Source organism: Lutjanus erythropterus, chromosome 13 (assembly GCF_056507025.1).
Source record: "Lutjanus erythropterus isolate fLutEry1 chromosome 13, fLutEry1.hap2, whole genome shotgun sequence".
Lineage (NCBI taxonomy): Eukaryota > Metazoa > Chordata > Actinopteri > Lutjaniformes > Lutjanidae > Lutjanus > Lutjanus erythropterus.
In genome coordinates, this window is record NC_139329.1 from 37,716,001 (window position 1) to 37,834,586 (window position 118,586).

General features: G+C 39.9%; 5 protein-coding genes across 9 annotated transcripts; 3 read left to right on the plus strand and 2 right to left on the minus strand.

Annotated features, from left to right (window-relative positions):
* The first annotated feature begins 24,137 nt into the window (after positions 1-24,137).
* On the plus strand, positions 24,138-31,802 carry LOC146317080 (ferritin light chain). Its single transcript, XM_084733703.1, has 3 exons — positions 24,138-24,463; positions 26,348-26,494; positions 30,083-31,802. Exons 1-3 carry the CDS (start codon positions 24,296-24,298, stop codon positions 30,371-30,373), a joined length of 606 nt encoding a protein of 201 aa, XP_084589829.1. The 5' UTR covers positions 24,138-24,295; the 3' UTR covers positions 30,374-31,802.
* Positions 31,803-35,264: 3,462 nt separating this feature from the next.
* myod1 (myogenic differentiation 1) lies at positions 35,265-39,330 on the plus strand. Its single transcript, XM_084733743.1, has 4 exons — positions 35,265-36,148; positions 37,285-37,366; positions 37,492-37,494; positions 38,323-39,330. The coding sequence occupies exons 1-4, from the start codon at positions 35,558-35,560 to the stop codon at positions 38,553-38,555; spliced, it is 909 nt and encodes a 302-aa protein (XP_084589869.1). The 5' UTR covers positions 35,265-35,557; the 3' UTR covers positions 38,556-39,330.
* A 6,296-nt stretch (positions 39,331-45,626) lies between these two features.
* On the minus strand, positions 45,627-59,744 carry tnnt3a (troponin T type 3a (skeletal, fast)). 5 transcript variants are annotated; one of them, XM_084733693.1, is made up of 14 exons: positions 59,648-59,744; positions 57,399-57,444; positions 56,719-56,732; positions 55,424-55,600; positions 53,571-53,588; positions 52,750-52,768; positions 52,562-52,607; positions 52,345-52,461; positions 51,614-51,691; positions 51,385-51,498; positions 50,988-51,100; positions 50,643-50,733; positions 49,590-49,630; positions 45,627-45,912 (listed from the first exon to the last, which is right to left on the minus strand). In XM_084733693.1, the coding sequence occupies exons 2-14, from the start codon at positions 57,416-57,418 to the stop codon at positions 45,876-45,878; spliced, it is 885 nt and encodes a 294-aa protein (XP_084589819.1). In that variant the 5' UTR covers positions 57,419-57,444; positions 59,648-59,744; the 3' UTR covers positions 45,627-45,875. The 5 variants fall into 5 exon arrangements, with proteins under 5 accessions (XP_084589819.1, XP_084589816.1, XP_084589818.1 ...); XM_084733690.1 differs by lacking the exons at positions 49,590-49,630; positions 59,648-59,744 and adding an exon at positions 47,990-48,030; XM_084733692.1 differs by lacking the exons at positions 49,590-49,630; positions 53,571-53,588; positions 59,648-59,744 and adding an exon at positions 47,990-48,030.
* Positions 59,745-64,520: 4,776 nt separating this feature from the next.
* On the plus strand, positions 64,521-73,646 carry prr33 (proline rich 33). Its single transcript, XM_084733599.1, has 3 exons — positions 64,521-64,660; positions 65,061-65,108; positions 70,097-73,646. Exon 3 carries the CDS (start codon positions 70,112-70,114, stop codon positions 73,322-73,324), a length of 3,213 nt encoding a protein of 1,070 aa, XP_084589725.1. The 5' UTR covers positions 64,521-64,660; positions 65,061-65,108; positions 70,097-70,111; the 3' UTR covers positions 73,325-73,646.
* lsp1a (lymphocyte specific protein 1 a) lies at positions 69,080-108,310 on the minus strand. The gene is made up of 13 exons (XM_084733647.1): positions 107,882-108,310; positions 94,437-94,583; positions 87,691-88,087; positions 87,081-87,223; positions 86,231-86,471; positions 85,487-85,624; positions 82,973-83,016; positions 80,729-80,810; positions 78,923-79,060; positions 78,662-78,757; positions 77,424-77,510; positions 77,161-77,269; positions 69,080-69,852 (listed from the first exon to the last, which is right to left on the minus strand). The coding sequence occupies exons 1-13, from the start codon at positions 107,938-107,940 to the stop codon at positions 69,833-69,835; spliced, it is 1,701 nt and encodes a 566-aa protein (XP_084589773.1). The 5' UTR covers positions 107,941-108,310; the 3' UTR covers positions 69,080-69,832.
* Between the last annotated feature and the right edge of the window lie 10,276 nt (positions 108,311-118,586).

Consider the following 118,586-nt stretch of genomic DNA (forward strand, 5'->3'; position numbering starts at 1 on the left):
GTTTAACCTCACCCGGCATTTCTCCGACCATTAACTCGACGTTATTTAACCTCGATTAAGTGGGGTGCAATACCATTTTTGACCGCTGGCTTTGGCTGACATCAGCCAGCCGTTACAACTCAGAGAGGCGCTGTTTCACCCGTTTGAAGAACTCAATGAAAACTGCAGGAGAAAGTTCGGATAATTTAATGTAAGGAAGCCCAATTCCGCCTGCAGGATATATATATATATATATATATATATATATATATATATATATATATATATATATATATATATATATATATATATATATCCTGCAAACCATTATAATGAGAAATCTTCGCATAATATAATAAAAATTTCTTAAAATAATAAAATTTCACATTATTCTGATATAGTCGTTATTTTGAGAAGTTTTCTCATTATTTTGAGATACTGTTCATTATTTATGAAAGTAATATTAAATACTAGCACTGCAAATAATTTATTTCATTCTTGATAATCTGACAAATTCTTTTGTTTATAGAATGTCTAAAAAATAGTAAAAATAAATAAATAAAAATGACTGCTATGTCCAAGCAGCCAAGTTGACATATTTAATATTAAATCCTATCATATTTTATAAATTAAAGCAATATATATGAAGCAATATAATTTTTGGTACATTAATGGCATATTAATTATTTAGTCATTTATTTATTATTATTTTTTCTCTTCCTGTTCCAATAGTCCATCTATCTATCTGGATGAGTTGAGGTTGTAAAGAGTACAGCGTGTTTCTTTCTGAGCTCAGAGTGAATCAGAGCTGTTATGTCTTTCCCAGATGGACAGACACCTGTTGTACTGAGACAATGACCCCCAGTCAGCAGGTCAAAGGTCACAGAGATGCATAAACACTGGCCTACTTCTGAAAAGTAGGCTATAGATAGACAGATCAAATACATCTGCATCCTTTTTATGCAATCAGAACACAAATACACTGAATTTGCAGTTCCACTTTAACTGTAGTCTTTTTAAAAATGTTTTAGAATGTGAGGATTTGCTGTATTTGTCTTTTTAATATGAGTGTTATTATAAGTTTTAGATATTTTTGTGTTTCAGACTCTTTGGTGATCTTTGGTGGTGGTCTATGTGGGTTTCGGGAAACTGTGATCAGCATTTTTCTCTGTTTTCTGCCATTTTATCAACTTAATTGACTGAGTTCTGGGGGCATTTATGCATTTATTAGAAACTCTATGGTTGTTAACATGCACCCTTGTTTTCTGTCATAACAAGCAGGGATGCTCTTACACATGTATTCACACTGGCCGATTACAAAAGAAAGCCAGCTGTATTTTTAAAGACCCATCCCACCCTGGACACTGTCTACACTGTCTGTTTGCCCGCCTCCCCTTTGGATGAAGCTACAGGATGAGCAAAAGCAGAACAACAAGACTTAAAAACAGTTTCTTTACAAAAGTTGTAACCTCTTTTTTCCCATCATCACCACCAAGACTGAAAAAGACTGATTGCATTGAGATATTTTTCTTATCTTATTATTGTCTTATTTGAATATATGGTATTTTTATTTGCTTTAGTTTGTTTTATTGATTGATTGTTTATGCTGCACACTGCTGAGGAGTTGCTAAATGGAGTTTCTTTGTCATATTCTATTCTAACATTTCATTGATTGAACAGTATTCAAGAGATTAATCAATGATGGAAGTAGTCATGAGGTGCAGTCCAGGTAAACTGGAAGCTTTGTTGGTTTATTACATGCAGCTAAATCAAACAATACCAGAGAATATAAAAAGTCCAGATGAGAACAGGTGACTGCTGGACATCCTGAAGTCAAACCAACACAATAAACCGTAAATCGTGGACTTAAGTGCACACAGAGAGACCGGAGCTGCAGCGTCAGCAGTCCAAACACTGGTGGAGCATCTGGAAACTTCATCCACTTCCACCAATGGCACTGCTTCCACCCTCCACCCCCCGCAGGCTGCAGCCTGGGACACTGCAGGGAGGAGGACCCAGAGGGGACAGCAGCCAGCCTGAGGACCTCAGGGAAGTGTCCGGGGGGGAAACTCCCACGGGGGACAAACGATCCTGCCATGTTACCGAACAGGACGCCGCGACCTGGAAGTCTTGTTTTCTACATCACACTCAATGTGGTAGACCAATCTCTGCACAGCTACCCTGGGAACCCAAAAGACGGGCAAAGTACGAGGGAAAGTCTGGGTCCTGCTGGGTAAAAAAAAAGCAGAAAAGCTCCAATTTTATGCATTAATTGACAAGAAATCAAGACAAAATTAAAGTAAAAATAGACACCAAAATTAACTTAAACATTTTTAACTGGTCATGAAACAGTCTCAGTTTATTACTGTTGACTCTTTATGATCTACAGAAGCAAAGAAGACCATCTGCAAAAAGATCCAGTTTTTTTTTATATATTTACTTTTAATGTCTGTTCCAGGTCAGATTTTCCTTGAAATCAAATGAAATGAGCGTCTGTTTACATTTTTCCATTAACCAGGTAAAATGAAACAGGAGGACATTTTTTTATTTTAAATCATTTTGTTTTTGATGTTATATTTTGCAGTTCTTTTAGGTGGGAACATTATCGCTTTTGTCCACAGGGGGCTTCAAAATCAACTGAATATGAAACCTCAAAAGTTCAGTAACAGATGTTTACATTGTCAAACCAAGTGTAGAAATAAAAAACAAAAGAAAAATTTGCATAAAAAGAAAAACTGATTTGCTAGCAAATTATATGTACAGATAAGTGATAATAACAGAAAAAAGACAAAACAACAACAACGTGTGTGTGTGTAGGGACAGTGAGTCGGCTGTGTGAGGAAGAGCCAAAAGCTCGAAACATCATGCTAATACATTTTTTGAACGGGAGCTGTTTTGGTGTGCAGATTTTTTACTCTTCTGTAGGGACAGCATGTAAAGTTTTTCTTGTCTGTCCTCTGTCTTCACAACACTCAGAAATTGTATGTTTTTTTCTATTATAAACAAAGCAACATAAAAAAAAAGACTATAAAATGCAAATCTAAATGTTAAATTTTTAGATGTATTTCGACTGTGGGGGGGCGGGCCCCACCGGAACTTTGAAACTTTGTGAACGTTTTTCTGCTTCTGAAGTGGGGAGGGAGGGAAGCACTGAATTAATTCTTGTAGAATTAATTTGCTTTCTCTTCGTCTTTGTGTCTCTTCAGCACATCACTGTGTTAAACCTTCTTGTTTAGATAAAACTCTTGTCTCTGTCTTGTCACCATCTGGTCGTACTGAGGAGGAAGATTGTCAAGGAAATCTGGGGAAACCTGAATCATCGCAGCTTTTCTTCCAGTCTAAACACACCTGAGCGTGCAGCCTGATTCTCCACACCCACTCAGGTTACCCCCCCAGTGTACCCCGTGGCCCCGCCCAGCCCGCAGCTCCCTGAGGTGCAGCGAATGTGAGCTTCAGCAGGTTTGATATTAAACCTGATACCGGCTGGTGGTCGTAACATCCAGTGTTTATATAAAACGGGCAGCAGAAACCAAGACTGTGAAATACCTCAAGCTCTCAGTTCAGGCTGCTGCAGCGAAAACTCCACCTGTTGACAAAGGAAACATGATTTCCTTCTCTCAGGCTGTGGTTTATGTTCATGTGGACAGGTTTGAGTCAGTGGAGGTTGATACTGGTCAGTATTTTTATTCTGCCTTTATTTAAAGGTCCAGCGTGTAAGATTGAAGGGGATCTACTGGCAGAATACGACAGAAATGGAGTATAATACTGAGCATGTTTCATTATTGTAAAATCACCTGAAAACGAGAATTGTTGAGTGACCGGTCCTCTTCCACAGAGTCAACTATATTGCTCTGCCATATTTTACTCTGGATATGGCATGTCATGTTTTTCACGAGTTTCGAGGCCACCGTAGTTTCTCCTCCACACCTGGAAGGGGAGGGTTAGATGTGTATTCAGTTGGTTGCAATCCACAACCTCACCACTTGATGTGTGAAATGTGTATTTCGATTAGCATTAAGAGAACTCTTTGCAACTTAACAAAATAAAATTTCTATACACTACAACTATACTGTGAAATTAAAAAAATCTAACTTTTCATCAACTTCTTCAGATGTTTAATGGCCAAGAGTTTGAGCTTTTAAAATATATTTTCATTTGATGTGCCGCTCTCTTTAAAGCCATCAGATTTCAAGGACAAATACTGTAATTTTACCTTGCAGAATAGATGAGAACAATTGCTGGTCTACTGCTGTCTGCAACTGGGTTTGTGTTACTGTGAGACTTTGGTGTTTTAGCTTTGCACGGAAGAACCTGCTTGAACTGCACAGATTCCTGACCGCGACCCCATCCACCACCTTTAGGATGAAGTGGAACAAAACCACGAGCCAGACCTGATCAGTGTAGGACCTCAGCGCTTCTCTTCATCAGACCACGCAATGTTCAGCTGTCTACACACTTTTGGCCACAAACTGTATATGATAAAATAATTGTTGCATGGAGCACTTGAGCTGCTCTGAATTCTTAAAGGTAAAATTCCAAAAGCTTTCCAGCAGTCGATTGGGCCACTTCTCACAGCTCCTTCTTCTCTTTCATCGTTTGGACCCCACACTACTCTCTCCCTCTCTCTGATGGGTCTGTTCCTGCTGTGCCTGGTGGGTTTGAGCTGGGGACCCCCCACCCTGTCCTGGCTGAGTGCCGGGGATGCGGAGGGCAGGACGGCGCCTCCACTACTTAGGGGACGAAATTCGCCGGGTTCACAGCTTCGTCTGTGAGTGGAAAATGGGATTATATTGTGCGGTTTGTCTAAATCCACTGACCCGGGGAAAAGAAAAGCTCTCAGTGCTGTTTTCTGAGGTTGATGTCTGATTACAGAGTTACAGAATATTTGAGGTATTCAGCTGCCAGGGAGCAGAGCGACGGGCACTGACTGCAGCAGGTGGAGCTTTATGAGGCTGAAACTCAAACATTTTAATGATATAAACAGTTCAGCGTATCAGTGAACTGAAATATGACCATGTTTTCATAAAGACATCATTGAAAAAATAAACTGATCTACTTCCAAGACAGCTACCTGATGGAAGGACACAACCACTGATTTAACACATTATATACAGTACCTGTCCATTTTAAATAAGTCCTCTCCTCTCTGAATGTCTGAGTTGCTGTTTGTCTTTTTGTTTTTTGTTGACTGTCTCTGTTTTGTGATGTGATTTTGTCTTTTCAGCGCTGCAGAACAGGAACCTGCTGTAAACCAGTTTTAACTGATTCAGTCAGTTAATTATGTTACTTTTAATATTTTCCTGTATATTTGTGTCCAGCGACCGCTTTGTCTTTTCCACCATTTAGTGATGTCATCATTACTGGCATGTCATGTCCGTCACCCTCGGTGTCTGCTGGTTGTGTCTAGAGGGGAAATCAAAAATTGCAAGACTCAAGATTTTCCTCAGTTTGGGTTAAAATGATCACTCCTGTGAGGTTTGGGGTTCCCTTCTAAACACTGTGCCTGTTGTTGCCTGCTGACAGTGATTTCATGGATAATTTGACGACCATGCCGGATTAGTCGATAATAATAAATGAAAATGAAATAGTCCACCCAGATTTTGTCCCACAACTCACGACCTGGAAACAGCATTTGATTTTCCCACACTGAGCATGACATCAGTGGAAAATGGCCAACAGGTGAATAAGGATAATTGCATATAGCAGTAGTTTTCTTTCTTTTTTTTGTGCACTGGTGGAACCAGTGGTAAATAGTACCAAAAAAACTCATTATGTAATGTCATCTGGTCAGTCCATCACTTTGATCCAGATTGACACGTCTCAACAAGTGTCTGATTGATTGCTGTAAGATTTTGTGCAAACATTCATATTACTGAAAGGATAAATACAACAAACTTTGGGGATCTCCTGACTTTTTATCTACAGCCACCAACAGGTCAAGTTTCAGTTGTCCAGTACATTAGGCCTTCCTGCAAAACTAATGATCAACCTCAGCTATGCTAATTAGCCAGTGTGCTAGCATAATAAACATGGCAAACATTCTATCTTTTCATCATATTAGCATCATTGGAATATTGACACAAACATTGAGCTTGGGCCTGAATAAAGCCTCACAGAGCGGCACAATAAAATAAAAGCAGTCTTTTGCATCTAAAGTGGAAAATACAGCACCAATTGGAAGCGTTGTACTGCAGCACCGATCACTCACAGCATACATACGTGAGGATATTTATCAACCTGCTTGTAAACCTGTGTGTAAAGGAACAAATCGATTTCTCTGGTGAGTACTGTCTGTACTGACACACACACGGGGAGGTACAAGAGAGAACAGCAATATCAGCTGGGGCGATGTGGATGAGGCATCAAGGCCACTGTACCTGCAGGGCAGATAATTTTTGAGGGGCATAAGTCCAAACTGAAGGGGCACAGCGGCCATCATGGCTGTGAAATTCCTGCCTTGGTTGGCATCCTGACTGTTCAACATAAAGGCAGTCTGTTGCATCTTGTACAGGAATATATGGGGTGTATATAAAATGAGATGGAACATTCTCCCTGTAACATAAGTTGCCCTGTTCATACAGTATCATCTGACATTTCCTGTGTGAAGCACCCTGCAGCAGATATTTGCCATGTTTGCAGCCCCGGTGGGAATCAAACCCTCGACCTCAGCAGTCACAGTGCCTTGCTCTGCTCTGCTCTGCTCTACTCTGCATGTCGAACTGCACAGGACACTTGATCCCAGTCATATCGGAGGGTTTAAATGGGTTTAAATGAGGGCTCAAGGGAGTGGTGAGGGGTGAGGAGGTGGGGGGCGTGGTGGTGGTTTGAGAGAAGAGATGAATGGCCGCCGTTGGGAACTGCAGAGAGGCATTCTGGGAACTGGTCATGCTGAGGCCTTCCTTATGGCTCTCTATGAGAAATGGAGAGAGTGTGACAGGAGCCAAATGGAGCTGACAGCCAACTGGTTTGACTTCCTCTGCCGCGCACACACACACACACACACACACACACAAACACACACACGAACACACACACACACACGAACACACACACAGGGCCTCATCGCATCAAATCTCTCCTACTTCCATTTTCTCTTCCATAATTTTGTTTTGGAAAAACACAAGCTCGTGTTTCGTCTCTCTGAGAGCCACCAGCGCTCTCCAACTTTCATGTGTCCGTCCCGCTTCAACCCTCCGCTACTTAAAGACCTTTGTTTGGCCGAGGGCAGATTTTGGCAGGCAGGCAGGTGGTGATAGGGACAAACTCCATAACGCATAGTGAACCGTGTGCCAAGAGGCTAATGGCAGCCTAAAAAAAAAAAAGAGCCAGAGGAACAGAGTGTGTTTGAGCGTCGCTTCTGGTGAGTCTGCCAGTGGAAAATATCCATGGGACGGACGTTGTTCTTCAGAAGACTGATGAGCTCATCTGGGAGGGAAGTTTCCTCTCTGGGCAGCAGTCACAGGTTAAAATCAGAATAATGAAGCATTACAGTCCCTGAGGGCTGCTGTTACTGTGTGTTAACTGTGTCATATCAGCTTTCACCATTCTGAACATCATCATAGGACTGGTGTTACATGTACAAGGCAAAATACACAAAACACATTTGGGTCAAAATATGTCAAGTAGTAATTTGAAAGTTACTCACTTCCCAAAACTGAGGAAACTGTCTATCATCATCTATCGTTTGTAACCTTTAAGACTTCTGCTGCAGCATGATGACACACTCTCTGAAATCAGTTACTTTATAGGGGCATCAGGTGAGAATGTGAAGCAATTTACATACAATCATGATGAACTTCCCGGGAAAATCCAAAGAATATAGCAGGACGAGGGGAGGAGGACTCTGTTTTTACATCCATGATGCTTCGTGCACAAACTCAGTCACAGTTGATAGACAAAGTTTCCCAGATGTCAAAGTTTTAACATGAAGATGTCGATCATGTTATCGTCACCATCTTGTTCCTGCTACATTCAACCTGAAGCAAATTCAAAAAAATCACTTACAGAGTTATTTCTTGGGAGTATATGATATCTTTTTTAATTTTACTTTGTTTTATATCTTATCTTCTTCCAATTGGAATTGAATGAATCTCTGTATATATGTTGTGTTTGTATGCAGGAACTTCAACTCTTATTTCATTAGGTCATTACTATGAAATAAATCCTGACAGGATTACATCGGGGTCAAACTTCTCTGATTTCAGCTTCTTAAATGTAAATATTTTCTGGTTTCTTTGTTCCTCTGTGACAGTAAACTAAATATCTTTCGGTTGTGGATAAAACAAGACATCATCGTGGGCTTTGGGAAACACTGTTTGACATTTTTCACAATTTTAGGACATTTTACAGACCAGATAATGATAATGATAATTGTGCCATAAATGACCCATATGCTGTTAGTTAATTTATATCACAACAGAAAGTTCCCTGTTATAAAAAAAATTAAGCATAAATATTGTAAATGACTTTTTAGTTTTGTGTAAAACCTCTCAGAGAACTACATCTCTCAATTCACACAATATACGTCAGCACAACCCAAATGGACGTCCCCTTGGTGCAGCTCACCTGGTTCTGAAAGAAGGAAGGAAAAGTGTTAAAAGAAAAAAAGTGAAAAACACTTGAAGCCTGTCCATGCTGAGAGCTGCAGCTATGCGAAAGGAGAGTGAGTGCAGGTGCAATGTCTCCCGAAACATATTTTTCATTTTCACAGAGTTGTGTTCTCTAAATTCTGCCCATTCCTCCTGCTGCTGGTTTATTTGCTGTTAACAGCAGTTTGTGTCTGCGTTTGTGAAGCTCGGGATGTAGAATTCTTCATGGTGCACATGCTGAAACCTGATCGCTGTACGTTCCTGGGGGCCTCCCTCGGCCTCACCACTCAGCGTTTATGGCCGGCGTGCTACGGTTACAGCGCTGAGGCCAAGGCCAGACGGCTTTTTACTGCAGCCGAACGCAGCATTCCTCTGCTTTTGTCACAGCCACGCTGCACGCCGCTGTTCCACGCTGAGGGAGGAAACAGCAACAGGAGAAGAAGGAGAAGACAGGAAGCTGGAGGATGTCGGGAGCTGGATCAGACTCGGCTTCAGTTTCCATGACTGAGGACATTCTTCAGCCATGTAAAAGATTATAAACAGCTCTGCTGACTCGCACGTCCAGCTCACTGAGCGATGAGAGGAACATGTCGCTCTGCAGATGATCACATTTTACATTTTAGAGCCTTAAATTTAACCCTGCTGATGTGTCAGTATGGACATTATTATGATCTGCAGAAGCCAATTATTATTTAAACTAAAATTATTTTATTTTATATTGCAGAGGAAATCAATAAGTTTCCAAACATACCAAACATGTTGTGCTGAATTTTGGAGAAATGTCTTTAAACTGAAGCACAAGATGTAAATGTTTCAATATTTTTAAACAATAATAACTTTCTTAGTATAGATGTCACTAGCTATCAAAAATGAATGCTGGTATGAAATAAAACATTTCTTTTTTATCATAATTTTATTGTATTATTTGGCCTACTTTGGTTAACGACAACCCAGAGATGGGCTTCCTCCCACCTGAAAAGAAAACAAAGCTGTAGATCTGAGATCCACAGGGAGAAAGTTTCCCCAAATCAAATAAATAGAATGTAGGTCTAAGGCCACATGCAGACAGAATGGTGATCAGCCACAGGGTTGTGCAGAGGTGTTTATCTGTGCACAGCATTCTGGGGTCCGTTATTTCTGTGAAGATGAAGATGCGGTGAAGAGGCTGTTGCTATGGATTCAGTTCTGTTCATAGACAGGAGGACCAATAAAATAAATGAAATGAAATTAAGATTTTTTTTTTTAATCAAATTATTGTTTATTTGTAAGAAACCATTTAATAAGCATCCTGCATCACCCTGTTGGGGTCTATTTTGTAATAATGACCTGCAATCCCCACATTATTTAGAACATAACCACTGTGAAATGATCAGGAAATAATATTTTATCTGATCCACCGACTTCCTTTCTAACAGCGCTCTCTCTCCTCATTCAGTGTTAATCTTGCATGACCACAGCTGTGCACTCTCTCTCTCCCACATACAAACAAATGAAAACAAACCAAAGGAAGCTACTTGTTGTATTCTGCAGCACGAAATCAACCAAGCAAGGACAGAACCGGGAGAGTATCATCATTTGGTTCATGAACTCTGTCGGAATATCACCTGGTTTCAGAAATTGCTTGAATGATTGGCCACTGCAAGCTGACACCGCATTATGTTTCTGTTTCAGCCTTTTCTGCCTCACCCCATTCTGTTTTTTTTTTTTTTTTTTTTTTTTTTTTGGGGCATCCCCTGCAACTTGAACCACTGCAGCCTAAATGCACTGCTCCCATTTAAAATTAATCACATAATCCCTGATTATGTCTGAATGTGGCTTAATTATTGTGTGGGAGATGGTTGGTTTGAGAAAAAAAGTATTCAATGTTGTTCAAGTTTGCCAGAATCTGAATTTTAATTTAAATTAAACTTTGTGGTTCTTCCCTGCGAGTAGGTGAGCAGCAGTCAGTGACCTGGAAATGATGTATTTGTGTGTCTGTCCAGCTTCACTAGATATAGAATATTGATATTTTTGTCTTCTTAACCAAAAAGAATCTCAAAACCGAATGTTTTGGTTTGTGTCACATAATAATATAAAACACATAAAATAAGGAATAAAATCAGTGAAAAAAAAAGTGAAAATCAAAATCAAAACAAAAAACAAACAAAAGTTCAGAAATTAATCTTGTGGCAGGTTTTGAATCATGGTGGGCTCTTTGACACTTTGACGTCACACTGGTCACTTCCATCCAGAGCAAGTGTCGAACAGGAAAGCAGTCTGACAGGAGTCAAACCGTCAAACTGCCTCTGAATTGCTGCAATTTAGGACTCATCATCACACCTCTGAACCTCCCAGACGTTCAGCAGAGGAAACAATTAATTCTGTCACATCAGTTATTTTCTACAGATGAAACAGAGAAGCGTGATGAATACAGATGTTTGCATCTGTGTTCAAACGAAGCTCACTGAATGATCTGATGAGCATGAAATATGAATGTATGGGTCATATAATGCTTAACAATATTAACAGTCAGCAGATCCCAATTCAGCTGCCCACTGTTGGTTTTGGTGCAAACATGTTAGATAAGTACCATTATCATCAATATCTTCTACACACCTGGAGCACCAACACACCTCAGTGAAACTCTCTCCAGGTTTCAGGTTCAGGTTGCTTTATTTGTACCTGCATGCAGATTTAGTTTTCGGTAACAAAGCATCCATCTTTACACACATTTTACAAACAACTCAGTAACAGACAAATATGATAAAAGTACTCAAAACTCCAGGAGTATAAAAACTGAGAAATAACAATAAAAAAATATATAAAAATCAGATAAATAGCCACTAGAATAAATAAAATAAAATGCTGGTAAAAAAAAAAAAAAAAAAAGTATCTGTGACTCACCAATCAGCTTACTAGGACATTAAAATTTGATTCAGACTGTTTTTGTATCCTTAAAGATAGGTTTCAAAACCATGACACCAAAGAAAAATAATCATTTATGAAATATTTATGACAAGATTTGTTGATTATTCCTTTATTAACCAGGTTGATGAACCCCACTTTCAATAAGAGAGTAATCATTTATTAGTTTTGTCAAATATATCTCAGAATTTTGAGTTTATTTGGCTTCCACACAGACAAAATCATGCACAGTTCAAGCAAACTGAGACGGATATCTGCCGAGGTGGGAAGTAACTAAGTACAAATACTTAGGTACTATACTTCTTACTTTTACTCCCTGTATTTTGAATACAAGATGTGACAAAAATATGATGAAAAACAATGCAACAAGCACAACAAAAAAGATTCAAAAAGGACATAACAAGACTAAAATCAAAGTAGCAAAATGAAAAGTGGCATAGTAGATAAGACAAGAAGGACGGAACGACAAAAAACAATGCAAAAAATTAAAAATGTGAGCAACACATAAGACGAAAAACAACATAAAAGACATAACAAGAGGAGAAAATATAACATGATGAAAACAATGTAAAGAAAACATACAATAACGATTTTTTATTTTTATACTTCAAGTACATTTGAGAGCTTTTTCATCATTACTTGAGTCTTTTTAGTCTTTTTAAGTATCTGTACTTCTACTTGAATACAGAAAGTGTGGACTTTGCCACATTTGGACACGTGGTCATTTCTGATATTTAATAAATGGAAAATAATATTTGGAGCATTAAAACAAAATTGACTTTGACAGATCAAGAAACAACACTGTGCTGAAATAATCACAGTCGTTTTCCCAATGGACTTACTTTTTGGTTTGAATTTTCTAGAAATGAGCGTCACTATACAAAGACAATAATGTTGCATCTATATCCAGAAAATAGAACTGTATTCAAGAAAAGTTTGGGGAAGAAAATAATATTTAGGACTAAATAAACTGTACTTGCACTTTAAAGTGACAATTCCTGCCGTCTCTGTTACAGCCATCATTCCTGAACGTGTCTGGTGAAGTTTGTTGGATGAAAAGTTTTTCTAACCACTTCAGGAATGTTTCGTCCAACTGTCAACGCTCAGCTCATCAAATGGTCCGGCAGAGGCGTTGATGTTCGACAGATACTTCACCATTTGTACAGAACAAGAATGTAACAAAGTGTGTGGACCACCAGGACGGAGAGGACAGGACACCTCTGAGCCATCGTTAGGACCTGACCTGACGTCCAGAGGCCGGTCCAGCCTCGGCCTGAGTCCTGTGTCTCAGCTGCTGGTCCTGTCAGAGCCGCCGGGCCTCTCGTCTCTCGCTGTGTGTCCCCCTCCACTCAGCCTGATGAGAGCTCAGCTGGAAGTCTGAGAGGACGCAGAGAATCAAAGATGAAGGTAAACACTGAGCTGCTGTGATCTTAGCTGAGGTCTGCTGATGTCCTGCAGGGACAAGCAGGAGGGGGGACAATCAAACCAGACTGGACGCCACAGCAGTCACCTCAACCCTGTCCCTGTCCTTTATACTGTGGTGACAAACAGTGAAAATCACTGGCTGAATTGTGTTCACACACCACATATTTAGAGTGAATTAAGTCAAGTCAGTTTCAGTTATATAGCGAATCAAAAATCCACAACAAGGGTCTATAGATCATATAAGTGTCTGTCCTTAGATCTTTGATTCACATCAGGAAAATAAATCCAAAGTTGTTTTTCAAGCATTAATAGGAGGGAACTCCTATCAATTCCCAAACAGTTCAGGCACGTTCACATCACACACAACCAGTTCTGATGTGCATGTGCACCTGAACGCACCTGAACGTGGCTTCAAGCTAAGATTCACGGTGAAGATTCAGGTTAAAAACATGGTGAAAATGACATCTTTCAAGTGGACTGCTCACTGTTCATTCAACACTGTTTTCCTGTGAAACGCCAGCAGTGTTTTGTGGACTGAAAAATTAAACCTGGCCTTAGATGATGTCTAAATTTTCATTTTTGGGGTGAACTATCCCTTTAAGTACTTCTTCCACATGTGCTGAGAGCTGATAGGACCATGTGACTCACTCTGCCACTTCATGCTGTTACCGCGAGCTGAAAGGTGAACGTGGACATTTAAAGTGTGAAGAGCAGCAGCAGCGTGTTGACTCAGACTCAGGAGGCTCCTCAGGCCTGCAGGTTAAAGGGTGACAGACCACACAGAGAGGACGACCACTCCATGACCACACACACACACACACACACACACACACACACACACACACACACACACACACACACACTCTCTAACATGACTAAAACTCACAAACGTTGAGTGTAATCTGAGTCTCATTAGTCTGTGAGGGATTACTGTGATCTGTTTTCTGCTCATCACAACATTAACTGCTGTGTAACACAACCAGCAGAGTGTGTTTACTGCTACCTGTGTGTTTAACACAGCTACACACACGTGTAAGATGTAGTTTAACCCCCCAAAAAGATTTACAGGTGTCCTTTAAACACCTCACTGGATCATTAGTCGATCGTTGTTTTGTGTGTCTTTGGAAAACTCCATTTTTGTTTCCTTTTCTCTCCTAATTTCTCTGGTGGTTGTGACATTCCTGCACACATTTGTCCCCTTCATGCCACTGAAGATTAATAGTGAAGGTCTTTATGTGGATTTGTTGCAGTTAGTTGATCATTTTGCATATTTCAGTTGCTTTTCTCATCATTGTAAATTGAAAAACTTTTTGAATTTGGATTGTTGGTTGAACAAACTTTAAAGAGATCACTTTGGACCCTGAAACTGGGGATTTGTCATGACTTAAACAATTAAGTCCAGTAATTAAGTAAATCAGTGGTTCCCAAACTTTTTCTGCCCCACCTTCAGCTGAAAAATGTTTGCACCCTCCCACCCCACAATTTTTTTTTAATCAATCATTAACTGTGAATTAGGGATGAAACTGATAAAAAAATGATTCAAACTTGAATTTTGATGGAATTTTAGTAGAATAGAATAGAATCAGCAAACTCTTGTTTGTTTGCAGAGATCATATTCACATCATGTTCACACTTATAGAGGATGGATTTTCTCAAATGATAGAACTGTGACAAATCAGATCAAACGGACTGACAAGTTCATCAAGTAAGTATTTTTAAAGTGTAGTTTATTGATGTTTCTAATTTACACTTGATGAAAATGTATTAAGTTATAGACCTGATAAAAATCGAGAAATAATCAAAGAGACTCGATGACTTGACGGCACAGTGTTGAATATTATCATGTTACAGGGACACAGTGTGAGGGTGGGCTCAGTGTGTTTTTAAAGAGCTCTTCTTCAAAGGAGGTTTACAGGGAGGACGACACGAGACAGACAGCAACACACACACACGCACACACACACACACACACACACACACACACACCACAAAACAATCAGATCTACAGAAACACATGACAACAATGAGATTTATAGTTTCTTTATACAGTAATACACAGAGAAGAATACACATTTGCACTTAAAACACACACACACACACACGCACACACACACACACACACACACACACACACACACACACACATACACACACACACGCACACACACACAATCACCATGCCCACTTGTCTTTTTAAAGCAACTTTGGTTTCACTTTGTGATCTCATTGAGTTACACACCAGCCTTTAAATGGACCAAACACAAACTGCTGAGCAATCCCACAATCCTCTGCTGTCACAGACCTTCTTAACTCTGCACCAAAGTGGAGTGGAAATTTCTGGAAATTATTATTTCAGCCCTGAAATGTTTCAACTATTTACTTTTCACAAGTAAATCACTGAAAAAAATTGAAAGGACATTGAGGCACGTTGCTGCAATTATGATTTGTTGTTGTTGCATAAAGTTTGATATGATCAATAGTGAAGTGAACCGTTATTCTTACTCTAATGAAATACTGATTTGTGAAAAATCATTCAAACTTCAAAGATAAAAGTTTATGTAAAGCTCCCTGTTATGTTTTTTTTTTTTTTTTGTTATGAGTGACTGTATACTTTCTGAATGAGAACTGTTTCCAGCTTTTTGGTCAAAAGAAGTTGTTTTGTGGTCTGAGTGAGTTTTGGAGGTGAGATCAACTGTTTGGCAAAGATGGCTGTTGGTAACCAGTCTGTATGAAATGTTTTGAAAGAAGTATCTTCAGTACTGACTGATGTTTATTAGCAGTTGACTTGTGGTGTTCCTCCAGGCTCCATCCTTGGCCCTCTTTTATTCTGTGCAACACCTCATGCATAAATACAAAATTCAGTATCAGTGTTATGCAGATGACACAAAGTTTTCATCAGTTATTAATTTGTCAGAAATACAGTGCTGGAAGTCACAAAACTTTCTCTTATTTGCTTCGTTCCAACATTATTTTAATCCTGTTTCAATGACGTCAAACAGTTTGTAACTTTGTTTTGACAGGTGCTGTATAAATAAACTTTATCATCATAAAGTTTATTATGTGATTAGATAATTTATATCAGATCCAGAGACAATTTTCTGTAATGAATAATCAAACCAGTTTCATACCATCATCAAACTCGTCCTAGTCATAAACTAAACTGGGATGAATTTGTGTTCCCTCAGTGACCGACTAATAACACAAACAGGTTTTCCTGATGTGTTTAATGGAGTTTGGTGAGATCGACATCAGAGACGTGTTGATATCTTATCTGTTCTGGGCAGAGAGATGTGTGAGTGTAACAGCAGCAGCAGGTTTAAGTGATGATGTTCAGTCAGTGATCATCTCTACACATGATATCTGGGTCATCGTCACTATTCGCACAATGTGGAGAAACAGGAGACGTTAATCTGTGCAGAGAAGAAGATCAACACAACCTGTCGAAAACAACCTGCAGAAAAATCACACTTTCAGTAAACTCAGTGAAACTATTAACTTGTAAAACTAAAGTTATACTTTTACCTCTTACATGTTTTAATATGAATCTACATTGAAATACAATAAAAGTTTTTTTTATTAATGGCATTATAATATCAGTATTTATAGGCAGGTTTCTGGGCAGTGTTGTCAGTGAGACGTGTGCACGACGTGGGTTGAAAACAAACTCAGAAAGTGACTGGGAGCTAAAGAGTAGATCCACCTGACAGGTTGTTTTTGTGCCTTAAACTGCACAAATCACAGAAGCATGAAGATGTTCATTATCTCAAGGAGGAAATCTAAGTAATAAACTCAGAGTGCAGAATCAGGGGAAAGAGAGATTTAATAGTTGTCTTTCTTTTGGCCAGAGTTTGGTCTTTTGATGGTAAAGGTTGACCCCTGTAATATTCCAATTAAACATTTTATTAGTTATTAGTGTTGGGGGGTAACATGTTACAAAGTTACTAATTTGAGTAATCAGATTGCGTTTTTGTTTTAATGAGCAATGTAATGTGTTTTGCATTTCAGTTACTCAAGTTATTTACTTACATTTTTAAATAAGCAAGTATCTCAATTTGGGTCTGGAGATGAAATCTTTCTTAAATACCCATAATGTGTACATGAGAAGCAGTCTGAAGAAGAGCCTGGCGCTCGAAAAGTCACACAAATAAAAGTCTTGAACGTGAGCGTTTTGATGTACGGGTCTCTTCTTCTCTTTTCAGTAGTGTTATGCTACCCAACGCAGCCTATTAGTGATTTTGAAATGCAGGACTTTTACTTGAAAAGTAGTTTTACACTGTGGTATTACTACCTTTGCTTAAATAAAGGTTTGAATACTTCTTCTGCAGTCTAAATATCTGTAGCAGCAGTACCTCCAGTAATATACTGTATGTATTAGTAATGTGAGTGGTGGCGGTTGATCCTTGTAGTGTTAAAGTAAATTTTGTACTCATGATCTCTCTCAGGCTGAAATTTCTGGATATTGACACTGGAGGTTCCTCCATCAAGGTGGTCTGATTACCCACAGACACCAAACGCCTCACATGTGTAAAGAATGTGTTTCTGCCATCTCTGGAAATAGTCGTGTTTTTAACCTCCCCCCTCCCCTGAGCAGCATCATTCATCATTGTTTAATTTCTGCCACATAACACTGTGGCATCCATTTACCCTCCATCCCTCTCTGGACCACACCGTGCTATATTTGTCTCTTTAATGAGGAAGGGGGCATTCCAGAGGCTTTCTGGGTAATCACAGCGTCTGGCACAAAAGGCATCCGAGGGGGTGTGGGGGGGTTAGGTCTCACCGGGCCTCAGCGCCAAACTCGGATTTACTTTCCTTCCATTTCAGAGGGCAACAACATGCTTCAAATGGCTCGAGTTTGTTCGTCCGATGAGGTTTGCAACAAAAAAGTGACCCAGCGCTCATGAAAGCCGGAGCGGTGCTGTGTCGGGGTTATGGTGCCCGTAACGAGGCACACTCGGGTGTCAGGTACCGGCAGTGAAACGAGGCACCACCGAAGGCTCGGGTGTCCCGAGCTCTGATCAGTAATTGTATTTACCTTGTCTCTGTCTTCCCTCCATTAAGGGCGGTAATGAGGCGAGTTGTGAGCTGAGGAGTTCGCCGCTGATGACGATCTGGAGGATTCTTAATAGACAGCTGTTGGTCCTGCTGATCTGTTGGACAGCTGTGACCCAACGCCGGCCCCGAGCACCGATCAGGACAGAAATGAGACAGAGGACAGATTTTAATCCAGATGAGTTAAAATTGTCCATCTTGTTTAGAGGTTAAGACATCAGTCCCTCCAGGAAAATGTGATGTTGCAACAATTCATGCAAATTCAACCAATCCCCCTGAATTCTGCGCACCCTTACAATTTTGTCCAAACTCTACAACTTTTCTGCGAATTTGACATCATACATGTACGTCTCAATGAACCTGGTCAATATTAATGTTTTTTTTTTTTATTTTGTCACAGGTAGTGAGGTAGGTAGAGTTTTTGTACATGTGAGCCTTTTTGGTGAGGCTATTTAGAACATTAAGAACAGAGCACAATTTTGTTCTCCCAAGAACAACTTGCCTTTGATTGTAATGAATTATATATACATTGGAACATACATCACATTTTTTTTAAGAAAAGCTGCCAGGAAATCACGGATTTCAGGCCACAACAATGGCCGAAAATACCCACGTGGGAATCAATTCCAGTGAAAAAGTTCCTCAAAAGACCAACTGCACTCGTGCAAATTTGTTATTATCCCCCATCCTAACCCTAACCCTTACCTTAACCCTAAATCAAGATGGTAGCACGTTTCTTATTTTACTAAATGTATGCAGTTTTTCTTAAGATGCATTCAGAGTCAAATGGAAAATAGAAGTTGAAAGACAGACAGATAAATTCAGGTAAAGACATGTCTGAATGAGCTGAAGCTGTTTTGACTTGAGTGAAAAATTCACACTTATGCTGGAACTTTTTGACTCCAGATAATGAATGTACAGAGACGAGAGAGGAAAGGGAAGAAACCGGAGAAAAATAAGAAAAGAACAGGAGCTCCTGGAGAGTCGGACCTGTCAGTCCGATGAAGCCACAGCTGATCTCTGTACTGGCTGTTGTGAATAAACACAGATCAGATCAGATTTACATCAATAACAGGACAGAATCAGGTTTCCTTCAATCACTCAAAGATGTTTGTTGATGTTAGTTTATTTTTTCTTCCAAATTTTCATTGTCCTCAAAATATCTACGCAAATGCATTTTAGTAACTTGTTGAAAACACCTTTTCCACCAAAATGGAATGGCTCCCATTCCGGTTTGTGCTCCTAGTTTTTGATCTAGCAGACCTGTTCAGGAGGATGTGAGTATAAATAATTTCCCTCATGACTTTTGGTTTGGATGAACTCCTTCATAAAAACAAAGTAAACATCAGCTCCTGAGCAGCGTCTTTGTTTCCCTGCGGGTGTCAGATGATCTGTTTTTGTTCTGTTTAGTTCACAGCTGTTCTGTCTGAAGCATGAAGACATGAGCCCCGACATGAGCCCAGAACAGGGACACATTTATAAGTTGGGTCATGTGATGAGAGACAGGAATTCAAAATGTGAGGCGGGCGGCGTTCCTGGGTGGCGTAAAGAGCCGGGAGCTTCGTTCCTCTTCTCACTGCCTGGAGAGCTGAACATTGGCTCATGTCAGCCATGACGATGGATCCATCCTGCTGACATCAATTTCAGTTGACATCGATGCTGTAGTGTTTACAGGTGACTTAACATTTAATAAATATGTTGATTGTCTCCAGTTTATCCAAACTTTGGACCCCATCGGCCTGAACTGAATTTTGTGTTTAGTGCTTATTAACAAAAGTTATTGTGGATATAGATTAGTGTTGTCTGTACTGAGTGAGGGAGAGAAGTGCGATCCCTGAGGCACAACCAACGGATTGACAAATAATCAACCCACACAGGCACAGATCTGTATCTGTTATCTGTGTTCCTCTTGATGTTGAATTGGTCATTAAAACAATGTTTGTTATTTTTGAAAAAAAAAAGAGAGATGGAAAAACATGAAGAAGGATGTGGACAGAAAAGGGAGGTGGAGGTTAGCTTGATTTGGTAATATTACATGTAATTCAGTGTAATTCTCTGGTTTATCAAGTGTATGAACTTCAGTGCAGGGTCTCATATGAACGTGTCCATGTGGGTCGATCACATGCTGAGTCGACCTCTCTTCGTATGCTGGTTCCTGTATGAAAGGGCTGTGAAATATATATTAGAAAACATTATCCAGTCAAATATCAACTCAATACACATTCATGGTTCCCCGAGGATGTGACTGTGGTGATAATATGACTTTTCTTTGAGTACAATGAGAAAGTCCAAACTATTTTCTGTACTTTTTAGACAGTATAGAAACACAGAGAAGTTGGAGGTTTATAAGGACGCTTTGATTCAAACTCAGGACATCAGAGTTTTCCAGTAAATCTGAGACATCATCAGTATGAAGCTCCTGTCATTACAGAGCAGAGAGGTTTGTTCAATCTGAGCTCCACAAACACAACAAACCACACAACTGTCTGCAGAGCAGTAAATCTACTGCTGCAAGATAATCCAGCCCTGTGTGTGTGTGTGTGTGTGTGTGTGTGTGTGTGTGTGTGTGTGTGTGTGTGTGTGTGTGTGTGTGTGTGTGTGTGTGTGTAAAGTAATCTGCCACCAGTGCAGGACAATGCAGTCGTTGTAGTGTTGGTGGTTTACAGCAGGCAGCAGGTGTGAAGGCAGACACCTCTGCTGTCAGTCTGCACGTTTTAGGTTTATTAAGTGCTTTGTGTGTGTGTGTGTGTGTGTGTGTGTGTTTGTCTCCAGCCTCACATACAGTAGAGTAGGGATACTCGCTCTGCCAGGGAGCCACTTTTGCAAAATGACAGGAGGCCAATGAACAATTAATATGCAAACATTAATATGTGTCATCTGAGATCAAGTAAATATTCACTTCAGCAACTTTACAATTTCCATTCCAGTCTGTAACTTGTGTTTTTGTTTGCCGTTTCACATTTATTAGTTATTAGAGTTAAAATTAATGCTGAACATTCACTGAATGAATAAGCATCTGTATATGAGGCGTAAGAAATCATTAATAGTTTTTCAGAAGGAGTAGATGTTTATCACGGTTAAATTGAGCAAAACTTTAATGGAGTTTGGCAGGTAGGCCCTGAACTTCAGAGTGTGCATTTTCAGAGCAGTGGGTTTTTATTTTCAGGACAACAGGCTTAACTTCACTTTGACAGACAACTGACCAAGTTATAAACAACTGATCAACTTTCAGTGTGGAATTAATTTGACTTGTTATTGTCAAATTAAAATATTACGTTTGCTTTGCGCTCCTGCAGTGTTTCTGCAGCCTGCCTGAGCCTCCTGGAGTATGAGGAGGAGGGTGCGGGGGGAAACAACTTGCTTAAACCATAGATTTAATAGACAAAGCCATTTCCTTTAAGAAGAACTTGACTTCACATCACACATTGGAAATATCGTCACCTGAAAATAGTTTCTTTTTGTAACTGTATCCACTTACAGTGTGACTCATTGAAGTTGTGTCCATACAGAGAGTCCAACTGGACAACAACAACAACACAGTGTGTGAGTGGAGCTCGAGTGTCTGTTGACAGCTGCAACGTTCAACACACAGACAGTCAAGTGTGTGTGTGTGTGTGTGTCAGAGTGGGGTTGGGGGGTTGTCACAATGGCAGACCTCCACAGGACCATGAATCAAAGTGTCATCTGAAGCTCAGCTGTAAAGCCAAACCATGAAGAAGAGGAAGAAGAAGAGCCATCAAAGCTGAAGATTAGAAACTATATTTAACCTCAGATACATCATAAGTAAAACTAACCACTACTTAGATGAGTACATATCTAAGACAAAAGGTATAAAAGATGCATCACGATTTCAGAGTTGTAGACGCAGCTAAACTTTGTTTATATGACACCACACACACACCAAAGTGTTTCACAGAAAAATGAATTTGCAGCAGTTTACATCAAGACTTGTTCATGTGTAAGCAGCGTTTTGCTGATGTAGCTGCTCGAGGTGCAGCTGCTTTTACTTTATATACTGTTAGCTAGTTTAGTCCAGTGGTTCCCAATTTAGGGGTCGGATCGTTCTGAAGGGTCAGCTGATAAAGCTGAGGGGTTAATATATCATTAATTAGAGAGGAAAAGGGGAAAAAAACAAATCTTTGTGTTTATTTTTGGAATTTTCTCAAATCTTTGTTGTTTCGGTGAGTCTGTAGCACTGTTACTTCTCTTAGCACAAACACAGTCCTCTCACAGACAACGTCCTTTCATTGTGTCAACTGCTCACACACTCATTTAACACAAATGTACAACTCTCTGTCTCTGTTGGTGTGTCCAACTCTGTCCCTTGGTGTGCAGCAGTCATCTGAAGTCCAGCATGCTCCTGTATTTAAAGGAAGAGTGTAATTAAGACCTGGTACTGCTCTGATGATCCATCTCCACACCACGCTCTCTGCAGCTCAGTGCTAACTATGATCATCATAGACATAAAGTATACTGTGTGTAGACGCCACATTGGCCTGTGGACTGTGCATCAACGTTGCCACCATACTGGACAGGGCAAGACTGGCCTGCAAAAAAAACAAGGAGCTTCTTTTTTTCTGGATAATGAGTACTATAATGTTTATATTTCTCAAGTTATTTTAATGAGTTGTGTTTATATTCAAGGCTTAATTATCTACGTAGAGTAAGTTAAGAAAAAAATTAAACTTTTTTCCTTCTCCACCTCCTCTGACAGGCCTCTGTCAGGCCTCAGTCTGGCTTTTCTTGGGCCTGTGTCAGGTCTCTGCCAGGCTTCTGTTAGGCCTCTGTTGGGTCTCTGCCAGGTCTCTTGTTCCTTCTCTGTCTGGCCTCTGTCGGGTTTCCATCAGGCCTCAGTAACTCTTCAGTTGTTTTTTTTGTCAGGTCTCTGTCGGGCCTCTTGCAGTGCAGCGTCACTTGGTGGAAGCTGACCAACCTCCTGCAGCGTTCCTGTAATCTGTTACATCGAGGTCCAGTCCAGGTGATTACTGCGGTGTCTGAGGTTCAGGGGGTGTCATGTCAAGGGTGCGGGTCCTGCTGACCCTGGGGGTGCTCCGGGCTGAGAGCTGGCCTTTCTTTCCTCCTGGACCAGCTGACCCCCCGTGGAGCATCCAGCCCCTCCCGTCACTCATCCTACTCTGAGGAGCCGAGCTGAAACAGGAGAGGAGAGACCTGGGGGGTCGACTCTGAACCAGGATACACCGAGGACAGACAACTGATGATCATCATCAGCTCATCAGTGGACCACATGAATCTGATCTATAACATACTACAGTGCAGCGTGATCAGTTAAACTGTAAGACGAAAAAAGACGTAACAACAAAAAAGATGTAACATGACTAAAAAAGGAGATCAGATGAAAATGACACAAAAGACATAACGAGACAAAAAAAATGCAAAAGATGTAACACCACAAAAATAATAAAATAATGTAAAAAATGTAACAAGACATTCACAGAAACAGCTGATACAAATGTCCTACAGAGGACAAAGTACATTTCAGAGCCTGTACTTTTTCACTTTTTCTTGAGTAAATAAGTTGAAACAGTACTTCAACTCTTTTTTTACACAAGTATCTTGAGTACAGAAAATGTACTTTTGTACCACCACTGCTCCCTGATATCGGCACCTAAAATCCAGTGTCGGTCGGACCCTAGTACACAGTATTACACACTGATGCATCAGTATAAACAAGTCACACAGAATCAGATATCAGTCACAGGAGATAGTTTACAACATAACAAATAGTTTTACTTTTGAGAGGGTTTTAAGTTTTCATTTTGTTGTTACTGTAGTTTTACATAAGTAGATATTACTATAAAGAAAGTTCTTTGGGTGCAGAACTTTTACTTTCAATGGAATATTTCTATTTTTACTTACATAAAGGATCTGATTTCTCCTTCTACCACTGCAGTGAACTTGTCATTAGTAAGCTCTAATTTGGATGTGAGACTAAAAGCAGATGATCCTTCAGTTGGATCAACATGACAAAAAATAAAATATGATACTATTTATTTATTTGTTATTTTAAATGGACTGAATGCTGATTAAGAGCAAAACAACGGGAAATATCTTGTATGTGTGCTGGCTCCATCACTGGCCCTCTAGACATAATTGTGATTCTGTTATATAACTTTTGCTTTTTTCATGGCTGCAGCTCTGAGCTCAAACGCACCGGATGAACTTGAGCAGCTGACCGGGAAACAGTTGATCCTCGCAGGCTAAATTTATCCTGTGTTGACGGTCAGGTCGGCTGGAGGAAGAATACGCGTTTATTATTAAAGAACCTGTCGAGTTTAATCACCTGCGCTCGGTTGTTGATCGGTGCGGTTCGGTGACCGGGCGCTGTCATGTCCGAGCCCGCAGGAAAGAGGCTGAAGAGCAGCCTGCCGCTGTGCAGAGCGCACCGGAGCTCCGCGACCAGCCGGGCCAGACACAACCTGCAGGCCGCCGTGGAGGAGGCTCTGTGCGGGGTGAGCAGCCTGCTGTTGGACGGAGCGTACCGCCTGCAGGCTCTGGTAGGAGACACAAACATCCAGCATGGAGGTCTGAGATCCACTGTGCTAATTACTAATGGGCTGCAAAGTAACTATTTATTTAAAGTAATCGACTTTAGTACAAATTTGAGGAAGCGCACTTTTACTTTACTTGATTATTTCTTTTTTATGCAACTTTAAACTTTTACTCCACTACATCTCAGAGGGAATTATTCTAGTTTTTACTTAACTATATTTGTCTGACAGCTTTAGTTACTCGTTACTTTTTTCATCCTTCCTGTCCAGTGAAAACCAGAATCTCCAGATGTGTTGATGTTTGTTTGTGATAATCTGAAGGATGAAGTGTTGCTTTATGGGTTCAGAAAATATATTACATTTATTTATATATTTATACAATGTGGTATTATAAGTAGGGGAGACCAGGGGCAAGTGTAACATTTTACTACTTGAAATGCATGTAGGTTTGGACACACTTCACATTCACTGTTTTTATTTAAATGGTTCAGATTATACATCAGTGCAAATCTGTCATCAAAGACAAAGGTGGCTATTTTGAAGAATGTAAAATGTTTAAGAGCAAAATACTTTTGCACATTTGTAGTTCGGCAGGTGTGTGTATGAGAAGACCAGGTAACAACAATAAAAAGCAAACAGACTCTCACACTGTCATCTGCACTTGCAACCAAGATTTAATAGAGTTATTAAATCGTATTAAAGTTAGTGCAAGACGTCAGAGTTATAATCGCCCCCCACCAAGGGGACTGAAAGAAAAAGTCATATTAACCCACTGTGTCTCAAAGTAATCACATCACCGGTGTAGTATAAGATTTTTTAAAATGTGTTTTTATGGTTCAAATTCTTTAGTGAAAATGTTTATTTTCTAATAGAAAAGTGTGTCAACACACACAAACAAGGTGCTTAAATTTGGAGATGTGGCACGGGCAGCCATGATAAAATCTCACATGTGAGCTAACACCTACATTACTAAATTTTGATCATGTTAATTTTTAATAACCTGGAGATAAATATTATCTGGTTTTACATGTGTAGTCATTGAAACAAATAGAAAAAGAAAAATCCTGAACTTTCTACCACAAAATCAGCTCTTTATTGAAAACTTCTGCTGAGGTGAAATGATCCTGCTCCTGTTTCACAGGCAGAGAGAGAATCTTACTGAGCATGTGCAGAGTAAGTGTCATCACCTAAGCTTATTACTGTTACACATGCCCCTGGTCTCCCCTCCTGTCATTTAAATAAAGGATCTGAAGACTTTTGCCACCACTTGGACATCACAAACTAAACTATAAAAACTACAGGAATATTCACAATTCTTCTGTGGCCATGTGTGTCATTATATTACCTTATTATTATTATTTTGAAAACAACAAAATGTTTTATATAACAAAACAAGTCACATACACAGAATGTAATGAAAACATACCCAGCAGTGGAAGAGTGCACTCAGTAGAATACAGATCTCTGCCAGGTGTGTCGCGGGTCATGTGGATGGGGAACAGGGAGTGAAAGACAAGACTGTGTGTCGAGTATGAATGCATGACAGTTATGGAATGAAGTGGGAACAATATGCAGGTTACAGTATCACGGTGTAACCAGAGTAGACAGGCTATATTGAGACAAACGATGGACACGATGTCCATATAAACCAGATAGTATTATTGCTTATTATTGCTTTGCTTGCTGTGAAGAAGTCAGAGCATGCATGTTGTAGGTGGTGTACAGAGGATGGTGTTGCACGTTCACAGAGAAAATGCCAACAGAGGAATCAGCCAACGAGCCAATGTGACCACCACATACTGTACGTTATCCTGCTGCACGCTCTGCCAACTGAGCTACCTCGCCACTGAATGCATTTCAAAGTGTGGCATTTTGTTTTATCTCCTGCAGGCCAGTGTGTTTGAGCGGGATGACGTCGCTCTGCCCCGTGTCGCTTCTTTCTTCCACCAGGAGGCGCTGAAGCAGGAGGAGGAGGCCGAGGCCATGCTGGACTACCTGGCTCAGAGGGGGGGCAACTACTGTAGCAAGGACATCCAGGTACAAACTGTCAGGACGGTTCTATTTAAACCAGCATCTTTTTAATCCTTTTTAGAGGGTTGCTGTTTGTCAGAGGTCACATGTCCTAAAAAAATTGAATATTGCACTTGGTCATATTATGATTTGGGCAATATTGTGATTAATTGTGCAGCCCTGCTATACAGTATTATAAAATGTGTGTAAAATCTCAAAACTCCAGCTGTCAGATGAATGTAGTGGAATAAAATTACAATAATCTTTTCTGTAGCAGATGTAGAAGTAAATACAAAGATGTCAAAGTTGTATTTAAGTGTAGCACTGGAGTAAATGTACTCAGTTGTCACACCGAAGTCAGTCAGAGGTCAGGTTCAAGAGCATTTGTTGCCCAGAGACCCTCCAGCAGGTCAGGGGAGGGTGGGTGGATCCTCGTGGGTCCTGAGGGACGCTCAGATGATCCGGTGTGAAGACTTGATTTGTGGATCCATTTTGAAACTAAATTTATGATCTGAACTTTATCTGTGAGACAGAGAAGCTTCAGTCTGTAACAGCGTTCTCGTTTTACTCTGCCAGCGTTCCTCCCAAAAAGGATTTATTTTTCCTCCTGTGCTATCCTTCATTTTGTCAGAGCAGGTGTCTCTCTGTGTTTCTGTTTTTCCAAACGGCAGAGAGATCTCATTTTGGAACGAAGCTCTTCATTCGGGCCAGGCGTTAGCGATAGCATGGTGGGGGGAGGTGAGGAGGGTTAAGATACCAAGAGGCTGGAGAAGGAGGGAGGGAGGTTAAACCCCTGGAGACCTGCCCCTGGCTCTGGCCTAAAGCCGGTCAGGGTGTACATTTCCCCCCCCTGAGTTCCGGAAAATTGGCGAGATTAATGCTGCGGCAGAGGGACGGTGGTGCTGATGGCGTTTCCAGATGGTCAACGGCATCGGCGGCAGTGGTGCTGGCGCGTCGCGGCGTGGCCTCCGACCGCCGCCCCTGGTTTATGAGTCGTGTAAAATCGTTTCAGGACTGAGGCCCCGGGCCCAGTCAGCAGCAGTTTGGGACACCTTGTTATCCGTCTCTCAAGTGGCGTGCAGCTCAACGAGACGACAAGTCTTTTACTGCCCACTGCAGTTTGATGCAGTTTCTGTGGGTTTTCAGTGATGTTGTTTATTTGTAGGATAATTTTGAAGTAAACCAAGTACATGTCACCACATCACACTACTCCAAATACAACATAGTGACAAAATAACACAATCACATCATGGAGAAGGACTTTTATTCTGAAGAAACTTAATGCTGCTATAAAAGTGGGTCAAATTAGTTTGAGTGTCAAGTTTAAATGGAGTCTGGCATCAGTACTTGGATATAATTTTTTTCTGTGCTACATGAGACAACTAACTGTGTCATGATGAAGCTGTTAAGTTAAAAATAAGAGTTTAAATCTGCTTTCATCACCCAGAGGCTGTCACAATATGAAAACAGATCAAAGAACATGTTGATGATTCAGTTCATTATAAAATGTAAAGTTCATCCTCTAGAAAGCAGGAATGCGATGAAGAAATTTTGTGGAAATCTACCAATCTAATCTCTGTTCATGTGTATGTGTTCAGATTTTGTACAAATGGTGGCACCAGGAGGATCCTCAAGGATCCAAGTGACGTAAATTTCATCATCAGAGGATGTGTGCAGAGGCTGTACAGCAGAGGAAGTGGAAGTAACAAATTACTACCACTCAACCTACTGTAGTTAAAGTCTGTGTCAAGAAAAAGGGGAGTTCTTTCTTCTAAACACATTACACATGCTGAAAATGTGAAAACACTGAGAACCACGTAGCACTGAATTGTTGAGTCAGACTGTTAAACTGTTGTTCACAATTTCTGTGTTCAGGATTTTTTGAGCGGGCCTGAAACATGGCCTGATGACGTGTCGGAGCCTCGATCCCCCATCTCTATATAAGACCCAACTGTTTGACAACATTCACCACACGTTAAAAAAGTTGCCTGGCAGCATCTCATACAGATTCTGAAAGGGTCCTTGTCTATCTGTATAAGAGGCTGAGAAACGCTGACAAGGTAGCTTTGGTGTTTGATGACCTGGGATGAGAACAGGTCGAGCTGGTCGTCAACCAGACAATAATTAAAGACATTTTGTTTTTATAGTCAATCACTTGCAAGACTCAAGAGAGAGCTGGGTCTTCAGTCTTCAGAACTGAGAGGGAGCTCTGCAGATTGAACACAGTTTGGTAACTTGTTCCACCACCGGGAAACTACAAAAGCCAAGAGTCTAGCCAGCGACTTCGGGCCCTGCTGTGGTGGTCGTATCAGGCGCCTTTCTCTTGGGCTGGTTGAAAACCAGATGTGTCGCCTCATTCTGGATCATCTGCAGAGGTTTGAATCAAGAAACGTGACAGCATTACCTCAGTTCTGGCGTCCATCTATTGGCCTTCAGTAAAGTCCAGGACAGAATTTATGGTTCTGTTATTTGTATTTAAAACTCTGCATGGCCTGGCGCCCCTGTACTTATCTGAGCTCTTCTGCCCCCTTTCCAACCCCCGATCGGTCAGACCCTTGGACCAGCTGTTCTTATAGCTGTGCTGCAGTCAAGACTGAAGGAAAAGGGAGATCGGGCGTTCGCTGCCCAAAAGCTCCAGAACAGCCTACCTTTTTCAGTTACCCTCTGTTGCTATTTTTAAGGCAAAACTCACTTTTGTTTTTCTGTTTTTCATATTTTTTTCCTCCATTCCCCTATTATCTTCCTCCATTTGTTTACTTGTGCATCGGATGACATTTTTATGTTATCTCTGCTGCACTTGCTGTTCACCATGTTATACTTCTTAACAGCTATTATTTTATTGTACAGCACTTTGTTTGTTTTCAAATGTGCTTTATAAATAAACTTGACTTGAACATGTGTGCCGGGAGACCGCGAGCGAGGAGCTGCAGTAATCAATGCGTGGTATTACGAGAGCCCGAATCAGGAGTTGTGCTGCCTGTTCATACAGGTAGAGTCTGATCTTTGGGAGAATCAACATGACCGAGCAGACGACGTCACATGGACCTTGAAGGTTAGTTGGTCATCAGTCATGACATCCAGGTTTAGGGCAGACTCTGTAGATGTGAGCTGTATACTGGATTCTTGTTGATACTCTTGGAGAGGTTAAGCTGAAGGTGGCGTTCTTTCTTCCATATATCTTCCAATATATCTTCCAGTATCAGCTAGTCATGATGAGATGCGAACAGTTTTCCAGAGGGAACGACAGGAAGAGCGGGGTATCATCAGCATAGCACTGGTCTGAGAGTATATTCTTGCATCAAATGAAATTTTGAGAAGAGGGTCGAGCACCGACCCTTGAGGAACTCATGTGGATAAGCTGTGTGGTTTGGACACTTCTTCTCTAGTAAAGAGTAGCAACATTATTGCAAAACACTTCTGATTGAGTCTGGGACACTGACATTTAATTTGAGGACTGCATCAAAGATGTTTTTGTTCATGAAAGACTGCAACTAGTTGGCCAAGTTTTAGTGGTGATGGCTTTGCTGTGCTTTATTGCTCAGAAAACTAATTACTGCAGTTTGTACTCTGAAGGTCCTGCCTTTTATTCTGTTTATATGTGTCTCTGTTTTTCAGAAGCCGGGTTGCGAGGCGGTCTGCGCGGTGTTACCGGCTCTGGAGCTGCTGCTGCTCCAGCTGAAGGAAGAAGTTGGCGTCCTGGTTGAGCTGAACCAGCTGGCTCGCAAAAATGGAGACCCGCACACCGCCAGCGTCATGAAGAGCCACTTCCTCACACCGCGGGTTGACCGCCTCAAACTGCTGGGAGACCTGCTCACCAACGCCCGCCGGGTGGGCTGCACCAACGACCAGACGGGGGGTTTCGGGGAGTACATCCTGAATGAGCTGCAGGAGGAGCTGACCAGATGATCAATCTGCTTTGGCCAAAGAGAAGTCTTGATTGATATGAGATTGGAAATGATTCAGTATTTTTTCTACAGAGAAGAAAAGTTTAACGTTAAATTTCCAATGTGAAAGATAGACGTGATCTCCTCCAAAGGACCAGGGACATTTTGGGAAATTTAGCCATCGTCTACAGAGACAAAAGACATATATAGCCTAGCTTAGCACAAAGCCTGGAAGACATTCAAACTGCACTTAGCTCCATGAAAAGAGCAAAAAAAAAAAAAACTTCCAGCATCTCCAAAGACATTACACACTTGAGGCCATCCAGGCTTTGTTTAGCCTAGCTTAGCACAAACACTGAAGGCAAAGGGAAACTGCTAGCCTAGCTCTATTAAAAGAGAAAAAATGCATCATTGAATAACTCCAAAGTGATCCATTGCATATTTTAATTTTCATACTCTCTGTGAAAAATGAGTGGAGAAACACCAAAGTAAATTCAATCAATCAGACAGGTCTGGGTTGTATTTAGCTTAGCTTAGCACAAAGACACAAAGGGAATTTACTCGCCAAACTCCACATTAGACTTCTCCATTTAGTACTTCATTCTCTTGATCCTCCCTGACTTAGCTTTCAGGACAGATAACTAACTAGCAAGTTGCCACCTGTTGTTTGTTTGCACTCTTTTGTGATTAAGTAATTTTGAACGGATAAACACTTTCTGATAAATAGGAAAGTAAATTAAACCAAAGAACGTCGTCCAGGACATGTTTAGCCTAGCTTAGCACAGGGACTGAAAGCACGCAGGGGGAAACTTCCCACCCCATCTCCACCCAAAAGAAAACAAACCCCCCTTCCAACGCGTCCAAAGCTGTCTGATTACATTCAGTCACCAGTCCATCCTGTAGTCAGCTGGGTTTACCTGACACATGTAGCACAGAGCTCGAACCTGGCAGCCTGATAGGACTTAGCTCCAATGCTAAACATTGTTAACGTTGCGTTAAACAAGGTACAGCATCGTGTAAATAAGGAACATTGAATATTATTCAAAGAGCTCATGTGTTGTGAATTCCTGTACATTATTGTGCTGTATTAAAATTATATTTTTCTTCTTCCTTTGAGGAATTTAAACAAATTGTAGCCTACAAATCTGAGCAGGTATTCAATGCTGGCGTTCAGGAGCCTAGTGATGTTTAACCAGCCCTGTATAGAACTACAGACGTTTATTTTTTGGATGATGGAATACTTTTTAAAAATATGAATGTTCATGAAACCAGTTGTGAACACTTTATACATTTATTTTTCCTACCAGTATCGAGTGTCTGTCTTGTGTATTCTAGCATATAAATGTAATTTTACTTCTATTATTTATTCACTGTGGATTCAGTATTTAATCACATATACTTTTCTGGGATGTTGATTTTTCAGACCGAGCTCCACTGTGAGAGAGAAGCCATGAGGTCAGTTGGGAAAAAGTTTGTGTGTTTGTTTGTAGATATTTATTGCCGATGTTTGTTTTTTTGTGATTCTCTCTCTGTTGTGCACTTTGTAATGAAGTTAGAAAAGTCAGAAAGCAATTTGTAACATTTGTAAGTTACAGCTGATATTTGATATAAGAATGGGAGCTTTGTTTTAAGTGTCCTGAAAGTCTTAAAGTTACCAAGAAATGCTGTTTTATCTTTTGAAAATAAAGCTAGAAAAACTTTTGCAGCAATTTTGTTTCTTCCATCATCAGCACTCTGTTTCATTTTAATTTCATTTTCATCATTCAAAAATAGCATATAGCTCAAAAATCACTGAATTTAAAGGATCATTCTGCATTTTATAACAATAGAGCTGCAGCTAATGATCATTTTCATTGTCGATTAATCTGTCAGTGATTATCTCGATCAGTTGTTTGGTCCATAAAATGTCAGAAAGTGCTGAAAAGAACTGATTACTGTTTCCCAAATATCCTCAAATGTCTTGTTTTGCCCAGATACTCTGTGCACTGTCACAGAGGAGTAAAGAAGCCAGAAAATATTCACACTTTAGAGGCTGACATCAGACTGTCTGGACATTTTTCTTAAAAAAGAAAAAACAAAATACAATTAATAAATGATTATTTGATTATCAAAACAGTTGGTGAGTAATTGACAAAATTAGTTTATTGACTAATCAATGCAGCTCTATTGCCTATATAAATTAAATTTACACATGCAATACAATTTTAAATTTTGACTTCTAGAAAGATTTTTTAAAGTTTAAGTGCATTTAGAAACATTCAACTTGTGTAAACAAACCTTTAATGGCGGCAAAAAACATTAACAGCTTGTATTTAGTTGTTGTCGAGTGTTAGCTCCTGTATTAAAAGACCTGTCAATCACTTCTGGAGTGATAGTGATAATCCTTTGAGTAGAGGCTTTGAATATTTTCTCAATCACTTAAAGCATCCATGGAGTACGGCTCCTCACCATCTGTCACATTTGACTGGCAGAGGTTGATAACCAGCCTGCAAGACTGAGCTCAGGTCAAACTCAAGTCTGCTGCAGGTCTGGTCTGCAGCGGACCGGTGGGACTGCAGGATCTGCTCTGCGGCGCCCTCCAGCTGCAGCTCCAGTGTACTGCCGTGATCTGAAAAGTCGGTGCATGTTTTGAGCAAATAAATAATCTGCATTTTAATGTTTCTGGATGGAGTCGGTGCAGCAATGACAGCCGGAGGGAGAGGAGCTGCAGGCAGAGAGGAGGAGGCGGAGGAGGAGGAGGAGGAGGAGGAGGAGGAGGAGGAGGAGGAGGAGGAGGAGGAGGAGGCCAGAGAATCTCAGCCTATAAATAAACTCAATGACATTTAACTTGATTACTGAGTTCACACTTTCATGCAGTATTTACACTCTTTAAAAATGGTGTTCGCCGCAGTACACATGAAATATGAGCTCCTAATGAAGTCTTTTCTGCTAATTTTGGACGTGACACATCTCGTTTAGTTTTACTTCCATAGAATGCAACAAAGAAAATATAAAAGAAATATTTGTAATTTTTGGTATCAAGGAGGTCAAAGGTCAGACGTCACAGCTCATGTATGTACGAACAGAACCTGTGTGAGTTTGTATACTGCATGTATGATCATTTTTATCATCGGTCAGATCATTTTCTGGATTAATCAATTAGTTATTTGGTTTTATAGTACAGTTTTAGTCTTATTTTGTGCACAACCCAAAAATATTCAGTTTAATGTCAGAGAGAAGCAAAGAAACCAGAAAATAGTCACATACTGTTTGCTTAAAAGAAAAAAAAAAGTCTCAGAGGGATTAATCAATAATCAATCCAGGCTGCCTCAAAATTTTAAGTCAACTAAATTTGAAAAGACAAGTTGATGTAATTTTGTAACGATACAAAAGAATTACATTAATTTCTTGTGAAATAAACTTGATATTATTTCAGGTGTACATGAAAAAACAAGTTCAGTTAGCTTGAGCCAACAACTTTTCAGCCATCCTGATAAACATGAACAGAAGTGAGTTTTAAATTTGAAGTAATGCATGCTGGGAAGTCCACCACCACACTGGTCGCTCATCATAAAGGTCAAAAGACTTCATGTTAAAAGAGCTCAGATTTTTGAGTTCAGAAGTGTTCTGGAAATAAGATTTTTTTTAGCTTAAGTAATTTCAGTAACTAAAACTTGTATATTTATGTTAAGAAAATGAGGAAAGATGAGTCGATTCCACTAAAATCCTAAATAAAAATTAACTCAAAACATCCATTTTGTATGGTTTTCTGCTTTCATTTAATCATTTCAATGTCTTTTTTTAAAAAAATCTACTTTTGTGCTTCTTTCTCTTTTACTTCTTATAGATTGACCTAAGTAAAAATGTCCTATAGGCCCACATGTGATCAGCTCTTATTTGATCTCTATGGAATCTTTATTCTTAGATCTTCATTTTTATATATTATTCTGTCATGCCTTCAATTACCATTAGTTAAAAAACAAAACAAAAAACAAAACAAAAAAGCATTTGTTCCCTTTTACTTCATTTTTTTTTTTACATTTATTTTTCATCCAGTGGGCCTTTAGATGAAATTAGGCCTTGAAAGTACATTTTTTAATTTTATTTTTACTTTCCTTTGTGAGACAATTGTATTTAAATGCCACATTTTGTTATAAGAAAACTCAGTGTGCTTTACATTGATACATATCAGTCTACAAGTAACATATACAGAAGAATATACGTTTTACAACACAGTTGTATAAGTTGTATTCTGTTTCTCACAAAATCAAATATTATAAGCTACAAAATGACATTAATAAGTCACAGAAACAAAAATAAGACAGTAATTTACAAGGGTGAGTGTTCAGGATTCACTGTATAAATAACTTTTAAAAAAGTTGCTTTAAAGCTGACTGAAGTTCAGGTAATTTTGTAATGATACAAAACAAACTTTTATTGTCAAATAAAGTCAATACTAATTCATATTTACTTCAGAAAACAAGTGCAATAAGCTTAAGATATTAAGTTGAACTAAAACCTCCTCAGTCACACTGACCAACAAACAAATTTGATTTCCTTTTATCCAACTCATCACTTCAAATTATTAAGTTACGATAACCGAAGCTTTTAAGTTCTGAATTGTTCTGTAAATAAATACTAAAAGTTTTAAGTTTAATTAAGTTGAATAGGCCAAATTCAACTTGTATATTTAAGTTAACTTAATTTGAAAAGATTAGTTGATTCCTCTAAATTCTTGTATTATTTTAAATCTCACATATTAAAGAAACATACAAAATACAAAAGAATCACATCATTTTAATACTTTATATTATTTCTTTACAGTATTTATGTGTCTGTCCACATGTGTGTGTCCCGCTGTGAGCTGCAGTATATTATCCTGCGGTTACTGCTCTGTTAGGGGTAATTGTACACTAATTACCGTGAAGTTGTAAACCCCTCCTGCTGCCAGCTGATTGGTCAGACCTCCGTGGACATCGGGATCCTGGCCCCGCCCACCGCGGGTGTCCCAGGTATAAGACGCTCCAGGTCAACAGCTGAGAGGACAGAACAGTTTGTGACAGGACTCTACATTCCCCCAAAACACTGAAACTGCTCTTGAGTTCCTCTCCTCTCATTGGTTCATTTTTCTTTTTCTTCTTGTGTCCTGTAAAAGAATTGTCTGTTTTTGGCCTGAAGACGCTTCTGGATTTTTCTTCTTCTTCGTTGGTGTGTGTGGGACTGCATCATGGAGCTGTCGGATATCTCTTTCCCCATCCCCGCTGCAGATGATTTCTATGACGACCCCTGCTTCAACACCAGCGACATGCACTTCTTCGAGGACCTGGACCCGCGGCTGGTCCATGTGGGCCTGCTGAAGCCGGACGACTCCTCCTCTTCATCATCGCCCTCCCCTTCCTCCTCCTCCTCCTCCTCCCCGTCCTCCTTGCTGCACCTCCATCACCACGCCGAGGTGGAGGACGACGAGCACGTCCGCGCCCCCAGCGGGCACCACCAGGCGGGTCGGTGCCTCCTCTGGGCCTGCAAAGCCTGCAAGAGGAAGACCACCAACGCGGACCGGAGGAAGGCGGCCACGCTGCGGGAGCGCCGGCGGCTCAGCAAAGTCAACGACGCCTTCGAGACCCTGAAGCGCTGCACGACCGCCAACCCCAACCAGAGGCTGCCCAAGGTGGAGATCCTGCGCAACGCCATCAGCTATATCGAGTCCCTGCAGGCGCTGCTGCGCGGCGGACAGGACGACGGCTTCTACCCGGTGCTGGAGCACTACAGCGGGGACTCCGACGCCTCCAGCCCCCGCTCCAACTGCTCCGACGGCATGGTGAGTTCAGGGTCTGACAGGTGGCACAGAGGGGGAGAAGAGTGTGTCTGAGCGCGTGGGTCCGTTTGTCTCCAGTGCGTCTTTACGCACGGACAAGCTGCATTTTCTACCACTTAACACTTCAAGTTGGTTTAATTTATTGTTTTTAGTTGTATTAGATTTTTTAAAATTTGCGTTTATCTTAGTGATGACAGAAATTAAAATTCTGACTAACAAATTTCTCGCGTCATTTTTTGGGCCCTGAATTCGACTTTACCTATTAGTTTGAAATAACTTTGGTTGAAAGTCATGTTTTTCTACCTGTATTTTTGTTGTATAACCTCAGTGGTTTTGTGTTTAAACAATGTCAACACTTCGGAAGAAGTGGAGACGCGGGCCTGAAGCTGCACTGAAACCTGACTTTGTAATGATCTGAAGGGCCTCGTTTAGTGGCAGAAGAAAAAGAAATAAAGTATTTATGATATATTTATATTTAGTCAGTGAAGTGTCGGTTATCAGCGCTACATTTGTTGTTTCAACACCATAGTTTTGTAGTTTTAGTCAAAACTAAAGGCTCGGATCGCATCATTTGTCCTAAACAGTGAGAAGATTTCCACGTTCATGTTTTAAAGGAAAATGTTTTAGGTACCAGTCGCGATTTTTAAATGTAAAAACATGTGAGAAGCGGAAAATATTTTAAAAGTTTAATGAAAGTATTGAAACAAATTAAAGTAGGCCTTTAAATTCACTCTGTGATAAAGAATATTGTTAGTTTTGTGATTATTTGATCTAATTTTCGGTTGGCAGCGATTCAAACATTTCAGGAAAAAAGTTTTCAAACATTTTATTTAAAAGACAGAAAAGACAGAACCGTCCATTTAAAAACGACAGAATGTCATGATCTACAATAATTGTCTCATTTATGTACGGAACCGTAAACAGCGTGTTGTGAATTTAATTTCAATATGAATCTTTTTCTACAGTTTTTAAAATTATTTTTCGCACTTGACGTTCAGTGTTTTCTTCTTCTTTAAAATATGAATCCATCCTCCATATTTATTGTTCGTTGTCTCACTTTGCCTTGATGTTTTTCTTTAAAACTGACATTAAGATCACTGTTCCGTGTTGTAATATGTTTTTTTTTCTTCTCTGTGCAGACGGATTTTAACGGACCGACCTGTCAGTCAAACAGAAGAGGAAGTTACGACAGCAGCTCTTATTTCTCCGAGACTCCAAACGGTGAGAAACCTGAATTATAGCGACGATTTTACCCGCTAACAGGCCAATTAGACCGATAATTAAGACAATAAATGACTTTATTCACACCTGGTAGAGATACAAGAGTAGTTCGACAAATAAAACAGGCAGTAAACACAGCGGGATGATAATGAGGCCAATAAAACAATAAAATAAAATGTTTTCTGAAAGTCTCTTCTGTCAGGTAGAAAGAGGTCGAGCTTTAAAAAAACATAACCATTTATGTTTTTTTGTTTTAAATTATGTAAATTGTTAGGATACATTGTTTAACGTATATATCAGTTTAATCCAGACATGAAAAAGCATATTTTGAATATTTTATTTACAGTAAATCCACACTTTTAAAAATATTAAAAAAACAAAACAAAATTATGATATGATATTCTTTATTTAAATAGGAAAATACTGAGGCTTTGTGCAATAATTCAAGTCAAATGTGTTGATGTTGATAAGACTGAAAAGTTAACAAAAGCAATGACAGATTTTTATGTTCTGAAAGTCTTTAAATTCAACAGCTGCGAAATAAATGTAAAAACAAAAAAGTCTATCAGTGACAAATAATAATTGTTGTAAAATAATAATTAAGATAGAAAGTCAGAAATACACAATACTATTTTTTTTTTTACATTATAATGGAATTTTTTAAGTTTATATTGTTTTTTAACACATGGACTGAATACTGTATCTAAACAGGAAAATAATGATGTTTTATGTTATAATTATATTTAAATTGAAGCTGAATATTAGAGTTAAACTGACTCATGGTCGAAAAGTTAAACCAAAGTAAAGAGAGATTAAATTTTGAGGTTCTCTGTTGCAACTTCTGTCTTTATTCTGGCTGCTGTTTTTCAGGATGATTTTGTTGTTTGACTTTAAATATGAAGATGAAATAGATGATTATATTTTATTTATGAACTGTGGTGTTTTGTCCTCTGCAGGTCTGAAGACTGACCGGAGCTCGGTGGTCTCCAGTCTGGACTGTCTGTCCAGCATCGTTGAGCGAATCTCCACCGACAACAGCAGCCTGCTGCCGGCCGCCGAAGGCCCTGGATCCCCACAGACAGACCCGGCCGGTGAGGCGGCGGCAGTGACGGCGGCGGCCCCGGGGCCCGTACAGATCCCCTCCCCGACCGCCAGCCAGGACCCCAACCTGATCTATCAAGTCCTATAGACCTTCACACCTGGGACTTTACAGACCTGAAGCATCCTGTCACACCGTCCAGTCAGACAACACAGATCCACACACTTAACCTGATATATGAAGGGAAGATCATTACCGCCAGGATAATTTCATAATTTGTCAGAAAATGTAAAAAAAAATATTTAAAGAGCTCCCAACTGCATCACACAGTCTTCACACATTATGGAGTTTTATATTTTATATCAAATTTTATAGATTTTATTGTCATGTGCTGATGAAGACCTTGAGATACAGTTGAAAGCTCTGGAAACAAGCTTGAATGTCGGCCTTAACCAAACAAAATTGACAAAATTTTAAAACTTAATTTTCTTTCAGTCTTAATTCAATAGCTGTAAAATAAGGAATGTAAAAAACAAAACAAAAAACTCAGTTTCAGTGACAAATATTAGTTGTTCTAAATAATTACATGATAAGTCAGAATTAGCTCAAATCTAATATCTTATAAGTGAAATTTGGAAAATTTCAGAATACATTTTATTGATCTCACACAAGAAAAATGATGAAAGAGGGAAAGTGAAATACAAAAATATAAATTAAATTAAAAACCAGCAAGTTAAGTTTTAATTTTGGCCTCATATATCAAAAAAAGATGATTTTGTCATTCCACAACTTCCATACATATTTTATTTTTCTGGCGGTAATGATCTTCCATATTGACCCCAGATTCCCTTTCCTGCTGTTAAAATATTGAACAAGTTTTAGATTTTTAGATTAAAACCACTTGAATGCTGGGAAATGTAGTTTTTGCAACATTTTAAAAACCAGTTTACTGATGAATAGAGATCAGTTCAGTTCTTGCTGTATTATTTTTTTATTTTGCTTTAAGTTATGAAGAAATATTTTAAGGCTCAGCTGAGTCATAAATCAGATGGATTTTTCTTCCTTTCTGTGTATTTGATGAAGGACGGAGGCCAAAAAAAAAAGAAAGAAAAAAAACTAAACAAAACATCCATTTACATTCCTCCACGTTCGTCCATCTGAAGTCCTAAAAGCCCCAGCTGTTCAGTTCCCTCAGGAAAAGAAAATAACTGCAATAATCCTGTGATATTTCACAAATATGCCAAACATATAGTGATAAAATAATAAACAACAGAACTTAAACCACAGACAAATACAACTGTGGGAGTCCAAGTCAAACTAAAAAGAAAAAAAAAAAGGATTTCATTTGTCGTTTTCATTCACTGCAGCGGAGGACCATTTTTCTGTTTGTGTACATATTATGTAAATAAGAGCCGATTTGTTCCAACTGAAAGTATTAATTATGTATTTAATGTTTCTGTCTGTATGTGCTTTTGTTTGTTGTGAAAATGTTAAACTTAAACTTTATATTTATACATCTGAAAACTGAGTGACAGTCTAATGACAAATAATAAAATGAACCTGCTTATTTATACAAAAAAACGTGACTCTGCTTTTTAATTTATTTATTTTTAATCTAAGAACGTTTTATGATTAGATGTTTAGGCCTCAGGATAATTACACATTTATATTTTCCTATTCAGGGTAATCAATATACATTTTGTGGGAAAACTACATGGAAAGATTTAATATTTTGGACAAAATGCAACAGAGCATTTAAATATAAAGTTTATTTTAGTTGAACATAAGATATTTAATAACTATGTTTTAAAAACAATTATCTACAGCTATGAATTTACTTTGTGCAACAAGTTTTTGATTTTTTTTTTTACTTTCATTGTCATATTAATACCAGTAATGATCAATGATTGATATATTTTCTTCTGAATGTTTAATTATCTTATTTTTAATCCTTTCAGACTGTGATCACTGCGGTGGACAGTTATTTAAAAGCCATCTTACATGTGCATATGCATTTTGATCATATAGTTGACTGCATCATCCCAAACGCTGCCACCTACTGGCCACTTCTATGAACCAAAACAATATTTTGTGACGATTTGTTCCTTTATGTTAACAGGAAGCATCTTTATTTTATGTTAAAATGCAGCAAAGTACAAAGGGTGGGTTGCCAGTTTTCACAGAATTTGAACAATGCTTCTGACTTAATGTTACTAGTACTTGAAGAGTCATGGACAATATTTTTCTCTTATTTATATTTGTAGGAAATGTTGGTAACAAAGTTTCATTCAACATTTCCATTCAACAGTATGAAAACAAAAATGTAAACAAACAAACAAAAAAAAAGTTTTACCTTAAAAAAGTTGTCGTATGAGCTTTAGGTAATAAATAATGATTAAAAACAACCTTTTTCCAGTCAAATAAACTTGATATTAATTCAGTTGCACCTGAGAAAACATATTCAGTAACCTGAAGATATTAAGTTGAACCAACAACTCTTCAGTCACTGATGAACATGACAAACAACTGCTCCTCTTACAGACACTTTGTTTCAGCAGCAAAGACAAAATGTGAATCTGCCTCCAGTGAATTAGTTAAAGAAATAATAATAAAAAAGATTCACAGTGAAAATTCCACAACTTATCTTAAATACATTAGAGATACAGAGAATTTTCTTTGTGTGTTTTCATCAAACTGTAAAATGGAGGATTAGAGTTGTAACTCAAACAATGCATGATGGGAAGTCTGCTAATATGCAGGTCATGTTTCTGTAGAAATTTAATTCACTGAGTTGATTTCACATTATTTTCAAGTCAAAGGACTTCTTCAGTTGAAAACTCATGTTGTCCACCTGAGTGGACATTTTAAAACTGAGTGTTTAAAAATGTTGATGGTTGAAGAAAAAAAAAAAAAAAAAACTCTGAGGAGGTTAGAATTCAGTTTATTTTGAGTTTTGTGGCTCAAAAACCATTTTCTTTTAAACTGTCATTGAAGTCATTGGAGAGATCAGTTGTAATTTGACGATAATCTCTGTAAGTTTGTATAAAATACAGTTTTTAGATGTGTTTCTCCAAAAGCACTGTGTGTTTAAAAGTCTGGGTTTTATTTAACAAAACGGTCAACCTGTTAACATTTTTAACTGGAGGTGCAGGAGCGCCATCATGTGACTGCACAGAAGAACAGCAGGTGTCTCTGCACTGAATCTGTCAAGCCTTTAATAACTCGGCTCCTGTCTTCTCAGTCTTCCTGTGGTTTAAAAGATCTAAAAGATTTTTACAAACTCCCGTCAACTGAATATTTTACTGTTTTGAAATCACTCACTACTTTAACATACATGAGTTCACAGAACGTTCACTCCAGAGTCTAACTTCAAGTGTTGGGAAAGAAGAGTTTTGCAAGATACCAATTTTTTCACAATGGAAGAAGCTGAACTACAAAAACGATAGTTCAAACTATAAAAACATAACAAAAAAACCTTACACACCAGAACTTTAGAAAAAAGTTTTGTCAGTATCATGTCTTTGTTTAAGTATAGCTGCTGTGATTCTTCTTCAGGCTCAGATTCAGTTTATCCATGATTACAGTGTCGCCATGTGAGTTGAGCAACATCTGACCTTTTGCACATTGACTACACAAAGTTCAGGTGTGCGGTGGAGGCTGTGGGATGAATGCACTGCCTGGGCATGAAAAAGACGAGCAGCGCTGCTCACATGGTATTCAATTACAGCAGAGAGACGATCATAAAACATACTCAAAATGAATAATTCCTTTCCTTCATGGCTCCAAGCTATTTGCAGTTTTAGTCATTAATACTAAACAAATGCAAAGTAATTTAACTAACTTGAATCACTAATATGAGTTTAGATCAGCTATGAACAAGCTACTGCAAAATGTACTTAAACTACTAGTTCAGTTCACAAATCAAAACACTGGCAGCTCTCTGTCACACGAGCCAAGTTTCCATCCAAATGTAGCGCAATTTTTTTTTTATTGTACTTAAATGTAAATAACACCATCTGTTACTGTTGTGAGAGTCTTTGGAAGCAGGAACATTGAGAAAGAGTTGGGGGAACCGTCAGTGACGCCGTTCAAATTGTTGAATCTAAGCCTGAGGAAGAATCGTCACGGCCGTATTTAAACAAGTACACGACACACCCTGCATTACAATTATATACCGTTTCTTTTTAGTACATACTGCAGCTGCCCTTAAAAAGTGTGTACTGTTTCATGCAGTGTGTCACCCTGAACTGATCCTCACAAAGGATTGTGGGTCAGAATATACAGAAAAACATGCTGGCTTGTCCTGGTATTTTTGGAACGCTGTATTTGACAGACTATGTACTGGGACATACTAAATCTTTTTGTCTGGCATACTAAATAGTATGGTAGTATGGGTATTTGTTAGCCATAAGCCGAGAATAAATACACTCTACTGCAAAGATGTCATACACATTTTTAGCTTGTGTGTGACTTGTGAACAAGTGTGCACTTTTTGCAATGAACTCTTTATATTTTGTTGTAATTTTGTGTCTTTTTTTCCCAACATATGTTTGAGCAACATCTTCTAACTTTTTCAAACTCTCTCTCTCTCTCTCTATTAGGGAGCTTTGTTTCTACTTCCTTCAGTGTGAAGTCACTGGTAGCTGCCAAAGCTGCTTTCAAACACTGAACGACAGCAGGACTGTGAAGCCGGCTGGAATTTAGGAGCCTTTAATTTTACACCTGGGTAAAAACTGATCTAAACAAATCAACAAAAACTCAGGAGCCTCTAAGTTATTGAGAGCAAAATGTAGAGGGATTCTTTAGTTTAACACATTCCTTCTAAACTTTAGATTTGAAATTCTGGTCCCAGCCTAAATCTTTACAGGCATCAGACTGACATGACGCCTCCTCACCGTTCAGAGGTTTCTGTCAGACTGGACTCTGCTGGGTTTTATAAACTCGTACCTGCACACAGCAGGTGTTCACAATCAGCAACCGCACACCTGTTTCCTCTTCTCTTAATCAGGTGGTGAACAATCAGGGGGAGAATATTTAGAAATCTTAGAAATTCAAGCTTCAAAAAACACATCTAATAAAGCATAATGATGACATCTCAAACATTAATCACTAAGAACTGGTGGATCTCTGTTAGCCTGCAACATTTTCTGCATGAAAATGTTTTAATTAGTTACCTTTTTTTTTCTTTTTCTCAAAACACTCATTGCTTTTGCAGGAACACCAAATTGTTCCTTCAGGAACCCTTTTCTACCATTGAGTTGACTGATGACCCCTGACTATATGACATATTTTATGCAAATCTCAAATTTTATTCAACGCAGAACATCTGATGAACTGTGCAAATAACCCAGACAGAGACACAATACCTGCAGGAAGTTTGTGTAAAACAAACAATTTGGTTGAATTTTGATGAGAGAGATGAGTTTTTTTTTTTTTTTTTACATTTTTAGGAACTTTTTTACGCCATTATCTGTCTATGTTGTGCATGTTATATTCATTTGTAACAACCACACATACAGAATAGGTTTCTGTTGGACAAATTTAATGTTTTCTTTTCCCTGAAGCTTGTCATTGTTTTATTACCTCTAGGGTTGTTTTTAACTGTTGAAGGCTCCGTGAATACAGTTTGTTTTCAGGTCTTTACTGTTACCCTTTCTTTATATATGTTTTAAATTTTACTAATATTTTATTCTCTTTTATTTCTTCATTTTATATCTATCTTCTGTTGTATTATTTTAGTCTTTATTATTCTTGTTCACTTGTAAGTGTTTTATTTTCATATTTTAGGAGCCAGTTAATAAACAAGCATTAATAATGACTTGATTTACCAGAAAAAATAAGTAAACCTTAAAAGGCCCATAACTAGTTCTAAACTAAAACACTGTTTTAAACTGTTTTAATTTAAAAATGACTTGTACAGTTTTAGTTTTATTTGACAGTATTGATACTGACCTTGTTGTGGATGATTAGATGGAGGATTAAAGCTGCTCCAGGACGTCCAACAGGCAGCTTTAACTTGTGCTCACTGCTGTTTGTGAGGGAACATGGACTGTTTATAAGATCTAAATCAAAGGAGGACAAACTTTTTCCCTTCAAGAGCTGAAAAACTGAAAATTACTGTTGGGCCATGAGCCAAAAGCACAAACCTGATGTGTTGTACAGATACAACATGATACTAAGATCCCAGGTTCCATTAACTTCCTGTGCAAAGAGTCGCTCTATATATGAGTGTTTAGGATGCTCTTCTCAGGACCAGAGGAGAAAAACACGACACATGCTGCTGTTTGTTGTCAAGATACTGAATTACCTACAAATACATCCAACCTTTTATCTTGTAGGACTTAACTAAAGCACCAGATCTATAAGCTTCTGAATGTCTGCAGGATGCACTCAGAGCTTGGTAATACAGATTTTTATGCACCCTGGGCTTGATATGAGCTGCAAAATACAATTCCTTCAGAGGAAAAGTCGTATGATTACCTTTAAAAGGTAAAGGTATCTGGACTGTGCTGGTTTGCCTGGTGTGGTTTGCTGTGCACCTGCATGTGGAGAAGTATTACACGACAGTTAGGTGTGTTTGTGTGCTGTGTTAGTGAGTGTGTGCAGGTGGAGGGGAGCACGTGGTGAAACAGATATTTGATGAAGGCTAACCCTCCTGTCACAGTCTGTTTTATTAATAATTATATTCATTTTCTATTGTTTACTAATCGATTTTTTTCCTTTTAAGGTCCAGAACAGGATTGGCATAAGGATTGTTTTATATTTATATTAAGTTTTGTAAAATTCAAATGGAAGCCTCGTCCACTCTTTATACAGATCTGTTTTGGACCTGTATTTGATGTCGTCTTCCTGTTGGTCAGGTCACATGATGTGCATCAAGAGGCCACAGCTCACATTTTATTGTGCAACCTTGTGTTGTAAAATGACAAATAAATGAACCTTCATACATTGAATAATATAAAAGTACACCATGCTGTTTGCATTTGGGTAAAATCAACAGATTTTCAGACTTTGTGGAAATGAACTGCTCGCTGATGTAAATGCAGAGCTTCCATATCCTGCCGACTACAACATTAAAAGTTGAATTCAACTCTGCAGTTAGAAAACAGTGTTGAACAAACGACTTTAAAATTAAAAACACTGAACTTTATTGACTTCTGAATAACAACAGATCTACAGACATGGCTTGAAGAGTCACACTTTATTTACAAAAATACTGAGAACCAAACAGTGGAGGGCGAGGAAGCGAGATGGCGAACAACTTTTAGTAGTTTTTTTTAATTCCTATTGAACAGCAGCTAAAGGCTCCTGGTTGCACGTATCAGGATGCGGTTTGATAACCGCAGAGTAAACCTCAGCATTACTGGCTTCTTCTGAGCAACGACCTTCGCCACAGTGTGCGTTGTTTCATCAGGCGTGTGTCCGAGACGATCGCAGTTTGGTTTCTGAGCAGCGGCGGCGTGAGGCCATCTACTTTCTGCGGCGAGTGGCGGCGCCCTTCTTGCTGCTGTAATACGAAACACACAAAAATACGGAAACATGTCAGAACTCTTTGTTAAAAACTGATGATGAATGTGAGCAGCTAGCTTATCTGTGTTTGGTGCTTTGCTCAAAGGTGTCAAAAGTGTTTTCCTTCATCGCCACAGCAGTTGGTTAGCATGTCTGCTGGCATGCAATCTGAAATTTCTACAAAAAACTGTACTTTATTAGAAGATAAATATATCTACACCATTGTATGGAGTAGTAGTAGTGCCTGGAACAAGGAAACAAACACGCAAAAGTTTGTATTTTTGAGAATAAAGTCAAAATGGTTAGAATAAAGTTGAAATGCCAGGCATGAGAAAATAAAGATGAAATAATATTTCAACTTAATTCTTAAAATGCTAAATTAAAAACATCAACTTAATCTAAATTTCTTTTTGGCCTTATTACTCTTCCGTACAGTTGAGTTTGAGGCAGTAAAAAGTGTGACAGAATACAGACTTTTGCTAACAAAATGCTAATTTGCACCAAAGTGTTCTCATCAAGTCTTCTTGTATGTAACAGTTGTTTTCATAGTCGTTTGCATATTTATCTGATCATCCAAACTAACCCTCTTTCCCAAATGATTAGCATTTTCCTTTCAATTTAAAAAGTAACTGAGCTGCACAACATAACTTACAGGATGTGGAAGAAAGGGAAAAAATGTTTAAGTTCCCATGTTTTCATCTTTGAATAATCTGAGGCTGCTTATGTTAATAAATGATCAGACTCAGTCATTAGACAGCAATGCAAAAACCTCAACTCTACCCTAAAATAACTTCCAGGTTGCATCCAATAAATTCCCAAAGGGATTTTGGTTTGCAACGTGCAGAATAACCTGCCAGACAAACAAACAAACATGGAGTCAGACGGCTCTTGATACGTTAAAATCAATCTCAAACTCATGCAGCACTTACCTGCACAGACTGAATCATTACTGAGTCCAACAGACACTAAGCTGATGTGAAAACCTTCACTGTTACTGTCACACAGGGTCAGTATGAAGAGAAGGACCCTGACATTCACACTGGAGAAGGATGTGATGCACTATTTTATATCATAACTGTCCTTTTTGGTGTTATATCATCACTGTGCTTTGTGTTGGCGAGAGCTTAAGATAGTGCTGTTACTTTTCATTCGCCGTGCTTGTTCTTACTATCATATGTTACACAGAACATGTTTATTCATCCTTTTCCAGAGAACATCAGGAAACACTCCTCACATACGACCAGCATGTTAACTCTTATAATGAAATGTAATATCTGGTGTTATGATGGGAACAAAAGACAAATAACACACAGAATGTGTTGGGACATGAGAGAAGCACAACAAAAACTATTATGGAGCCCACCAGGTGTCATGTAGGCTAATAATAATAATAATAATTATAATAATAATGATAAAAAAAAAAAATTCTCCTCAGAGCTGGTTAAAATCATCACAATCATCACTGTTTTTTTCCAGCTGATTTAACCCAAAAATAAATGTCTCTCAGATGCAGGTGCGTAAAGTTAAACTGATGTCTAGAACAAAACAAGAGGTAATAGACTGGACTATTAGCTCAGCTATATTAGCTGTTAGCTAGCCTGCTAAACCTTCTAAAAGGTATTCGCTTTTTCCAAACATTAACGAAAAGTATTTTTTCATTTCCTGTAACTTTCATTTTATCAGGCTGTGAATTTTATTGATAAAGATTTCAGCCTTTTGAAAAAATATTTCCAGTTGGCTAACAGTGATGACAAACTGCTGCTGTCCCTCATTTTGAGGCGGTTCGGGCCGATCTCTCCCTCCATGTTGACTTCCACACAGTTTCCATGTAGGCCTGTGTCTCTGCTGGTGTTAGTGTGGATTTAGTGCGTTTATGGCTTTTCTGCCTCACCAATATCTCACTTATATTACAGTAAAAAACACTGAGCTGATGAATCATCTCAGCAACTGCTTTCTGCCATAAACTGACATAAACTGTCCTGAATGGTTATGACAGTTATGCCTGGCTGAGGGAAGGGTTCACGCAGACGTTCTGAGTGTCAGTGAACGCAGCAGCAGTGACAGTAGCTACTTACTGCTTCTGTAACTCATCAATGCGGTTCCTGTACGTGAGCACCTGAAGAAACGACACAGCAGCAGCAGCTTTAACACACACACACCAGGACACGTTTACCTCCGAGGAGACGGACCTCCCTCTGCTCTCCTCAAACAGGCTCCACGGGCTGGAAGCTGCAGGCCGAGGCATCATGGGAAACCAGGACGGGGTCATGCATATGATCAGTGTTTCCTCTGTGGTCACTTTGATTTAATTTTTTTTTCAATTTGTTTTGAGATTTTTTGATCTGTATTCAGAAGATAGAGATGAAACCACAGAGGAAGAAACACTTTTTGATAATAAAAATGTAGATTATTGTTGCATTAAAATGCCCGTCGTGGTTTCCCTAAAAGAAACATGGACCGTTTAGAGCTATTCGACTTCAGCTGACTCCAACTTACCTGTTCGACTGCTCGCTCACACACCTGACCGAAGCTCTGTGATGCAAAAAAAACCTGACATCCAGACCAGGACAGGATGTGGAGGAGCTCAGTCACCCAACACCACCTTTACTTCCACTTTAGATCATTTATCTGAAGAGTTTGAGTCCAAAAAAGACTCGAATAAAAACACGTTAGTATAAAAGAATTAGGAAGGTAACTTCAGTGTCTCATATAAAATTCACGAGGGTCCAGTTTGACTGATGTACGGCAGCTCAGACGTGTCACTGTTAAAAGAAATATTTCCATCATAAAAAGATAAACTGTCTAATCATGAAAAATCTTATTACAGTGGAAACTTTTTCATTATGAGGAAAAATAAGTACAATTATGTAGGACACAAAAATATAGCAAATATTCTGATTACAAAAATATCTTGATAAATGGCATGATGGTTAATTATTTTATATTATTATTTTCATTTTTTTTTCCAATTGTAAATACATTAAGATATTTTTTTTCACGTGCTTAGATCATGGCTGCCCACATTGTTTTATTTATTTTATAATTAATATATTATGATATTAACATTTTACTAATGCGATAAATATCATATCATAGAAGTTTACTGTTGAATAACCGTACCGTGAGTTTTTGGTAATTTTACATCCCTACCATTATATTAAAAAAAAGCAAAATTCCTCTTATTAATGAAATACTGTGAAAGATATAAGTGCTTCACTGTAGCAGCTCAGAGCTCTTTGAGTTACTGTACGGTTATTTTTCAAATCATCATGTTTTATGATTAAAGCTGTGGTGCCTTCTTACAGATGCAGAGCATCATGGCTGCCCACGTGCATTAAATTATTTTATTTAATGCCATTATCTCAAGATCACAAGCTTCATTAAAACAAACGAATTAACTTATTATTTTAAAAAATAATTATAAGCATGGACACTCTCGGCTTCCGTACCTTCAAAACAATAACAGTAAATTTAAACTTTTCTATATCAGATGTTCAGTAACCTGATGTGACTTTTGGAAACAAACTCTTCAGGTATTTAGATTTTTTTTTTTGGTGGTGTGTCATGTCCTCTCTCTGCCAGAAGGCGGCGCTCTGGTTCTCTGACCTTCCTTCATGCTAACATGCAGCTCGCCTGAAGCCAGCAGGAAAAAAACACCTGATCTGCTCTACTTACAATTTACTGAGCTCCTCAACTCTCTTACGCAGGGTTGTAACCTGGAGGGGGAATCAAAGAGCACAGCGAGGGTTCAAATCTGGAGAACCACTTGGCTGGACGGTCACATGAGGACACCATCATCATCATTATCTTCATCATCATCATCATCATTAACAACAACAACTTGTACAGTTGCCACAAAATTCAGGGGAGTTTAATGTTGAACACTAGTTTTAAATGTGTAGATCAGAGTGCAGAAACAGTAAAAATAAGGTACATACCGTGAACAAAGCTGTGGATAAATGTTAATTATTATGTGCATTTAGAGATGAGTATTGTTTGAAATATTTTTACACAAGCCCATCTATTTCTACAAAAACTCTTTTGGTCAATTGTTCAATTAGTAACAATCTGACCAAAGAATAAAAATAAAATAACTTAAAAAAATGACAAAAATTACCAATTATAGATGGCAGTTTTTGATACGCAGCTCTTTATGCATTGTTAGAAACATTATCAAAGAGTTTTAATAAATAAAAAAATCACAACAGCAAATTAAGTGAAATAGTAAAACTTGAATTCAAAAGTATAATTTGCAGGATAAACTCTATATGATATCTGTAATGAGGATGTTAGAAGTGCAAGAAAGATTTTCAAAAATAGCAAGAAATTAGCCTAGAAAATACAATTGAAGTCATTATAATGAGAAACTTTTGCAAAATAAGGAGCATATGAAAATAATAAGTCAGTATCTCAAAATAATAAAATTTTCTCAAAATAATGACATTTTATTTCAAAATAATAAATCTATTTTCATTGATTTAAGTAATAATCCACAAAGTGTTTGAATAATATGAAGATTTACTACCTTTCTTGAACCATGATTGTGTTTAAGTCCCTCAAATTAATATATTTCTTATTTTCTAACAACAAATATATTTAAAAACATACAATCTTAGAGGCGTAAGACTTTTCTTATCAAGTGACCCATTGTGGGATCTTAACGTAAGCAAACAGAGTGAACACTGTGTTAATAATGTGAGCAAACACGACCGCAGGGCGAGATCTCACCTCGTACTTCTGCCTCTTCAGTCTCTCCATGTGATCGAACTTCTCAGACTCCAGCTGGCGCATCCAGTCATGCAGCTCATTGATCTTATCCCTGCAGGAAACACAACAACATACATAAAAAAAAAATAAAATAAAATAAAAAAAATCCTCTAAAACACAGACAGGAAGAACTGAAATATTTCATCAGGCTGATTTGAGTGGAGAGTTTTGTTTTTTAGGTGTCTTCTTTCACACTGATGAGAGAAACATGATTTACTGAGAACTGTTTGTGTGTGTGTGTGTGAGAGAGAGAGAGAGAGAGAGAGAGACAGAGAGAGAGCGAGGCGTCGAAGTGTTGGGTCGTACTTCAGCTTGTCCTCGTTCAGATGGTCGATGTTCAGCTGCTTGCGTCTGGCTGCCAGGATCTTCTTCTTCTTCTCTCTCTCAGTCTCCTTCTTGCCTCCTCTCTTCTGGTCAGCCTGTTCAGTGACGCAGGTTAAACATCCAATCAGATCTTTATTGAAGTAAAAACAGTGGATGAATGTAACTAACAATAATTTATAAAAAATACTCTGTTACAAGTAATTCAGTATTATCAGCAAAACATACCCAAAGTATACAAGTAAAAGTACTCAATGGATTACTGTAGTGTAGGAGGTGGAGCTAATTTTACTGGGTTTTTTTTTTGTTTTTTTTTTTGTGTGTGTGTGTGTTTGTGTGTGTGTGTGTGTGTGTGTGTGTGTGTGTGTGTGTGTGCACTGACTCTCTGCAGGTGGCTGCTGTAGTTGGAGCCCATGCTGGACAGAGCAGACTTCTTCTTGGCCTCCTCATCTGCCTTCTTCTTGGCATCAGCCTCCTCCTTGATCCGCCTCTCCTCCTGGTTCACGCAAAACGAATCAGAGTGAGACCTCCGAACAGTTTTACAAATATAATGAAATATCAGATCATGAGTCACATATTTCTATGATAAAGAAAAACAAAGCCTTACGAACCTCACGTCTGGCCTGGCGCTCCTTCTCCTTCTCAGCGCGGACCCTCTGCTGCTCGGCCCTCTCAGCACGACGCTTCTCCTGCAGGGCGGCAGCAAACGCATCATCACTCACTTTATTCACCACAATTCAACAGACGCCAATAGACATGATTCCACTCTCACAGTAACTCTGCAAGTTACAGCCCAATAGCTGGATAAGTTAAAGGAATAATATGCAACAATTTCCTACAAAAAATGTGTATTGACTTAAATGAACATAATCTCTTAATCACTAGATGTGAGCCATGGTCTTTGTTTCTGCAGAAACCAGGTCATCTACCTATATTACCTTACTTTTCCTCACTGTTTTGCTGTGCATGGGACATCGCACCAACTCAAACTGTCTCTAACATCCTGTTGCATTTAGAAACAGCTCAGACAAATCCTACTGATTCAACTTTTCACTATTAGCTATGACGCTTGCGGGTCTTTCCAACATGTCGAACAGAAAGTCTTTTCTAAGTAACTCCATGATGGTTTCTCCTTCCTTCGCAGAGAACCTGGCAGTGAAACTGCTGCGTTAATGGCGTCCGTGGTGTTGAAAAGGAGGTGTGCTTAGGAGGTGTGCTTATATCTTTTCTGATATATCAGTATTGGACTTTTTAAAATTCCCTAATATTGGTGTTGCCATCAGCCTCAAAAATCAAGTATCAGGCCCTGAGATGTAGTCAGTGTCTCTGGCTGAAGACTCACAATCCTGTCCTTGAGGGCGATCAGCTCCTCCTCCTCCTTCTTCCTATGCTCAAAGTGAGCATCGATCAGGGCCTGCAGCTCGATCAGGTCCTTGTTCTGACGTTTTTTCTGGATGTCCTGTGGGGCAGAAGTACAGAAAGCAACACTCAGCCGAAACTGAAGACACTCAACAACACGAATAAGAAATCCTTCACGTCGTCGCTGCAGGTCTGCTTACATCAAAGTCCACTTTCTCACCCTCAGGGATCTTGGGAGCGCTGGGCCTAAAGGAGAGAGCGTGTCGGTCTTGAGTGCACTGGTGCTGATTATAACGTTATTTTATGTTTTCTCTTCTCAGTCAAATGACTCACATCGAAATGTCTACAGAAATCATTTGAAGTCTGATTACACGAGAAGGGAACTTACTTGAACTTTGGCTTCTCCTCTGCAGGTTAGGAAATGAAGAGGGGACAAGTACATGTCATCGGGTTAGAAACAAAGCAGATTATTTCATGTCTCTCAGGCATTACATGGATTTAAGTGTATGGTTTTGGCTCTGTATGATATATTAGATTAAGATTAAGATGGTTGCCATGTTTATTAGGGTTAGGATAACAGATTAATACGTAAAATCAAACAAATAAGAACTTCACATATTAAATAAAAACTGAACCAAACAGTTTTCAACAGGAGATTCTGAGAACCTTCTTGCTGTGAGTGAAGTTACAGTAAATCTGATGTGTTCCTTTTTCAGTTGTCTGAAGAGTCGTTTTATGTCCTGGACCTATAATATGCACCATATTTTCTTTGGCTTGACCCCAAACTTATTTTTACACCAGCAAGAGAAAGTTATTTCCCCCATTTCTTTCTTGTTTTCAAACCCAGATTCTGGCGGCTCCATGCCATGCAGATGACGAGTGACATAGCAAGAGAGTAACGGTGGGGTCGCTGCGCAGTAAAGCACATGTTAGCATCTCATATTCTTTCACCCTTTTTCTCCACTTTTAAATTTTCTCAGAACTTGCTCAATAAACATTTAAAATTGAGTGTTTTTTTCCCCCCAGAATTTGGATTTCAATCTCTCAGTGCCAATTGGGCAGCGCTCCTGGACTTTGAAAGACAGATATAATTTTGGACAGACATTTTGTGGACAGCAGAGTACAGATGTCAGACCTTGGACACTGGTGGTCCCTCCAAAACCAGAATGACAGATTTCAGATTCATCAGAAGTTTTTAAATCAACATACCTTCCTCTTCAACGGCCTCTGCATGCAGCAAGCATCCAAAACAAAAGCAGAATAGACAACAGCGTTAGCAAGCAAACAGTGAAACAGACCTACTGCAGCTTCAGCATCTCTAGTAGCTCACATAGAGATGACAAGAAATTTTTAATTATCGTGAATTCTCAAATAATGGCCTGGTCTCAAATAATGGCCAGTATGAACAAATAAAGGTAAGTTGTTCACAAATTACTTGTAATATAAGACGATTTCAGATAAAGGCCAATATTTGAGAATTAACGGTCGGCCACAAAAGCCGAATTTTCCCCTTCAAGCAGCTCAACAAAGTTTGATCCCTTTAACATTTAATCTGCATTCACATGCCATTGGAAATTTAAGAAACTTTACAGCAAAATGTGGAAGTCAGGCCAGTTTTGCGTAAACATATATGATGGAAACTTTAACTTCGGCATCATGGCAGGAAATTTCTTTTTTTTTTTTTAGAAATACATGCCAAGCTTTGGGTTTGGCATTAAATTATTAATCAGAAATCAGAAATGTAATGCCATTAAATCAAAATCATGGTTTCTTTTTTAGTAAAATAGCATGTGAATGCCACACCGACTTGGAGGACTTTCCCTCCGGCATGTTAGCATCATGTAAAATGGCACAGTGATGCCCATTAGCAAATTTTGAAAAAGATGAAGTGACCATCTTTTTCTCTTCCTTTTATTGAATGGAAATGTTTATTTTCATGCTTAGCAGTACATGTTATTACCTTAAAAAAAAGCAGCTCAATATATAGTATGTATGTAATCTGATGTTTATCTTCATCAGATACCAAAATGATGAAAAAGCAACCATGCACGGCAGTATTTAAGAGTGCATGGGATACAGTAGCTAGTAAAAGTGGAGTTAGACTGATTAAAGAGGCCAATATTTGTCTTATTTAGAAATAAAGCCCTTTATAATACATTCCCAATGATTGCAATAGATAGCTTTGTACACTAAGAATGCTAACATTTTAACATATATGGCAAGCTAAATTGCTAATTAACTAGCACTTGTAAAAATTTTTTAACTTAACATGTACGATAAAGATAAGTAATGTAATATGTTTACTTGCCACATAAGATAAGATAGAACTTTATTCATCCCAAAGGAAACTCTTGAACAGAATAAGTTACGTTAGCCAGGAAGGAAAAGTCATGACAACTGAGATTTTTTTATTTTTATTTTTTAGAAGTTGTGAGTCTTGGATAAACCTACTGTGCTGTACTGTATGCTAACACGTTAGCATGAACACTGGACAGATGTAGTTGGAAAGATAATTCAAGTTTTTCTTGTCAGTTGACACCAGTTTACCTCACAGAAACCTCCCTAAAAACAGGTTACACCTTTCAGAAAGAATGTTTTATGAATGAATGGAGGAATTAATGATATTTTATCAGAAAATATTTTGAGAATGGAAGTTTAACAGAACAGAATCTAACCTGGAAATGGGGCAGGACTTTGGCTCTTTATATCAGCCTAAAACATGAGCTTCAGTGCAAAAAATATTGGCCTTTAAATATTAGTCATACAGTAACTGTAAAGTGCTTTGGGTGAGATACTTTAAACATATTAATATATGTTCATTTATAGATATTATATATTAAGTAGTTACAACCCAACTTGCGCCCTTTGAGTGCTGCATGAATGGGCCGTCTTTGACTGTATTCAGAGGTGAAAGGAAGGTAGCGTTAGCATTAGCAGACATGGTGAACATGTGTGCAGATCAGGATTAGTGGGGTCTGTCTGGCTGGCTATAGCCCGTGGAGCGCACCTGTTGCCTGGGAAAGGATGATAGAATACCCCCTTCCCCCCTCCATGCCACATACCTTCAAGCTCAGGCTCAGGCTCTGGTTCTGGTTCTGGTTCTGGCTCTGGTTCTACCACTGGTTCTGGTTCTGGCTCTGGCTCAGGCTCTGGTTCTGGCTCTGGCTCTGGCTCTGCCTCTGGCTCAGGGGCCGCCTCAGGGGCCACCTCTACTTCCTCTACTACCTCCTCTGCTACAGCTACACAACATGCAGCGAGTCACCAGGGGAGAGGAAGGGCGGTGAGAGGGTTAATGGAAGCAGGAGAAATGGAAGAGGGGAAAGAGGTGGTCAGGGGGTGAGTAAGATGAAAGGGGGAGACTGTGAGACATGAGGAGGTTCATGAGGCAACAGTCGGGGGAACTGCCACCGGATGGTGCTAAAGCAGGTGAGACAGCAAGCAGTTAACAGGAGGGAAAAGGTCAGTCATTGATGGTAAGGCATTGATGGATGAAATGTGATTGACTCCTGGAAATACCTGCACTGCAACTCATTGTGGTGGAACACAAAAAGAGACAAATTCTATCCTGACGCAATCTGCTTCTTTAACCTGTGTCTTTTCATTTATATCCCAGAGAAAGTTAGTGTTAACCAGCATGCCACAAAGAGTTCATGTTGAAGTAAAAGCACAAAAAAAGTGACTGACAAATTAGTATCAATGACATGAAATTCATCATCCGGAGTCTGCAGGCTGCATCTTACCATCGTATTCTTCACGTCCGTCCGAGAAAGAAAGGAGCAGAAGAACATTATCAAAAGATCCCGTTTGTACCCATTTTTGACAGAATACAAAATGTGGGTACACTGGGGATCCATGCTAAGCATACACAACACAGTCCTCCTGGGCTGAGCGGAGCTGAGCCTCGTGAATTTGTGTGCGAGGGCGCCCAGCTCAGGAGGACTGTTCAGTTGCAGGTGGTCATGCAGAGCTGCAGGACTCGTTGCCAACAGGTCAGTGCAGGGGCTTTTGCAATTTTCAATTTACATATTTAGATTTTGATTTGACACTGTCCTGATGCCAGCGTTGGTACCTGCAGCCGTGCCACAGCGGGAGGATAATATATGTGTGTGCACATTTGTTTTAAAAGAGAGAGCATTAATTTATTGCACAAGTTGAATCTGGAGGAGTCAAGCCAAACCTGCAAACGTACAAATTTGTCCAGTGCACAATAACTCTCTACAGGGGATGGAAAGTCAGTTAGGCATGGTTCAGAAATAATACTGGGATTTAGCATGGAACTCCGGACTGTACCTAGACCTCATTGTGGGGAATTGTATTTTATTATTTTATGTTTTTTTTAAAGGGGAAATGTACTTACCCTCGACCTGATCACTGCAAGACAGAAAGGAAAGGAATTCTGATTTAGAGAAGGCCTGGGCAATAAAAGAATAGTGATTTATCGACAATAACAATAAGAAAATACCGATGTTGTTTAAATTAAATGCATTAAATGCATGAAAGCACTGCAACTACACCCTGGCTCATGTGACAGAAAATAATGCAGACGGTGAGGAAACTGTAGATAAAAAAGGACGGGTCAGACTCACCAGTATGGTCATTTTTTGAGTTTGTTTAAGTCTATTTGGTCTATTACCTGTGTCCTTGATCAGTAAAGTGATTAAATTCAAAGTAAGGCAGTTGAATTTAAAGTTTTTCTTCTGATCATTATTAAAAATTATCAGTATTGACAGAAATGAAACATTTTATTGTGAGAAACTTTCTATGAATATTGCCCAGCCCTAATGTAGAGTAACTGCGTCATCAAATGGCATCAAAATTCATTGCATGCAGTAGTTTGACAAAATAATCTTAACTCAAGGTTCACTTAGTAGCTTCTTTCAGAGCTTTCAACCACGAGATCAATATTAAGATGCTGTTGAAATCTTTCAGGCAAACCAAAAAAGCTAGTAAATGGACAGTGATAAGATAAATTTGTCAAACTACTGGTCAGAAGGTTAAAAGTTCTTGATTTGTGAATGAAAATGTGAGTTGACTTACACTTCCTCAGTGTCAGACATGGTGAGAGTGGACTTGGAGTGGCAACCTGGAGGCAAGACAGAAGAGAGGAACTTAAAGTCAGTCTGCGGCCTGCTGTATTTATAGCTCAGGATTAAGTTGCAGATGTCTTAAATATCTTCTGCCGACCCCACCCTGACCAAAACCCCCACCTGCTCGCCTACACATATTTCACCACCAACACTGCAATAAACAGAACAAAAAAAAAAAAAAAAAAAATCTTCATCATTTTGAAAGGTTGAAATGTTTTATGGGGATCTTGAATTTGAAACATTCCCTCCAAATTTTGTCGGATCCAAACACATTCGGTTTATAATTAGTGTTGGCGACTTTGGACTGAAATTCGAGCCTCAGTCCTGAATCTGCTTCTCTGATGATAAGTGAGAAGGGAGCCAAACTTAGATTTATGCCAGTGGTATGTTTTCAGCCACTGAGAGAGGAGAGATTAATGTTGCGGTTGGTGAAGGGGTAAAGGTCAGCCTCCTGCCCTGTCCCATCACTGAGCATCCATTTGGCATCCTAAAGATTTTTTATCTTTAGAAACACACAACTAGGACTGCAACTAATGATTATGTTCATTCTTCCAATTATTTTCATGATTAACTGATTAATAGTCCATTAAATGTCACAAAATGTAGAAACGTGGTTATCACAGTTTCCCAGAACCTAAAGTGAGTCTTCAAACCGCTTCTTTTGTCCGACCAACAGTCCAAAACCAGAAGACTCTTCATTTATTATCACAAATGGCAAACAAGAGCTGCAAATCCACACTTTTAAGATGCTGGACCTGCAACATTTTTGCTAGAAAAATGCCTGAAACGATAAATTGATTATCAAAATAATTGTCAAATAATTTTCTTTTCTACTACTATCTACTCATAACAGCTTCTAGCAAATTCTGCGACATCTAAAATCATTCTCAGCGTATAATCCTGTTGTTATTCCGTTGTAAAATTCCAGACCGGATGCTCACCAAAACCCTGCAATGATAAACACACATGACCTGAATTTATTCATAATTTAATCTATCAGTGATTGGATGTTGGCTTAGTTGCCCATTAGCCTCATTAGCATTAGAGGCCACCATAAAGGCGTCACGACATCACAACTATTTCCATCAGACAGCTGCACAGGTCCCAGATCCGGTTTCAGTGGACCCAAAGTTGAAGATTAGGTTCCCTTTCCCCTGGACCACCACCACCCCTAATTCCACCTTCATCTCCTTATCTGGCTCTCACATGGTTCCTTCAATCATCTTCCCCAGGCTCCCTGCTGACTGAGGCCACTTTGCTCAAGAATTAAAATAAGCTCTGAATGGGAGGCGTGAAGGTTAAAGGTCTAATGCCTGGCTTCCTTCTATGTGCTCTTTGAATCTTGTAAATTCCAAACAAATTTATTTTAAAAGTGTTTACACCAAGATGGGATTTTTGTCGTCAGGGAGAAAAAGGCTCCTTTGCATCCAGTCTGGAGGTTGTTGGCTCCTGTTCAAGATGTTAAAGTGTTTATCCTCAAGCTATGTGCACTTTAATGCAGACACATGCCACGCCCATTTACAGCTTCGCTAATGGGCAACAGAATTAAACTTTTAACCTCTGAGCCAAGAAAACCCAAAATCCAAAAGGAGTTACCGCAAAATAACTGACTTAAAATATCAGAAATAACAAGGTGATTCATGGCCGCAGTTCTCATGATGTTGCATAACTCATTAGTATCATCTTCTGTCTCCTGAAGCGGAAAGCTGCTTCAAAGGCTTTAAGCCATCTGTAAATCCCTCAGGTATGAAACTCCGCTGGGTCACTGGACTTGGACCAAACCGGCACAAAAACAACAACAAAGTCCGTTGAGAGAATGCCGGATGTCCTGAAAGAACTTCAGAACTTTGCATTTCGACCTCAGTTGAAGGTTTTACACAGTTACAAACAAATTTCTCAGCGATACAACACAAGAAAACCATTACTTATCAGCTTCTCAGGCACACAGCTGCAGTCAAACACCAACACAAATGACTTCATTGCCTCTGAGCTCAAACACTAAAGGCCTTTTTCCTCTGTGATCCACTATCTGTCCATTCCCGTCTCACCCCTGACCTCTGCAGCAGCCTCTACTAGTAGTGGCAGTGATTTTTAACACATGTGGACTCAGCTGTCCTCAGTTTGGGTGATGTTTGTGGACATTGCACTTGAGCTTCCTCTCCTAACACTCACACTCTCACTCTCTCCCCTCTTCCTTACCTCAGAAAAGCTGAAAGGATCGAGCTCCTTCTGGCCGAGACAGGCTGTAAGGTTCTGCAAACTTACCGCGCTGATTATGTCCTTCTGTTATAGTGACACACGATCCGCGCGGCCTCCTCATTGGCCGAGGAGACGGCCTGGAGGCGAGGCCGGGCCTGCCGTGGGGCAGGCTCCACGATCACGACCCCCCTCCCTCCCACTGCTGGCACTCAATAAGGAGATGGAAGGGTTCGGTGCTAAGGAGGGAGGCTCAAGTTTGGTGAAGGGGGCAGCCAAGACGCCCCCCAGGTTGCTATTCTGGGGCAGCTGCATTAGGCAAGCAAATTTCATCTGAGAGCAAGAGGAGAGCTGGACGTCAGGGAAGTGAGCCAGGTGTTCCAGAAGTCTGAGACACATAAACATAATGTACAGCATGGTCACAGGAGGACAAGAAGCTGAATAATTTGTCTGTCCAAGCTGAAATTCCTGCATGTTGATACATCTTTTGCTTGAGGTCCTCTGGGGTCGTCTGCTTTGTAAGAATCAACCAGAAGGGCAAAAATAGCACCCTTAAACATCACCACAGAAAGTTTTACTCCATGCATATCCTAAAAACATGCATAAACATCACATGACAACTAAGACACTTGTAAACACTTCTTGCCATTAGGTTGTAGTTCCTCACTTGGGGCCAAATGAAGGAAAAATATGCCTGAATGAAAAGAAATGCAAACATTTGTGCGTTGATTTTCCTCACATTGTGATTTGTCATAGTAAAACTTGTGTCTTTTATGTTATGTAACATGTGAAGTCCATGCTGATGAATGTTTGTCCTTTAAAATGCCTAACTTAAAATTTACCATTAGTCTTTTTAGATATCAAGTTGTGTTGGATTGAGTTAAAAGAATGTGTAATGGTGAGTCTTAGGCCTGTATATTGATTTTCTTTGTGAAATAAACCACCTATGCCACAGAAATTCTCTTCAGGATCACTTTGATCTGTTACTAATGTCTATCAGTTTAGCTGCAAGTCTAAACAAGTTGCGGCATGAATCACTGAGCAACCTGCTCAGCATGATTTATAAGCTGGATCTGCAATTCTGCTGTCAGTCTCAATCATCTCAGGGATCCTGAATGGTCTTCTAAGTTCCTCCAGGGGGTGCTACAATGACAGAATAGAGAGCAGAGACTCTCGGTCTCCCACATGTGGGAGTGTCAAATGTTTTCATGTCAGACAAACACAAATAGACAAACCTCAGGCCAAGGACCTCCTGTTTGATTTTGTTCGCTGTCGTTCCAGTTGAACTGACCTGTCTACACTCGAGCTGCTGGGATGATCAGTGAAACAAACCACAACAACATTTGTGTTCTATTTCTAATTGGATTAATTTGATGTGAAATATGCCAGTCAATCCCATGAAGGGCTGTCCTCTCCTTGACGGTTATGCCATTACAAACCATTACAACTTGCTGAGACACCATTTTAACCCCAGGGACGACCCCTAAAATCCTCTTGAGCACATCTAGAACTAATGCAAGGACTCCTAAAAACAACCACAGAAAGCCCAGCATCTAAAAGACTCAGAAATACATGTGAAACCCCATCAAAGCACAAGGACATGTCATTCACAACCCTTAAAGACTGACTGTAAACCTAAAGTCATCTGCTGGACTGCCAGATCATCTCAAGGATCACATAACCTCCTTACAAGGATCTATAGGACAAAAGGCCTGTTCAGAGTGTTGGACCTGTTCAAAGAATCTAAGAACCCCCATAATCAACACGATCAATACAATCCATTAAAAACCAGTTCCAGAAATACTCGTGAAACCCCGTTAAAGCACAGAACATATTGTTAAAGGCCTCATAAAGGATAATTCAGAACACTTAGAGATTGTTGTAACCTCCTGATGGAACCCTAAAACCATCTGTTGGACTGCTGGAACATCTCAAGGACCTCAGAATCCCCCCTACAACGCCCTGTACTGTAGACCAAAAAGATTCTGACCTGTTCAAAAATCGACATCGGCAGCTACTAGCACCCTAAGGTTCTTCTTTCATGGGTCACATACGCCCCTTAAGAATGCCCCGGAGCTCTCTCAAGGACTCCCCCAAGAGGGAACCATGACACCCAAAGAGGCCTCGATTTCCTCTGTTCAAGACTGTTATGCCATCACAAACCACCAGAACCCACAGTGACACCATTTTAACCATATGGATGGATCCTAAAATCCTCCTGAGTACAACTGGAACACACCTTGAATGCAATCCCGGGCTGTAGGATTGGTGGAACATCTCAACGACCACATAAAGGACTCTTTGGGATCATGACGAACACTCTAAGATTCCTGGACCCACAACCCAATCACCCCAAAAAGACAAACCTGGAACACTCTCAAAGACTTCTTGAATGCCTTACTCATCCATGGATCCCCCCTAGAGGACTCTTGTAAACTCCCACTGCCTTTACAACATCTTATAAAGATTCCTGGATCTTGGATCACTAGATGTTATAGATGCCATTCAAATATGGATGTTTCTAATGAGAAAATCAGTTCTATGAGTACCCCGGAACCTCCCTTAGGGAACCCAAGAACATTGTGAAGAACCCACTGAGTCACCAAGAAAAGTATTAGTACCCCAAGGTACTCGAAAACAGCAGAATATGTCATGTGAGGGTTAAAATATTGTGCATTGCAGGTGTAACAGTGTTAAATTTGGTGGGCTCTGGCTCAGGTGAAGCAACCATTTTTGTTTGGTATTATTAAGTGAAAATGTTGATATTACCTTTTGGAATTATGACTAGGTTATTATCATGAAGGTCATTTACATGTCAAAATTGCAGTGCAAAAATTGCACTCACTCTGACATGACATGATGTCATCAGGAAGGAGGGACACTTTCCCTGGGAGGTCCAGTTCAACCAAATATCTAAAATCATCTGTTGTCTCAGCTGTTGGGTTCTAAAACAAACCATCGGCCTTGTTTGTGTCGCACACATACAAAAAAGTCTGATGGACTCTTCCAGTAACTAGTATTGAGTACTGATACCCTGCCCCGGTAAATACACACATTTTATTTATTCAAGTTAACTAAACTTATGTCTGTTATTTAGTTTCAAAACACTTCACAACTTATAAACGTGAGTTCTTCTTTTGACTTGAAATGATGGTTTGATTGAACTCTGCACAGTTCACTGCAGAGTTCAATCAACTCATTAAATTAAGTTTGAAAGGGAAAATGATCAGCATAATAGCAGACTTCAAAGCATGCACTGTTTAAGAGTCAAACCTCTCCTGAGACACTTCTTATAGTTTGAGGAAAATATAGATGATTAATCGTGCTGCTTGTCTCTGATATGGTTTAAGTTCAGTCACAGTTGCTTGCTTTCACAATAATGAAAAAACTGTGAACTATAATGAAGATTGAATTCAGTCTCTGCCCTCTTACTCTGAAGTCTGAAACAAAGAACTGATTCTTCAAACTGAGAAATCGGATTTGTTTGTAACGTTCGTCAGTCGTTGGTTGGACTTAATATCTTCAGTTTATCAAACAAGTTTTCTTTAGTACAACTGAATTAATACCAATTCTATTTGGTGAGAAAAGTTTGTTTTGAATCGTTACAAAATTATCTCGCCACCAGTTTTTTTTAAGTTCATCATCATCTCTGCCAGACCTACTGTCCACAGCTAATCTCACATACCACTGGACCCATCGGCCTAATTTCTAATGTGCACATTCATGACTGTGTGCTGAAGGACTGCTGTCATTCACAATTTAAAAAAAACCTGAAAACCCTTTTTTGTTTTTAAATATTTCTGGGTCATCCATCCGTCCATCACATTCTTACTAATGCAGTGTCTCCAGAAACTCTTGAGGGAATTTCTTCAAACTTGGCACAACTTTCCACTTGGACTTCAAGAATCAACTGATTATTTTTTTTGGTTAAAGGTCAAAGGTCGTTGTGACATCATGTCCATCCTGTTCTCATGAATGTATGATATCTCAAGAACACACAAGGATGAACTGATTAGATTTTTTGGTAACTCAAGACTTCATACTCTAATAATGACAAAATTTCACACAAATATCTAACAGGACAAAATGCTCAAGTGATGACATTTTACATCCAAAAGGTCAAAGGTCAACTTCATTCATTCAGTCCTCTGTCCTCAAAATAGTCTCTGAGTGAGGACTGCAAGTGGTCTCACTGGAAATTATTCACTGGACTCACACATGTCAATATAATGACAACTCACATGTCACCAGGCTAAATACAACCTAACAAGACAAAAGAGACGCAGCAAGACAAAAAAGACATAACCAAAGGAAAAATGGTGTAAAAGACGGCTACTTTTTCCTTTTATACTTTGAATACCTTTAAGAAACTGTACTTTTTCACTTTTACTTGAGTGAGAAGGTTGAATCAGTTCTTCTAACTCTTTTTAAAATCTTTTTTACAGAAGAATCTGTTCTCCTACTTGACTTTTGCCACCTCTGCAAATAAAATTCAAGAATCAAATCCCACTGAGTTCCCCTGAAAAGAACCTAGAATGCTTAGAACCCACACAGATATCCTTGGAACGCCTTGAAGGAGCCACCATGAGTGTCCAAGAACCTCATAAAAATCCCTGATCCCATCAAGAGGCCCTGAATTAAGATTATTCTGACAGGATTCAAATCATGTCAAATCATACACTGTGGAGCCCTCTTCCGGCTCCCTGGTACATCCCTGAAGGACCCCTGGGTGGCCCTCGGACCCCACTTTTAGAGCCTCGAGGGTGGTGAAACCTAAGGTCCTGTCGCCTTTCCGCGCCACGTCTCGCCTCGCCTCTGCTGTCACGACGACGCTGCTGTCACTCTGAGCAGCTCACAGGGCTCAGGATTTATTTTTGGACTGCCATGGCGTCTGTTCCTTCCATTTGTAGGAAGGGGGGTCGAGTTGGGCTCAACATGAACCTGCCGCTCTGACACTCCGGGCTGGGACAAGCAGGCAGCAGCCGGCCGGCCGCCCCCCAAGCAGCAGTCGCACAGGTAAACACGCCATAATTATACCTTTTATTCTCCAGATAGAGAGCGGGGAAGCTGTTAGCGGTGTTAGGGAGGCAGCTGCTGTCGAATGCGGAGCACCCCCCTGCCTTGGCAGCCAGAGACCAGACGTGTTCAGAGAGCTCAGGGTGTTTTTTTTTTCTCGTCCTCAGTGCAACATTTAAGCACCAGCAGGGCAGCTAAGTGTTAGCCTCGCACTGATTCTCCTCCCTGCTGCTTCCAAACACACTCTGCCCTGTCAGTTATCCGTCCTGGCTGCCATGAGGCATTACTGATTAATTCTCACACTTTATCTTTTAGTTCCTGCTGTAAAATTGTGATGAATAAAGTTAAATTTGATATTTTACACTGAACTTGACTCAATGTTCTCTCCTGTTCTGTCAAGGGGAACCTGCCTGGAGCGCTTTGAACATCAGCAACAAGTTTTTACCTGGTATGTTCCAACTTTTTCCATCTAAACTCACTTGTTTGTTGTGTTTGTGAAGCGTGTGAAGCCTCATAACTTCACCGGGAGGTAAATGACTTTTTGGGATGGATTCATTTACTTAAGGAGGCCATTGTGGACCAGCTTGGTTTTTATTACACGGCTATTATTACCCTTTCCTCTTTTGAACTTGCATCCTGAAGGCGCTCCAAATACCGAGCCTACCAGCGCCTTAAAAGGAGGAGTGAGCTCTCATGTGTCAGGCAGGGAGCAGGTTCAGGGAGGGATGTGGGAGGAGGGGGGAGGTGGACTTTAAAACACCACCAGCTCTGGCCTACATTTCACTGAGGTGACACACATAGTAAACTGAGGATATTAAACAGTTGTTTTTGTACAGACTGCATGATGTCAGTGATCCTTCATTTGTAACCAAAACCTTCTGGACAGTCTCATCATAAACTTATCTGACTCTTATTTTAAGTTCAAATTGATTGCGATAACGTTACGTGATGCTTGTGCAGAGTTATTTTTAAAGAAAGAGCCTTTTGTGGGCTTTAGGAATAAAAAAAACAGCGGAACAGCTTATTTTCCCATCCTTTTTAGTTAAATTCTTATCCTTGCGTGTGATTGGTTATTCTAAGTGATAATATATTTCCGAGGCCCTATCCAGTGTCACTGGGCTGTGATGTCATGAGGTCAGATGCTGTGCATTCACTTTCACCCTTCAGCAGATATATATACACATCTATATGCGTGTATTTATGTGGGAAGAGACGCGAAAAGATCCTGACGTGACAAAACTGCTGTGAAAATAAAGCTCAGCTTGTAAACTCACCACACAGAGACGCCAGAGAGTTCCTGTCTGATCAGACTGCAAAGATTTTTGCTAAAACAAAGATTTGATCAAATAAATAACACAAGACAAGCATAAAGGATGTTTAAGAATTTGAAGCCAGGGATGGAGATATGGTCACCTCTATCCAGACTGAGATATATAATATATAATCAGTTATTTGAATTAATCAGTTTGAATATTTCTTTAAGAAAAAATGTCAAAATTGTTTTGTTTCAGGTTCTTAAATGCAAATATTTTCTAGTTTCTTTACTCCTCCATGACAATAAACCGAATATCTTTGATAAAAACAAGACATTTGAGGACGTCATCTTGGACGTTGGGAAACACTGGTTGACAATTTTGACATTTTATGGACCAAACAGATAATAATCAACAGATTAATCGATGATGAAAATAACCCCATTTAGAGCGCTCACTGCCCTCCACCCACATGCAATTCCGAAAAAGATAAGTAATTTAGCTGTTTTGCTCTGCTAGCTTCGCTCTGTGAATACTGCTGGTGTTTCTGTCCTTATCCTCGCAAGATTTTCCTTTATGTATATATTTAGATTACATATACATAAACACAACAAATGTCAAAATAGAAATGGGGAGATTGCCTCAGAATTTTCTAATCATATTCCAGCTCCTCAGAGGATGAGCCTGTTTTTACTGTATGTCGTTTATTCTGTTTCATATTTCAGGGCTCAACAATAACGATTGCCTGGGCAATTAAATCTGGCTAAAATGAATTATACTATTAAACTATTTCTATAAGTTAAAGAAATTTACCCATTCAGAAATGGCAAAAATGCTGTTTGCAGCCTCTCAAATATACGGTTTCCCACTTTTCTTCATTTATTGTGATAAAAATGGTATTAGATGCTATTAGAACAATAGAGACAAGTATAAAATACTGTTGGCCAAGTAAATTTCTTGTCCACTTGCATGATCAGAGAAAAACATTAACATTGAATCCTGCATTGAATCCTTGCAATTTCTATGGGTCTAAACTGTAATTTTCATTTTTAGTCAGGCTACACAGAAAAGACAAATCAAGAGTCATAATTTTTGTACTGCTGACCACAGCAGTTTTAAAGACATCAAAACATTTGCTGAATTATTGGCGGCACAAACGCAGACTTTATCCAGCTGCAGTAAAGTTTCTGAAATATAATCAGAGTTTTCACACCCTGGTCTCACACAGTGCTCCTCCTGTTATGTGGCGTTTTGTTTGTGATGCCGCTGAAGCTGCGGAGCCTCCATCTGATCTGCATCGCAGCGTCCTGATTTATTGTTTTCAGGAAAGCGATGCAGCCTGCAAAACGCCAGGAGCCTTAAAAAAGGGAAGCGGGTGATTGGCCGGCCTCCTCTCTGCCTTCAAACTAAAATTAGGCCAAGTAAAAGTTTCCAGGATCAGCTGTGAGGCGGTAACATCATCCAGGAGGAGTTCAGCTTGATTCTCCTGTTGGTTTGTCAGCTCGCAGCTCTGATCTCTGGATTTATAATACGGCATTCACACAAACATGATGAGTCATCTTCCATTAGAGCTGCAGTGATTATTTAATCAGCTTCTTAGATGTGAGGATTTTCTTCTTTTCTTTGTCATTTATGACAGTAAATGAAGAGTCTTTGGTTTGGAAGTGTTGGACGGACAAAAGAAGCATTTTGAAAAAGCTCTGGGAAATTGTGATGAGCATTTTTCACATTATTTTGACGTTCTATTGATTAAATGACTACTTGATTAATCGTGAAAATATTTAGCAGATTAATCAATAGTGAAAATAATCATTAGCTGCAGCCCTGTCTTTAATAAATCTGTGTGTGGAGATCAGGACACATTTTGTAACTGCATGAAAACTTCCTAAACCCTGATTTATATCTTTGTACCTCAGTTGTGCACTGAAATGGCATTAATTTATTTTTAAATATGATTTTTATTTACAGTTCATTGTGCTCTCATCTACAAACTGTTTTGTCTTTTGAAAAACACCAAGCATTTTAAAAAGATTATTTTTAAAAAGATCCCCTCTGTTCAAAAATGTGTTTTTCCTGTATGTATGTCTCCTAAAATGTCTGTCCTTAACCTTGACTATACTGACTGAACAACTATCTGTGTTTGTCACTAGAGAGGTGTTTTCACACAGGCTACTGAAGGGGTCTGTGCATTTTCCTAAAATCTGAGATTCAAACATACATCGGGAAAGATAGATTTGACTAATTTAAAAGCCAGTCACTGCAATGCAGTCAAAGAGACCGGAAACCTCGAGTGCAGACTATGCTGTCTGTACAAAGAGTGAGAGTTAGCATTGGCGTTATACAAGCTAACAAGCTAACAAACAACATAATGCTAACTACACTTACCATTGTGATATGTCTGCTTGTCACTGATTTTGGTGGTAAGAAGTAAAACAATGTTGAACAAAATATTAAACCATAGCAGAGTATTTTTAACATGTGTCTGGAGGGGAACTTTAAATTTCAGCAACACTGTAACACCAAGTCCAACACTCAAAATAAAAAAAATTAAATGAAATGAAATGATTACCCTTTAGGTAACCGGACTTGGCCATTCTTAAACCATTGTTAGATGGATGCAAAAATAAACCAATGCTTGTCCTGATGCTGGTGCATGGAGTCAAATCTAAAGGCTTCATCCTCTGTGGAGCAGGAATACAGTCACGAAATGTAATTGTAATGTAATTTAATGGGTCACCACATCATCAGTAAATCATCCTGTAGGGACCACGAATCACAACTGACAACTTCAGCCTGTAGTTTAAGTATCTTACTTTGGCTGGACCAAAGTGGGTGGACTAAACTTTTGTGAACTTTGAAAAATGATGCAACATGATGCAAAATGATATAATGTTGGGGGTAAAAGTTTCTATGAAGGTCGTGTCTATAATGCATAATGTGCAGTGTAACCCCAGACTGAGATTATTCTTTCAGACACTGTTGTCACTTTGGCATGGAGGGTTTATTTTTATGTAATAGATATTATGTTGCATATATATTTAAATTGTCTTCTGAATGTGCTTATGCATTATAGACTTGACCTGCATAGAAACATTTTCAGGAGTGGTTTGATCATTTAACAATGAATAAAACCAAAAACAGGAAAAAATGGAGACCACAGCAAAAGTAGAAAATTATTTTAATTTATTTAAGAAAAGGGGTTACGAACACATACAATCAGAAATCTCAGTAAATGGATATTAAAGGCGTCTGCAGTAGGACAGAGACAGAACTGACAGGAAAAAGAGTTGTTGTATAGATCAGGTGTGTGCGTGATAAAGGTTGTTGAGATGTAACAGATACCGAATCAATGTCCTCCATTTGGCTGCACCAATGTGATAAACTCATTCATAGTTTCAGTCTTATTGTCATCATCAGTATGAACAAACAAAGCATGTCTCTCCCAAGCTCAACAGTTTCAGATTGTTCTTTATCCAAAGTTTAAGTGCAGAATCGATAACGTCACATAGTGTGATCCAGTAATTCTACATAAATGTAAAATGTAAACTTTTTCTATTCAAAAGATTCAAGTTTCCCTACAAACCATCATACAAGGATCAACCATACATTAGGAATGATTCACCTAAATACTGAAGTGGAAAAGAATACAGAGACATTAAAGCTCACAGTCAGATATATACATAATAACAGGAACAAAACATCACAAAATAGAGTAAAGTGAAAAAGAAATTGACATTTGATGATCAAATCTTTTGGACTTGAGCTGTTGGTTTGTAGTTGTCCAACTGAGAGAGTCAGAAAAAGTGATTTATTGGATATAAGTGAATTATTGAGTCTGTAACTGCTGCTCCAGTTTGATGTCTTTCTAGCGAGTGGATGTTTTTGTGCGATCAAGTTGAAAAATACCTGAAGAGCCTCCTCAGTAATCGTGGTATGAATCTACAAAAGACACAAAAAGAAAAGGTTAACATGCAGATAGTATAAAGTTTCTATTCAGTTACCTTTTGTCATTTTGGGAAGTTTGAGGTTCTAACAGTTTTAAGTTGAACTACCAAGAGTTCATAAAGAGTTTTAGTTTTGGTTAGTCATAGACTGCGACATGAACTGGACACTTGACTAATGCTTTGATCTGTCTATGAATTTCCCTTTTCTGACCTTTTCTTTTCAATTGCTTTCTCCACAGGGTGCTGACGCGCTCATGGCTGTCGCTTACGGTGCTGTCTCCCAGCCGGGCCTGCTTTCCCAGCAGTACCCCCCGCCCTTGCTGCCCAAGCCCGGAAAGGACAACGTTAGACTTCAGAAACTCCTCAAGAGAACCGCTAAGAAAAAAGCTTCCGCTCAGGCATCGCAGTCCGCCACGCCTTTCCGCTCCAGCCTTTCCCCTGTGAATGAAGCAAGCCCTGACCTCGAGCACAGTGACCACTCCACACCTCCCAGGACTCCAGAGACACCATCTAACCTCTACAGTGTCCAACATCCTCCACGGTTCACCGTCCGGCCACTGTATCAACATGTGGCGTCCCCTTACCCGCAACGTGCAACTTATGGCAGAGCAACGAGGCTCTCACCTCAGATGGTGGCGATGCCATCATACTCGCAGCAAGTTACCACAGTTTCTTCATATTCTGCACAGGCCCACCTTTCTGGAGCCTCAGTGGCTCCGGGGCCAGTCACCCAGGCAGTAGCACCCAAAATATCTCTGCCTGAGGCAACAGTACCAGCGGCTGAAGTGAAAAAACCAGCCTTTAGCACATTTGCTGAAACTCATGCTGGGGTTAGACCTGGTGCAGCTGAAGCAACCCCACAGCCAAAACACACAAGTCTAGGTCCGACCCCTTATCAAGCACCAGTGGGGCAAGCTTTGATTCGTCCTCTCACTGTGTTGACCCCACTCGTCAAGCCCAAAAGTCCACGTCCAACATTCAAAGCAACGGAACCTTCGAGATCGCCCAAACCGATGTTTGATGTCCCTCAAATTAGGATGTACACAGCAAGCACATCTTACTACGAGACATCCAGGACCCCGCCTGTGTATGACTCAGCTGGACTAACTGCTATTGGGAGCACGGTATCTCAAGGTAAAGCACCAACAGAAATAAAACCAGATTTGACTCAGCCTCCTTCATTGGGCACAGATCTCCAGAGGAAAACACCAACTTTAGAAACTATAAGAGGCACTACACCAACCATAGAGATGAATACAATCTCAGCTCCTACATCTGAAGTCAAAAGAGTCACTCCAACATCTGAAATCAAAAGAGCAACTCCAACATCTGAAATCAAAAGAGCAACTCCAACATCTGAAATCAAAAGAGCAACTCCAACGGCTGAAATCAAAAGAGCAACTCCAACATCTGAAATCAAAAGAGTCACCCCAACATCCGAAATCAAAAGGGCAACTCCAACATCCGAAATCAAAAGAGTAACTCCAACACCCGAAATCAAAAGGGCCACTCCAACAGCTGAAATCACAGTTAAAACACCAACGCATGAGTACCAAATATCAAGAATTTCAGCAGGACGTCCTAAAACCCCAGCATACCATAAGACTCGGGCTGCAACGCCTGTATTTGAAATCTCACGACCCAATCCTCTCTTGTTTGCAGTGTCTCCAATCACAGTGGAGCCAGAGAGGCCGAGAACGCCCAAAGCGGTTTCTGCTGTGAACAGCTCATCTGATTCCCAAAGTGTGAAGACTACTGAGCCTAAGCCTTCTGAAACAATACTGAATGGGGACATTCATTTAGATGTGACACCTGCAGCTGAACCAATCCAAAAAGGTATTACAAAGTCCAAATCAGAGCCTGATCTGACAAAAGAAAAGATCCAAACTACTCCAGCTGTCCTTCAAAGGCTCTCTACAGCTTCAACATCTGATCTACCAGCACTGCCTTCTCAAGGCTATCGAAGGCCCAAGACTCCAACGTACGAGGCATCCCGACTTATGACCACATCACCTGGCTATAAACGACCAAGGACACCTACGTACGGGACATCTCCATCTGGTGTATCACATGTAGCCTTCCAGAGACCTAAAACTCCAACCCAAGTGGCTGAAAAGTCAAAGTCTGGCTACCGTGGATTGACACCAGCTGAATATGCTGCTTATGGTGGCATCAAAACTTACTCTCCAGCATTTGCTATCAGCAGTTTTAAGACGCAAACTGAAGAGAAGGTTCAAGCTACAAAGGAAGAATTAGCAGCACCTAGCCAAGAACCACCCGTGAAGTCCACAGTTGAGGTGTCTAAAGTCAAAGAAACCCCCAAAGAACCCCTGAGAGATGAAAAGGCTGCCACCACCCACTCAGTCCCTACTATTATTGTTTCACAAGCATCTGACACCTCAGGAGCAACAGTAACCCAAGAAACAAGCTCAGTATCCTCGCAGGTTGCAGCAAAACAAGAGAAAACTGTGATTCAAGAAACACCAAAGGCTAAACCTCCAACAGTAGTGGAGAAACCTCCTGAGAAACAGAAGGTGGCAACACCAGTTCAAGAAGTTGCCAAAGCAAAGAAAGAAATTCCTGAAGTCAAACATCCTGCGCCCAAAGGTGATGACCAGGATCCTCTAAAGGCAGTAAGAAAACTTTTAGGCAAAGACAAAGTCCAGGCTGCCGAGCAGAAGTCAGGAACTGAGACAAAAGTAGTCGTCTTAGATCAAAAAGAGACGGCGAAACCTGTAGCTGCCACCAAGACTACAGCTGAAGTCTCAAAGCCAAGCGCTGCAGTGAGCACTAAGGTGCCTGCTGCCAAGTCAAGAGAAGAAAAAGGAAAAGATAAGAAAATAGAAGCAGCTCCAGAAGTTAAGTCTGAACCTGAGAAAAAGGAAGGCGATGACTCTCTACCAGCAGCTGAGCCCCTTCTTAAAGTCATACAAAAGCCAAAGGGGGCAAAGTCTAAACTGAGTGGTTGGTCCCGACTCAAGAAGCACATGGTGGTGGAGCAGGAGGAGCCCAAATTTCCAGAGACAGGCCCTCAGAAGGAGGCCACGGAGCAGGACCAGGGCGAGCCGAAAAAGGCAGACGAGAAGGCCGACGACAAGCCTGGCGCTCAGGACGAGATGCAAAGCAAAGACGCTCCCAAGGCAACAAAGATGTGGGACGCCGTCCTCTTCCAAATGTTTTCCACCAAAGAGAACATCATGCACCAGATCGAGCTGAACAAAAGCGAGGAGGAGAGGGCGCAGGAGAACGAGCTAAAGGACGAGCTGAAAGAGATACCTTCGTTTGCGTACCGGCTGCCTGTGCTGCTCTTTAGTCCAAAGTTTGACGCGAAAAAGCTGAAAGAGGCAGCTTCGAGGCCAGTGACGAAAATTTCAACAGTTTTTGAAATGGGTTTGATTGGGCGGAAAGGTAAAGAAGAGGAACCAAAAGACTTTAACAGAAAGGCAAGGGGGTTCACTGCTACTTAAGCTAATATAATATATATAATATAAAGTGCCAAGAAGAAAATGTAAAGAAAAAAAGTTATGTGTTATATGTTTAATGTACAGGTGCAGAAATCTTAGCAACAGAAATAATGTACAGGTCTGAAAGTCTCTGTTTTAAACGAATGTAGTTTGTGTTGTAGAAAACTCAGCCTGAACTTTATACTTGACAAATGCTTTGTGTTGTGTGACTGGTTGTCTGGATGTTAAATGTGTGTATTTGTGGATTAGCTGGAAGGAGAGAGCGACATTTGTCTTAAAGACATTCAGACATCACATCAGATTAAAGCGTTCATGTTTTAAGTAATTTCAGAGCTTCTCATTTGTTCCTTTCATCACATGTTCACTATAAATACAGATTATATATAGATAGAAGTAATGGATTTAAAAACATTTGGTTATTGTAAAGAAAATTGTCTGTGAAACTGACATTGTGATTATTCCTATGCATTAGCTCACTCAGGATATAAAATGTTATTTATGATGAAAAGTTGCTTTTTGTTTGAAAAAAAAAGTAAACTTCTAGTGATATTTAATTAAAATATCTGTATTTTTTGGACAGAAAGTTTTAGAATTTAAAACTTAATGGTTTTAAGACAAATCATTTTTTAAAATTCAATTTTTTTCATTAATGATCATTCAAATATCCAGTTTTATTCAAAATGGTGCTACTTGCCTCAGGGTGAGACCTCTTACTAGATAATGGATGTGTATGTAGAGAATAACATGATCTTTTTAGGCTGTAGGTTATTGGTTGTGTTTTGTGACTGAAGTTTTTTTTTTTTTAAGTTACATGAAACAACATTTCAGATGCATCACATTAGCAAATTTTATAAAGTTTCCACCTTATCTGTGTCTGTAATTCCATACTAACACACTATCTAATATGTAAAACAATATGTTTAGTATGTCCAAAAACATTTGTATGAAACCAGTTATATGTGAGGTGCATACTATTTCCAAGGAAAAATTACAGCAATTTATGCAATGGACGCTGTGCCAGCATAAATATCCCACAATGCAATGGAGTAGAGATGACAACAACAACAACAACAACAACAACAACAACAACAACAACATAATAGACAAAGGCGGACAGCGACCAAGGCAGATTAATGACAATAATGCTTCACTTTAAATGTGAGTAAGGTCTCATGGAATATTTATTTCTAAATAAGGTCATTGTTGACACAGGTTACCGTGGTTACACATCTCCAGCCAGCAAGGAGACTTTTGGTGACATGATACATGTGGACCAGTGTGTCCATAAAGATACATACTACAGTTTATTTGCACAAAAGTATGCTGAACGATTTAGGATATTTAGGATATTTAGTGTGAAGTATGTGATTCTGGATGCACAGGAACACAGCATTTCACTTAATAATGAGCAGTAAATTGAGATTACGGACAATTGTCATGTAGTGCTGAAAGAAGTCTCAGTCTTAAAATCTGGAAATTGTTTACTATTTTTGCACCTCCAGTTCCCTCGGCTTGAGTCAGTGAGTTTTTGTTTAGATGCCTGTCAAAGGTCTGACTTAATAAGAGTTGCTGACAAGTGGCCAGATGAGATTGCAGATGTTGTCGGAGACGTCATCGCATCACAGCTCATGACTCCTAAACTCTAAAAATGTCCCATTGGACCGAAAGTCCATGCAGCCTGAAAATGAAAGCCCACTGCTCTGAATGCTTGTTGTTAAAATACAAAAACAATCAATGGTCAGGTGGCCTTGATCTTGTGTTGTGAAACAGTTGCAGTTTGGTTTGGGTTTAAGCACCAAAATAACTTGGTTAGGTTTAGGAAGAGACCATGGTTTGGGTTAAAATAAGTATATTGGTTACTTTATGCCAGGCTGATGAGAGGCATCTATCATTGGAATAATGGGCTTCTAGTCCTATAGGACATTTTTTGGACTATTGGGGTTTCAAAATAATGACGTGGCATCCTTTAGTGGATAAAATCCACACTCAGAATTGAGACAGTTGATGTGTGTTGTTGCAGTAAGTAGGCAGTGATTTCAGACACAGATAAGGTGTTCAGTTGACCCTTATATTTAAAAACAGTTAAAACGAGAAATTAGCTGCAAAAAAAATGTTTGATTTCATTGTGACTTGAAGATGACCGCTGAGATAAAAGCTTATGTAAGTCGTTGTGAGAGGAGAAGAAGAGAGCAGCCTCCACCAGGATGGAGGTCAGTGGGGTCAAAGGTCAAGAGTCACAGACGGGTGATAGATGACTGTGATGTAGAGCAGCCAATCCAAACTTTATTTATTTTACTCCTAGTTTTATTTTTGAACGTTTGTTTTTTTTTTTATTGTTCTTTCTAATGATTTCCAATGTGTGTGCTGGATTTACTGATCAAAGCAGGCAGAGTTTTAAAAGTTTTAAAAGATTTAATCTTAGTGAAAGGATTTTCTGTGATCGTCCTCTCTGAGGGAATCAGAACTTTTTGAACGCTTTCAAAATAAATTTGCAGAGTTTAAACAGCAGTTACAAGATAATTTCTGTTTTGGGGGATTATTTGTCCATGTGTGGAACGTTCTGGAAGATGTTTCAGTCAGTCATGGTCCGTGTAATGCTTATGAGTTTAATCTCCAGGATAAAAAAAGTAAATAATTGAAGAATTCTGTCATATCAGTGGACTAAAAACTACACAATAAAATATGAGATGTTTGTAACTGATTCAGTGCAACAATCTAGAAGTAAAAACATTTTTTTGATTTTTGTGATTTTCTATTTTTTCTTCAAGTAGAAAATACGACTGTTAAGCATTACAGGGGCCAGTCTGCACTTAGGAGGCTTTTTAAACTTATTTTAAAACCAACTGTGATTAACGTGTGACAGATCATCTACTTTACTGTGTTTTATTTACTTTTACTTACTTTTATTTAAAGTGACGCACTTTGAGCTGTGTTGTTTTCCTATGTGAAGCTGTGTATTTGCCGTCCTGCACGAGAGGTGCTGCAAATAAAGTTTGACTTGATCTGACCACTTTCTGACAGCAAATTCATTTCAGTTTCACCCTCAGTACAAACGTCAGTAAATACTGAAGCTGTTTGCTTTCAGGCAGAGAGTCGGGTGAAGAAACAGACGCAGCTGATTGATTCAGCTGTTTATTGATCTGAGGCTCAGAGACAAACCTGCAGGTCGTCACTGATCAGCTGTGATTAAACACTGTGGCTTTGGATCTGGATTTCAGGAGGAGCAGATTGTAGCATGCAAAAATGAGTAGGTGAAATCCTATTTAATATACAATCTGTGGTTGAATTTAATTAAAATCAAACATATCACACATCTCCTCCCCAGTATAATCACTAAATACATTTACTCTGAGCTTGTGTACAATTTGTCTTCTACTCCAGTATTTCCATTTTCTGCTATCATATACTTTTACTCCTCTACATCTCAGAGGAAAATATTGCAGTTTTCATTCCACTGCATTTATTTGAGAACTTGCAGATTCAGATTATTAACACTAAATACTGATGAACTAACAACCAATGAAATATTATTACAGATTAAGCTGCACTGCACTATGAAGTAACTTAATTAGCTCAAATTAGCAACATTAAAATGATAAACACATTAATGCATCAATAATTATAATCTAATGATATAACATTGATTCTGCATAATCAGTACTTTTATGTTCAGCGGGCCAAACTTTAAAGGTTCAGTAAGTGATTCTGGATGAAGATAGTTGATTGTTGGATCAGCTTTAAATTTGCATTTTGAATTACAGAATTTATTTAGAAATAATATACTGGTGGCCCCAGTGTTGTTTCTCAGATGTAAGGTGATCTGCTGTTACTGATCTTACCAGACTTTCCGTTTGAGAACTGTCCTCTGTCCTCGTCGTCCATGAGGATCTTCTCGTATTTGCCGTGACCAGTGACGACAAACTTGTACTTTTTACCAGCTGCTGAGCCCTGAAGAAAGACGAGACAAAGTCTGGTCACTCTGAGGTGTCTGAGAGAACTGAAATATTTTATCATGTTTTTATCATCCTGTCAACGTTTTTCCAAAATGGGCCCAGATGAACTCAGAGTTCTGAAAGTCATCTGTATTTGTGTGTTCGCTCACCTTGGCTCTTTGTCCGGGCCGTGCTGACGCGTCTCCGATCACCTCCCACATGTTCTTCTTCTGCATCACATCTCCAGGCTTCACATCCTGACAAATCAATAATAATAATCAATCAATAATGTAAAAATACGGTTTGTGGTTTCAGAGTGAATTAAGTGCTGAAACTATTTGTTGCTGTCTGTGATGAGCTTCCTTTAGCCGTGTGTCATCACAGTGCGGTTGCCAGGTTTGGTGTCATCATGCCAGAGACCAAAATTTAAAACCTGTCGAAGGCCTGGAACTAGTTATTATTTTAATTATTCATTATTTTTATGATTAATCATTTAGTCTATATTCCTACAGCCAAAAGTGACGTGTTCAAATTGCTTCTTTTGCCAAACCAACAGCTGAAAACCCAAAGATATTTCACCTACTGTCATAAAAAATCAACAGCGAGTCCTCACATTTAAGACGCAGCAACCAGCAAATGTTTGACATTTTGACAACAAAAGGGTTGGCAGCTCTTTTTCTGTATCAGCTAATCGATTAATTGACAAATCGTTGCAGCTCTGATCACAGAGCAAATCTGGCAACCCACGCAGCACAGAAGTTGTGTGTGGATGATACACTGTTGTTTGTCAAGAATTAGTTCCAGCGCATAGTGTTTGCATCTTTGCTTTCAGTCTTTCAAAAAGTTTCAAATAATAACAACACAGAGTAAGAAAAACATTCAAAAAGATAAATAAAATAAATTTAAATAATAGATATTTTTTTTCTGATTCAAAATTTCCTCACAGGTAGCGTACAGGAGGAAGCTATTTTGACATTGTTGTATCTTGTTCCTCCACAGGGGGGAAACCTCAGATAACAAACTCTAAAGCTGCACCTGAACACCTCACATCACTGTCAGATCAGTTTCTACACTCAGGTTGTGTCTTTACTGCAGTAAAGCCTGTTAGACACACGTGAGTTGACTTGATCTCAAAAACCAGAAACTTAAGTAAAGAAAAATGATTCCTTCACTCAGTTCTTGTGTTTATTTTTTGATTATTTAGAAATGAGAAACATTTAAGATTATTTTTATGGTGTAAAATCAAACAAAAGCTCTTTTTTTTTTGTTTCAGTCTGGTTTTGGCATTAAGATCCATTTTCCTCTTGAATCACAGCTCAGAGTTCAGTTGTAAACACCTTGAGTTTTTCCTCAGAAACTTGGCTGAAAAGGGAGAATTAAGCATGTTGATGTCGTGTTTGTGACTTACTGTTGGTTTGCAGGGCGACTGTCTGCTGCCGTCAGACGGACCCTTCACCCACTGAGTGATGAGATCGGCCACGCCCACCTTCAACCCCTCAGCGTCCTGATTTAAAAAAACAGAAACGATGTTCATTAATGCTCACAAGTGTTGAGTGCACACAGACTTTTCCAACATCAGTCTGACTCACAGTGTCATAAAAAAAAAACTAAGCTGATAAATTAAAAAAAAAAAAAAAAAAAAAAAACAGCTCTGTGAGTGTGTTCTTACCTTGCAGGTGGCTCCCTTGGTGGGACTCTGACCCCAGGCGTCTCCGGCCTCAAACAGGTTCTTCTTGGAGGCGACGACCTCAGGTGAGTTGGGCAGGTCGGTCAGCGATGCCTTCACTGCCCGGGTCTCCTGGGCGTTCTGTACAACAACAACAACAACACAACCCTGGGCTGGTGAGTGTTCAGAAATGCTGTCACATGACAACCTCATAATTTTCATGTTTTAGTAATACTATGGTCACGGGATGTGCTGCCTTCTGATTGGACAGAAGGAAGCTACACACTTCTGATGTAGTGACCGCTCAGTTATTTCTTTAAATAACTGTGTTATGTTAAAACATTTTTTTTAAAACAAGTGAAATAATGTAGCCAGTGCAGTGAAAATATTTTAACCTTCTGCCAACTACAAATCACTTTGTCTCAAGAAGAATATTTTCTAAAAAATAACTGTCAGCATAGAAATGTGTTGCTGGGACCGAGTTTTAAGGGGTGGGGCCAAGCCTTTTTACAACGCCCATGGGCAAAACCTATTTCACACTTAAATTTCCACCATGATTGAATTTTGTGCCAAATTTGGTGAGTTTTTGAGTATTTTTAAGCTGCCAAAATCTGTTCCGTGAAATAATAACAATAATTCAGTTTCAGGATGTTGGTGCTCAGGCCTGAGAATAAGATATAAAGACAATCTCAGCACTGATTTATGGTGAATATTCTTTCTTGCTCACACCTGTAATTTCTGTCTTTTACTGCTCTTTATGTCAAACATGTTTTCATTAGTGTGTCGAGTTAACCTCAGGTCATCCAGCGAGCTGTTAATCAGCCTGGGAACCGCCTGAGGTGAGCAGTGAAAACAGGCAGCGGAAAGATAAAAATACCGGGCTGCGAATGTGGCGAGGTCTTCCCGTTGTATATCTGTCAGACACATGCAGAAATAAAAACGCGGCGCTGTGATGTCATCGTCCAGGTGCTGCAGAGGTTCGCGACCTCGGCACAAAAAGGGTCAGAGTCGCTTTCTGCTCCTCAGCTGAGTTTAAACAATCAGAGTCCAAAAGTTCATCAGCTGCTTCTGAGTGAGCAGAAAACACCAGAGGGCTTCCACACAATTTAAAGGGATAGTGCAGCATTTCAGGAAAAACTCTTATCAGCTAGCAGATAAGAAGATTGATACCACTTCCTTTGGTCCATTACATAAAATGTTACAGCTAGTTAGCTTAGCAAGTGTCATTTTCATGCATACATGCAAACAGTCTTTGCTAACTGTCACATATTTAACCATGAAATCTGGAGGTAATGTGTGGGTACTTTTCTAAGTAATTTCAAATATATTCCTTGATAATTACCACATATTTACCATGAAATTATAGGAAGTGTTTCCCAAAAAAGATATTTGTCCAAACAAGCATTTCAGCTTGTTTTTTTCAAACTTCCATGTAGTGTCTGCAATGAACGCTGTGGCCTCTGGGGGACGCTAACAGCATTATAACGGTGTTCATTATGTTCAGACTGAGGAAGTGAGCGTGAGTACAGGTGGAAGCAGTGTGATTGGACGATGCAACAGGTGTGTACAGGTGAGACAATAAGCCTGAACCTGTCCTGAATGAGTCACAGTTGTCACAGGTGTGTGTAAATATTCTTCCTGTTATCTTTCTGCTTTTTCCACTTGACTCAACATGTTCACACACATTTTCAGCTCCATCACATTTTGTGCAATCGTTCAGCTGCAACATCTTACTTTTTCTTTCTTTCTTCTTCTTTCTTTTGTGGTGTGTGTGTGTGTGTGTGTGTGTGTGTGTGTGTGTGAGTTGACCTCCACAGCGTGGGCGTACTGCTCCATCTTGTCGTCGATCTTTGGCAGCAGGACGAGCGGCTGCGTCTTCTTAAAGCTGTTACTGATTCGAACAAAACAACACAAAACACAACCAGTTAAAACACACATTTAGGTCTGATGAGTCACTGTGATGCCTTCAGGAACCACCTTCAGGAATATAACAAGGATAAAACACATTTTTCTCCATGCTCTATCTTTATACTACCAACATACTGTGCAGTATATTGTGCATCATCTTTTCATGGCTGCATCATTTCACTTGTAAGTATTTTAAAGATGTCCTCTGCTTCATTTCATAATTCAGCCTGATGTTTTTGGTATTTTTGGAAAGTGGGATGTTAGTTTTTTCGTTTTCGTTTACGTTTTCGTTTGTTTTCAGTGCAAAAAAACTGTTAAATTCAACATATTCCTGCCATTTCTCTCTTTTAAGAGCAATTGCTGTTGATACGGGGTTTCTATAGGTTTCAAAAAGTTAATTTTAAAACTTTTTATGACCTCTTTGGGGACCATTTTGAATGCAATTTTGCTTACTGTACTGTCCCAGAATTACAACATTCAACTGAATATGACTGCACAAAGGTGTTGCTTACATTTTGTACTGTAGTTATTACAGACTGAGCAAGACTGAAGCCAATGAAACTTTTTAAATAATGTTATCTTCAACATACAATCAATTTAGGGGCCTGTTCAAATCTTATTTTAGACAATTTAAGGCCTAAAATTCAGGTTATTGGATTTTAAACTTTTAGGACTTTTTATGAACTTGCAGAAATCCTGTAATATGAACTTTTGTGTCCATGCACGGTCCTCCAGGTGTCTCCAAGAAAACAAAATTCAAATACTTTCATTAAACAGTCTCCTGATGAGGTATAATTGGGAATTCTGTGTGTCACTATTACTCCTTTTGGTTAACAAAGCAAATCCAAACCAGGAGAAGTCACATGACAGAAGAGCACATGTGGACTCCAGGAAGTGATGTTGTCTTAACTGTGAGTTTGTGAATAAATGAATGAAGGTTTGTGTGAACGTCTCTGCAGATTCCTGACGGTTTCATTCTTTCGTCCAGCTGTCCAAACTCAACCTTTACTACAAACACAAACACTGAACCTTCCTCCCTCAGATTTTTTATTTTACAGCTGCAGATACGAGTTCTGCTGCTGGATGATGTCATTCTTTCACAGTGTGGAGGAAACCTCGTTCACCATCTGAATTAGCTGTTTCAACATGTCTGAGCGCAGAGCCACGCCCACTTTTAAACAGAGGTTTATACCTGATGATGTAATGACCGACGGAGGGAAACGGCACCTGAGATGACATCAGAGCGGAAGTTTATCTCACACGTTTGTACTGAGATATGTCAGCTTTCAGTTTTTATGAGCTTCCTCCTTCACTGCTGCCAGCTGTGACTCAGTCGAGTTTTGTTATTTTACCTTCAGCAATAAAGTTTGAAGACACAAAGTTTCCACCGATCACTAATTCTAAGAACGTAACATAGTGAGAGGCCAGAAACATATTTTTCCTGCTTCTGACAAGAACAACGAAGGCAACAGATCAACCAAAAGTTGCACAAATACAGCATAACTGATGCATCATAACCTAAACCAAACCAAACTGCAACCATTTCTCAACATTAACCACATGTTTAATGTCACTTTGGTTTGAGGCTTTTGTTGCAAACCACAGCCGAGGCTCATGGGAAGGTCACTATTTTTGCAGGTATTGGACAAATTAAAATGTTGACATTGTATGTTTAGTGAGTAAAACTGTACGCTACATCATTATGTGAGATTTAGTAGTTTGTCCAAAACCACAGTATGAAATCTACAGTACATGAATTGCATACTATCACAGTACACGAGCGCTACAGTAACAACAACAACATAACTGGAAAGATATCATGTGCTTCTCCTAAGACACACATAACAGTGTTAAATATCCAGGCTGCAGGTTTGAGAGGGAAGAGGGAGGGATTTTGTTTTGTGTGGGAAGTAAAATGCTTTAAATATATAACAATACTGAAACTGAGAAGTTTTGTCATCACAAGAGAGTAAAGAACAGAAGGAAAAGTACCACTGGATACCAGGTTCAAATGTGAAAGGTACTAGATCCCAAAATCTCAGGCTGAATTTCGGAGTGAAATGTTTCCAAAATGATGCACACAACATGCAGAATATTTCCTTGATGGATTGATGCAAAACACCAGATACTGATGATGATATTTACCTTTTCTTCAGCGAGCGGTTCAGCGACTCTGTTCTCTCTGTGATCTGAAAAAGAAGAAGAAGTCAGAGGTCTTTTTTTTTTTTTCGTCAGAGAAACGCAGGAAGTTTTCCATGTCGCTGTCTCAGCTCATAAGTGTGTTAATTACAGCTCGGCTCTGCTCAGACCGCCGCGGCTCCGTCCAACACAAACAGAACCGAGTCTGCTGGTCTTCATCAAACCGTACGAGTCATCGCAGCAGCTCCGCCGCTGTGATGACAGAGGAGACTGAAGGCCCGAGCATGATGGGAAACAGAACAGGAAACTGATTTCTGTTGTATACTTTCTGATGAAAATAACTGTTTTATTAGCTTGTTGTCATCTGTTAGAAATAAATTCTATTGTACTGCTGCATTTTGCATTTCTAATAAAACTTTCTGCTCATTTTCAGTTTTCCACCAACAGCTCGTGTCTTTGAAATTCCTGTGCCGAGGTTCTTTTTGGGAGTTTTTCTTTTCCGTAACTTTTTATTTCTCAACCTCAGGATGGAACTAAAATATTTTCATGGGTAAGTCCACGAAGAATAAGTAAGAAAATATGTTTTTGGGGATTGTTGTGACCCAATGTTTTCTAACATTTGGGCCCTAAGCCCAGTGGTGGAAAGTCACAAAGTCTTGTACTTTAAGTACTGTACTTAAAACAACTTTAGTACTTCCATTTCATGCAACTTAATACTTCTGTTTTTCTTTACATTTGTAAAATAACACACACACATATATACAGAGATATATATACATATAGATACACAGACTGTTTGTGGACATCAAGACTCTGAACAGCTGACCGCAATTAAAGCACGTTTCACACAAATTCTTAATTTCAAGTTTAAATCACTGATTTAGTTTTAGTTGTAAATATGTTTGTTCAATGAGCAAGAAAGACTAGAATGTGCAGAGGTGCAGAACTCACATGCAGTGTCATGCACATCAACAAAACACCAGCGATTTAACATCCAAAGTCCCAAAATGTGTTTTTCTTTAAACCTTGTGCACACAAGATATAAGTATCCATCATACTGCAGGAGATCCACACAAGATCATAACTTGTTAAGAAAATCACATCTTTCAGGAGTTTGGTGACTCTACATTCAACAGTGAAGTAAAAAGTAGGAGGTCATCTCTGGCAGTCAGGATGCAGCTGGAACGCAGCTGTGCATGGAGGGAGGTCACTGCTCACAAATCAAACTCACACACCAAAAACACTTCGGGTATCGGTGAAATCTCTGATAACGCAGCATGCTTCTCCTGGTGACACACTGGCTGATCAAACAGACACGAGCACACACACATGCAACTTACACGCTGAGCCTGAACGCATCGTCTGTGAAGGTAACACACAGTTATTTGTCATTGAGTTTGTTTACGTCAGTCAATCATCTGTACCGGTTAATGTAACTTAATGGATGATCAAGCTGAAGGACAGTTCACCAAAAAAAAAAAAAAACACAATAAGACCTTTCTTCTCTCTGTGTGATCTGAAGTTATCAGCTGCAGCTCGACCAAACAGCTGCCAACACATCTGGACTGAGTTAAACCAGTTGTTCATAAATCCAGCACCGAATCCTTCCTCAGATCTTTGAAACTGAAACCTAGTTCGACACTAGTTATGTCTGGCAGAACTAAAACTTGTTAGTAAAGAATAAGACTTGTCAGCTGGTTGCTAGGAAACAACTCTGTGGCTACCCAATCAAAATCCATCAACAACGGAAACAGGAAGCTCTTGAGCTCTAATAGAACTAAATAGAACTTAAAGAACTGGGTTTAAATATTTAGTAACGACTAACTAATCTCTACATCAGAACTAGTTTGTCATTTAGTGATGCATAAATCTACACTTAATAAAAAATGTATTTCTTTTGCATTCAAATCTACTGGTGTGTTTCAAACATGTTGTGTCTCCCAGAAACTGTACTGAAATGTAAAAGTTTCTAAAGCTGCAATGATTAATAGTTTAATCGATTATTAAATTAATCACCAATTAATTTGATAATTAATTAATTGGTTTGAGTCATTTTTCAAACTCTGAGACTGATCTTATTGAAGCTTCTTAAATGTGAATATTTTCTGGTGTCTTTTCTCCTTTATGACAATAAACTGAAAATCTTCAGGTTGTGGACAGTGGTTGTCAGCGGAACCACATCTCAACACTTCCTGTGAGCTGTATTTATGTTGCGTATTTTTGGATTAACTGTCATTTAAAACGTATTCTGCTGCTGGCAGACAAGCATCAGCCTCTGTGGATTTATTCATCATCTTCACAATCACTAAATCACTCAAACAGACTCCAAACATTTACAACAGAGGACAACTCTTATTCAAAAGACGACAGAAAACATTTTTTTCTTTCATTGTTTGCAGAAATATAATCAAGTTCTCAGAAACTTTCTCCTTCTTAATAAATTAATATTAGCAACTTAAATAATGATTCGCCTGGTCGACTCTTTGTTTGGCCTCGGCTGCAGTGTCAGTTGATATTTACCTTGTGTGTGGGAGTTTTGGGACTGAAGGGACTGAACGTTTCGTCTCCCTCCACACTGGACGTACTCAGGCTCTTCATCCTCTCTGCTGCCTCCATCCTCCTCCTCTCGATGTCCTCCTTCATCTGTCTCCTCTCCTCCTGGGGAGTCACATTACAGGCGCTGTAAGTAACTTAACTTTTAAGTTAAAAAGATATTTTTTGGCCACTAGGGGGCACAATAACTAACTAAAAATGCACCATTTCTAACGTCTTCTTGCTTGTTTTGGCTGACATGCTAGCAAACAGCTGATATCCAGCAAACACAGACCCACAGATGATCATTCTATTAGACATGTTTAGGGCAGGTAATCAGTACTCTGATACCTTGAAGATACCAACTGAAATAACTAGAAGTACTGAAACTTCTCCAGTCAAGTGATACCTGCATTCGATCATTTGGCAGCTAAGCAAGCTGAGCTTCCACTTTCTTCAATACCTTATAGTTCACTGTCAAACCACTGGAGATTTTGTGATTTGATGGAACTTCAACAAAATCATGGAGGTTTGTCTTTCTTTTAACAGGCTCATAAACTCGACTTTCACTAGTTTAGCAGCCAATAAGATTTTTTTACAGACAGAGGAAGCTTTAGTTCTGTTAAACTTCACTCAGAATAAACCTGTTTGACTGGCAGTGGTTTCGTCCTTCCATTCTTGTTGAAATATCCAAAAACTCTACAAATATTTTAAGGCTGTAGTGAGAGTCACCTCCTCTTTTGCCAGCCGTTGATGCTCTTCCTCCTCCCTCCGGCGCTCCTCTTCCTCCCGGACTCGACGTCTCTCCTCCCTCCTCTTCTTCAGCTCCTCCAGCTCCTGCTCGGCCTCGGCCTGTCGGTGTCTCAGCTGCTCCAGCTCCTGGCTCTCCTTCTGCTGGAGGCTCTGTCGAATCTTCTCCAGATGCTGCTCCGTCTCCAGGATGGCCTCCGCCTCCTCCGGCTCCATGCCTCTGCTGCACACACACAGAGGTTTTTAAATATTAAAAGTACTATGTGGAATTTTAAGAGAATCCTTGTTATTAATGACACCAGTGACCGTATCATGAAGCACATTAGCTGGTGACATTATTTGACATGCTCAGATAGTATTTGGCTAGCAATAGAATTTTATTGAGAATGCAAGCTAAGTTTAACCAGCTAGCTGTAAGTTAGCAAAGCTGCATGGATCAGGTTGGTTATTTCGTATCGATAGCTGTTAAAGAAATTTGCAAATGAAAGACTAACTAATTTACCAGCCAGGAGTCTGAATAAATTAGCTGATGGTATATATAAATATATAATGATCAATATATAGAAATGATTGCAATACTGCAGAAAAGGTGATATATTGCTATTTCTTAAAACTAATTTCAGGGAAAGGTTGACTTTTATGCAATCAGAGCAGTGAGGATAGAAAACAACACTTTTATCTAGCAGTCAGAGGTTTAAACCCAACACAAAAAGAAAATGTCCTTTACGTGTAAATCAGCTCACATGTATTGGAATCCATTGTACAATATGGCTGAAACTGTGTAATGGCTGATAAGTATTCAGTACAGTCATGATTAAAACGCACAACACACCTGGTGAACCTTTTTGTCTTGTTGCTCCTGCATGATGTCACTTCCTCATTGGTTGTGTCTCCGTTGGTGTTGTCGTGTTTTGGCTCTTGGTGAAGGACGACCTTGGATGTGTAGGAGATTTTAACTTCTTTTCTTTTCTCCACCTGAACATGAAAAGTTCAACATAACAGATCATTTTTTCAGCTGCCAGAGACTTTAAACACCGAATACTTATCTGCTTATAAAGACTTTATGTGAGACTTTATGTTGTGCTGAAGGACTTCTGACTTGGACTTGTCTTAAATAATTTGAACTTGACTTGCACTTAACCTGAAGAATTTGAGACTTAATTTTAGACTTGTCTCAAGTATACTTGTATACTTAAAATTAACTTGGGCTTGTCTCAAATAACTTGACAAATGATCTTGTCCTGTCTCAAACGTCCTGAGACTTGATTTGAATTACTTAAAACTTAACACAGACTCGTCTTTGACTTGTCTCATAGAACTAAAGACTTGTCTTCTAAAGATTGACCCTGACTTGTTTTGAATGACTAGAAACTTGACTTGGACTTGGTCTAGAATGAATTAAAGCTGTAAAACATGACAGTTGTTCATTGAAGAATAGTTACCTCTGGATTTGGTCTCTGAATGTCCTCCCTCCTCCTGGTCATCACCTCCTCTCTCTTCCTCTTCTCCTCCTCCTCCCTCTCTTTCTCCCTCCTCATCCCCTCAGCTCGAATCTCCTCCTCCTCCTCACGTTCCTTCCTTCTCTCCGTCTCCATCTTGCTCCTGTCCTCCTCTTCCTGCTCCTGGCTCTGCAGTCGGCTGGAGGACGTGACCGAGGCCTGGACGGTCTTTACGGGTTTGTTTATCATGACCTCCTCTTCGTCCTCGTCCTCCTCGCCTCCCTGGCTGAGCTCCTGCAGGCGCTGCTGCCTCCGTCTTTCTCTGCGCTGAGTCCAGTCGCTGAAGCCTTCGTCCTCCTCTAGAGACGGAGAGCTCCTCGGCTTCAGGTCGCCGTCGTACCTGAGGATGAGACGGGAAAGAAGGGTCAGCTGATGAGAAACAGCAGCAGGTGTTCAGAGTTTCAAATAGAAAACTTAAACTACGCTCAGATTCAAATAAAATAATCTATACTGTTATCATTACATGTATCAACTGCTGGCATAAAAGAGGCACATAATGGTTTGGTTTTGACCTCAGGAGCCATTTTCACAATCTTCAAAGAAAGAAAGCGAAAAGACGTTGAAAACTTTTCCACATCTGCACAGCCACAAACGTCTGAGTGAGATAAATTTCATGTCCGCGAGGCTCGGCACTGAACTCTTTGTGGACGTCTGTAAAGAATGTATGATGCAGTGGACTGAACCCGTGGACTGTGCATGTGTGTGTCCACAGGTATGGAACAAAAAAACTGTACGTACGGCAGAATGTAACCAGAGGTGATGATTACAGGGTGTCCGAGATCACGTGAGCTAATTGTGAGCTCCTCAGGTGACCTTAACTGTGAGCCAAACTGGATCCAATCCACTTTCTTGGTGAGCTGACAAGTCCTCTTTAGGTTTTGAGCACTCAGAGGTCCCCTGCAGGGACAAAAAGATTTGTCTATTGTCTGGGCTTTTCCGATGGTTTGCTGTCATATTTTGTATGATGTCCCATAGTTTCTTTTTCTGTTTTGATCCTATGTGGTGGGAAAGTTTGGACTAAATATCAAGTTTTGTGAGGAGGCTGCAGATACGCTGTGGAGAAATGACAAATCTGGCGCTTGTCCCGCCTCACTTAGTTGGGGGTTTTAGGAGAAGGTCTCTCCTGGTGGAGATTTAACTTGCTGATCTTATTCTTGGAAAGGTCAAAGGTCACTGGTCCTGAGCTAAGTCACTTTAGAAGTGACAGTTGGGCTCCTGACAGCAGATCTGAGCTCAGTTTCTGTCCGTCAAAAGGCATTAAGTGATTTTAGTAATGAACCTCCCTGTGCTTCAGTAAACAGAGGATCAGAGCGGCTGCAGGGAGGCGTTCAGTGAGGCGACAAAAACACCGAACATGTTAAAATAATCTGGAATCATCGTCACCGTGTTCAGGATATTCTCAGGACGACTCTAGTTGTCTTATATCATAATATCATGTCTCTTGGTGTGAATATTCTTAATCTCCAGAGGTGAGGCAGCTCCTCCATCATCACCATCAAGATAAAATCCTCATGTATGTTCTCACAGTTTAACAGCTGAAACGTATCCTCGCAGTCTGTTAAACCCAAACAGGTTTCCTCGCTGAGCGGAGCAGATTAAACAGAGCTCTGTAACAGATTTCTTCTCTGATTAGCTTCTGTGATCACGGAGCCATTAGCAGCAGAGCGCAGCTGACAGATGAATGATTAACATCCAACACAGCTGGAAAAACAACCTGAAAAAACAGGAAACAGAAAACTGTCCAGAAAATATATTTAATAGGCTACAGTAATATTTGGAATTTGTCTGGGATTGTTTTTCATATTTGTTTTACATTGTTTAGTCTCATTTCATGAGTTATGAAAGTTGTGTAACTTAACTTGCATGATCTTTTCCTAAACATAACCAAGTAATTTAACTGTAACCAAACAACTGTTTGCATATTTATTCATGTTAACGTCACCATAGATTCCTGCACGCATCATAGTTTGAATGATAGCTGCCATATTTGATGATTTGATTATATTTCCTACAAAATAATAAAAATGACAATATTTTCTATCTTAAAACACTTTCTAAGAATCGAGCATCGAATGTTTTCCAAGGTTACATTTTGGTGTAAAAATCATCAACATAAATGACACTGCAGTTATCAAAACAGGATGAAGATTAAACACAAAAATATGTTCCTCTACTCATCCATGGCTGTGTGGACCGCTGAGGTCCATGCCTGTTTTTACAGAAATAAATCTTTATTGACTTTTCCCCTCAGCGTCCTGTTTTTCTGTGAATTCATCACTGCTCTACATGATGCAGACACTCTAAAATCTTTTATTAATATCAAAAGACTAAATGTAAAAAAAATACTTTTAGCATCTATCACACTAAGACTTTTTTTTGAGAGTGTAGGGTTTAGTGATTTCTAACAGTGAACTTCAAAGTGTGTAGGAGAACCTCGCATGTCCTCAAAACATGGTGGCCTCTATGGAAAAAAAAAAAACTTCTATAGATATAAACGTCTCATTTTAAGGCAATGAAAACAGTTTTTTGTTCTATTTTCAGGTCTAACTGTCTAACCTGCGGATCAAGAAAGAAACATGTTGGGATGCAGCCACGTGTTTCTACCTGCCAGACGTGCAAAGGTGAGTCCTTTGTTTTTAGGACCTGCTTCTGTTGAACCAAACAGAGACTGCCAGATTTGAGTCCAACCTAAGAGCAAGAGCTAATTTTTTTTTTGCTTTATTTCCAATAGGTCCTCTTAATTAGGAATAAAACAGTTATACTTCATGATAAACTGCAATATTAAAGTTTAAAATGTAAATTTTGTCCCAGTTTAATACCTGATGACATGATTTCAGTGTGTATCACTGCAATACTGATAACTGTGATCATTTTGGAATACATTTAATTTCTACTCTGAATTAAATGAGAAAGAAAAGAGTTTGTAACTGCCCTCCAGAATGACTTTTTGAAGTTTTAACATTTACTTTCACTTCAATTAATTTACTCAATATTTTTTTAAACACAATGTTTTGAGTTTCTAAAATGCAAAGCTCTAAGTTTATCTCAAGAAGATTAGTAGTTGGTAAAACTTTCATTTGAGTTGGGCTCAAAACTCAAAAATCTGTTGCAGTAAATCATTTCACGGTGTACTTAGTTTAGATTAGAAACAACATGGTGGTTTGGATTTTAATAACTTCTTCATTAAGGTAAGGGGACTGTTGTTGTCATGGTTACCATAACAAAGAAGTCTCACACTTTGTCCGTCCATCCACCCCGTCCTCTTCACATGCAGTTTAATCTAATTAATTGTTATTTAGTGTTTGAGCTGTGTTGAATATTAATTAAGTGTTGATTGAGTGAACTTATCATCACAGTTATCACAGGCTGTTCCTCCCGCTGAATGAAAGTAATCAAAGTGTGTTTTGTGTTCCCAGGAGCTGGCAGAAAGGAATTCACTCAACATTCCCCAGATGATTAAGACGCTCGGGAGGCCGGCGGAGCCCCCGCTGCATGATGGGAGTCTCTGCCTGATCTCTCGGCGGGTAATCAGCCTTAACGAGCGGCGATGTTGTCTGCGCGTCCGCTGTGAAGCCAACACCTGGACGGATTCCTGACAGGAGTGAGTCAGTGGAGGTTCTGACACGTTTTTGATGACGAGACACATCCGTCAAGAAACACCTCCACCTCTCTGATTTATTTTACTCATCTTCTCATCAGAGTATCTGTTGCAGGATTTCTGTGGTTCTGTTGTCAGTTGGAAAATGATTAACTGTGAGGTCAAAACCAAACTATAATGTGCCTCACTTTCAGGCTAGAAGTTTGTTTAAAATAGAATACAGTGTAGATGATTTCATCGGATATTGTTTGTCTTCACTTGAAGTTGTGCCTTTAGACTTGAAAATACTTGATATCTCCATAAGTCAGTGATTTTAAAAGTGTGATTTCCTTTCTTTTCATGAATCAACCAACATCAGCAATATCCTTTCTGTGCGAGTCAGCACTTAATTCCCCAGATCCACTTTGTCTGAACCAATCAGAGAGCAGTCTGAGCTCCAGTTGGACAAGAATTACACAAAAGATCAGTCCGTTCACGTGCAAAAACTATGACGTGGTCAAAAACAGAATGCAGTATGGCAAATGTGACGGTTGAAAAATTACAGACGAGATGCAACAACTTCCAACTTCATATGAAAAAAGAACCGTTAAGTTGAGGCTCTGTTGTTAAAATGTCGTTACATCTGGTGAAGACATGACATGAAACTTGGACTTGGGACTTGAGACTTGACTTGGGACTTGAGTGCAAAGACTTAAGAATTACAACTCATGTTTAGGAATGTTTAAAAAGAGCCACATGCGCTCCAAATGCTCACTAAAGCACCAAATGTGGATTAATCTGCCGCTGAAAATAGTCCTCAAAAATTGCACTATTTCCTCCTGTTTGTTGGATAAAAACAGTGAGCAGCTGTTTTCAGAAATAACTGAACCTTTTTTAAAAATGAAAAGTATATTTGTGACATGTTTTACGTCTTCAGTAGGAAGAAATGGGCTTAGAGCAGACAGAAAGTCAGGAGGAGGAGACAAACTGTTGGTTGATCAGATTTAGACTCGTCTGATGGCCTCCTTGATAAACATCTTGTGCAGACGATTGATGGCTACTTCAACCAACATCCGTGGCTTCAAGCTCCAGCTCTTTGACCTCTGACCTCCTCTGAGGCAGGAAATCAGGCCGCAAACTTCAGGGATTTCAAAAACAGCATTACATCACCGCCGCGTCTCGTACAGACGACCCTTCAATTACAGGCTGCCGCTGAGCCACCTCAGGACGAGTCACCGCATCCCGAGAGCAGCTGAGCCTATGATGTGACGGAGGTGAAGGTGTTCGAGGCGTAAGCTGTCATTACAGGTCTGAGATTAAAAAGTCGGCTCAAGCTTTGACATGGTGGTGGTTTTCCCTGGAGACGCTCTGTAGTAAACATTCTTCGGGGGTTGTGTAATGAGAAGGCAGCTGTGTGCTCGTCTTCACATCGACACGACGGGAGGGAAGAGCTTGTTTGTAGCTTTTCCCAGTGGAAACATTTGTTTTATGTAACCAGACATCCGTGAAACCCCGTAAACCAGCGAGCGTACGACGAGGAGCAGCGAGCAGGAGGGAAAGATTTGAGTTTCACCGCTGGGACACACAACGACAAATTCTTTAAAGTTATCACCAGAAAAATCACACAGTTAGCAGCTCGTACAGGAAGTCGTTGGACATGAGGGAAGTGAATGAAAAATGTTCTGCGCTTAATAACTTCCTGGGTTCCCATGATTACATGTACGAGGAATTCAACCACTGTTTGATGTCATACTTGCATTTTTTTTTCATGGCGAGACGGAGCAATAATGTTTCCGTCCTTAAACAAATTTCCACTGATATAATGTGTCTCATAGTTTTTTTAAAATATATTTTTAGATCTCAGATCTCTCTTCTACGTATTCAGCCAAGTATTCAACCTCATTATTTAAACAATGCACAGTCCCCAAATTTAAAACAAGGCTGTTTTATCTTGACATTTTGGAGGCAGGCCTGATTTTCACTGGATTACAGCAACATCCACAAGTGAAAACAAAATATGTTAAAAAAAAAAAAAAAAATCACCAAACAACTTTATAACTTTATAACAACTTTGTAACTTTACCTGATTTGTGATGCTTCATATTCAAGTGGAAAGTTTTTATTTGCTCGAAAGACAAAGAGGAAAAGGTACAAGAGATACATTTCAGCTTGAGACAGATTATTTCCTGTAAGAGAGTTATAATTAAGATTTTCATTAAGTCAAACTTTCTCTCTGACAATGAGCCAGTGTCATCAAGGGTTCCCAAACTTTTCCATACCAAAGCCCCCCAAAATAGCATCAGCTTGTGGCTGGGACCTCACTTTTGCAAGATATCGTCAATAACCAGAAGTCGACTGCTTTTGTTTCAAGTGATGCTGCAGTTTTAAACACTCATTTGAGAAGGTCTCGAGACAAAGAACGCATCTGGGACACCATGAATACCCTTCATGCTTTATGTGCGCTGACATCGTTTACTTTGCCAGGAGTTCTTTGGATTTTTTGCAGCTGAGTTTCTGCTCATCAGGTCTTTTCTTTTGTTCATTTTTGTGAGTTAGCACAAGCTAGCTCGTTAAATTTCAGGAGCAGAGCTACATGACAGGCGCAGACCAACAGCTTATGACGTGATGAATGATGTCCTGACCAGCAGGCAATTAGAAAGGACATAAAAACATTTTCATATGTTGTATAGAATTGTGATTTATATTTTTGAATAATACTTACAATAATAATTAGATTTTTTTTACAATTATTTCTTTATTACTTTGTTGAGGTCCTCCTGGAGGCTTCCACCTTGAAAAGCACAGCTGTATAACATAGTTTTCATTGTTGCTGTCTGTGTTTAAAACACTAGAAATAATGCATGAACTCCAGTGTTACTGTTTGTAACTTTACCTAATTTATCACAGTCTGTTCACTGACATTTCTCCTGCAGCTGTATCACACACGCATTTACTCTGTAACAGTAAGTTAATGCAAACACAACATTTCCTGCTGCTGCTATTTCGCAATCAAAGTGTTCAACTTGTGAAAAACAGGGAGGCTTTTATTGTGAAGGAGCCACTGAAAACGCAGTTTTAGACAGAAATGGAAGTAATGTTTGTCTCTACTTACATGTTCTCCTCAGCCGGTGTCTCGTTATCTGGTGAAAACTCTCCGGATGACGAGCCGCCGTTGGTCCAGCGTGAAGCCTCCCGAGCTCTTCGCCGACGCTCCCTCTCCACCTCCTCAGCATCCTCGATGCTCCTCTGAGCCGTCAGCCTGCAGAGGAGGAGAACACAGTACAGTCAGTGACAAAGAACCTTTACTTCAGGTCTGTACTGGAGGAAAACTCAAGCACATCAATATTTTACATGAGTACTTTTATTTTCCAAGCAAAATATCTCACGTTTTACTGGCTTGAAGGTAATGATTTTCAGTATTGATGAAGAAATTAACAACTTTCTCAGTCATTTACTGTCAGTTGATATCTTCAAATTGGTGGTTTTGACAACAGTTCAAAAATCTTAAGACAGTAAAACTTTAAGAATAAATAAAAAACCCTCATAACAAATAAAAAATGGTTAAAATCTAAAGTGAAAACATAGATGTAACAGAAGGAAAAGCAATTATCACATTTAAAAAGGTAGAAATTGAGAATGTCTGGTGTTTTTGTTTGAAAAGTGACTTTAAGGATCCATCAAATGTCAAAATATTTGCAGATAAATTTTCTGTTTACTGACTATTTGATAAATTGACTTATTGTTTCAGCACTAGTGCTAATATTTTCTCTACAAAACCTGTCGGCTGTTAAAAAAACTGTTTTTAAAGTGTCCCATTGACCTCCAGTAAATATCTTTGATTACGAAACATGAACTTGTCAGAAAAGCAGCTGTTTTTCATCTCGATGACAAAACGAAAGGAAAGGAAAAACTTCATATTAACAATTTTAGTAAGGAAATTAGTTACTCAATGAAAATCTACAGAGAGAAATAAAATGAAAATCCCCCTGAAGTAAGGGGTACTTTTCCGTTGTGGTATTATTGCTCCACACTCTTTCATCAGAGGTGGTTTGTTGGGAAACAATAAAAGAAACATTTGTCACGTATCACAGCCTCCTGACTCATCGGCGTCTCTCAGTTTCTCCACAAAGCGTCTGTGAAGCCGTGAGGAGGCTGAGATCCGCTCAGAGGAACATCTGTCTGCCCTCAGCTGTTTATCTGCAGGATAAACACGCGTGTTCTTCACCCTGTGTCAGCGTGACATCACAACATTTATTACAAACACTGTTAATCTTTATTTATACAGAGACGACGTGCTAAACGTGAACCCTCACATATGCATGAACGCTCAACGACGCCCTGCAGACGGACACTGGAGCTTTACACCCAAGACCAGAGGTGGAAGAAATACTTAAGTACTTTTACTGCAGCCCCCTGTCTGTATGTCTTTCATTTCTCTCATTGTCTTGCTTTACCAACCTAAAACGTTGGTATTTGACGTCCTCATGCATTAAGGAGCAGCTCAGACAAATCCAACTTCAGAATAAAATATATTACTGGATAATGTTCACTGATGAATTAATGTATTCATCACTTTTAAGGTATAGAAAACATCATTATGTATTACTCAAGGATCTCCAGTACTTTGGAGACTTTATGAAATAACTCACAATAACTCTCTTTTTAATAACTCAACCTTCTTCAGCCCCTCCAGGATTTCAGAGGCCTGTTGTGGCCTAAAATTCCTGATTTCACTTCAGCTTCTCTAAATTGCAATGCATGCTGCAATGCTTTTAGCCATTTTTCGCAATGAAACTGCAGGACCAAGTGAAAATTGCGAAACAAAGTTTCTTTTCTATAATTCAATAATTCATTAAAAATCACAGGCAACGTGTTCCAGGGAGAACAAAAACACTCTCTGTTCTGAGTGCTCGGAGTAACTTCGCCAAAAGGCCTCAGGATTACAACTTTGCAGCTTCAACACGGGTACCGCATCTGAATTATGAATTTGAATGTTGGAATTGTTGTAAAGAGGTTTGTTTGTTAACTTATCAGAGAAGCTTTTACTCTGGAACGTTGCAGATGAGAAACTTCAGATAAATGAATGTGTGTGTTTGGTTTGTTGGTGTTTATTTGGTTTCTCAGCCTCAGTAGAAGCAGTCTGAGGGCTAACAGGTCAATGAGCTCCATGTGGCCCCTTCAGGTGTCCAGTTACTAAACTCACATTTGGCTTCTGGGTCACTAACAGACCCCTAAAGACTCCATCTGTTCCGCCACCCTGCACTGAGACAGATCGATGTAAATGGGATGATCTGTGACCTCTGACCCTCAGTGACATCACAAATGAAACTTTTATCTTTACACCCTCAGTTACAAGCTGCAGCGTCGCCTCCTCTGTGACTCCTCCTCGTCCCTCCTGTGTTCAGAGATTTACATCATCGGTTAGAACAAGAACAAACTGAAGCTCGTCTTTGTTCTCTGCTCTCTGATTTTGACCTTTGGGAGATTCAGACAGAAAAACTGATTAATGAATGATAGAATTCATCGTCTGCAGTAGTTTGTTTTCAGTGTGTTCCTGCACCTCCGTCACTGATCACATTTTTGCTATTTTTCCAATTAGTTTTCTAAGTAATTGCTCTGAAATAAATCCAGTACAGACACGACGAGTTTCTACAAGTAGAAACAAGCAGCCATTGTGACAGTAAACAGTAAAATCCGCATTTAATTTCTGCAGTATATGAAGGAGGAGGGTGTCTGTAATGAACAAAAGATGAAGTAAAAGTAATGACTGAAGCCGGGACAGTGACAAGCTCTACACTGAGCATCACTTCCTGTGGACGAGCAGAGAGGAAATGAATATGGGGACGGAGGTGGAGAGGCCGGCGAACAGCTGGATGTGGGTCAGAATCTCTGATAGCAGCTCTGTGGTGAAATTCAGGACAAACTGTGTTTGTTTTAGAGGTGGTGGAAGCAGCAGATAGGCAGCGAGCGGTCACCATGTCAGGACAGTTCATTCAGGGTCACACAGGATGGTCACAGAAACAGCTGACTTTCAAAATAAAAGCTTCCTGGAACTGGAAGAAAAGTCTCACACATATTTTGTTGGGCCGCCTTTAGCTGTGATTACGGCACGCATTCACCATTGCATCATCTCCATAAGCTTATGCAATGTCACAACATTTATTTATGTCCAGAGTTGCATTAATTTTTCACCAAGATCTTGTACTGATGATGGGAGAGTCAGACTGCTGTGTAAAGTCTCCAGCACATCCCAAAGATTCTCAGAGGGGTTCAGGTCTGGACTCTGTGGTGGACAGTCCCTGTGTGACGTGAAATGATGCCTCATGCTCCCTGAACCGCTCTTTCATTATCTGAGCCCGATGAATCCTGACATTGTCAGCTTGGAATATAAAAAAATCTGATTCAACTGACAAAATTCTGAGTCGGGTCCAGCCCTGTTTTCAGGGAAAGTTTAAAATAAATTACTGTAATACCTTTTTCTGTTCATAATTAATATCTCTGGTCATATTGTACACCTAACAATATACCAAAAAGATCAGTTCCTTTATATTCTTCTATCAAAATCGTGTTTTCATCCCGTAAAACAAAATATGATGTGTGCTCATACAGGCTTAAACCAACCAGTTTCAACCAGTAATATCATGACACCCACCCATTAATCAGTCTTCAACTTATACGGACGGAGCAAAGATTCATTAGTTAGTAACAGCATGGTACATCGGGATATAACACGCCCACTTTTCAATGATCAAATTAGATTCTGTGCCCCGCCTTCCTATCCTGTTCCACTCAGAGGAACATCACAACATGGCAGCTGGACGCTCTCGAAATGCCGTTTCATCTGGACTTTAACTCCGACCTACGACCAGCACGGAGTGATTTAGTGTTTTTCTGTGAATCCTGACAGCAGAGCGTAGGTGTTGTATAAAAACTGGCTCCGGCTGTCAGTTTGCTCTGTGTTGTCAGCAGTTTGGGTGTTGAAAGCTGCCGGGCTTCGACCCAGCAGACTCCCTCTCCTCTGCCCTCTCGTTACGTCTCCTCTGTGTAATCAGCGCTGTGGGATTCGGTCATACTTGGCAGCGACTCCACCATCTGATTCAGACTTAAATGATTAATCCTCCCTCAGAGTGATTCTAAAGTGCCGGGATTACCGCCGGCTTCACTTCCTCCTCCTCATCCTGCGTTTTATCAAAAAGTAAATCTGTTTCTCTCGCTCTTGTCATCTAATCATCGCAGCAGGGCAGAAACCTTCCTCTCTGGTCTGGACTGGATCAGGCTAATGATGCCTCTCCAGACGATTACAACAACATGTGGAGAACGCTTTCTCTTTCTCAGCGGCGGCCCAGCAGGTTTTCTCTCAGCCGTGTGTTGTTCTTGTTGGTTCTCTGTAATCTGACACCAGAGGCAAGACTGGGCACGCTGCCTCCATCAGCGTGTCCTCAGGTAAAAACTGACAAGGTGCCCCAGAGCTCTGGAGGTCAGTGTGAACGTCAGGAGGTCCCAGAATAACACACCTGAGCTGAGAGGTCAACATGAAGGAACAAAACTGATGAACGCCGTTTTTAAATACATCAACACTTGTTTGGTTTATATTCCTTTCCACTGTAGAACCTTAAAAACATCTTTTATTTTCTAAAAAAAAAAAAAAAAAAAACATAAACAGGATTTTTGGAAGGAGGGCATTCAGTCTGTTTGGGGTTTGGGTTTCCTACTTGACCACAATGATTGTGACTGATGAACATTTCCACTGTTTAACTGTATGTTAAATACACCTTATTTGGTTGTTATTCATATTTTAAATAGAAAAAAAAGCATATGAAAAAGAGAAAACTGAGGAAAAAGAATACTGAGATGTGAACTGAAGACAGATGTAAAGGATAAAGAGAAAGAAAATTAGTAGATCTGCAGCAAATGATTATTTTCCTTACCACTCATTTCCCCTATTAATCAATTGTTTGGTCTGTGATGTCTAAAAAGTCTCCCAGAGACCAACCTAACTCTTTCATATCACTTGTGTTGTGCAGCAAAGAGTCTTAAATCCAAAGATATTCAAGTTACTATCACATATGACAAAGAAAAACAGAAAATCCTTCCATGACAGAGCCTGGAACCACAGAAAACTTGGAATTGTTGCTTGAAAAATGACGGGACTGATTAATCAATTAACAAAATAGCTGCAGAATATTGCATTGACAATATCCTGCAGCTGCAACTTGCTATTTCGGCTGTAATTTTCTTTTTTGGATGTGCAATTGCGTCACATTACACCATTAACAGTTCTGCTTTGAGTCTTGGTGCTAAGCTAGGCTAGGCTAGCGGGATGTACACAGATGAATCTGATCCATCTTCTCATCTCTTCTTTTTACAATTCTTTTTAAGTAACAAACAGTGTTCTGGTGTTTTGGTGACACATCTGGTTGTTAGAGGTTTTGTGGCACAAAGATTTTAAAATAGAAATCCCTCAGCTGTGTGATCTCCAACATTTGAAGCGACCAACATCAACAACCAGAAACACACAAACCAGATAAAAAGCTGTTCCACCTGTCAACATCTAAACCTCGGTCTCGATCTGCCTGCACTTGTCCAGGCTTCAGCTTTACTGTCCACCGGCGTTTGACTGCAGCGAGCGTGAAAGAGGGATTCACCGTCAGGAGGAAGGAGGTTAGAAAGTATTAAGGCCTCAGCTGCTCTTTTGTAAGCACACATGCTGTCATCGGTGGGACGACTTGGTTGAATGACACAATAATAACACGGTTTCCTTTCAGTCTGAACGCCCGCCAGGCTCCGCGCGGGACAGACGAGGACGGTGGGAAGACGTTTGCGAGATGAAGTCACTGTTGTGTTGAAACAAGTCAGGGCAGCGGAGGGCATTGAATCACTCTGACACAACAGCGGAAAAGACGCCACTTCCCAGAAAAAAAGTCACTGGAGTCACCAGACGAGTTATGAAGAAGGAGCCTGGTGTTTACAGTGTTACTGCTTTACATCGCGCTCTGTACATTCACCGTCACTGAAACGTGGTTTTAAAATGAACAGGGAGTTTGTTAGATTGCACCAGTTTTTCTGGGAACACGTGGTGCAATAAAGAAATTCTCAGTTTGAGTTTTTGCTGGATTGCAATGAATTTTGTTCAGGCATTCACACTCCTCAGAGGACTGTGAGGAGGTTAGGATTCTGACTAATCCTAATGATTCCTCTGCTTCCTGTTGCTGTTTTGTTTTTTCATAATAAACCTACGAGTTCTGGTCACTGTTTTTGCACAATGTTGAACTCAAAGGTGCAGAAGGAACTGTAAGGCTCACAGTATGAGGATAAAACCTGGTGGCCTGGTTAATGTCTAACCCTGGACATTCATGACTCCCAGACAAAGAATCCTAAAGATTTCAGACATCCCCTTAACGTTTTCTCTAGTGTCACCAGGAGGTTGACACAGCTCTGACATAGTTAATGGGCCTCATTCAAGAACCTTTTTGTATTCTTGTCCTAAATTTCTCTCACGTTTGTTCGTACGAAGGGCTCGTACAAACACGCCACATCACATTCAGCAAACGCTCGTAACCACAGATAACTGTGAAAATGATCCACCTGTGCATATCTGAGTGCACGTGTGCGAGACTTGTAAATTAGCATAAATAACGCCCGAATAATACCATGTAAGGTTACGCTTCCTGCCCCATATGTCAGGAAGTGTTCGTTCACGAAAATGGAATCCAAGTGTAAAAAGTCAGCCAGATCATTCCAGAAAAATCTGGAATTTTCTCATTACCTGAGGGTTGACTGTCACTGAAATAAAGAAATGTCTTGATATGAAAATGGCTTCAAAGGAAAAAAAGTGAATCGATGACTGCAGCGGGAGGAAGGGGTTCATGAGGTTTTCCATCATGGTGACAGAGGACAGAATAAGTGAGGATGTTCCCATGAACAGCAACTTCATAAACCTGTATGTGAAGATATACGGCCACCTGACAGCAGGTAATGATACATCATTTAATTAATAACAAGAAGCTTTATATGTAAATTTACAATTCTGCAAAATGCAGTCAAAAATGTCGACACAATCATGAAGTCTATTTTGCAAACTCAAAATGTCTTCAAACTAATGAAATATACTGTCATTAGTGAAAAACTTGTGTTTGGATAACAGCAGACTGACTGCAGATGCAATGGCAGCGGTCAGCTCTGGCTGACGTGGCGGAGCCGTGCCCGTTACTCCTCCAGAGCCAGTCTTCATTACTCGAGTCTCTGGGCTCGGCAGAGAGGACAGGCCGGGTCTCTGCAGGGCGGGCTGCCGCTGGGCCGCCCCTCCACACCCATCGAGCTTGAAAAATGACAGCGCACAACCCACTTAATTTTTCTTCGTTCATTTCTTCTTCATTTTTGTGAATTTCCCTGGTGTGGTATCAATAAACTTGGTCTTATCGTATCTCGCCCATCCCTAACCAGTTCCCAACCAAAGCTACACATCATACAGCCTCTGTGCTTGACTCAAACTATTAAGTCATACTTCTTCAGAATTCCACATTTTCCATGTCAGCTCAGTTTCAATGGGAATTTTGTCTTTCGTCATACGGAAGTGGGCGTGGTTTCATCTAAACTGGGTTGGTAAAATGATGCATGCATCAATTATCCCTGAATTAGATTATTAAACAAACAAAATCATCCAGACCTGAAGACAAAAGAAGGTTTTACATTCTGATTCAAGTGTTTGATTTTGCAGAAGAGTTACTCCACCGTCAGCTCTGTTCTGGCAGCTGTTCATCTAGAAAGGCTAAACTTTTAAAAAGCTTAATTAGTTTAGAATTTGATTAAATTTTTGAAAAAGTTGTCGAGAAATCTACAGAAGCCTTTTAAGTAACATCTCTTTCTGTATCTTCTGAAATCCAGCAGAGAGTTTTGGTCCAGTTGTATTTTCCTCATCAGTGATAGAAATGGAGAATTAATGGTATGAAGAACAACTAGGACTGAGATTATATCCTACACTGCAGTAAAAATCTACTGTATGTGTACTGGACACAGCCAGCAGACACCAGTTATCACTCCCAGCAGTCCAACAAACCCCCTCAGAGAAGTCGAGCAGACATTAATCATGCTGTTATGGCTGCGTGTCTGGGTGTCTGTCCCCCCCATGCAGAGCACAAATGGGCTGCAGTTTGTTTTCTGCAGATCCCTGAAGTCTGGGAACCCTGCAGGTTTGTTTGCACACAGGCTTTAACTGGAGCGCAGGGAGGAGATGTGCAGTCATTTCCCAACACGTCACAAACATGAATCAGCAAGAAAAACCCTCATCCTGGGGGACTGAAATGAAAATTCAGGGGGTCTGGACCAAGAAAAAGTTTAAAAGGAGTTTATGAGAACAGAAGAAAATACTTTAATGTGACTAAAGTGAACCAAAATAAAACAAAATCCCAAACAAATGCAGCAGGGGCATCTTTCTCTGTGCAGTCCAAAGAAAACAAACTTCAGATATCTGATTTTACCCAAAGGTTTTTTGGTCCAAAAATGACAAGCAGCAGAAAAGACGAGGGTGAAGGTGAAGAGGCGAGTGCCCTGAAAGTTTTCCTCCGACCAGAGAAGCTGGGAAAGTATTCTGGTTCACGATGGGGCAGAAATCTTTTATGGACTTCCCACATGAGGAATGAATGCTCTTAGATTTGTTCCTATAAATTAATACCTTTGAATTACTAAACCATATGTTAGATGATTTGCCCTCTCTCCTCTATATAAATGAAGAAATGTAGTACCTGGATGACATTTTATCAAGTGGATGACATCTGCAGTATTATTAAAGGCTTTAGAGGAAAAGAAAGTTACTTTAAGAACTAAGATTGATCTGATTTTTGCACCATGAATGAAGTCGCACAACTGCAAATTCTTTACTATTGAACAAAAATTTAACCAAAAAAAACCAAATGCACAGAAATATATTCAGACTGCAAAAACAAAACAAAAAAGAATGTGACCTTGCTGCAGTTCAGATCACACTGAGGCCAACTGATCCTGCTGGTGGCAACAACAAACCTTCACGGCCCGACCGCCACTGCAGTCAAACTGTAGTAGTCAAAGGAATCATTTTAGTGGTATGGTGTCGATACAGCTCTCATTTTCACTGTGTACATTTGTTGTGAACTGAGCATCTTAAGCAGAAAAAAATAGGCGGGACATCGATCTTTAGATGAAGCATGGCTGCAGTGTGATGCACATGTGAGCCGTGCTGCTCATCTACCATCTACTGTAGATAATGACTTTGGATACGTCCCTGTTTAAAAAAAAAATCCAAACTATCCCTTTAATCCTTATCCCTTGTACTAATACCACACTATAAAACACTCTGTTACAAGCCAAAGTACTGCATTCAAAATCCCACTAAAGAACATAAGTGTTTGTAGCAAAATGTACTTAAAGTATCAAAAGTAAAAGTAATTTCTCTACAGAAAATCTGATTTCTGCAGATCACTGACTGGCATATTGCTATAGATCACATTATTAGATCATTAATACTGATGCATCAATGTGTGAGCAACATTTTACTGCTCTAGCTGCTCTCCTCCTGTATATAAAGTACTTAAAACTATTTTAACTACTTTATATAAATAGTTTAGTGTGTAGTAAGAATGACAATATCTTGATTATGAGTCACGTTGTTGGAGTGCAGTTAAAAAAAATGGTGGAATATTCTTTTAAGGGTTCAAATTAATCAACTGACAGTATGAAATTCGATAGAGGTAATAATGCATAAATCCCTACACTGAGAAGTTGATTAATCAGAGATGTAGATGACAGTATCTACCAGAGAGGAGTCTCTGCTGTTTGTCTTTCATTACGGCATCGTACTGAAGTGCAGAGATAAAAAGCTGTCATCTGCTCTCACAGATACGACTCCTGGAAACAGGAACCCCGCTTTGTTTACTTTCCCTCCGTCCCTTTAATCCAGACACCCTGCGGAGGGAGGGAGAGTTCAGTGCCCCCATCACTCATCATCTAACTCCACCCTCCCCTCACCCCCCCCAGAAAACATTCCTCAGTCTCTTATCTGCCCGTATCATAAACACTGAGCACACCCATCCATATGTTGGGGATTCGGGGGTCAGAGTTCGCGGCAGTTAGTTTGTTTTGAAGCAGGTATTCCTCCTGGATGACATCACATCACTGAGGGCTGAGCCGGGCTTTGAGGGGGTGTTTGTCTCCCAGAAAGAGCTGATTGAAAACAGGCCTGCCTTGACCCGCTGCGATCGACGGCACACGATCTGATAACAACATGTTTTGGGCTCGAGAGAGCAATTCTTTGTGGTGATGTCGTGTTTACAGTAGATAATTGACAATGATACACAGACAGTCTGCGAGGTAAATATGGAAAAACAGCAGCGTCAATTCAGAATACAACACAAACCTTTGTAGGTAATCTCCAGCATCAACCTGTTACAGACAAAAACGCTGGTCAGGTGTCTTAACCACAGACAAAAACCGGTCCGGTTGTGACTAGATGTTCTGGCTAGAAATAATAAATCAAAGACTCGTGGACCTACTGTAGATTTATTGGAGACTTTTGCAACCTTCATAGGTTCAGAATTTAAGAAGCTTTTTCCAGAAGTTTTCAAGAAATCTACAGAAAAGCCGGTTGCCTTTGACTTAGCACCTCTAGATATCCATAGATAAAGGTGATGATAAACAGAAAGTCTGTGAAAGACGGAAATACAGAAGCATCAAGTTTGAAATGCAATACAAACTTTTGTTTTTGTTACAGAGAATGACTCTGGCCAGGTGACTTGACAACAGCTGACTTGGCCATGAGTTTTTTTTTTCCTGCAAATGTAACAGTTTGAGTTAACTAGAGCTCCCTGCGCTCTACAGGAAAATATGACACCAAACTCCCTTTAAGAAATATGACATTTTAACAATTTCCTATGTGTACGGAAGAACACACAGCTCTACAAACACAAGATGAAGGGTACTGCATGTGGTGCAGTCTTCTTGTCAATTCGGCATCAATGTAATCCATAAAGATAAACTGTATTTCCATACAAACTTTACATTTTGGATTTTCTTGCCTCAATTAATTATCAGCCTGTTCAAAACAGCCTATAAAAATATATAGACGTAATGCTCGTATAAAGAATGAGCTTCAGTCTAAACTGTGAGAAAAAAAGAAGGCATCTATCAACTTTCTAAAAAAAAAAAGAAAATGTGAACATCTTTGTTTCCATGACGAAAACCCTAGAACAGCAACAAATGGACGTTATGGTGAGAAACTGATCTTTCAATCTCATCCTGTGACCCACATAAATATTTCTGAATCCCTAAACGTGAAGTAGAGAATTTCCAAACAACAATAAGTTTGAAACAAATGATTGTCAGAGGCAACAGTCCTGCAGAAGAGCCCAGATAAAACTAAACTCCTTAACAGCTCAGCTCCTAAAAATGCAGAATGAATCAGGCTGTGTGATGTGGATGACGGAGGTAAAACAGTTCAGATCAAGCTGCTCAAGTCACGCTGCTGTTTCTGGAGTGACGTCACCGCCGCTGTCAGCCAGACTGATGCCATCTGCTGAGTGGACTGAATCACAGCGAGACGCCGCCTCCTCCAGCTGTTATCTGCTTCATAAACATCCAGCGCGACCGCTGCTCTCACTGTGACTCAGAAGTTTACACCGAGCTGGCTGATTACAACACGTCCACACGCACTGCGACGCCCTGACCAGACTCACAGAGCGGTAACTCAAAGACTTTAAGACAGTCAGTGACAAATCCATGCATCAGCTGTCTATAAACTCTGGAGTAAGTGGAAAGTCACCAGATACACTGAGAGGGACGAATCTGGTTTTACATTCAAGCCCACAAAGGTTCAAACACTCAAGCATCTGATGAATCGCTTTCACTGGAACTCATTTTTCAATGACTACATTTAATACTTCTGATATTTTTCCGTTAAATGTAAGGCTACAGCTGGTTAGCTTAGCTTAGCACAAAGACTGTCTGACAGAGCATCAGATGAGAAAATCAATTCGCTTTTACCGCACTACCTTAAATGTAAAGCTACAGTTAGCGGCTGATCTATTTTTCCTGTTACAACAAGGACCTACAAGGAGCTTCATGAGCCAAAATGTAGCCAAGAAGGTTGGCTGTTTCTATATAGTTATTCTTAATGTCTGGAACTGGGAGAAATAGTTTATGACATGCAGACTAGAAGACTGTATGTTTACATTTTCCCAGACAAAGTTACAGCAAGGAGGATATTTTCCTTTAGATAACTGTATTTTTAACATTATGTTTTGTGTGTATATGGTGGAAGCACTACTGCTTTTGTCCACAGGGGGATCCAAAATCAACACAGTTCCTTTAAATTAAAGGAATATTTAAAGTAAACAACACTGACTTTTGGATGAAAGTCCCATATTTGACATGTCGTCTCTGCGGACTAGATGAGGTGAAATGACATTGGCCTGTTATTCATACACTATTTGGCAACTGACACCTCACAAAGTCTGACAAAAAGATCAACGTGAGAATTTTTTGTCTTCACTTGCAGAGTTTGACAACTTCTACGACGTGTTGACTGACCAGTGAGAGCACAGAGAGCTCTTCAACTGTGAACGTGGAGAAGAGAGAAGAGAATGATGAAGAAAAGCAGCGACGTCGGTCTTACTCATCATCTCTACATGTCAAACAAGTCATGAGAGACAGAAGCTCTGATTGGTCGGGGTCCAACGTGTAACCTGACATGTCTTTTGGCCAAGTCAAGAGTTTATGTCTCTGTGATCGTCTAATCTGACCGAGGACCGAAGAAAAAAATCCTCATGTAACAGTAGCAGAATGAGCTCTTATCTCCTCCATTAATACCACAGAGGAGTCAAACTGGAACCCGACACAGGATGAAAAAGAATCTCTTCCCCAAAAGACAGGACATGCCGCCACCCGAAAGCACTCAGAACACAAAAGACTGACTCAGGTGACCTTTCACCTCTGACACAGGTCGCCGACACCACTTCCCCTTTCTGTGAAACGGAGACGCCTCGGGCGTCCAGCTCGCCTCCAACCTCCCAGAAATCAACATTTCCTGCCTTCATTTAGCTTATTCTGACACTAATTAAACATGCCTGTAACTGTGCTTTAATAATGAGAATAATAAAGATTACTGAGCACAATGGATTTTTAATACTGTTCCTTTGTCATGATTAATTCATGTGAGCGGAGGTAAGTCGATTTAAAATCCCCCCAAAACCCTGCGTGACCCAAAACACTCCCAGTAATCCCACTGTTCCCATTTAAACAGACGTGTTTACCACACAAACACACACTCAAACCAACAAACTGGAAAATCTCCTCTTTATCCTCTGCAGGTATAGAATACTTTGCTTTTTCTCAAGAGTTTAAATGGAAATTCACCTCAAAAGGTCAGAAAGATAAATTATCAAAATTTTGTTTCTAATCTGAACTGATTTGAATGTGTGTGTGTGTTTTACGTATGTGTGTGTGTTTAAATATTAACCTGAGCGGCTTGTTTCTGTGTGTGTTCAACAGAAACAAACAGAAACCAGCAGCAGAAACACATCGACCACATACCTCATCAGGTTTTGTAAACCCTGTTTGCTGGAGTTTCTCCTCAGCAGAGCGTTGGACATGTTGGCCTCTTCTCTTCTTCTTCTTCTTTTTCTTCTACTGCTTCTAATTCTTCTTCTTCTTCTCCCCTGGTAGAAAGAAATCAGATCACACCGGCCCCTGAGAACAACTTTCTCCTCTTCTTCTTCTTCTGTTCACTTTCCACCTCGACACTGAAGGCAGCTTTCTGTCCTGCAGCCGCACCGCAGCCCAGAGCTCAAGATTATATGTGTGTGTGAGAGTGTGTGTTGTACTGTCAAAGCCTCCTCTGGTGGTTTCACACACACGCACACGCTCGTTCTGAGTTGTACTATATCCCACACACACTCACAGTTTTCTCCCCTGCAATGCTTGTTGAGAATGTCAGCAGAGCTCGGAGTGACTCCCTCCTCTCTGTCTTGGAGGCTGGGTTTTTAGTCATTACACTAACCCCCCCCCCCTTCAAGCACACACACATACACACACACACACACACCTCACCCCTCCCTCCCTCCCTCCCTCTGTCCTACATGTGGTTTTCATTGAAGAGCTCAGAGCAGCGGGGCCCAACATCTCTTCTCTTTCTGTCTTTTTCTTTTTTTTTTTGCTGCCTCTCTCTGTTATGCCGGGTCATGTGGTCTTCCCTGAGGGGGAATGAAAGACGATACAACACCCCCCGCCAAAGAGAGAAAAAAAAAAATCCACTACTGAACTGTCCCCGTCCCCTACCAAACATTTCAATCTCCCTCTAATAGATTAGCACCAAACAGCGGGAGGAAAACAAAGTGAGAGGAGTTTGGTTGTATCTCTGTGGAGTAAATCTATCATAAAAGTATCAACGTCACAAAGTAAAATCCAATTCAGACTCACAATGGAGGAATGAGATCATTAGCCATAATGTCCTAACTTCCAAAGTAGAGTTACTAATATATACTAATTACAGTATTCTAAGGTCTGTTATTTCTGTACAGCAGACCATAGAGTCTTGACGAGCAATAAAATTATTTTCAAATTAATACTTTGTGTCAAATTATTGTTTTTCTTTAAGTTAAGTAGCCGTGCAATAAGGAAGGTAACGTACGGTGAATAGTTCATTACTGCTAAATAAAGTCATGCATCACCCTGACATGGTTTATTTCACAATAATGACCTCCCTGTACATTATCCCTTACCTAACGTGTGTTTTTCTGGTAAACAAGAAAGTGGAAGCAGTCAAGTATAGTATAGCATAGTTAAGTTGTTTTAACTTTAAAATGTGAGTTACAATAATGCTAGAATGTCTGGGCAGGAAGTCATAAAATGAAGAACAATGGAGAATATGGTCAGTTTTCAGAATAAAAGACCCTCTGCATGCTTGCAATCATAAAAACAGACAGAAAAGAAACTATTTAACTACCTACTCTATTTACTCACAGTAGAAGCACAAAAAGCAAAGAAAGACAAACAATCAACAAAATCAGAGCAAGTCAACATATTCAGGCGAGCAAAACGCTCCGCCGCTGAGACACTGTTGGTGGGACATGCAGCCATGTGGAGGATGGATCAGAACTGTGGTGCTGAGCATGGTTCAAATTACAGGGGAACTAAGGTGAGCTCGGCTCCCCCGAGAAGGACACGGACTCCCCTGAAACTTTGGGACATTTGAGGGAAACTCTAAAACAGGAGGTTCCTGAAACAAATTAGTAACAGTAAAAAATGCGATGTGTCTGTATGTTGCATATTTATTCATCATAACATTTATCCTCACTGCTGCTCACATGCTGTCAGTAGTTCTGACATGGAGACTGATAGACAGACAGACAGACAGACATGTCACCTAATTCAGTTCCTGCTCGCCGTTTGTGGCTGTAAATAAAACTTTTGACGTCAAACCCATTTCCCCCCAGATTATAAGAAAAAAGTTGCTGGTGTCCCCCTGTTGATTTTGTTTCTTGTTTTTTGCTCTGGTTAATAAATGCATTCTTTGATTTCTGAACAGTAGCCTTTTATTTTTATTATTTAGCCTCTATGAAATGTTACTGACAGTATTAACTGTGACATGTTTTGTAACGGTGCTCATTGGAAAAGTGGGCTCCCCCAAAACCCACTGTGTAATTCAAACACTGGTGCAGATGTGCCACGGCCAGTGGAATCAACAGGTAAGAGTGGGAGCATTTGTTCAGGCTGTGTCATGGAGGTGCAACATGGCGGCCTCCGTGGAAGAGGATCTGTGCCCTCAGATTTTAAAGTGATTATACTTTAAAAAAAACAACAACATATTTCCCTGTAGAGCCCCATAAATCTTACAGACTTACATCAACTTTTCTTTTTCCACATCACAATTTTGTATTTCGGTCATTTAAAGGGAAAGAAAAACTGGTATAATTCCTGATTTTTTAAGTAATTGACTTTGGAACAGTAAAAGTTAATTTCACTCGGCACAGTTCGTCGTTTGCTGAGCGCCTGCAGGTCATGAAACCTCCTCTCTGCCCTTCACACGTCGACAAACAAACTCGATGTCTTTGTTGTCACCCACCCCTCGCCCCTCCCTGAAAACCCTCACACTCTCATATTCAACACACCACTGTTGCTACGGTAACCCACTCATCACCATTCACCCCTGGAGTGTCGGTAAGTCTTGCTTGGTGGCACGTCAGACAAAAGGGCATTCTGGGAAGTGAATTCATGGCTTGGACGCCCGTACCCCTCCCACATGCTCGCGCTCATAAAACAGAGCTGCGGTTTCCAACGAACACTGGCTGCCCTGAACACAACCTCGACACTCAGACGCTCTAAAACAAACAGAACAAGAACGTAAAAGGCTGAAGCTTTTTACAGATGCACACTGATAAAAACCTGAAAAAAACCCTGATATCCGTTAATTTGATGAAGAGAAACAACCACCTACACTATAACACAATACATCCTTCACCAACACAATACCATAAAAATACTCTGTGACAAGTAAAAGTTCTGCATCACATTGTGATGGTATGAGTTGATCTGATTGGTTAGCTCAGGCTGGATGACAGAGGAGCTTATTGGAGGGAGCTGAGGCATTGCTAAACTGCAGTGTGGCATTCACTGCCCTGTCCAAGTGTTTCCCGGCACGACACAGTGGATATCCACTTCAGTTTCAATCAAGAAGCATGTTCTCTCTGCCCGTATGTTAGTGTTGGACTGCGGGGTGATGGGTTGTGCGGTCGGGGCTGCAGATTAACTCTCCCCGTGGTGGAGAAACGTGTTAGTCCATTTTTAATCTTTCCAGCGTCTTGGCTGAGAAAAGGCAGCCCAAAAGAGGCCGAGTGTGTTTCACTTCACAGCAGGACGGTTTGGCTGAACACGTCTGGTTTCTGTAAAAGCTCTTCATCCAAATGATTTACACCACTGTGAACTCTAAGTTCTGTTCTAATTAAAGCAGACTGAGCTAGATTAAAAGTTTCCTTAATAAAAAAAATTAATCATTGATGGTACTTGAACTAGTCATCTGTCGACAGCTGCATCAGTGTCTGCAGAGGATGTAATCAGTTATGATTCAGTCTAAAGACCAGTTTGATTGCACAAATGGAAACCTCAAGTTAATGATAATTGAGATAAATGTGATGATGATGCTCGTGTGGTTGTGAAGGCGTCACAAAGGCATGGCAATATTTACTGTCACACTCATGAAAATAATGATTAGTTCCTGTCCTACATCCAACAGGCCTGATGCATTACAGAGTGGAAATCTATTCTCAGAGACGGACATCACTGTTTTATCTCCTCCACCTGCCCTGCTGGAAAACAAACACCTCCATCCATCAGCCGAGAAACAAACACTCTCCGTCTGTTGGTTCACTTTCAGCTCAGTGCAAACAGCCTGCGCTCCCGTGTTTGGTTTTCTGCCGCTGGAGGTTATCTGCTGACGCTAGGTTTCGATGGAAAACCACAATCCAGCCACCGTCAGTCCACTGCCATTTAAGATTTAAGAGGTCAAGTGTCTCTCTGATGTCTTCCAGTATCAGAAGCTGTTTTCACAGCTGCATTTACAGAGTTAACTCACAGCCTGTTCACCCAGAAACACTTTTAGATTTTACTGCACAATCAAATCTGAATGGCAGAAACTGAAGTATTTTGTAAGAAGAGAGGAATCAGCAATTAACTTTTGTTGTTTTGTCATCTTGACAAGAAATTGCACTTTCAAATTATGGAGGGATTTCTCTTTGGGCTAACATCAGGGGATTTCCAGAATTGGATCCAACACCTGTTTATTGATGCCAAAAGAAGAAGTTCCTTCTGTTCACACCCCTCAGGCCACCAGCCTTCCCTGGGTCGAAGCTGAACATCATGTGTCCCACCAAACTGTGGAACATGGATGAGACATGAGTCCAAAATGTCCAGCAACCTTCGATGAGAATAAAAGGGGCGGAAGAAGTCCAGAGAATGACGAGCACACTCATCGGGCTTAATGTTACATGGGAGCTGACTTGAGTTGAACACTGGGGCGGCAAAAAGTGTCCTCCTACGTAATGATAGATGATGTGATTTGGTGAGGAGAGAGGATTATTTTTCCTGAAAATGAGACCCACTTCAGTGTGCTCGTCCATCTCGGGGGCGGTTTGGCATGATAAAGTGGTAATGGTGATGCAAATCAACGTGGCACAGTTTGACTCGGCACAGCCACAAGCGTCAGTGGAAAAACTCCACTACACAGACACTGTGGACACGAAGTAGATCGGCCTCTCCATCGGCTGGAGGCTGTCTGACAACCTCGCTGAGAAGCTGACCTGTGTGGTGGAGAAACTGGACAATACATTTTACATTTAGTTTTATAATAACAAGGTTGTTGTCTGTTAAGATTTCCTTATCGTCTAAATTTATTACAGATATACAAATATATTAAACATACTTTGTGTGTAGATATTCTTAAGAGCAGCGTGTTACCTCAGTTAACCCTGCTGACAGGACTAGAATATAATCCAAGTCCAGGTTGTTAAAGTTGTACTTTTACTTGATCCTCCTGGAGGCCCAGTTTGTCATGAATTTCAAGAACTTTCCAGGTTTAAAAATCCTCCCAAAAAGTCTGTTTTGCTTATTTCTCTAAAGCAGGATTAAAGCTGCAGGTCGTCTGGAACAAAGCAGCAGCTCATTCCTGCTGATCTCCTCAGTTCAGGCAGGGCGGAGGAGAGGTCAGAGCGAGGAGTGCCGCTGATCCATTAGAGGGCTCGGGGAGTGTTGACCTACAACCCAGAATGTGTTCCTGCCTCTCCTCGATTCGATGCCAGAGCTGCTCTCATCACCTCCCACTCACAGAGGCTCCTCTCAGGGCTCAGCGGCCTCTCCGCAGCCAGAGATCTCCTCGCCTGACACCGAGAGCCAAACAACACCGAGCTCTCCCCAGCGGATGAATTTACACGCTGGAATCCAGTCACAAGTTATTCGAGAATAGGAATTAATCTGTCAGCAGGAGCTTTGGAAGTGATATTAGAAAGACTGTATCTGAGTGTGAAGCTGAGAATTAGTTAAAGTCTTGCACAACCATTTTAAGTGGCACATATTGGAAAATTTGTCATATTTTGTCGGTGGACACCCCATACTTTCAAATAAACGTACATCAATCTGGAACAATCTGGATTTTCATATAAAAGACAAAACACTATCATTCAATTCACGGGGGAAAAAAAGCAGGAATTACACATCTGGAACACATATTTGATCATGGCACACTTTCGAAACGCTAAAACAGAAATATGATATCAACAGCTTGTTACGATCCTCACAACTGAAACACTGTCTAAAGGCCATTTTACTCTGCATGCAGTGCCACTGCTGTACGTCCACTGTGCAGCAGCTAAAACACGTAAATGAGAAAGGTGGTGGGTTGTGTGCATTTACACCAGATGTGAATGCAGCAGGCTTGCAGCATGCAGAGAATACAGAGTAAAGCTCTAATCTTGATGCATGCTGCGAGCCTGCTGCAGCACAAAAAAAAGTATTTAAACACATGAAATCTGCTTTAAAATGATGTACCTGTCCTGTCTCATTTTGTGGGGGTACTGGTCAAATTTGAAAATATTTAACTGTCGTACACTTTTTTGGATTACCTCTTCAGGTTGTCCCCTGATTGCGCTGCTTAGCAACCACCCACAAACGCCCTAGCAACCATGTGCGCCCGACCCATAGCACATCCCATTTGTTGTCATCCTGTAATTGAGTTAATCCAGTTGAGAAATGGACGAGGACAGGCTGATTTTCAAGGTGGAGAAACATAAAGAGCTCTATGACCCGCAGAACTGGCTTTATACCGACAGTCATAAAAATGACGCCATTTTGGTGGGCTGTTGCAGTCTGTGCTGGAGCTTCTGGTACATATTTTGTTTAACATTTTTCCTTATTAACATCAAAACACAACTGGATGGGAAGGTTATGTTTCAAAAGTAATACGGAGTAAAACAAAAAAAAGAGGGAAAAAACTAAAGAAGTCAGAGAGGAAAAGAACAGTTGAGGAATGAGGAAAAAGATGCGGGTGGTGTCTCAAAAAACCCAAAACAAAAACCCCAAGCTTATGCCATTAAAAGTTATAATAAAGAAATTCAAATTAAACTTAATTTGTATATCAAAATAAATCCTCAAATTTTTTAACATTAGAAGCAAAATTAATAATGTCCCATAACTCTGAAATCCAACTTATTCAATATAAAACTCTACACAGAGTGCACCTCGCCCAGCATAAATTACACAAAATGGGACTCACAGACAATGACACTTGGTCACACTGCACATTAAACACCACAGATGACTACCTTCAGGCCACATGGCTCCGCCCACCCATTCAAACATTTTGACAAACATCACACAAACACTATCCTCAACCATCGCTCGCAGCATTCCAGCCTCCCAGATCCCTCATCACTGAAAACGCCACTGGAATATGAACAACCTGCGCTGGTCGCCTTAACAATCACAAAAAAACAGACAACAATCCTGAACTGAAAGACAGAAACAACCTTCCAGCATCCCAGAGGCACCTTTTACTGCTCGACAACAGAAGGACGAACAGCATTAAAAACAATAAATAGATTAATTTCACCTGTGACTGCCATGTGAACCATATTCCTCATCTGAACAAGATGGCAACTGTTTATCTGTTTATGCAGAATCAATCGCAGCTCATCACACAATCGATCTTTCTGCCCTTACCCGTCAAAATAAAAGCTCCAGACTGTTATAACGCTACAAAGGAAAAAATGCTCTGCCTTGTTTGCATTTCTTTAAACCAATCACAACTGTCTCAGATGGCGCTAAGCCCAGGATGCAGCGACGTTGCTGCTGCAAAGTAGTGTCGAAGTGGAACATTTGCACGCCGTGACGTGATCACTGCAAAGGTAACAGCTGTTAGCTTGTTTACCTTCATACCATTAGCATATCAGGTGCTAATTTGCCGTTTTCAGTGTGTAGATTTGGTGCTCGGAGGTTGTTCTTGTTTGTCTTTGAAAGTGTAGATGCTGAGTGCTGTGATGCTGCTTGAAACAAGCAGCCAATGGCAGACTTATACCTGCAGCGTGCATCCAGGGAGTCGGACTGCTGCTCTACCAGCTGCTCGATCAGTGAGATGCTGATGTGATTGATTGCTCTCAAACAAGGTTTCATTGTGGGTTCATGGAAATTCATTTTTTGGAACTATTAATCATACATCATACAGGTGTTAAAATTACGACAATTATATTGGATTATGCCAGATATCAGATATAATTATTGGATATCTGACGACACTGCCTTTATAGTCTGTACATGTAGTCTGTTGTGTCTCTCAGTCAAATCACAGGAAGAATACATGACTCTATTAGCAGCTGAATCTGACTGAGTGACCATCAGAAGAGGCAGAAATATAATGTAGTCTGAACTCGGCTTGACATCTTCATCAGGAGTCAAACCACCAACTCTGTCAGAGGAAATGCTTTGCTCTAATAACTAAGCAGCAGATCGCCACATTAAGCAGCCACAGGGCCTCATTGTGCAGCTATGAATCTCTATAGAGGGGTTCAGTTTCAGATTCTTCAGCTGATTAAAGCTGACGAGGGGAAAGATGATCCGAGGAGAAAGATCTGAGGCTGAAGATGACAGAGCGCCTGTCTGCTGCCGGTCGGACCCTGCTGTGTACTGTAAACAGTTTGTGTGAGGGTAACGCTGCACCGCCCTGAACACAATGACATAAACTTGTGTTTCATGCTGCTGACGCCTCCTCAGGGCTCTTCTTCGAGAACATGATCGCTTTGTTTTTTCTGCTTGTGATGGTAAATAAAGACGGGTTTCCATGCCAGCACAGATCTGCTGACACTCAGTTCATAATAAAACCTTTATCAGAAAATGTAGAAACTGCAGTTTGCCTTTTTCTCACTTAAACACTTAATGCAACCAGCTATGGTTCAGAAATCCTCAATATGTTTTACAAATTAAGGACAGAGTGCAGGTCATTTTACTTTGTAAAAATAACACATCTTCTTAAAGGGTGAATTCACATGTCTGTGTAAAAATATAATATACAGCTGGATTTGCAAGATCATGTGAGAATCCATCTTGTCAGGCTCCAACTTATCAGTTGCACCAAAAGTGATGCGAGTCCCTCAGAGGGACTCAGCTTGGCGTGGTTTTAGGTGTGACGACAGCGAGAAGCTGAAGACGTTAACGTAGATACTGCGATTGCATCAGTTATATCCTGGATTCCAATTACGCAGTGGCTTTCAGGGGAGCTGGATTTTACAGTGTGCACTGCTACTGAAAATGTCACATGCAGTCGTGTAAGTGGAAGTGTGCAGCAGTGAGGTCAGCTGCAGGGTTTCTTCTGTTACCACTACAAACAATTAATAATGTCAGTGTCATGTTTGAGAGGCTAAATAACAACTTAAGACTCCTGCCTCAAAATAAAAGAATACATTTAATAGTCAGATGGGACACAGCAATGTTTTTTCTGGATATTTTAGAGCTCCCCCTAAATATCTTAAATTAATTCTTCAGGGGAGCTAATGTTCTGTTCAGGGGAGCCGAGCTCCTCCATAATCCGGACTACGGTTGTATCAGAACTGGAGAGTATTTCTTCAATGACAGAACTTTCTGAATTCTGTACAACTTAAGTTGACCAGTGGAATAACAATTCTGACATATCGTATACACAGCAACCAGACGTTTTGGTCACTTTGGTGCTGGTAAAACGTTTGACTCAACATTTGGAGCTTGATAACTCGTCTGGAAGATTGAGGGAGTCCACAACTTCTGTCCATGAAATGCACACACAGCTTTTCGATGATGTCGGCTGTAAAAGGATCGTTATTATCGACTCATGTCGACTGAAGATCAGGTTTAGGTTTTTTTTAATCCACAAAACTCTGCTGGAGTTTCACAGGAAACTTCAACAGTGCTGCAGAATCTCCCAAACAATGGAAGTGAATGGTGACCAGTTTTCAGAACAGAATAAAACAACAACTACAAAAAACTTCAAATGCCTTCAAGTCTTCTCCCAACATGCCGTTCACCTGCACATGCACACTGTCACGCCACACACACCAAGTTCAGACAGTGAACTCGTGCACATGACTCCAATCACACCAGATGAGCAGTATTTTCTGTATTTTGGGGTTTTTTTAGTTGTTTTTTTCCGTTTGAAAACTGGTCACCATTCACATTTTGAGTGAACTACCCCTTTAAGCTGCGACACTAAAGTATTCATCTGGATGAAATGATTTTAGTTAATAAACTACCATTGTTTAACTGCTTCATGGTACCAACAGATAAAAAGCATGTTCACTTTCGGTTACAGTTGCGTCGTTGTCTCATGAAGAAAGACTCGTCTTTACTTTTGTCACTTTTGTTAATTTAATTTTCGGATGGTTTGTGACAGCAGGTGAAAGTTACAAAAAACCATTTGTATCTGCAATGTTTTACTCTGAAAGTTGGAGAGCATTGCACAAAATTATTTTAAGAACATAAGCGTTGTTGTGTTTAGCAGCTAATTGAATTATCTGGAAGAATTTTGAAAGGCCTGACTGAACACAGTGTGCTGAGTAGATCTGATACATGTGAACTCAGATCCCTCAGAAGGGCCATGAAAGTGATTTACTGACCTTGAGAATATCTGCAGAAGAAGAAACCTCCGCCTCTTGGAGCCTCCGAACATTATAATCAAGAGGATGGCAGACGTGAAGCTAAATTAATGGGCACAAGCTCAGTTTATGGCCTCGTACTCCCAGCAGCCCCTGCAGTTCAGTACATGAGGTAATGCAGTGACAGCAGCTGATGATGAAGTTTAAACCTTTTCAAATCCTGTTCAAAGTTTTCACTGCAGATTCTTGCAGCTCTGTTCGATCAAACACAGGTGTGCAGGTCTGCTGATAGAAGGTAACACACACCTGGTTTGTAATTAAACCCACCACAGAACAAACTGTAGAAATAATTCTACTTTTATTTAAAATTGTATTCTGATACAGTCAGTAACCTAACCCAAATATCACAGTATTAAAGTAATGTAACCTGATTACTTTCTGGTGTTTTTGCATTGTCTCAATATGAAATATATTCAGATTGGTAATTTCATTGTTAAATTTATTAATTGTTTGTCCAGGTATTTCTTCCTTCCCTTTTTGAGCAGTAATTATGTACATTTAAATGTATTTTGTTAAATCATAATAACATGCTGTTCATAATTCACACTCACACTGTTTGACTCATAATTAGGGCT

What these genes read in the sequence shown, in the direction of transcription:
- tnnt3a (XM_084733693.1), bottom strand. Translation starts at nt 57,418, where the DNA reads ATGTCTGACACTGAGGAAGT. An exon ending in ACAGCAGCCACCTGCAGAGA is followed by an intron (nt 51,101 to 51,384) that starts GTCAGTGCACAC and finishes GTCACTGAACAG; the next exon opens with GCTGACCAGAAGAGAGGAGG. An exon ending in GTTGAGGAGCTCAGTAAATT is followed by an intron (nt 45,913 to 49,589) that starts GTAAGTAGAGCA and finishes TTCGTATTACAG; the next exon opens with CAGCAAGAAGGGCGCCGCCA.
- prr33 (XM_084733599.1), top strand. Translation starts at nt 70,112, where the DNA reads ATGGCTGTCGCTTACGGTGCTGTCTCCCAGCCGGGCCTGCTTTCCCAG.
- lsp1a (XM_084733647.1), bottom strand. Translation starts at nt 107,940, where the DNA reads ATGTCCAACGCTCTGCTGAGGAGAAACTCCAGCAAACAGGGTTTACAA. An exon ending in AAGACAAAAAGGTTCACCAG is followed by an intron (nt 86,472 to 87,080) that starts GTGTGTTGTGCG and finishes GTGTGTGTGCAG; the next exon opens with CAGAGGCATGGAGCCGGAGG. An exon ending in AACGGCTGGCAAAAGAGGAG is followed by an intron (nt 85,625 to 86,230) that starts GTGACTCTCACT and finishes GTGACTCCCCAG; the next exon opens with GAGGAGAGGAGACAGATGAA.
- LOC146317080 (XM_084733703.1), top strand. Translation starts at nt 24,296, where the DNA reads ATGTCCGAGCCCGCAGGAAAGAGGCTGAAGAGCAGCCTGCCGCTGTGC. An exon ending in CGTACCGCCTGCAGGCTCTG is followed by an intron (nt 24,464 to 26,347) that starts GTAGGAGACACA and finishes TATCTCCTGCAG; the next exon opens with GCCAGTGTGTTTGAGCGGGA. An exon ending in ACTGTAGCAAGGACATCCAG is followed by an intron (nt 26,495 to 30,082) that starts GTACAAACTGTC and finishes TCTGTTTTTCAG; the next exon opens with AAGCCGGGTTGCGAGGCGGT.
- myod1 (XM_084733743.1), top strand. Translation starts at nt 35,558, where the DNA reads ATGGAGCTGTCGGATATCTCTTTCCCCATCCCCGCTGCAGATGATTTC. An exon ending in CCAACTGCTCCGACGGCATG is followed by an intron (nt 36,149 to 37,284) that starts GTGAGTTCAGGG and finishes TTCTCTGTGCAG; the next exon opens with ACGGATTTTAACGGACCGAC.